The 109,098-nt window shown below is 39.3% G+C and overlaps 1 protein-coding gene across 1 annotated transcript; it reads right to left on the bottom strand.

Annotated features, from left to right (window-relative positions):
* Nucleotides 1-2,567: 2,567 nt before the first annotated feature.
* LOC149068276 (oxidation resistance protein 1A-like) lies at nt 2,568-105,540 on the bottom strand. The gene is made up of 16 exons (XM_089251802.1): nt 105,460-105,540; nt 52,088-52,257; nt 47,751-47,800; nt 44,189-44,296; nt 37,305-37,376; nt 36,928-37,137; nt 31,233-31,417; nt 30,461-31,098; nt 30,301-30,333; nt 23,577-23,721; nt 21,697-21,943; nt 15,906-16,013; nt 13,095-13,247; nt 9,709-9,804; nt 6,093-6,166; nt 2,568-2,999 (listed from the first exon to the last, which is right to left on the bottom strand). The coding sequence occupies exons 2-16, from the start codon at nt 52,197-52,199 to the stop codon at nt 2,864-2,866; spliced, it is 2,367 nt and encodes a 788-aa protein (XP_089107928.1). The 5' UTR covers nt 52,200-52,257; nt 105,460-105,540; the 3' UTR covers nt 2,568-2,863.
* Between the last annotated feature and the right edge of the window lie 3,558 nt (nt 105,541-109,098).

Genomic DNA, 109,098 nt, shown 5'->3' on the forward strand with positions numbered 1-109,098 from the left:
CGTCATCAACCACCCCTTTTTGATTTTTGAAGGTATGAAATATTCTAAGCTGCTGAAGAAATTTTGCTGATGGGGGAGGGGGTCAAAAATGGCTGAAAATCTGCTTACGTAATACTTGAATGGCCCCAAATATGAAATTTGGTCAGTGAGTCTTTACATTATAAAATATAATACTAAGTTTCTGAAAATTCAACCCTCAAGGGTATTGTGGGTTTTATTCAAATGTTATATGGAGAAAATCATCTGCAATCAGTTTTTAGATGACCAAATCCATGTGAGCGAAGCCGTAAGTAATAGCTAGCATAAAATACAGAGGAAATAACTTTCATGCTGGGAATTTTCGACAGTGTCATCTTAATGCATGCCTGTGTGGGGCAACAAGTGTAAGGGGGCCTCGTGAAAATGAGATCTAGTTAAAATTTTAGATTAAACATCTGGCCTCAAAAAAATTGCTTTGATGACTGCTGTTGTTTCGTGACAATATTATACATATACAGTATGTATCATAAACTAAGAGGGTACTGAATGTTGGTCTTGCACCAGCCCCCCCCTTCCATCCCCCCACGGGCCACTCATTTTTTCCCTAAAGAACTCGAGGCGACCACCGATAGACAGCGCCTTCACTTCCCACTAATGGCAGTAAATTACAATATAGCGATATGGCCAGAGTTGGTGTTTGGTGAAGTAGCCCTCCCCCCCCCCCCCAATATACAAAGGCGTATTATTCAAATCCACTCTTGATCACTCATTCATTTGGTTGCTCACTCACTCCATCTGCTACTAAAACAGACATACACACCTTGTGAATATTTCTCCAGTGAATTGATGCATAACAGAATGTGTTGCATTCCTAAAGAGTAAAAGACGATTGTTGAGGAATGCATGTTGTGTGTTAGAAAAGTGTTGCAATCTCTCTTCAGAAGCAACAAGTCTGCAGGTTATTGCCTGTGGGTAATGAATTTTCAACGTTGTTGACGTGATTGATCTCAGTGGAACTAACTTGGTTTGTTACTTGATAATTTGAAACAAGCATAAGTCTGGCAACATAAATATGTTAACTATGCACGCACCTGCAGGTGTGGCCCCAAGTCTCCTTGCAGCAAATTATTGGCGAACCATTGGTCCTAGAGGCATACTTCAAATTAGAAAAGTATCTAAATACCAAGCCAATGCATCATTCATATTGCAATGGGGTTGTACAGTTATTAAAAGACAAAATAATTCTTTATATGGACACCCTGTGCTAAAAAACAATTAGAAAGTAGTTGCACTGTCCGTTCCTGATGCTAGCAAAAAAAAAAAAAACATGTTTCTATGCATAACTTTTCCAGATTTTTAAATTCAAATATCTAAATGAATATTGCACTTGGAAACGTGATTTTTTTTTTTTGGTCATAGGAGAGAACAACTTTCTATTCAGGTATTTTTAGGACAAAGTAACCAAACAAAAAGTTAATTTCCTATTTTAATAACTACGCAACCCCTTACAATATTAAAAATATATCTTAAATTTACTTGAATGCTTTTTCTAATTAGAAATATGTCTCTAGGATTAATGGTTCGCCAATAATTTGCAGAAGGGGACTTAGCTATGCACCCTGCTTATACAGACATACAAAACACATTTCTGCATGTACCAATTCATTGGAAATTCCATGGAGAAATTTTAACAAGGTACATACATGGTTATGTAAGTCTGTAGCGTGCTCTCGCTGTCACTGGCCATTCACTCCTTCAGTCACTCACTGAAGAACACTTGGTGATGAACTGTGAGCCGACATTGCCATTTGGGGATGTTCCCAGGGTATCTTTTGGTTTGATGGTGTGATGAACTGTACTTAATTTTCTGTGACTTTGCATGTGTCAATGTCAAAGAATTGTGCATCGGCAAATATTTCAGACTCATTTATCTAGCAACTGATGATTAACAAGGACAAAGGGAGGAAGCCAAAAGTTTGAGAACCAATTATCAATTCAACATATATGGAAAACTGGCTGTATGAAGAGATATTGATGTTTAGGAAAGGAAAATTCATCTCTGCCCTCATATTCTCTCTTATATCTTATATCCTGTTCTCTCGTACGCCAGACGAGTGCCTTGCCTCTAAGCTATGAAAGCAGATAGAATATTCCTTCCTCGTAATATATATATGCTGAATGGTTCCCCGTGATGGACGGCAGCAACATTTTGTCTCCTGTGAGGGCAGCGATGAATTTCCCTTTAAACAGCCAGGTTTCTGCATATATATATAGTATTAACAAATGGAGAGGACGTCTTTTTCTACAATTATTAACTCTTATCAACAAACAAAGTACAGCTCTTATTTTCTTCACGTTCTAAACAGGTTGGGATATTTTGGTGACTTGGTTTATAACACAACAAAACTCATTCTGGTAACAGGACTGTCATTCCTTCCGATCACTAGCAATACTATTGTATACACAAAAAAGCTGACAACATTAAAAGATGCATAATTGCTGGAACCAAAAACTTAAGAGCGTGAAGTGTAAAATTTAGAGAAGAGCCCCGTATTTTCGATTCTGCAGAAAATTTCAGCAAGACGAAATTAACATGCCAAGAAAAAAAATTTTCTTTTATTATTTTTCCCCCAAGCTGCCAGCCGTTCATTTTTACAAATTTGTCCTATGAAACCAAATAGAACCTATTTACAAGCAAATATCGGAAAAAACAGAGAAAAAGAAAAAAAAAATGCTAAAAATTCGAAAGCCATGTGTACGAAACTTTACGTTTTTTCACAGGCATAAACACAGTCAAGGTTTACGTATTTATACATGACACTTTGTTTGTTTATACACGGAACTAATTGACAAAACTATACGCCCCCCCCCTCCCTGCAAAGTTTCAAACAAATCCCCAGCATTCGAGCGTTCTGACGACAAAGTCTTCCTCCGGGCACAGGGCTTTGTTGCCATAGGTTCTGCAGGGCTTTGTACATCCATGGAACAGATCGTCATCCAGCCATAAGCCGAACTGACCGCTGTGAAAATAGAAGAAAATACAGTTAGAATGTTTTTTTGAATGCATAATTCATGGGAGGCAAAATATGGCTTTCATTACATTCCTAGAACACAGAGCAGTGTTTCTCAACAAGGGATTTTTTTGGCCCGAGTTTTCTGGGGAAAATAAAAACTAAAATTTCCCATAGAAAGCTCTGATCATCGCAAACACCTGCGCCTGGGATTTGTCAAGCCCTGGACTGGCATAATGTTAAAACTGTGCAGAAGGCGCTCCTCATACTACTTCCAAAATCATATATGACAGTGTTTCTCAACCTATCATTGCGATGATGGCACAGGTGGTCCGCAGACGAACTTGGTAATAAAGTCCCGACCGAAGCATTATAGAATTCTTGTAACAGATATAAGTGCAGCAATATCCTCATCGTTTAAAATAGAAAATTAGACTTTAATTCTTGACCATGTCTCAACTAGAAAAATATGGGGAATTGTGATTCTAAATATGAGATATAATTAAAGGCAAAAAATTCAATTTATGGCGAATTTACTAATTACTGCTGAAGGAGGAAGAAGTAAAGAGAGCTGCTGCAAATTGCAATGAAAAAGAATTTATTTCTCAATGGCATTGATTTCAATTAATCAGGATTTGAGTGACCATATATCATTCAGAAAAGCACAGGAAACGAGAGCTCAAATATGGTAAAAAATGTAACATAAGCAATTTTCACCTAAAAAGTGGCCATAAGTCAGCGAAATAATCATTATTGCTAAAAATTTATCAATTAGTGGGTAATGAAGAATTACTGGAAATCGCAATGAACTAAAAACAAATGAAGTTTACGGATAAAAACTTAGTACACGACAAATATGTTCAGATGAATATTTACAGCGTAATTATCATAATATAATTTATAGTGATAAAATTATTTTCATTTGTAATTTTCAGTAAAGATTGCAAACCTAAATAAGTTTTGTGAAAAAAAAGTGAATCTATGAAACAGTGAAAATGACCAAAAATACAGGAAAATCACTGAAAATATATGGCACATTCCTGCACATATGTATTTTATTTCTGAATTTGAATGCCCTGTAACACGGGATGTATGGTCTCAGCCCTCACACTGTACGTTAGTGGTCCGTTAAATTCTTTCAGACATTTTACTGGTCCTTCGGTTCAAGAAGGTTGAGAACACTGATATAGGAAGCTTGCATAATTTTGAGTAAAGGGAACATGCCTGTCATTTCTAGGGTTAAAGAAAAGCGAGAGCAGCAAGCCTTGAAAAGAAAAAAAAAAACAACCACATTCAATGCACCACTATAGTCACATACAATAGTATAGAGTGTAAAGTGATGGCAGCAATGAACACCTTCTGAAAATTTGCTCCTGCTGCTGCAGGAGCAAGACTGCAGCATAACCCCCCCCCCCCACCAATTCTGAAGCTAGGGTATTTGATGTTGCAATGTGATCAGTAATTGCCATGCACACAGCATGCCTGTTCTCCATTCTTGGTAGCATGACACTGCTGGTGCAACTGTCCCGATTGGCAGTCTACTGATCCTGCACCTCTCAACCTTACCAAACATGGGTGGTGACCAAAGTGTTCTGCTAGACTCATTGCGTCCGATTACACAACATTTTGAAAGGCAAGTATTTTAACTTTCCAGTGCATGGGTTGAGTCTGTATAAGACCCATGCACATACATTTCACTCATTTACCGATAGATGACCGGACCAATTTTCTCTCGAGGTTCTCTCTAATTTCTTTCCGTTGGATGCATTTGATCTGACAGGCACAGTACGACCATTCTTTCACCTCGCTCCACAGCATTAAAACTTGTTGACTGTTTTCATCACAAATACATGGTTTTTTGCAGAAACTTGAGTTTTTTCTTCTGTTGACAAACCTCTCCATCACTTGGCAGATGCATAAATGAACTTAATTAGGTGTTTATTATGCTTTTGAATGTGTTCCCATCAAGCACATTGCGCCCAATACACAGTTAAGCAATGAATGTGCAAAATGAGTACATCCATGCAAAGACCAACACTTTCAGAAGGAACCCATCAGAAAGGCGAAATAAAAGTTTTCTTTTTGATTTGACTTGTTCATTAGCTCCTTCTGAGACAAAGTACAAGGAAGTACCCAAAAAAGTGGCCGAAATTTATTTTTTACAACTTGTTTATCCAATTTTTTAATGAAAATTCTTTAATTTTCCTTGAAAGTGTTTCTTCATTAGAGCTAATACACTTGTCAAATATTTTCTTCCAATACTGAAAACATTGCTGAAATTCATCTGTGGTGATTCCGGACAGTGCCTCCATCGTTTTTGTTTGCACCTTATCCACTTTCATTTCAGGTCTCTTCAAAGAACACCAAAACTCTTTCATTTCATCTCTCTTCATCTATGAGAATAAAGATAAGTCGCAAATCTAATCAGGCGAATAATCCGGGTACGGCACAGAGCCATACTGTTTCTTGTTGACACAATGAAGGATGTGTGAAATAAATCATTGTCATGATGCAAAAACTAATCGCTCGTCGCTCACAAATCGGGTCTTTTCTTCACTCACTGTCGTGTAATCTTCTTAGCAGTAGCTTGTAAAAAAGCATCCAACACACTTGAGTTTTACCCATAGAAGCATCCGTAAGCTGTCTCTAACATCCCAATAGTTTCTGCTGCTTCTTTCCCGAGCAGGAACCAAAACTTCACAGCCCCACAACAGATCAGTCTGCCATGCCCAAAAAAAACAAGGAACAGGCTAAACATCTTCCACAAAAAAATTCACATTAGAATGCCAAACACAACCTTCCCAAGCAACATCACTTGGCACATTCACTCAGGAGGAGTGGTTTTACACTTACCTAGTGGGAAAACCACGTAATACAGATGCTCCGCTCACCATAAGGCAATTCTCGTTACTTTCGTGTACCTTTATATATTAGGGGTATACCAGGCAAAGGATTATTTACTCTTCCATAAAGAATGTAACATGATTCAACTATTTTATCAGAATTTTTTCACAAAATTTGAGTATTCATTCAACCTGTTTACATACTGAGAACAGTAGTAAAGTTGCCACAAGACAAAATAAACATAAACACATAACTTACTCGGATGCTCCAATAGCAAAGCTCCCAGTATTGCCTTTTATGAAATAGCCGTTTTCACCAGTCCAGTGATAACACTAAAAAGGAAGAAAGAAAAAGATTTCAATGAAATTTACGCAACAATATAACATTTTTTGATTAAATGTAAATAATTTCAAGGGCGAGCGTTAAATAATTTAGCTCAGTCAGTATTTGATAAAGCATGTGACCTCGCACTGCACTGACAAAAAATGCCCTCTATCAGGGAAAGTTTTGCTCCCATTATTTTTACTCTAGTTTAGCCTATCAATCTTACAATTGGTTAAGGCTGCATATTGCTCTCACCTCCCTCATATTGTGGATCTGCCTGTAACATTTTTCAAAAGCTTTGTAAACAGGAAATATTGATGAGTATTAGTAAGAATTTAGACCAGTAGTTCCCAACCATTTTTAGGCCAGCCCCACCAAAGCGTCTATGAAATCCTGATGTCTCCCAGTCAGGACCATAACTAGAACTTTTGTCAGATGAGGTACACCCCCCCCCCCACACACACACACACCTCTGCTGTGATTTCATTACAGTTTTTTTTTTTGGTTATGTAAAAACATTTTATTTTTTGCACACTTAAATTTTGCAACCAGGGAACTTTGCTTCCCCCCCCTCTTTCCTCAGTTTCTTTTTATTTGAAAAGACAAACTCCTATTCACATTGAGGGAGCCAAAAAGGTCATTTACTTAGTCAAAAAAGAAAATGGTTCTTAACCAGAGGACTTTGGGGATTTCTGGACATCCATGAGTGTGGATGAGACAGCAATTAACTAATTCTTTTTACATTGCTATGTACATCATGTATATCATTTGTAAAGGGGTCTGTGGCCTTCATTTTTCTTCATTTTACTGACAGGGGGAAGTCCATGGACTTCATTTTATTGGTACAAATTGCCCATGGAACACATAATGTTGTCCTCTTCAAACCTATGATCCCCAAACCCATTCTGCAGGAGAGTCCCTAGGCTGGGAACTTTGGCAGGGCCCCAGGCCAGACTTTTAAGCGTCCCTCGATACAGAATTTGTAGTGTAATAAAAAATGATCAGGTGATCTTGGACCCCCAGCCCTCAACCTTGTGGGGACTATGGTCAAGCCCCTTCCAGAAAAAACAGTGAAAGAAAAATAAAAAAAGTCATAAATTTGAACTGATATAAAAAAAATGGGTGTTCTCTCCGAAAAGTTCCACAAGCCTTAATAGAAAAACTCATTCTCAAATTACCTCCCGGAAATCTAATTGCCTCCTTGTGGGATGTTTGTACCATATTGGGAATCACAGGTTTCAACCATAAAAATAAGTTGTATCAAATTATACCATGTTTTAAGTGGGAACGGGATCCACTGTATATAATACCAGTTAATTAATAGATAAATAATGCACCAAGAAAGAACAGTCACATTATTACAAAACGTGGCACGCAGTTACATCACATGTAGGTATGCAAATGATCAGTGTTGCAAAAAATTTTTTTTGCAAATATTCCTGTCACAAGAGAGCATGAATGTAATTTCTTTCATTGCTCTTTAAAATGGCTTCAAAGACTTCTTTGTGTATCGTACCTCAATTTTCACTTGATAGGCTATGGTTGATTGCTGAAGATGAGCCTAAGATGCTTTCAAAGCCTTTTTGCACAACTGATGAACTTTAAATGAAGTTGCATTATTGGGTGGATAAATCAATGTATTACCCGTAAACATTACTGTCCTGACCAATCTTTCAGGAGATGCTGAAAGAAGTGGATGCATGAAGGTGTGAACATGCACATCAAACAGGCTATGGACACCATAGACCAATAAAACAGTAGAGAGGATTGCTTCATCTGTTGACAAGTCAGATCATCCCCAACAGCAAATGTATCCTGCTTATTCTGTAGAAAGATGTGTGGTCTAGGGAGCCATCATTCATGACCAAGGTCGGACAAGTGCCAGATCGCCATTGTGACTAAAAAGTTGGTATTGGTGTCTAAAATTTTCTTTAAGTAATTACTAAATTGCAGACTGAGAGCAGCACAAAATGTTTGAAATTTATAGCAGTGTGACATTACATGTTACTACTCAGGAAAAAAACCTCATATTCAGTCATTAGTTACCATATTTGTCATTTTTTGATGACTATGACCAACTCTTCAATGTTGGTGTTTTCTTGTTGCCAGATTATGATTTTCTTACAATGCTCCAAAGTGATATGCTAATTAGTGTTATCTCTCAGTGCTGATTTGCTACAATGGTCCTGTGTGACCTTGAAACTTCCTATGTGTGCTGAAATGGTGCTTCCTTTCTCTTCCACTTGTTTTAGCAGTCATGTCTCAATAGTGCAATGCAATCAAGGTTCGATCGGCAGTCGGTCCCCCCTTCAAAGGGTCTTCTCCAATATCATGAACTAATACATGGTCTCCTCTACGGTGAAACACCTTCGACGGGATCCACGATCATGGCGTAATGAAATTACGTTTCTTTGTGAGATCGTCTTCTCTGCTCATGCTACATTTAACACTTCGTTTATCAGTTGCCATATCGATTGATGACTACAGCTGATGTTTCCTTCAGCATGGTGTCGATGAACGCGAGGGTAAACAGAAATCCTTGGCATGATCATATATGTCTGGATGGAGGCTTTTCTTGTCGGCGTGATCAACTGTGTCCATAGACACGGTAAAAGGTGGTAAACCTTCCAGATTTCATGGACTAAACACCACACTTTTGTAATGCAGGATGAAGGAGGATTTTCCTAACTCCTTTGCTGTCGTCGGTCGGTGAGACATTTAAATTTATGTGCAATAATGAATTAATAAATTCTGAATCATAATTTTATATGTTAAATTGTTAAAACAAGAATCGCATATCAAATTTATAGTTTTGTGTAACATTCAAATTATACTGATAATAAATATCCGTTCAATAAAAATCTGCAATACACAAATTACATGTGTATTTTCCTTACAGTCGTCTGCAGAATAATTATTCTTGGAAAAATCAAAAACATATCGGGTATGCAAATACTTATGTTGTAGCAGCATATCTGCCAACATGAAAGAGGGGCACTGTGCCCTGGAAAAAAGTAAAAGCAGAATTATTTCGGACCTTTTTATTCGGGTAAAAATGTTTTGCCACCTAAATTTCTTTTCTGGCACTTAGATTTTTTTTTTTTTGTGATTTGTCCAGCTCTGTTCATAACATCCAGTCATCTTCAGTCATGATACAGGGAACCACAACCGTTCAACCATGTCTGGGAAATCTTACAGCCACATGTTTTATCACTGAGAGCAGGGCTTTTTGGCATAAAGAACCAGCTGGGATGACGACTTCATCAACCTGTGAGAGTGCAAACTAAAGGCCCAGTTGCAACAAGCATGGACAAATCTATTTCAGACCAACATACGAAACCTGTTCATTGTGCTGTTCTCTGTAATAAATAATCATTTCATTTTGATATTGATCATTCGTACATCTCAATAAGACAATTACGCATGCCAAGTTTCGTTCAAATATGAAGTTCCCTTCTTGGTGGGTAATTTTTTTAACAAGAGTTACGTACCATTTTCATTTCTGAATTATAATAAGAAAAGAAGAATTAAAATAACAAAATATATATACCTTGAATTCTGGCTGGAATGTGAACAGGAATGACTCCCCGGTGCCATAAAAATGGTCGCTAATATGCAAAGGGTGAGAGAGCATTGCCCCGAAGAGCTACAAAAACATGTTCGAAATAAGTTACATTACACTGATAATGACAATGCAAATGCTAATAATAACATTGCAATTAATTAAAACAGCAGTTAATTGCAATTTTGTATCAAAATTTCCACATTTCAAAAACAGTAAATTATTAGGTAATTTTACACTGCTGGCCATCCAAAATGAAAATCAGCGAAAAAAGCATCCAATTGGCTTGAAATATGCACTCAGCTTGGACATTATTTAAATGATCAAAATTGCAAAGCATATGCAAATCAGTGATGCCATTTAGAAGTACTATAAAAGCGAAGAAAAGAACGCTGGTTCGGTTCAGAGTACTTCAGAGTCCGGCCCTTCAATGTCCAATGCAGCAGCAAGGAATTTTTACTGCAAATACTTTTGACTCCATGCCAAAGGCATCTGAGCAGCAGTGGTGTGTCGAACATCATAAATGGAAAAACAGATGGCAAGGCATTGTCTTTGCAGACGAATCTCAATTCTGCCTTCAACATCATCATGATAGTCATATTCAAATCTGATAGCACAGCAGCTACAGACTGCATGACTCTTGCATTATACAAATACAAATACAACGCCACAACAAGCAAAACGCCCAACGAGGTGGCTGGCTGAGAAAAAGATGCCCATAAAAACATGGATGTCATATATTTCAAAAATATAGCATATATTTAAAAAATGCAATTAACACAAATTATAAACAATATATACACATGATAAAATATTATACAATGCCCATAAAGAGTACTTATGGTTGTCTTATTCTAAGTATGGATAGCTTCTCGATTTAAACCAACATGTTTATAGTATTTCTTTTTAAATGTGTCAATTGTGTTACAATTTACTACCTCCGGGGGTAAGCTATTCCATTTATTAACAACCCTATTAGAGAAAAATTCCCTGCGACACCATAGCCTTGCATTGTCCCTCACCAAGCGATACTGGTGTCCCCTTGTATGTGCACCACAATATTAATTCATCACCTGGCATTATGGTTTGAGGGTGCCATTGGATTTTAATGCCACACTTGCCACAAATGGCACACCCAATAGCCTCTGTTACATCTCTGATGTTTTGCGTAGATTCTGTTTTCCTCCTTTACCTTTGAGACCTGCCAGCGAGCAAGGTTCAACAGAACAATGAGCAACCACACATGGTATGCAAAGTTCAACAACTCTCCAGTGCCCACCCTTGGGAGCCTCCTATTCCTTTCATGTTACCCATCGAAAATGTATGGTCTGTGACTTGCAAATGAACAGCTTAGCAATTGCCACCTGTGACTATAGAAGATGAATTCTGGGGATAGCATGAATTGACATATCCAAAGTCTTTTTCTTTCAATGGTAAGGCGTGTAGCCCGCCATGGAGGTCCACACAAAATACTGATTTCTAAGTATTTCACAAGTCAATTGAGGCTGTAAATGCCCCTTATTTCACCCTTGTAAATTATGCTACTTGTCCAATAAGTATGGCTTTGGTATCTCATCCTTCATGGTATTGCATTTGAATGGCCAGCGGTGCATAAGTGCAAGTGTTTTTCTGAAGGTAGGTTCACAGAACTTGTTTCTTTTTTTAGGACTCATCTGGCTTTTATTTGCAGGGCTCTCACTCAAAAAATTAGAAAAAGTAGGGCTAAAAAGAAGGACGGGAAGTACTCCCGTAGACAACATAATCATAGAAATAAAAAAATTCCTAAATTTTTTTTTTTTAAATTTTAAAATTAATTTTTTTCTTGGAAAATTGACTCAAGTCAAAGCAAAATGACAGAAATGGTTTGGTGGCAAAAACAATTTTTGGCCAAAACAGGGTACTAGCAACCACAGATATTTCTTTTGCCTTCCCCTCACAATATTGCATTCTTTTTTGGAGTCTTCCACAGTCCAGTCTGTCAACTCTCTTCACAAATCCACACAGCAGACATAAAAGGTTTAAAACCTTTTTAAAAGAATTTGTTTACATTTTAGTGCTCAATGCCAGTGTAATCATTTTTGACAAATGAAGCACTTTCATTTCTAGCTCTTTGCTGAGCATCATAAATATTGTTTATGCCTCTGCATGCCCTAAAAATACAGAAGAGAATGGAATGCTTATTGGATAGCATCAGAATCACCAAACTTAGAATAGACCTATGTACCCAACTGCTTTGTTATGCAAACTGTAGTTTCACCTATACCCAAAATGTGCACCATAATTTTGAATGATGAATAATAGTTACATTGACCATGAAATAGTAAATACAAAATTATTTTTTCTACCCAGACAAAATTTTTTAATGACTACTCTACTTGTTGAACCCTCAAACTAAGCAAATGGAAAAATTAATGAACCAAATGGTCTATATACCCCCCCCCCCCAAATAACCAAAAAAACGACACAATTCTTGCTTTGGTAGAATAATTGCAATCTACTGCATTTGCATTTGGCAATATATCAATAATTCCCTCTTCAATTAAAATCAATTACACAAATTTTGTTGATAGGATTTGGTGAAAAAAGTAGGACAAAACCAAGAAAGTAGAGCAAAAGTAGGACATTTTGAGCCATATAGCCAGCTATGCACTGGATATATGACTCAAAGTGCACTCCCATTCGCACTAACAGCAAGCAAAGCAATTCACATGAGTAAAAGCTTGAGCATGAGCGAGCACCCATTTTTGAAACAACCAAGGGATTGTAATTGAAATGTGTTAGAATTTTAAAAATGGTGTCTACAATATGTATGATCAGACTTGTACTCAAGTTATTTGTGTGAGCTCATGCATAACGTGCAACATGGATAAGATGAAAAATTACATGACAAGTAATGTTCCACCTGTTATCAATACATCAAAGAGGCTCTCACCAAGCCATTAGCAAAAGTTAAATGCTGTGACGCTGCAGTGATAACTGGTTTGTGCTTCACTGAACAAAGAAAACGAAGTTGCAACTTAGTCACCACTCTTTCTTCTGAAATAGGCAACTGAAATATATGACTAGTGTTAGCGTCATGGTCCCCCACATCCTGGAGCCAGGCTGACCTCATGTATTTAGGCAGGCCCCAGACCAAACTTTCCATGGGCCCATCTATAGTAAATATGAAGGTAAAAAAAAATTATTAGAATCATCTCAGGCCCCGTCAGTCTCATTCTTGGAGAGGGAGGGGTCAATGTAGACCAGGAGCACTAATGAAAGCCAGACTTGTAACATGACACACGAGTTTGCAATCTGCATGTGAAAAATTAATGCAAGAACATAATTAGTATTAATAAAAAATAATAAGCTTTTTGTCACAAAATATGACTTACCGCTCGTGTAGTGTTTGCAATGACAAGTAAGACAGGCGTATCATACTCTGCCATTTCTCTGTACAGGGTCTTCAGATTGAAACCGTGAATAGACGTACTGTAAATGAGCGTCCACGAGTATCCCACAGTTCTTGCTGGTAACCTCTCAGTCAACTAGGGAGTAAATTAAGTAATAATAATTAAAATACAGAAATTTCATAAGCTGAAGTGACTTTGGATGGGAAGTAAAAACACGGAGAATCAGTGTGGGTGAATGTTCTTTTTAGTCAAATTTTGATGTATTAGAATTATCAAAAACCTGACATATCATTTTCATTAATCTGAATAGCAAAGAAATCTGAGGCTGCCCTAACAGCACCATGCTCCCCTCCCATCGCAATGTGATGTTCTCAAGCCACTACCTGGCTGCAAGTATCGTCTAAGTACCATCATAGCAAGTCTATCAATTTAAATATTTACTCTTTCAAAAACTATTGTATCGAATCTCATCATCTCAAAGTTCCCTCATGAGTGCACTACACTCATGGATGACACTTCAAACACCTTCTTTGACCCCTGTTGCTTTTGCTAAAACTAGAATGACAGAGCTGTCATTTTGACCACAAACATACTTTGACATGCAATTATGCCCGAATGGTTTACCTCAGGTACTTGAAATTTCATGACTTTTTCCATCTTGTTGAAGCTCTCAAATTTCTTAAGTCTGAATATAAGAGGTTTCTTAGTTTAGTGATAAAATGAAATTCTGTTTAAAATGACGGTAGCAGTCATTTTGACCGCTATAGAGATATTTAACTGATATGATTGCAAAACATGCTGAAATCGAGTCTTCTATACAAACATTAATATTAAGGGAACAGATGTTCTATTATGGTGTTTGCTTTTCTCAAATACCCATTTAGTACCATTCAAAGATACACTTTTGAAAAAGTTAGTCGTCGTACTTGGTTCAATTCATTTGGCATTTTTATGGATTTTTTGCTTCTACTGCATTGCATTCACTGGTATGATGTAACATGACAAAAATAACCTTTAGTTTTAGTTATTTTCTCCCACAGACAGGGCTGTAACCCAGAGGCCAAGACGATTATCGTTTTTCAATTATAATTTTTTTGAAAACCTTTTTTAATGCATTTTATATTATGACTGAATCATTCATTATGGTTCATTCATGAAATGGTTTAAAGAGAATTTCAGAAAAAGAAGCACATTTGAAAAGATTCCTTGGTGGACATGCAATCAGATTCCAGTGACAATTCTGGTGATTGGTGTGAAAATTCAGCTCATGAATGGCCGCTATGGTGCTCGAGTGGCCATAGTGACGGATTTGCATCGCGAGGATCTGGGTTCGAACCCCACCGACGCCACAGTGGTGGTCGGTTGAAGTCGGTTTTCTGTGGTTTCCAACTTCAAGGAGCGAATGCGAGCTGATCTCCCCGTTAAAAAATCTCGCCACAGAGAGCAACAGGTCTACAACGTAACAAATATTCAATCATTACACTTCACTCACAATTTGAAATATAGATGGCAGCACTGAACTATCAAGCACAACACTAGTTACACACTCAGACTGTTAGGTGCACTCACTTTGTTCCAGACTCTGCCACGAAGCTGGGCTGGAAGAGATCTCGTCAACGGGATAAGTCCGGTGGCAGAGCCCCTGGCGTTCATTCATTCAGCTCATGAATGCTAGCGCACGCATTCATATCATCGAAAATGTTAGCTGAATCCATATTTGTTAACCGAGGCAGAAAAAATCATACAAAAAAATCTTCATTACCCCAAAAATTTGAAAGCCGAGATGTCACTGTACTTACAGAATATTTTTTTTTCAACACTTGTTAAAATTTTACATTCAATTTAGAAAATGTCAACTATTATTTACTAAGTATTAATGCATGTTAAAATTTACGTCTTATTTTTCCTCTCTAGATGTTATTTGCCCCTCTCAGTAGCTCAACACATTTCTTGTCTAGGTACATCCTTCAGTTAGTTATCTTGTGTAATATATTCATGCTCCTTTCCATATTATTGCAGTAAGATTCTATTTTCAGTTTCATGTTTTACTTATCCTAAAAATTCACCCTGACATAACCTCTTGCACAGAAAGGGATAAGTATGCACCACACAATAAAATATAATCAGTAAATGTTTAACCAGTAATTCATGTGAAAAATTCCAATTAATATAATTTTTTAAAATTAGTTTATTGTATTTAGATTTACACAAATATTCAGTTGACAGAATAGCAGCCGAATATTCGTCCCATCTCTAGACAGTAGCATATACAGGATTTTCCTAGGAAAGGGTTTCATAATCCTCTTTAAACAAAACAATTTGCATGCCTGTTTCCGGATGGATTTATTTGATAAGCTGTGGGGGTCTAACGGTTTGATAATAGAAAGAAAGTCATTGAGCTATTAATAGTTATTCTGTGAAGAGTAAAGCAGCTAGCGAGCCAACCAGTTTTATCAATCTCAGGAAGTTTCAATTACACATGACTAGTAAGCTCACTAACGACATGAACAAAACAATTTTTTTTCATTGCAGTTTTAATTTTTTTGATATGAGCTAAAGTAGCTTTCAACTTTACTCATAATAGCAGAGCAAGCAGTCAGTTTACCAGACAACATTATTGCACACAGCAACTTTGGTAGCACATGGTAAACTCACCCAAATCTAATTGAGCGTAAAAAAGACCTTGCGCTCAGTTTAATCAGGTCAAGAATTAGTTCAAACATGGTTAATTTTAAAAAATTCAAAACAATGAAAAAAAATTATTGACGCCTTATAATGGCTATTTTCCATTACCTTATGCAGATGCTCTTCCTCTAAAATATCAGACTTTTGAAGCAATTCTGGCAAAATTACTTCGGATATAGATGGAGTAGTATCATCCAGCTCTTCGTGCTGCAGAAACTGAAAATATAATTGTAGTTGTTATTCATAGCATAAAGCAGAGCCTTCAAACCATTATTTTGCCAATATATGAAGTCTATTCATTTGATCATTTCTGTCTCATCATGGTAATTTTCTGCGGACAATGGCTAATACAACCTAGGCAAGGATTATACATATATTGCATAGTTTTCTCCCCACAAAACTTTTATTAATGCACAAATCAGAATTGAACTAGAAATTATGCATATCATTTCTTAAATAAATGAATGTTTTCACACCACGCATGTAGATTCTTCTAAGATACAGAATAAAGATAATAAATAAAAGATAAAGATATATAAAGAAGATAAAACTTGTTATGAATAATGTTTTAAAGCTCCTGCTGATAATTGTTTTTCAAATGCTTCCTTTTCCAGTTGAAAACCAGAATCACTATAAACCATTTTTCATTTGCAAAATGACGTTGAGAATCATTTATTGATATGGAATTAAAATATTTATTCCTCCAAATACCATAGAAAGGAAGACCGAGCATAAACGAATATGGATTTGAATGTCTCTGGGTGGAGCGGAATGGAGGATGATGATAATGCCGTCAATACATATAGTATATTTAGGTTAAAACTTGTATAATATCAGAGAGATGGCACTATAGAGTCCATGTGAAACTAAAATGAAAGGGATATGTCATGTGTGACTACCATGCTCGCCTGATGGTATATGATCATGTCATAGACAAGGGAAGACTGGGGGGTAAACTAAGAGAGTGGCACCTCTCTTGAAATGCAGAATGCTGGTACAGTAGAACCCAGGGTTTACGCTAGATAAAAAATTCCTTTAGCAAAAAAAAGCAAAAATCGGAAAAAAAGCTTTAGCAAAATGCAGACATGCCAACATTGGCTTAAAGCTTGTCAGTAATGATGAATGTTCAGCTTTGCCATGGGAAGGCGGTACCCCTCTGTAGGACAACATAATCGTAGTGTAATAAAAAATAAACATTCAAAATTTTAATTGTAAGTTAATTAAATGCAGCACCTCATTGGCACTGGGACCTAGAAGGCTCAGGCTACATGCCCACCGAAGCAACTTTCCGAGGTTGCAGAGTCCAATAATTCATGGATATTCAATGCAATCCCAACCTGCATACGCCCTTGTGGGCCATATATACGGATGTCTTGCAACCCTAGACCCCATATATCTTCTTGTTTTGTTCTAAGTGTGATTCTACTTGATTCTGCTAACCCTAGATCCCTACTCCCCATCTTTGTTTTCATAATATCAGAGCTCTTATGGCTCCTACGATGAAACATTCTTTCCAATGCAAGTTCCGCGAGCTTGAGCCTGCACTATGCAATGCAAACGAATCTGGATCTGGACCAGCCGCGAAAAACCTGTCCACTCCACAATTTTGAACCACTCAAAAACTTGTTTTCTGCCCACAGTGTGAGATGGTTTTTGCACGTTTGGGCATCGAGTAGAGCAGTGGGCTTAGACACAGCATTACAGATTGCCTTCCGCACACAGACAAAACAGATCAGTTCCAAGTTTGCCTTCCACGAACTCTCTTACGTGCGTATATGAACTCATTGTTATGGTAAAGATAAATGAAATTAAAAAAAATTATAATAATAAAAATAAGTAAAAACTGCAAGAAACTCAAGACCAGATTTTTCAAAATCAAATTTCTGTAGTATCGAGAGTGTCTCCCTTAGCTTCATAATTTATTGCAGCCGTCTGTAGAAACTACAGACAATCTGTAGCAGTTGGCAACTATGAATATGCTAAAATGGTAATGATTGATGGATGGATGTCTACCCGTTTCTACCTCCTGTACGTATTTTTTGCGAAAGTGGCCACTACTGCCTTCACATTCTAAGATTTTCTTTAGCATTTTGTGAAAAATGCGACAGTAGCTTAAACCCTGGTAGAACCTTTATAATTTGACATGCCAATAACTCGACACAACAATTATTATTCTAATGGATGGCGTATGACATATTCAATGGGGGATAAACCTCTTTGACTTGACACAAGGTAACTAAATTCTTCATAAGTCAACTACAATTCGTGATGTGCTACCACAGCTAATTTTCGGAAATTTCCAATTGACCAGTTAATAACTTTTCACAACATTTCTCTCATATATTTAAACAATTCTTTATCAGTATTATTGTTTTTTGCCATTTGTTGGTCAAAAATACTCCTTCATACCTTGGGGGTAGGATCACTTTGCATTTTTTTTTTTTCTTTTTTGGAGCCTGGAAACTTGACCTGCGGACTGCAAAAATCACAGATAAGTGCTGATATCTAAAATTTTTGAGCAAAAGATGGTTGAATAAGCTAAAAGACTTTTTTTTAAGATCAAAATTTGTAAGTTAAAAAAAAATTTAAGTTTTGCTAATTTTTGGCAACTGCACTGCTCATTCGCAAACAACAGATATTTCCCTGCAATTTATGCTTTTTTCACCATAATTGGGGATTATTCGGAAACTTTTCGTAGAAAACTGCAGACAATTTTCTTCATTAGTTTATAGATGATGGAATGGAACCATGTATATGAACATAAACACAGCATAAATGTTAAAAATTGGGACAGAGATCGAATGAAACCTCACTAACTTGACAGTTGCTTAAGTCGACATGCACATCAATACTTTTCGGGTGTCAAGTTATTGAGATTATACTGTATTCGATTCAGGAATATGCCTGTCTCGCTCTACCAGTCTCTACTAGAAGGATTTTCAGCATCCAATTTACTATTTTTTCCCGTATATAACCGCCCCCCACTGGTGGGTCACAGGGTGCATCCTATGAATGTCATGTGTGAATGTGTGTAGTTCAGAGTGGTAAGATAGCATCAGCCACGTGTTTTTGTTCTCTTGCTGTATTTTGTTATATAGTGTTTTTTGTGCTGCTATGTATTTGATATCAATAAAAATGATTTTAATCGTCAACAAAGAATAACCCTAGACAAACCCCCATACATATATACAGGGTAATTCAGAACTCATCATTCAAATTTTGTGCAGGGGTAGAGAATAGCATACAAACATGCATACTTCACATAGGAAAACATGCCACGAGATTGCCGTTGACACTGACAGTCTCTGCAGAACAACTATCAGTTGCCGCTGGCTATGTCTGTTAAATAGTGGAAATTTTCCGAAATGTTTGACAGCGAATTTAATGGCACTGTCAGTACTTCATTATAGCAAATGGCCACAACATTGAACACCTGCTTTAAATCTGTTATAGTAATGAAGAAATGGGTTTTATTTGACTTACCACTTGCTTGCACTGTGTATGTATATAAACTGAAGAGCCAAAAAAACTGGTACAGGCATGCGTATGCAAATAAAGAGATATGGAACCAATCAGAGTACGGCGCTGCGGTCAGCAACGCCTATATAACACAACAAGTGTCTGGCATAGTTGTTAGATCGGTTACTGCTGCTACAATGGCAGGTTATCAAGATTTAAGTGAGTTTGAAAGTGGTGTTATAGTCGGCGCACGAGAGATGGGACATAGCATCTCCAAGGTAGCGATGAAATCTGGATTTTCACGTACGACCATTTCACGAGTGTACTGTGAATATCGGGAATCCGGTAAAAAATTAAATCTACGACATCGCTGCGGACGGAAAAAGATCATGCAAGAACGGGACGACTGACGAGAATCATTAAACGTGACAGACGTGCAACCCTTCCGCAAATTGCTGCAGATTTCAATGCTGGGCCATCAACAAGTGTCAGCGTGTGAACCATTCAACGAAACATCATCGATACGGGCTTTCGGAACCGACGGCCCACTCGTGTACCCTTGATGACTGCACGACACAAAGCTTTACGCCTCGCCTGGGCCCGACAACACCGACATTGGACTGTTGAGGACTGGAAACACGTTGCCTGGTCTGACGAGTCTCGGTTCCAATTGCTTCAAGCTGATGGGCGTGTACGGGTATGGAGACAACCTCATGAATCCATGGACCCTACATGTCAACAGGGGACTGTTCAAGCTGGTGGAGGCTCTGTGATGGTATGGGGCGTGTGCAGTTGGCGTGATATGGGACCCCTGATACGACTCTGACAGGTACGTAAGCATCCTGTCTGATCACCTGCACCCATTCATGTTCATTGTGCATTCCGACGGACGTGGACAATTTCAGCAGGACAATGCGACACCCCACACGTCCAGAATTGCTACAAAGTGGCTCCAGGAACACTCTTCTGACTTAAGACACTTCCGCTGGCCACCTAAATCCACAGACATGAACATTATTGAACATATCTGGGATACCTTGCAACGTGCTGTTCAGAAGAGATCTCCACCCCCTCTTGCTCCTACGGATTTATGGACAGCCCTGCAGGATTCATGGTGTCAATTACCTCCAGCACTACTTCAGACATTAGTCGAGTCCATGCCACGTCGTGTTGCAGCACTTCTGCGGGCTCGCGGGGGGCCCTACACGATATTAGGCAAGTGTACCAGTTTTTTTGGCTCTTCAGTGTATATCCATTCTTTCGCCTCCTAAGCATATTTTGCCCAGATACATTATGCTTGTGTTAATACTAGTGAAATCATGTTTTTTATGCTATTCCCTACCTCCCCACAAAATTTGAACGATGAATTCGTGCAGACGTGACAACTTTTGGAATCCAGAAATCCGGAGATTCTCCCGAAGGGGGGTACCCCCCTCCCCCCCCCCCCCCCGGCACTCTTAGACTCAATCAAAAAAATTTTTTTTTAAATCAAGAAAAAGTTTCTTCTTCCATCCTCTCCCCCCCCCCCCGCAGCAAGGAAGGTTCTGTATTGCCCCCCCCCCAAGCAGAATATAATTTCATGTCAGTCTTTCCATGCAGAAGAAAGAAATCACATCTACATATACTGTTCATAAAACATAAGTTTCCTTTCGTGGATGCTATCAGTGATTGATAATCTTGGATATATGAACTCTTAAAAGATTTATATTTCGCTTTATATAGCTTAAAGTTTTATATTTTCTTTTTGAAGACATGTTTAATCAGAGGAAACAATTAAAAAACTTCAAAATATAAAGCTGCTGACGAAAAAACTTGTGTTTACCACACGGCTGTTAATGGAATACAATAACGATTATACAGGAATTTCGGCAACCAAGGTCATGCCACTGATAAATGATTGCCGATAAATGCTACGTAAACAAAGTCACATCTTTGCCAGTTCATTAAATGCGGTCACCAAGACTTTTTTTTTAAGACTGCTCGATGGAAATGACCACGGCTGTCTTCTATGGGTGTTTTCCCTAATGACGACAGCAGTTAATGACCTTACAACAACGTGAAAGCTCGCGTAAAATCAAATTTTCTGCAAAAATCCGGAGAGCGGGAGGAAGGATGAAAAATCCGGAGTCTCCCGCCTAAATCCGGAGAGTTTGCAAGTCTGCATCCTGTGTATACACATTTACATCAGGTTGTCCGCATAGATCTTTGATGTTGGTGTGGGGAGGGAGGAGGGGGGGGGCATGTCTCTACCCATGAGTCTAAGACCTTATAACCCCGAAGATTTTGACTAACCATTAACCAATTAAATGAACCACAGTTTATGCTCGAAACTTGAATGCATCTCATATTGTGAGTGCAAGCATTAAAAAAAACCCATTAAATTTACAAATTAATCAACTTATTTGGGTATTGAATAGTGATGATTGAAAAAGACACAAACCTCCCAGCTCATAGAACGAGGGTCATCCCCATGTGAAATCTTCTCGACGGCTTCATCAGATTTTCTCCTCCTGAACAGGAAAGAGAATGTTCCTCGTCGTTGTTGGTTATGCTGGGGTTGAGGCTCTGGTGTGTCGGCTTCATCTTGGCTGATGGGCAGGAAACCAAGTTCATCTAGATCAATCTCATCAATCTCACCATACTTTTGAGGCGCCCATCGCAAAAAGAACCAATACAGGTTATCAATCCTATATGTATATATACAGTACCATACATTAAATACAAAGTAGTTCTGAAAAATGGGTGGCAACAAAAAAGAAAAACATTGTTATATTGAATTGCAAAACATCAAAAATTGAAAAAAATATATATAAAAGGGTCCACCAAATAAGTTCTAATGGATTCATTTGGATGAATGAAAAGGTACATTCTCTGACAACATAGCAGAATTAAAATGATCCAAAGATGGCAGATCGCACTTCTGTTCATTAGAAAAAGGCACCACAGACCATGCCCCTTGCGGATAAGACTGACGGGGTCTAACCAGAGAGCCTTGAATGAATTTTGCTTTACATTAAAAATGTACTATAAAAGGATCGGCAAAAAATTTTAGACTGGGCACATCAACGGTCCCGGCACCCTGGCGCAGGCAATCTGCAAACTTCTCAAACAGAGAAATATGATTCATAAGGAAGGACTTCAGAAAGAGTGCAGGAAAACCTATTTGCAATAATGGTCACTTTACACAGAATGTAAAACAATCTTAATTGTTTCTGGAGGTAAAGCAAAACTTGCAGGTTATAATTTGGCTGGTCTTTTTTCATGAGGTTGAAATAAGGACAGATTGCATTCTAAATGATTGACAATTTTAAATAGATTTTGGTTGTTTTTCCAATGTCTTGTTTTGTGTACTTTTTACATTGAAAGGTTAACAGCAGTTTATTTTCTTGTAAACTGAGCTATTTACATTGAAATATTTTGTTCAGGGATTATAGCAGAATCCTTTCTTTCTCAAAGTAGCTAAATTTTTATTTGTGGATAATAAACCATTTCGTATTAAACAATGATTTTTTTCCAGAGCATCAAAACTGGCACCAGCGGACACAAACTATATACATGAAACTATGGTAGTTCAAATAAGTTTCCCTATTTTTTTACCTTTTCATTTACCGAATCCCGCAAAAGTTAGTATTGTAACTGGTACATAAAAATCAGTTCTGTTACCAACTGAAAACACCAGTTCTCGTCCAATCACTGAAGTTAAGCAACATCGGGCCGGGAGGATGACCACCTGGGAACACTACATGCTGTTGGCATCACTTCGCCTGAGCGGCGAGATGCTCATTTTCCATTATGATGGTTACTGTCAAGGTCCATGGGTTTGAATCTGGACAAGAACATCGGGAATAATTTTTTTTACAAACAGAGTCTGGGGCAACTAACTATAGATGGCACCTTCATTTCCTACTTCACTCTACTGGTTGGAAATTGCCATATGGCGATATATGACTGGAGTTCGTGTGCGGTAAAGTAGTTCTGTTAACAATGAATGTTGTTACAAATGAATATTGATTGGCCAAAGTGAGTTGGGCGCATCAGATTTACGAAGTGAGAAGTGGATTTAAAGCCAAAAAAATGCAAATGGGTACAAATTTTCATCATATTTCCTGTAAACTAGGTACCTTCTACTGTTGGCACAACATATGGGGGCCATATTCAACATTTTATGGAGGCACACAGGGCAACTATAAGCTACACTACACACATTACCAAAGACCTTTTTGGGCCATGCATTGAAAAGGTCTCTGTTGTAAAATATAAGATAGTGCTGGGAGTTATACAGTGTTTTATTGGAAAAAGTGAACAAGAAGAACGCTTTACTTGGATTTTGGTACGCCAAACCAATACTCTTGCTTCAGCTTGCATCCTGGTTCCATGGCATGTGATTGGTCTTTCGGTTTACCCATCCGCAAACACAGGTACAGGGGATTGTCATTGAAAGATTTTGCTGGACGAGGTATTAATTCTATTGGAACAAAAAGAAAAGGACAAAATCTCAAAAGTCTGAAATGAGAATGATGGTCAAATTAAAAAGGATACATAAATAAAAGTAGTTTATTTTATAATTTGCATGGCCAATGATTTATAAGGAAAAAAAACCCTTTTATAAGTTTTTTAAAGTGAGAAAAGTATTAGTAATGAGAGAAGCTTTTCATCATCAGACAGTTCCTCCACCAAAGCAACTACAAAATATATATGGGTTGTACGAATGAAACAAACTGAACTCAAATATTTGAACGGATGACCAAGTCTCACGTGAATTAGTATTTGTAAAGAATTGTCCAGACGGTTTCTGAACAATATTGCACATTGCATCACAACAGCTTACATTACAGGTGTGAAACATTGTTTCAGAATAGTCTGTAAACATTGTTCTATGTCCAGACATCAGGTGGTGTTTGAGTGCTTCCTCAAGTAGTCGGGTCCAGCAGAGTTATTGCAGGAATATATATATTTTTTTGGCAATTTATTTTGCTTTGTGGCTAGTGAAATGAAGAGAAGGAAATGGGGGTATAAATACAGTTGCGTTCAAAAAAAGTCAGACAACCTTATTTTTTGTTCAAATATTTTAATGCATGGGTTAAATCTGTATATAAAGCGTATATAAATCTGATTCTTACCTACTAATGAAATACATACCTGAAAATAATATTGTAATAAAATGTAATTGAATCACATACTTTGTTTATCACAAAAATACTCAAACTTATGACATAAAAAAAAATTGGGTGATTCAAAGAATAGAGTGCCGCCTGGCAATCGAGTGGTTAGGGAACTAGCTCCTCACTGTGCAGGTCTGGGTTCGAATCCCGGTTTGGGCATGGATGTCTACTAACACTAACAAATTCCCTGGATGGATCATGCTGATCCCTTGGGAATACGTGATCACGTTTTTTAAAAAAAATCATCAAACCATGAAAAATAAACATAATAAATAACATACATTTCAATATTTGGTAGGGGTACCGTCATGGCTTTAATTATTGCACTGCATCTGGGGAGCATTGAGTCCACTAAATCGAGGTTTTGGTTGTTTTTTTTTGTATGCATTTTATCTGCAAAAACTGAATTTTTGCATCCAGATTACACAATTTCATAGCTTTACAGTGATGTTTAAATACCTGCCATAGATTCTCTATTGCATTTAGATCAGGTGACTGTGATGGGCATTTTAGAGAACTCGTATTTTTCGGCAGTAAACCATGACTTCCCAGACTTCATCGTGTGCTTCGGATTATTATCTTGTTAAAAAATCCATCTTCAAGGCATTTGAGTTCTGCTGTAGGGTAACAAAGTATGGGCCTTTAGAACATCTTAATACTGTTTTTGGTCCACGATGCCTGTTATTCGCACTGAAGGACCAACACCAGATGATCCAAAGTAGCCTTGCACCATGATGTTGTTTGCCACTACCATGTTTAACTGTAGGAAGTTGATATTTCCCGTTGGAATCGCTGGTTTACTGGTTGCCTAATACATCTTTGTTCACTCTATCCAAACATTTGGAACTTGGACTCATCACTCCAAAGAACCTTTCTCATTGGTGCTTCTGCAAGAAATCAAGTAAGGCCTTCTTATTCTTAATGGAAATCAAAAGCTTTTTTGTGGATCTTTGACTGAAAAGACGAACTTCATTAACACGTTGCTTGATTATGGAGACACTGACAGAAACTCCATAACTGGCTTGGAATTCTTGTTTATCTCCACTGCACTTTTTCTCAGATTCTTTACAAAATGTTTTTTTATCAAGTGATTGATTCTGGAACAAGTTTATCTTGGTTGACTAGAATCAGACTTTGTTTACCTCACCACGCACTTGAAACTGCTTCCAAACATCCCATATTGTCGATTTTGGAACACTTAGAAGTTTAGAAATAGAAATGTAACTTTTTCCATCTTGGATAAGTTTTCACGATCTGTTCTTTTGTTTCCAGAGACATTTATTTACTTATTGATAAACTCACTCCACAGGCCCAACTGCAGCCCAATATGCCCAATTACAGTGGAGTGAGAAAAAAAAAACAAACAGAGCGTTGCAATACAGAAAGGCAAAGAATAATACAAATACAACCCCACAACAGGCAAAATGCCCAACGAGGTGGCTGATACAAATAATAATAATAATTTGTCTTTCACAAGGCATTTTCTTCACTTTTAAAGTTACAAGGAAAGCAATTTTTTAAATGGAATAAAGGAAAAAAGCCCCAGAAACGAGAAACATTCATCTTGTCCAATTTTTTTTTTAGCTTTGAATGAATTCCTTTTTCGGGGAGCACCATATTATATATATATATATATATATACACTCTTTTTTTAATATAAAATTTACTCCGGCGTAAGAGTTACGTAGATAGACATCATACATGATTCCGATTTGCATTACATTTCAAAGAAAAAACCAATTGTCTGATTTTTTTAAACGCAACTATATGTCATAAGCATTTATGGAAAGTACCAGTTATGATGACACATGATCTAGTGGTTAGGATACCTGACTCTCATCAAGGATGCCTGGGTTCGATTCCCGGTGTGGGAAGTGTTTTTTCCTGGCATGGTGGTAAGATGCTCATCTACCACCGTGAAGGTTGCTGTCATGGCTCCAGGTTCAAATCCAAGGGATGATATAAATAAGATATTTTCCCTAACGAACTTGAGGTGACCACCAATAGAGAGCACCTTCATTTCCAGCCCATCTCATTAATAACAGTAAATTGCAATATAGCGATATGGCCAGAGTTGGTATTTTGGTGAAGTAGTAGTTATGATGACACGCTTATACGTGTTATACCTAAAACTAGAAGACTGAGCACACTTTAGAAAGTTAACAAGGATGCCTCCAAATGATTTTGAAACTCTATTGCTTATGATTAAAAGGAAAAATACCCTGAAAAATACTACATAGAGGCAATCAATTCCTTCATCGATTAGGCTAGATGTCTCACTTTAATTTCTTACCATTCCCATACAAGTTTCATATGCACGTTTAAAACATCAAAGCAATTGATTGGTTTTAAAATTTTGTATCGGTTCCACATTCTGAAACAAGGAATAGTTACTATAAGGGTAGTTTCCTGCTTACTCATTGCCTCTGGTTGTCTGGACTACTACTAAACCATACATGCACCTCATCCATATTCCTCTGCAGAACTTCTAATGAATTGGTACATGTAGGACTGTGTGTGTGTGTGTGTGTAGTGAACCTTCCATGAAGTTTATTTCTGTATAATGTTTGTTATGTGTAGTGCTGTCATCTGCCATCAATTTTTCTAACTATGCATGAAGTGCACTGATTGAATGGTATACCATTGTAGGCCTGTTGCTCTCTGTGGCGAGACTGGCTGACATTAATGCAAGTTGGGAACCACAAAAACCAACTTCAGCCGACCACCACTGGTTGTCTGGACTGCATTTCTAAACATGTCCAGACTTGTTGAAACTCTGTCGTTGTCGCAAATGTTTCCCCATTTCAATGCAAAACATCACTATTTGTGTTGTGCAACCTCATTGCTAAAAAAAAATTGTTCAGCCTGACAAGGCTTTATAACAATGCAGAATATCGTCAATTTAAATTAATTTATGCACTGGGTAGAGTAAGAATGTTTAGGCAACAATTGTGTGTGATGAATGTGACCAAGAGGCAAGACAACGTGGCAAGCATTTCCCTTTCTACCTGAAGACAGTGCTTCTGCAAATGAATCATGGGAGGGTCATTATAATTCTATTGATATTACATATTGTTAAAGATGCTAGTACCCATAATCAGAAGTAGAGAAGTCCTTATAATAAGGAAAAGACTACCAAAACCACACATGCACGTCATAAACATTCCTCCGAGGAATTCCCAACAAATAGGTGCAGATGTGACAGAAACAGCCAGTACAATGTCACAAGCTAAAATCATGCTTCTCTCTAGAGGATGGTCACATGCTTGCTAATGTAACCAAAGTCAGCTTGTGCTCTTTCCGCTAGGTTGTCCTTATGTAACAATCATGACTTCGGCCTATTGAACAAGGTACTAAAGGGATAAGCCTGTGACCAAGAAATTCATGACACAGTTAGTGAATGATTGAAAAATACGACTAAATAACTATTTTTTTTATCGGAGGGGGGGGGGGGGAGACTTAATAATGTTTGTTTCATTTGAACAACCATTATAGACAACATTTTTAAAAAATATTGAGTTTAATCAGTATAACGTCACCATGAATGCCATGTTAGTATTTAGCCTGTTAAGTCAAATATGAATCAGATAGAAATACGATGAAACCTTAATATAACGATACTCTGCAGATCAAGACAATATATTGTTGTAGAGGGATTATCATTACATTGAGAGGCAGTAGTTTAGTATTAGACTACAAATATTTCAAAATGAGTCTTGCATAAATAATGGTGTATAGGGATTTATCCAAGACCGCAACTAGGGGGAACAGGCGGGTCTGCTGCCCCGGGTACTGGACCAGAAGGGGTCTAGGTCAATTCGTCGCGATCAACTTGTCGCGCGACAATTCGTCGCAATCAATTTGTCGCAGCGTCAATTCGTCGTGCTACAAACTCGTCGCGGTACAAATTTGTCGCAGAGTCAGTTCGTCGCGGTACAAATTTGTCGCAGAGTCATTTCGTCGCGGTACAAATTTGTCGCAGAGTCAATTTGTCGCGGTACAAATTTGTCGCAGAATCAGTTCGTCGCGGTACGAATTTGTCGCAGAATCAGTTCGTCGCGGTACAAATTTGTCGCAGAGTCAGTACGCCGATCAAATAAATTTTCAAAATTCAGTTTTCATGGTATTCATGCCACACTTCCCGCTTTCTGGCGGGATCTCCATTTCTCGCAGCGAGGGGCGTTGGGCGAACACACGAAGATGATAGATAAGTTATGATAAAATAAATTTTTAAAATTAAATTTTCACCGTATAAGCCGCACTCCCGCTTTCTGGCGGGATCTCCATTTCTCGCAGCGAGGGGTGTTGCGGGAACACACCAAGATGATAAATTAGGATCAATGCCCATCCCAAAGCACAATTTGCCTAAGGGGTCATTTAAGTATTACGTCAGGATCGGGGAGGGAGTTTCGGATTTGTTGACTTTTGATGGCGGAGGGGGGGGGGGTTGAAGGTCGCTTACGTCATCAACCACCCCTTTTTGAAGATATGAAATATTCTAAGCTGCTGGTGAAATTTTGCTGACAGGGGAGGGGATGGGGGTCAGTGTTTTGCTGATTTTTGCTGACAAGGGGGAGGGGGTCAAAAATGGCTGAAAATCTGCTTACGTAATACTTGAATGGCCCTAATTCACTATTGAATATGTATCTGCCATGTAGAGAATACATCTTTGAGGAATTTTTTACCGACAATATATCTAAGGCTAGCATTACACTATGAAAGTGTTCTAAAAGTCCTTTTATAAAACTTGAAAAATTCAACCAATAAGATTATCGGTTGCATTTGCTCGAATGTAACCTATGAACTTTATTGGTTGGATTTTTTGAGTTTTTAACTTGAGCAACTTATCCGGTGCAAATTAAATTTTGAAAATGTATGTGATCGCAATTTATCATCTCGGTGTGCGCCCCAACTCCCCTCGCTACGAGTAATGGAAATCTCGAGAGAAAGCGACAAGTGTGGCTTATCCGGTGAAAATGAAATATTAATTAAATTAAATTATTAATTATTTCAGGTTCTTGTGGAGATACTGTAGTGGTTAATGTTGGTGGGAGTCTCGAGTCCACATGGGACAGATACAAGTTTACACTTAAAGAGAGCCTCCGCTGTGCTGTAATTTGGGGAATATCATAAACACCGACATTTTTTTACAGAATTTTAAAATTTTATCATAGAAAAAATGATTTTTTTAACATTTACAATAATTGAATAATAAAACATTAATATCAATTGTAATTTTAATTTCGATGTAATTTCGATGATTTTTTTCGAAATGACAAAAAAAAAATTTAATAAACTGTGTGCATTTCTTGATGGAAAAAAACTTTTCTTCATGTTTATTTTTTCACGTATGTGACAAAAAACCTACATACAGATCGCGTGACGAGTTGACTCTGCGATAAATTGACGTCCCGACGAATTGGTTACACGACAAATTGTCACTGCGACGAATTTGTACCGCGACGAATTGGCTCTGCGACGAATTTGTACCGCGACGAATTGGCTCTGCGACGAATTTGTACCGCGACGAATTGGCTCTGCGACGAATTTGTACCGCGACGAATTGGCTCTGCGACGAATTTGTACCGCGACGAATTGACTCTGCGACGAATTTGTACCGCGACGAATTGGCACTGCGACAAATTGATGCGCGACGAGTTGAGCGCGACAAGTTGAGTGCGACAAATTGACCGGCTACGGACCAGAAGAGGATGCAAATTTCATACACTTTAACCTCTCCTTCAATATTACAAGGGGTGCCTAAATGTGTGTTTTCCCCGGCTGACCAAGCTTCTAATTGCAGCTCTGGATTTATCTTATATCAAGTAACGTTGTAGTGAGGTTTCACTGTATAATACTAGGGTAAAAAAATAGATACGAACCCATATCATCCATTAAAATAAACTCATCTAAAGCTGCGTGCATGCAAAGAAAAATATACAATAGAAGATTAGAGGAACCTAAAAATGAATTTCTCATTTTCTATACAAGTAACGGCAAGCTTTATCTGAACAAAAAAAAAAAAAAGGAATCATAACTTACTACCATCGGCATCTGTTTTCTCTTCAGCTGTATTTACAAAGGCAGTAGACGTTTCGGATTTACGCTTTTCATCTTTTGATTTCGTTTTCTTGCCATTTGAGTGACTAGATGTATCGTTTTTCCTGAGCTTGAATTCAGGCAGAGACATGCTTGCGGGCAACGACATCCGCCTGCTACCACCAGAATTCGGGAATAGGCCATCAGAAATCGAAAGCTTTCTCAATCCCTTTTGGAATTTATGTTTAGTCTTCTCAAATCCACTCTTCTTTTTATGCACGTGCTCTTCTTCCGCACAACCTTCCTCACCTGAGGGGTTTGGCAATCCGCTGTCCCCTACCGCCATAGCTTCTTCTGAAAGGGACGATCGCTTGTTTGCGGCAGGGGTGTCATCGGTTCTCTCCGGGCTACCAGTTTTATCACAGGGATCATTGGACGACTCACTTACTTTGGGTTTATTGCATGAGGGACTTTTTGATTCGCTGGATCCTTCTTCTCCTTCCTCATCTTCTTCACCAAGAGTTCCACATTCCGAGAGGGACGACAGTCTTTTCTCTGGATCAACCGTTTCGAGCTCTGAATGGCTTTTCCTGATTGTTGTCATTTTTGAATGATAAAGCTTGACCGATTTCCATTCATCACTGCAATGAAAAAATATATATAATTAAAAAAATTTAAAGATAATTAGAAAAAAACTTTGTGACAACATTTATCTTGACAACCAATACACCTGTTTTCAAGCAATATTAATATCAGATAATCTAAATTATTTCACCTCGGTGCAGATCCTTTGACCTTCATTCGAATGATGTCGGGATAGATTGCAGCACGCACGACCAGTTGCATGGGTGCAGCAACGCTGTACTTGTCAACCCCATGCTCCACTACAAGTTGATCTGAAGGATTGGGATCGAACATAATGTGATTTGGGGTGACAAGAAGAATACCGTTGATGACTCCCTGAAAAAATATTGTGTGTTGAGAGAAAACATAGTTCATTATATATACATATAGTACATACTGGTGCATAAGTGCCGATTCCTAGACTTGAGAAATCTGAAGTCTGTCACATGACGAAATATTTAGCTGCCAAAGAATACATGCCATACAAATACAAGAAAAAAATTAAAGGTTCTTTTTCCACGCATTGCATAGAGTGACCATATGACCTGCTTTCTTGACATATGACAGGGATATTTATATATTTTCCGTAATTTTATACAACCAAAATTTTTTCATAAAAAGATCCCCTATTCTCAATAAAACCTGCTTGAATTTTTATTTCTCATTGAAATCAAGGATGAAAACTATTTTGTCAACTTATAAATTAGGCCTAAGTTCATGAATATTTATTTATCTCACATACTTGTCGTGTTAAACATTTTCTCCCTGAAATTTTCATTTTAGTACACCGCGATTTGCAATAACGCTTTATTTCTCACCATTATGGTGATTTTTAAAAAATTTTAATTATGATTCTCAACCTTGTTTATTTTTGGCATCATATTTAGCAGCAATTGACGATTCCTGTGTTTTCCTTGAGAAAACACGGTGAGCTTACAATTGCAAGGACTGAGGGGATTGATTCTTTCAACCCCTTAACTGCCAATGAAATCTTATACTATCCGCTCTCCTCAGTGCTTCCCTTTTTCGATCACAAAGAGTTAAGGTGTATATTTGCCTGTGGCAGTTAAAACACAGACTCCCTACTGCGTGTATATATATATGACTGAGGCAGTTAAGGGAGGGCTAAAACAGTGGTTCTCAACCTTTTTTACCCGCAGTGCTCTTTTTACTCTCTACTTTCTATAACAAAGCAACGTGAAGTCCATTTTTTTTTTGTAAAATTAAGTCATCAGATATACTATTTATTTTATTATCCTGAAGTGGTTCCTAGGGTGACTTTCGGTACGGTTCCAGAGGAGGGTGAGAGGTTGAAAGAGGCAATCAAACTTGTCTGGAATCGTGACCAATTGACCGCAATAATCCATGAGGTGATATTGTCAAGCCCTAGGTAAAATAACTGTGTATTAAACAGATTTTCTCATCATTTTCAACAGCAGACTATTTACTTTCACTATTTCTAGTGATGATAGTAATTAGCTATGTTCTCATCATTCTTTGTCTTTTCATTCTCACATATATATATTGCTCTTAAAAGTTTGTTTCGTGCATTCTAATCCTATATATATTTCTCTAAAATACCTCATTGGACAAGTTGTATTTTTGTGGTCTCCGTATTTGTATATTTGGTGAATTTTTGGTGTTCTGCTAATAGTGACGACAACTTTTTTCAAAGTGGATGCCAACTCACAATGACACCTCAAAATCAAAACTGACTATAGGCTACACAGATCCCAATGAGCAAAATGTGTCACATAGGATGATCGGGTTTCATACTGTACCGTTAAAGAGAGTCCCAGACACTATTTTTTGTCTTGAAAACGGAGAAGCAGTCATCTCTAAATTACTTCATAGCAGGTTGGTGTCATTTCATATTGAAGCAGACTAACACTTTCTCAAATCAAAATACTGATATTCTGTTCCAAGAATGTAGCTCAAACATGTATCACAAATCTGGTTCTGTGTAATCTCATGGACATACAGGAGTACCAGGTAATAGTGCATGCACATCCGTTCACATCTACAGGTAGTCTGCCTGGTTCATGCAAAGCTAGTCCATCTTATCTTGGTACCATCACGTGTTCACCCCATTCTGGATAGTCAATACGTACTATTCACATGACTAGCTTTCGGAACTCTTTTCATCCCAATAATAAAACTCCTCTCAAAGTTAACCAGTGCGTGAATAAATTCCTTGAGCGTCTATTCAACCTGTGTAGCCCTTCCCATTTGTGAATCAGGAGTAAGGGATAAAAATGATTGCAGAAAAATGAAAAAAATGTTTTGTCTGTAAAATTAAAACTACGGATGCAATAGACTAATTTGCAAAACAAACAGTAATTTTTGATGCATCGCATATACTAGCTGGGAACCAGATCAACAATGAATATGCATCACTTTATGAAGAAATGGAACCCAGGGTAAAATTTTAACAACTGATTTTTCCTGTTTTCTCTATATTACTTATGGCAGACACAAATCTGCAAGTTTTTAGGGTCATTTACTGGTGCATACATCGAAGCATTGTCGCTGGTGCGGCCCCGTGATGCTGCAGCTGACCATTATGTTAGTCCTTGAACAGTGAGAAGTTTGTCACCCCTGATGTGCATCTACAATGCAACTTATACGAAATAAAATGATAAAAACTCACCAACTGTGTGAAAAAAATAAAAAACACTGCTCAATTGCATAGCTCATTTCACAGATACATCACGGAAACACACATTAAAAAGACACATTCAGAAATTTAAAATTGACAATTTATATGGAAATAAAAAATGCTACTATAAATGAGTCTGCACTGCGTGTGTATCCACTGTCCTTGAGAGACAAGACAAGCGATGAAATGAGTCTTGCAAGGATCTATTTTTAATTGGCACATACAAAGACACTTAACATCTCTCGAACCTTGCATGACAGAAAGCCATGCTGCTGCAGTCACAGTCAGTTTTACTTCAGAAAATGAAAGACAGATGGCAGCATGAACACGAAACAAACGCAACTCTGCACCATAACTACATTAGGGTCACACACTCAGAACACACATTCAACCATATACGGATGTTAGAAATTCTGTAGAGGAATGTGTAAGACGTGCATGTACGGTTAAGTAGTAGTAGTCACAATCAGCACCACACCATTGCCACACAGTGGTGGTCAGCTGAAGTTGGTTTTCTGTGGTTTCAAACTTCAAGGGAGCAAATGTGCGATCTTCCCATTAGAAAGTCTCACCACATAGAGCAACAGACCTACAATGCACAATTATTCAATCATTACACTTCATTCATAGTACACCTGCCAACTTTCGAAAGGTAAAAATCCTGCAATTTTCTCACAAAAATCCGGCAAACATACTTTTGCATGTCTTATATTTGTCATTGTATTGCCACGATAAGACCTTGCACTACAGACGTTCTCTTGAGATGGGGGGGGGGGGGCACAGACCCAATCAAAAACAATGTGATATTTTTTTACTGAAAACATATTTTCTTTTAATCGATTGAGAAAAAGTGTTACTTCCTCTTCCCCCAGGCATGTCCTGGGTAGTCCCTGAGCAGAATATAATCGCAGTGGATGTTATCAGTGATGAATAATCTTGGGTATATGAACTCTCAAAAGCAGTTCTATATTTTCTTGTTGAAGACATTTGGTCAAAGAAAACAAAATATAAGGCTGCTGATGGAAAAAACTCTGAAGGGATCACACATCACGTAGTACACAATCAATCTCTCTGTTATTGTGTTTGCCACGTGGTTGTCAATAGAATACAATAATAATGTTAAGAAAATTATGTTTTATCATTGTCATTGTCCACCTGTAAATATCAGTTTAGTTTGTTATAAACCCCTCAAACTGCCGTCAAGTTGGAGCGATGCGAAACCAGAAATGTGAAGATATACTCAAATCTTCTAGATTGATCTAGAAACTCTTGTATGACCTCAAAACGGTGGCAGTTGTGAACTATGGTACACTTTTCTCAAAAATTCCCTGTATCTTTAAAAACGATGCAAGGAATAGAGAGGGTGGTCAGTCATTGGACTTTATGCTCAATGCGAGCACTCTATTTGTTGTGTAAGTAGCTGTTTTCTGTAAAATAAATCAGTGACATCCTTCAAATTGTCCCTCTGCATATTTCAAGGACTTGTGAGAAATTATCCAGAACAATAATTATATATACAGGGATGTCGGCAACCAAGCCCCTCCCCTGATAAATGCTAAGTAAATAAAGTCAAATCATTGCCAGTTTGCTCAAATGTAGTCATCAAGACATTTTTTGATGGCTACTTGGCGAAAAGTGACGTCTTAAACAGAGTAGGTGGGTTCCGCAAACTACAGCTGCCCTCTATAGGTGTTTTCTTCACCAGTGACTATAGTCATTGGTGTCACAACATAACAAAAGAGCAAAAGCTCAGGGAAAATCTAAAAAAATTTTGATCGAAAAGAAATCAAAAAATATTTTCTTCCAAATCTAATTTTCTGCTGAAATTAGGAGAAATTTTTAACAATTTTTTTTCCGGAGAGCCGGAAGAAGGGCAAAAATCCGGAGTCTCCAGCCTAAATTTGTTGAGTTGGCAGGTCCATCAGAGTTGGAAAAATTGATGGTGGACGGCAGCATTACACAGAAACAAACTTCACAACATGTACCACTTCATTACACATTATGTAGAGAAATGTGTACGAGGTGCATGTACGGTTAAGTAGCAGTAATCACAATCGGAATGGGTGGAAAAAGAAACACAAAAGCCAGGTGTATTTATTACCCCCCCCCCCCACCACCATCATGGAGGTGTCAAAGTACTCATGATATAGACCAGTGTTTCCCAAAGTGGGCAATATTTCCCCCGGTGGGTAATGGAATGACCTGGGGGGGGGGGGGGATGAGAGAAGGGAGCAATGGAACAAAACGTTTGGGAAACTAAAATGTTTATAGTCTGTCCATACCATATACAGATAAAAGGGTAAACACTACCAATTACCTCTTTTTCTAACTTCCCCCTCTTCCAGAGTAGAACTTGGTTTATTTGATGCTGAAGGGGAACTGAAATAAAGTTCAAATCATTGAATTTATCCCTACTTGCCATCCCTAATTTATCCATAAACTTGCCACAAATTCCAACATAATGATTCACTGATGGTTTGGGCCACATTTTGTTATGATGGGTCTGTATCTAGTCACCAGCATATGCATATGATTCATAAATGATCGGCATTCATGGTAGGCAGAAGTGAATTTTCCAACTTCGAAGCGTGGATGTGAGCCAGTCTCCATTATAGTGGTGGTTGGCTGAAGTTGGTTTACTGTGGCTCCCAACCTTAAATCACGCATACAAGAGTCAAAATCTCCCCATCATAAAATCTTGCCATAGACAGCAACAGGCTCCTACAATGGTACAAATATTCAATCATTACACCTCAAAATTACACTTCTGTCACAATTTGAAATATAGATGGAAAAACTGAAAAATCAGACAACACTTGATACACCCTCACTGTCAGGCACACACTCACACTTTCGACACAACACACTCTGTAGTGAATTGCCCATGGCAATAGGACCGGAGTTGTGCTCGGTTTAAAGAAAGAAAGGGAAAAGAAAGATCTTCAACACACACTATACTTACATGAACACAAAAATTCAGGGGCATATGCCATTTTCAATTCCAATATGGAAGACCCAGATGGTAACATTCTCACATCAAAAAACATGCGCAGGTGAAGCCGCAATAAGTGGCGATCAATTTATGTTAGAATGAGTATTTCTCATACTGTGTAATCTCAACTGGTATATAAACTTTCTGTGGTGTGTGTGTGTACATGAAAATTTATTGCATGCAAGAAAATCATACCTCGCCATCTGTAATATACTTTGCATTGATCTTCAGAAATTTGCTCAAACACTCTCTGTTCAGATCTTCAGCCAGCACGGATGGTGATCTTTTCCTTCCGAGAACTGGAGCAACCGCCTGATCCTCATCATCCTCACCGGTAGCAATACAACTGACCCTTCGAACATGGCCTGGTTTGGGACTTGTCTTCCCATTTAATGGGGACTTTTCCTAGAGGGAAAAATATTAACAAAATGTATAAAACCTATTGTGTGAATACGATATCATTACAGCTTATTATATACTTCATTTCAAGATCACATGGAGATATAAATAAAATAAAGCTTGAACTCAATCGAATTCAATTACAAAAAAATAGGAGTGGATTTGTCACTTACAGCCACATTCAACCCACTGCTATCTGGAGAATCAGGAGTTGCTGGTTTAGATATTTCTGGAACATAAATGATCTGGAAGAAAAAGTAAAAATTATGTAATACGCTGAATTTGTCTTCAATTCTTTTTTTCTATACATACAGTAGACAACCAAAAACTTCACCTCTTTGCTTAACCCAATCTGTGATTTTATAAGTTTCACTGATTTGCAAACTAGCATCTTGGAAATAACCGAAGACACTGTAAAATGTGACATTTTTTTCCTGGACAACTTTTTTCAGTTTTTAAAGGTGATGGTTCCCCCCAACTCTAAGGACAATAAACCAAGGGAGAGAAATTCTCAAACGCATATTCCTTTACTTTGACTAAGGCTTTGGGAAGAGGTAAAAACGTTGATGTTGTCTCTTGATTTACAGAAGGCATTCGATCGGGTCCAACATGGTAAACTCTTGAAGCGTTTACATGAGATTGGAGGCAAATTCTTGAATTAGATAGAATCATGGTATAGAGAGATAGGTCAAAATGGTGTTATTGTGAATGGAGAATTTTCTGATTGGACAGGTGTGAAGAGTGGAGTTTCTCAAGGAAGTGTCCTTGGGCCCCATACTTTTTTCACTTTTTATCAATAAACTCAATTGGGATATTGATGGGATTGTTAGCAAATTCGCAGATGATCTGAAGCTAATAGGAGTAGCCACGAATCCAAGCGATAGGGAGATGCTCCAAACAAACTTGAATATGGTTGCAGTATGGGCATCATTATTAGTGTTGATAAGTTTATGGTCACTCATTTTGGTTCGAACAACCCACTTTCAGGGCTCAGCACGGATCATGGCCTCAAAACTAGTGAAAATAGTGACCAAAATATTTAAAAAAGTGACCAAATAGTGACCGAAATGTTTAAAAAGTGACCCAATAGTGACCAAAATAATTTTAGAAAGAGACCAAATGGACAATGAATTTTGATTATTACCAAATTGAATGAATTGAAATTGAATTTAGTTTTCACCAAACTCTGTATTTCAATGGAACTCATCGAAATTGCTTTTTTTACATATAGTAGTGTGAAATAAATCAAACTCGAATGCATTCTGCTAACCAGAAAAGTTTTGAATAACTTATCAAATTTATCAACAACTATGTGTGAGAGAGTAACATTACATCCTTTCTAAGTAACAGTAGTAATGCCTTCCCCCCCCCCATAGGGGCCGTTCAAGTATTACGTCATCATAGATGGGGGGAGGGGGGTTTCCGATTTTCTGACTTTTGATGACAAGGGGGGAAGCTGAATAACGCTTATGTCATCAACCACCCTTTATGAAAATATGAGTTAGGATTCGGGGGGGGGGGGGTCAAAAATGGCTAAAAATTTGTTTATATAATACTTGAATGGCCCATATTGCTATCCACAACCCATCTTAAAATCAATTTAAGCAGGAAAAACTTCAAAACGGGAAAAAATTTTCACATTCAAAGAAGGAAAAAAAAAATGAAATAACACAAAATTTGATGAGAGAATTTGTCCATCTACATTCTAGTGAATTTTTCATTATGTTATGCTATGAATGACAGTATACAAAATGTACTCAAACTTTTTTTAACTAGTACAAATTGATTTACATAATTAGGTTTGTATAATATCTTCCAACAAATTTTAAGAAATTTACTATAATGATTGATTTAAAAAAAAACTAAAATTACATTTTTAACAATATTATTTTAAATTATTAAATTAAAATATTACTTAAACTACTGAATTAAATAAATTATTTAAATTATTAAATTAACTAAATTATTTTAATTGTTAGGGGCCGTTCGAGTATTACGTCATCATCGATGGGGGGGGGATTTATGACTTGCTGACTTTTGATGACAAGGGGGGAGGGGTGTTTCGATAATGCTTACATCATCAACCACCCTTTATGAAAATATGAGTTAGGATTCAGAGGGGCAGAGCTGATGACGAAATTTTGCTGACAAGGGGGGGAGGGAGGGGGTCAAAAATGGCTAAAAATTTGCTTATGTAATACTTGAACGGCCCCTTATACGTTGAGGGAGGGCAATCCATCCTCCCCCCCAACGTCAATGGCAGAGCCTACTGATGTATACATGATGTATATCAATTGTCATCTGCCGCACCTCTAAGACCTTCAAGTCTATCTGCACCTATGGCTGGACTGGGAAGGGTGCGTGGGTCTACTCTTTTACAGGCGGAGGAGGTTCCAAAATAATACTGCCCTTGGGTGAGGGAGAAAACAAATCAGTTTTGAAATTGTTTGGTTTTTGAGAGAAAAATTTTTAAATATATATTTTCCTTTTTTTTTACACACAACATACACCCCTGCAAAAACAACATTTACTACTTTACCCAGAAACAATATAATTTTGTCCCCCCCCCCCCGTAATTTTTAACAGAAAAAGACTCCGCGGTCTTCCCCGGTAAATTTCCCATGAACCTTGTAAGCACCAACGTGGCGACTTTTTTCTGCGCCAACCAATCGCCGTTTTTGCGGCGGTCAATTCAAGATGGCTGACAAAGGGAACATAAAATTACAAAAAAATATATAATTTATAACATGAATCAACCAAATATGCGTCAATATGCGAAAATCGATAGAAATATATCAGGAAATACGGAAAATTAGGATAAAATGAACACAAAAATCGAATCAACGACATACGAGGTTTATAAATGCGGTTGATAGAGTTTATGGATGCTGCTGTCAGGGCTACCTATTTTACCGCGAATATAGTCGCCACATTAGCTCGGACTCCTCCCGTAATTTTCAAAGAACAAAAACAGTGAATTCGCCCCCACCCGGGGCACTCGATTTACCATGGCCGTAATACGATATTTTTTCTGGAGGGGAAATGTAATTTTACTGCCCCTTGACTGTGAAATACGATAATTTTGCAAAGGAATTTATTTCCTTTTCTTAAATATACCATTCCATCAAAAATTCCATTCGAGGCATTGCCCCCCTCCCCCCAGTTTTGGATTTGATCATGGTATGTAGCAACCCGGGCCGCAAGTACGTACGAAAATTTACTATCGCCCGGGGACGGTATCCATTTTTAATAACGGAAAAAAGAGTAAACTCGGCACCCTTCCTCGTTCAACACCCGTGGAACCAGACCCTGCCCTCTCCTATTGCGGTCATAACAGCGACTCGACACAAAAACGTTGTAATAACTTCCGAGGTCTGAAAAGGGGATTTTTTTACACAATACCGAGAATGGAGCGCAATATGTCGATATTAAGTCAACAATCAGCATCGTGAAGATGCTCTAAATTAAGTTACGACCAGAAGCAGATAAAGGTCAGTTGATGACGGCCCGGGCTTAAAAAAAATTAATATTACGCCCCTTAAATTAGGGAAAAAGTATAAAGTAGGGGCCAAAGGCGCGGTCGGTGTGCCCACCGTTAAATCCGTCTCTATGTACGGCTCGCATGCACGTTAACTGAGTTTTCATCAGCCTGATGACCAATTTTCATCTGATTTGGTTAAACTAAACGTTGAATCCGAAGGTTTTTAACAACTGGCTGTTGCGAAGATATATTTTGGAAAGAGAAAATTCAACCAGAAAGTGAAAGGACGTGGGTTCGATTCCCAGCAGGGGCAGCTGAAATTTTCTCTCTTTCCAAAATATATCTTCGCAACAGCCAGTTGTTAAAAACCTTCGTATGGTAGCAGAGAGTGACGTCCTCCTTCCATAAACGTTGAATTGCAGGATTCTGTGATCTTATCATAAATAGTTCTCCTTTCGATGATATCTGGGGCTACGGTTTCTTGCTGAGATTTAAATCCAGTTAGAAAAATAGTACGAATTTTATTTCTAGATAGATCGCGATTTTCAGTCGGATGATATTTTATTTTATTGTAAGTAAATTCAAAATACTTGCGAGCTTCTTTAACGTTGGCCAGCTACAAGAGTATTCTCCAAAGCGTACTAATAATACGCTTAATACGTATTAATAGTACGCATCTTTAATATGCGCATTTTGGTATTCTCCCGCTGCGCGTAAGTTAGTTTCTGCACGGGCTCTCTTTATAAACTCGCTCAATGTAAATGAGCCTTTAAATCGTCATTTCAAATATTTAAAAAAATTAATGAAAGTAACGATAGAACAAACAACAAATGTAACTTGCTCGATGCTCCAAGAAAGGAATTCGGCCCTTGGGACTAAAACTTTTTAAAACAAATAAAATAAAGGATCAGTTTTAAAATAAGATGAAAATGAAAGAACGAGTGGGGAAATAAGAAAGAATGGCAGTAGAGGAGGGGAAAAAATTCTTTGCTGTAAATACGCCTTTTACGCTATTTTTTTCCGACCGGCTTTTCCATAAAATAACGACTCTTAACTATAAGGAGCTTTCTTTCCAAGCGCCTTGAAATCAAGTTATGCTGACGTCACACGGTATGCTCCCGGGAAGATAAAGACACCTTCATATATATATAGGGGTTCCTTGTACGATCATAGTTCAATGAAGGGAGGGAGAAAATTAGCGACCTTGAACCGGTAAAGTTCCTCCTTGAAGAAAAGAAAAAACACTGACAGCCGAAAAGCGCGCGAGACCGCGGTTTTTTTGCTAAAAAAAGTGGAAAAAGTGACCTGGGCCCGAAAATAGGTAATAAAAGTGACCAGCTTCTAAAAAAGTGACTTTTAGGGGAAAAAGTGACCCGTGCCGAGCCCTGCACTTTTCATTTATGAGTTGAATGGTATTACTATCTTGGATGAAATTAAGGTCACCGATTTGGGAGTTCTCATTCATGAGCGGCTTAGGTTTTTGGTACGTTGTTTAGCAGTGGTCAAAAATCGAATGAAACACTCGTTATCATTCTTAAATAGGTTTCTTCTCATTCTCCTAAAGTCATTCTACTGCTTTTCCAAAGCTTAATTTGTCCTGTACCGGAGTATGCCATAAAGTTTTGGAGACCAAATAACTACAGAGGGCATAGACTTGGTTCGGAAAGAGGGGGGGGGGGGGTGCAGAGAAAAGCAAGCATTCTTTTGTTGACATGTAAAGCTTGAGCTATGAAGAAAGATTTGATTTCTTGCATATGTTTATGTTAGAGGAACAAGGGTGTCAAACATTTGAAGTGTTTTAAATTTTTAATGAGATGGATAGGATGGACCACGAGTTATTAATACACCATCAATCAACTGCTTCAACAAGAGAACACCAGTGCCATTTAATAAGGGGCAACTCCAGGTTGTAGGGTCACTAGGAGTTCTTCTCTAATAGAGTTGTCAATAAATGAAATAGCTTACCTCTGGGGTCGTGAATTCGAACACAATTAACACATTTAAAAAGAAATACAATAAACATAGTGCAATAAATCATGAAGCTATCCATACTTAGATAAGACAACCATAATCTTTTTTTTATAGGCAGATGTACTATTCATTTATTTAGTTTTTTTTTTTTTCTGGGTTGCTTATTTTGGTTATATTTGGTATCCATAGTTTTTATGGGACTCTTTTTTTCAGCCACCCTGTTGGGCAACCTTGCCTGTTGCGGCCCCAAAAAATGGTATATTTTTAACATGTCTATATTCCTCTGTTATCAAAATGAGAACAAAAGCTGACCCCGCCCACTGGATGATAAATCAACGGGTTTGGGAGGGATGGAAAATATGCTTAGTAGGAAGCAAACACAATACAGTATCTGGGAGCATCATTGCTGAAATAAAAGGGTTTTAAGGAGCCAAAAAGATATCTTGTAACTGCCAAAGAGAAGGTTAAAGTGAACTAACTAAGTATGATGCCTATAAACTTGTTTGATGCCACAAAAGCAGAAATCCTTGAGAGTAAAAATATTTTTGTCATTAAAACAAGTCAATGGACATGGTTAAATGTTTTCTCAAAACAGCCCCCCCCCCAACCCCCATAAACTTGAACACTCTGGTCAGGTGGATTTCCCAGCACGCTCCATGGCCAACTGTTATTGCTAAGTGAAGAAAAATGTGACACCAAACACCAACAAATTTAGCTGATTGGGACTAGAGGTGCATGAAGCTTGCTATTAAAAATGACCACCAAACAACCTTGCCAACACTTACAAAGGACTTCTTCAGTCACTGTTCAGTTACAGGCAGCCAGAGACAGAACTGCTTGTCAACAGATGAACCCATTGGCATTCAAGCATTTACCACATTTGCTTCAAAAATATGGAAGACAGATGGCAGCACCATTATAACACAAAACAAGCATAACTCTGACAAGATAAGTGCACTAGGGCCATGCATATACACACACACATGTTCCTGCACTTTACCACTTTGTTAGAAAGTTTCCTCTATGGTCAAGTAGTAGTAATATCAGCATGCGTCTATGAAGCACCAGCAACTACACCACCCAACTCCATCGGTTGGAAATTGTAGTATGGTGATATGACCGGAATTGGTGCGCTCTAAAGTAACAACAACTGCACGTTTGGTTCTCCAAGCTCTTAATCTTGCTTTTGTATACCAACTTTATGAAGCAAGCCATTTTCAACACTTATTGAAATGACTGACTTGAAATCAGTCAATTGAAGTTATCAAAACTGTTCCTGAAACTTCACAAAACATGCGCCAAAAAACATTGCAAAATGTTCTACGCTGAACAATAAAATATACATACAAAAAGGCGCAGTCATTGTTTCTCAATATTTTTCAAAGAAACAAATTCGTTCTGTGTGTGTTATTTTCTGATTGAAAGAAAATAAGTAAAATCTAGTTTCTAACACTTTTTCCCCCTCTTACCCCCCCTCCCCCCACAATTATTACGCACAATGATGCCACTATATACATACAATATAATGCTGTGGATTTCATACTGAAAGACATAATGAAAAAAATAAAAACTGATGTAAATTAATCGAATGGGGGAGATACTAACTTGTCCAGGAAATATTGTCCGAGATCCAAGCTTGTTCAAATTCACCAGTTCAGATGGAGTGGTATTGAATCGAGCAGCGATTCCAGAAAGTGTGTCAGATGTCTTCACCTGCAAAAGTAAATTTTAAAACACATAAAAACAGTGTTCTTGAAACGTTAATTAACAGTTTGGAACATACATTATCTTACTAAATGCCCTGGAAAAGTTTTCATCACAGAACATAAGTTTCAAGGAAAAGAAATAGACTTAAACAAAAAACTGAATGTTCATAGCAAAGCTGATTTCCATTAATCTAACATACTAAGGAATAACACAGCACTAGTATGTGCATTAACATCACTATGCAAAATTTGTTATTTCAGGGTGTCTATAATTAAATTTAGCCTATTCAGAGCGAGCTGTCTGAGGTTAGGCATGACTAGACAAGGTAGCTTTAGACAAGCTTAGTTATTGTTGTTCACATTGATTTGTATGACATCACGCACATGGTTACTGAGACCAACTGAAATGTTGCATCATACAAATCAACATTTAATTTTTTCTGATTAACCGGGTGCGTTGAGCCATACAAATCAACTTGAACAAAAATGACTAAGCTTGTCTAAAGCTGTCTTGTCGTGTCTAACCACTTTATGCCCAGCTTAAAGCTTCAACCACTTATAAGATTATGAAACTTTGAAAATATTCTAATAAAAGGATGAGAAAAAAATTGAGATTATCAAAATATCAGTCCCGATATTTATCACTAAAGGGTGTTTCCTATGCAAATCATAGTCAGCACGCTAATGTTTTGCAGAATATGTAGCCAAGCTGCTGATCTAAACATCTTCCCTGCAATAACTACAGTGAACTCTCGATAATCTAGCCATGCGCTACTCTAGCCTGTCCAGCAATCCAACATTTATAGGAGGATTTTTCGAGCAATAGAAAAGGAAAACATATCACAGCATGTGCGCAGAAGTTTCAGTTATTCAAGTAAGCTTTTTCAATTGACTTCCAGTAATCCAGCACAGTCTCGCCACAGAAAGCAACAGGCCTACAATGGTACAATTATTCAACCATTACACTTCACTCATAGTTAGAAAAAGTGCCTCACATTAGGTACACAACACGTATCAATTTGTTAGAAGTTCAGCAGAGGAATATGGATGAGGTACATGTGTGGTTTAGTAGTAATCAAGCACATTGTGGTCTCATATGTGCCAGATTAATGAGAGCAGACGTGACAACTTTTGGAATCCAGAAATCTGGAGATTCTTCCAAGGGGTACCCCCCCCCCCACCCCCGGCATTCATAGACTTAATCAAAAAAAAAAAATTCGATTTTTTTTTTTTTTTAAATCAATTAAGAAAAAGTTACATTCCTCCCCCCCAAGGCAGGTTCTGCATTGCCCCTGAGCAGAATATAATTTCATGTCAGTCTTTCCATGCAATATAGAGAAATCACATCTACAGACTGTCCATAAAACGTGTTTCCCATCGCATATGCTATCAGTGATTGATAATCTTGGGTATATGAACAATCTTGGGTATATGAATCTTTAAAGCTTTTTATATAGCTTAAAGTTTAAATTTTTTTTCTCTGAAGACATATTTAATTGGAGGAAACAATTTAAAAAACTTCAAAATACAAAGCGGCTGTCCTCTATGGGTGTTTTCCCTAACGACGACGGCAGTCATTGACGTCCCGATAACGTGAAAGCTCGTGTAAAATCTCATTTCCTGCCAAAATCTGGAGAGCAGGAGGAAGGATGAAAAATCCAAAATCTCCCGCCTAAATCCGGAGAGTTGGCAGGTCTGTGAGAGTCTACTGTATTTCCATTCTCATTTTTTGTACTGAACAGTAAAATGTTGATTTTATAAGAACGCGCTTTGCTGGTGAAAATCTTTCACAAACATGGCAATTTCATACAAACTACACCAGAATTTTTGGTTTCCTAATGGGGATTAAAAAATTTCCGCCATCCTTTATTTAGAGATTCATAAAGTTTAATAAATTTCTGTTGGGTAGTCAAGGCTGTAGAGAGCTCAGAACAAGTCAACTTTCATTATAGCAGTTGACTTGTTCATATTGTAGTTCCTAAAATTAAAAACATTTCAGATCTGTGGAACTCCTCAGATGTATTCCCAAAAACTAATGAGTTCTGTAATATCTTCGGGAAAAAAAAGGAATATCTCTCCCTCTTGAATGGCGTTTTATCATGAGCTTGTGATAACCATTCAGAGGTTGGTAGAAAGGAGCTCAGAAAATGTTGCGTGCTGACTGAGGAAAAGACAAAAACCATTACATGAAAGACAATATTTATTAAGAAATGTATAGTGCACAGCGGGTTAAAAAAAGCCATGTGCAAGGGTTTTCGGCAATTTCAAATCAGAGGCGTGACAAATCGAGAATTTGAATTTCAGCCAAATTCCTTAGGAGCCAATCTGTTTTTGTTTTGCTGAAAAAACCAATCAAACGTAATGTTTACTGAGTTTTTTTTCGTGTTCCAATGACCCTTTTCCATGTTGATAACTAATGTTAATGAGCTTTTATTTCAAAAATTTTACGTAGTCTTCAAATGTCAATTTGGCAATCATACATACAACATTTCGGGCATAGATCCAGGATGTTCTGTCAGGAGGGACAAATTAATAAGTTCATTGAATCATCCTGTATTTTATGGGATAGACAAACTTTTTTATACTAACCCCTCTTCTTGGGAGGAACAATTGTTTCCCCCCCCCTCTCCCCATTGGATCCAGGCTCAAGCAAAGGCAGACATCTCCAAGCTGTAAATGAAGCAGGATCCAGGGAGATGTGTCAGAGAAGTATCTTATTGTGTAGGTGCATTGGATCATCCCATATTTTACAGGACAGACAAGTTTACACCATATTATTCAGCTCATGGGAAGGGCAGCTATGGTGGTCATAGTGACGCGCTTTCATTAGTGAGGATCCAGGTTCGAACCCCACCGTCGCCATAGTGGTAGTTGGCTGAAGTTGGTTTTCCAAGATTCCCAACTTCGAGGCATGAATGCGAACCAATCTCCCTGTTAAAAAATCTTGCCACAGAGAGCAACAGACATACAAACGGTACAAATATAATTCGATCATTACACTTCATTTCTGAAATATAGATGGCAGCACTGAAAAATCAGACACCACTAACACTTCCGGCACACCTCACTAGGTAGTAAACTGCCCATAGATGGAGATATACTTGAGTTATGCTCGGTTTCAAACAAAGAAAGCTCTTGGGAAGGGTGATCGCCCCCACCCTCCTCCCTGGATCCGAGTTTGCAACACACTGGCACCAATATCTATATTTTAGTCACCATAAAGGTGTCTGGGATTTATCGAGCACCTGCTTTAGATGACAGCTATTCGTAAGGCCAAATACAACAAACCTAACTAAGCTTCACATTCTTGATCGGGTTGGCTTTGTTAACAATAATCTTCGTTTCTTTAAGGAACCCATTTTATAAATTTCTGATGTTCGATGTTTCAATAAAAGAAAATATGATAATATAGCATGACATGATAAAACAAGAAAAGAAAATTGAACTAGAAATTAGCTTACTTCATACAGGTAAGTGTTTTTCGGCTGAGGTCTGTAGGATCCTCTTCTCTCTGTTCAAAAGAAAATTTTTATATTTCAGGAAAAAAGAGCGAATGACAACTTCATGACCAAAATACATTCTATCTATATCGCTATCACGACTAAGAAATTTCATATGCACTTACTGATCATTAAGGCTGATTGCAGAGAGAGAGAGTGTTACATCAACAGTTTTTCAACTAGACAACCTCAAGCCACAGGCAACAGTGATCTCCCAGGTCTTCCTATGTCCTGTTTGAAACCTCACTCAGCCAGCAAGATCCCCCAGATCATAGTCCCCACAGAACATATTTAGGACAAACTCAGTGGTCAAGTTCACCATCACTACCAGGCAAATACAAGTATGTATAGCTGATAGACAGAGTTCCAATGTATCTATTTCCACTATTATCCCATATGGGTCTTCAACCTTTCAGACATTGTGGGGTGAAAAAAGCATCCACAAAGCCTGAGGGCAAACAAATCATACTGTGGTATATAGATTCACACAGCGATGTCTACACTGGTGAGCCAAACAGGGCCTAGACCTACGAGTGAAACAGGGGGGAGGAACCCCTATATCATTTGAGAATTTTACTTTAAAATATTCTGAGATAATATTTTCATTGAATATGAATCATCATTAATTCTGTGGAAATATTTTTCCCTAACTACACATTTTTTTTCATATTCAATTTAAAAATTAACTGCTTCCCCCCCCCCTTTTAATTCGTACTTGTATTTTACATCACGCTATTACTGGCAAATGCCCGATTTTCTTTTTGCTTCCTGTGTGCGCATATCAACCAAGTATGACTACAACTACTAAACCAGACATGCACCTCGTCTATATTCTTCTGTGGAACTTATAATAAATTGGTACATGTTGGAATGCGTGTAGTGAATCTTCTGTGGAGTTTGTTTCTATGTAATGTTTATGTTGTGCAGTGCTACCACCTGCCATCAATTTTTCTAACTATGCATGAAGTGTAATGATTGAATAGTATACCGTTTTAAGCCTGTTGCACTCTGCGGCGAGACTTTTTAACGGGGAGATCGGCTCACATTTGTGCCTCGAAGTTGGGAGCCACAGAAAACCAACTTCAGCCAACCACCACTGGTGATAGTGGAGTTTGAACCCGGGTTCTTGCAATGCGAGTCCGTCGTTATGCCCACTCAACCACCACAGGGGCACCAAGTGTGACTATATGACTGACACTGATATTAAGAGCTGTGATAAAAGGCTGATTCTCAATCAATTTGTCCCAACACCAAAAAATGCTTCAAGATAACGATGCAATCACATAATTCCAATCATATTTTTAACCCCTACCTAGGCTAACTACCTACCGAGGAAATAGCTAGAGAAAAGCTGCTCTCGGTACAGCAGAGTGAAAAAAAAATTCCATTTTTATTCAGTTGACATTTGTGAACTTTGATGACAATCAAACTCAGACTTGCAAAGTGAATATAATCGGGAGAAAAAAAACTGTGGTTCTCTCAAACAGAGAATCTGAATTTGAACTCACTATCACAGACAAAACAGCAATTCAGGTGTTGGGCAGGCACTGTACCACTGCTCAACAATGCACACCAGCAGTTCTCAACCGTTTTCGAATCACGTAGCCCTTTTTGGCATATAATTTCTATGGCAGAGCCCCGACCTTATTTTTTATTCATTCAGCAAAATTACTGATTTATTTTAATTACTCTAAAGTAATTATAATTATTTTTTTCAAATTACTGTTTTTATTTTACTTTCCGCGAGCAGCTGCGGAACGCCTGGGGAGCGCACATGGAGCACCGGTTGAGAACCGCTGATGTACACCCATTCAATACAGTACAAGAAAATTTTTCAGAAAATAGAGAAGAAATAATAAATAGAATATACGGGGGGATTCACAGAAAAGATGGAGGGAAAAACTTTAATAGGTGGTAGTACACCCAAAGACAATTTTCATCAAAGAGAACGTATGGTCTAAAATGAAATGTAAATGTGCTAACGTTACTTAAGTGCGCCATCATCCCGTACGGTACAACTGTTAGAACAGTTGCATGCTGGAATAACTTCACAGGGCTGGCATCCACACCTTTTATTCACTCTGATGCATATGGTTTCATCTTCTTCCCCATGTTACATTTGCATGCATGGTTTTCTTTTTCTCCCGATAAATTTCAACAGTAATAGAGATACGAGGGGAGAATATTCTCGGAAAACACAGAATATTCTGAGAATATTCTCCTGGATGTAAAAATTGGAGAATAATCGAGAATATTCATTTTTCTTTCAAATAATTTAAATTTTTGTACTAATTTTGTTTATACTGTAAAATATAAATCAGTTTTCATTGCCTGAAACAGTTACAACAGAACAATTTTTGGTATAATCACCCCCAATGACAACTTTTAGTTCGAGAATATTCTCCAGGTCGTGATGAGAGGTTTTAAAAGTTTGGTTATACAGATTTTAGAAACCTTTAGATTAAAAACTTATCTAATTTTAAAATAATTTTTTAAATCTTTAGAAATAAGTTCACAACAAAAGAAATTAAATCAAAGTTGATTGATAAAGGAAGCTATTCTTATATAATCGCCTTCATTCTAAGATACAGAACTTTGTTTTCTTCAATGCACATACAGTTAAATTCTGTATCACTCAAATTTCTTTGCATGTTGTGAAATTCTACCATGTTGGTTTAATTTTCTTGCTTTCAAACTTTAATATTGTGATCTACAAACTTCAATGCTCCCTGTCTTCTTGACGGGAAGACAAAAGGGGAATCTTCTTAAGAATATTCTCTTGAAGGACTACTATTGTAAATTACATCAAGATTTATTATAATAGGCCTACATGTTATAACATATACTCTTGATAATACTCTCTGGGAAGATTTCAGTAGCTGAAGAATATTCTCTGGAAGGACTATTATTAATAACTTCAGAATAATTCTTATTATTTTCTATAAGAATATTCCCCAGTAATTTATGAAAGTAGTCCTTCCAGAGAATATTCTCAAGAATATTATATTTAACTATATTATAAATAACAGGAGAATATTCTCATCGAGAACTTATAAGAATATTCGCAAGTTATTTATAATAGTAGTCCTACCAAAAAATATTCTCGAATATTCTCCTTGAGAAAGATTCCTTTCTCCGAAAGATTATTCTCAAGAATTTTACATCTCTAAACAGGAATGCTGTTTTAACATTTGCAGAGTGGCCATTTCGAAACGTGTTAGCGCTTCATGTTAGACCATGCATTCTTTGATGACAATTGTTTGTTTTGGTGTATATTATCACCTCTTATAAAGTTTTTCTCATCTTTTCTGAATCACCCTGCATACTGTATATACAGGGTGCATAGCTAGCAGGGCGTATGATGTTTTACTGGAGAACTGTTGATCGTAGAGGCATACTTCCAGTTACAAAAAGTATTCAAACGATGTGTAGAACTTAGATATGTCATTCATGTGGCAAAAGGTTGTATATAGTTATTAAAATAAAAAAATTAACTTTTCATACGGACACCTGGTGCTCAAAAACTCAGAGTTGTTGTCATGTCTTTCATGACGCCAATAAAAAAAATTCTATGTTTGTAAGTGCAATATTCGCTGAGATATTCAAATTCAAAAAACAAGGGAAAGTTGAGGAAAAAGTTCATTAAATGCGGATAAAATAGTTTACCCATATTTAACGCTTTTTTTTTCCCAAAATTTCATCCGTTTTTCGAATTTGGATATCTCTGTGAATATTGCACTTAGAAACATGGATTTTTTTACATAAGAGACTGGGTAACAACTTTCTAACTGAGTTTTGGGGCATATGGGGACTGTATAAAAAGTTTATCTTATTTTAAGAACTATACAACCTTTTCGCCACATGAATGACGCATCTAAGTTCTACACATTGTTTGAATACTTTTTCTAAAGTGGAAGTATGCCTCTAGGATCAACAGTTTGCCAGTTAAACATGATAGGCCCTGTTAGCTACGCACCCTATATGTATATGTGTATCACCTATATGTCACTTAATGAATTTCATCTTAAAAGAAAAAAATTGTAATGATCCCTAGATGATTGACCACACCACTACGTTGACCACTTTAGGGTGATGGGAGCACGCTGAGGGTTGTGGATGTCACGAGCACAAAAAGTTTGGGAATCACTTAAATAAATTAATGAGGTCTCGCATCTGTCCTCTTAAAAAAAAATGAGATTCAAACTTCAACGATCTATAGATCTTGAAAAGATAACGTGCAATGATAGAAATAGGTAAAAAAAAAAAGGATAAAAACGAGGTAAAACATGTTACTTTACCAGTGAGCGTAGCATACAGAGGGTTGATACCCTTGTATGCATCACTACTAGATGAGGACCCAGAAGCCTCAGCAGCAGCAGCTGCAGAAGTTGGTTGGGGCTTTATTGACATCTGATCCACTTCGGAGGCATCTGTGTCCAAAACAGATGACTCTGCATCTGTTGAACATCTGAAATATATACATACATGTAAGAATTGGAAATTTCAAGAATAATATTTTTGGTAATGCAAAACTATAATGAGAGCATCTCCATCTTTTGCAATTCTCAATCTTTACGAGTCTCCCAGTGGGGTTTGAACACAGGTCCTCGCACAATACAAGTCCATCACTATGACCACTTGACAACCACCGAGGCACTACTTCTACTTAACCTTGTGCATATTCCTCTACGGAATTTCTAATGAATCGGTACATGCTGGAATGTGTGGCCCTAAAATATTTATGTTGTAGAGTTGCGCTTGTTTCCTGTTCATGCTGCCATCTGTCTTCCACTTCATGAAGTGAAGATGGCAATGCTTGAATTTTCATGTTACATCATTATTGTGTTGTAGGTCAGCCTGCTCTCTGCAGAGAGACTTTTTCAAATGGGAGACAGGCTCGCATTCTCACCTCAAAGCTGGAAAACTGCAGAAAACCACAGAGGCACACTGGAAGTTAATTTAAAAAAAGTTCATACAAAATAATATAAACTTCTGTGCATACACACATGCAGTGATATATTTTTCTCTTCTATGGGTTTGAAGAAAATCTACATAAAAGTACTAGATTACTAAACAAGCCAGACTAACGCACAGCTGGATTATCAAGTCTACTGCATTTATTTTAATCCTTTCTCTATGGTGATGACTTGATGCCTGGAATTCGTCTAGTTCTGGCTTGTATAAGAGACTGCAAAACCAAATACAAAGATGCACTTGGGTCGCACAGGATTAGTATGCATTTTTGTGCCCCCATAAAGATGAACAAGCAGTGAAAGGAAGGCATAGGACAAATTCTAAGCCTAGATCCCCAGTCCTCTGCGAGTGCTACCAAAAGCACTGGCACCCACTTCCCTGGTTGCTGGAGCCAGAATAATTGCAAAAATCATTGATACAACATTAATTTCAGGACAGCATCGAAACAAGAGCGTGTATAGTTATACAATACCAGTGTATCTACAAGGATTGCTCAAAAGTATCCAACCATAATTTTTCATGTGTAAATCAATAAGAGCTAGAAAGGCGTGATTTGGTGCACGTATGTAAGCAATCCTAGTCACCAGCAGATTGCAGATGAGTGAGGAAGAGTAAGCGAGCACTGTCATGTTTTCTTTTTTGATAAAACGGCAGGAAAAACTTAAACACTACTGCATTAATCATGATGAAGCAATGCAGAGATTCTTGATAGTATTCCTTGGTGATGGTTAGGCTGTGCGGTGTGTACTTGTAATGAACTATGTCACTGGAATTGAAGAAGACGGTCAGCATGACTTTCATCTCTTTAAGACCAAATCATGTCAAAATGAAATGAATGAATCCAGTGCTAATCAAATGCCTTGTCTGCAAGTTCTCCTATCATTCGATGATCCTGCATCGCTAGAGTCCTCCTCACTTGGTCAATAATGATCTCATTTCTGCATGTTGAGAACATACCAAAATGTGATTCACTCCCCATTGATGTGTGGTCATATTTGAAGTGATTGTACCACTCCTTTATTGGCGTGGTGCATGTTTCTTCATTTTCAAAGGTTTGTGTCGAATCTTGTAGATTATTCCCACTTGGGAATCACCAAGCTTCACACAAAATTTAACACAGTAGTGTTGTTTACGTTTTTCATGCCATTTTGTCACAAACAAAAATCTGACTCCGCTCACTTACTCTTCCTCACTCATCAGCAGTATGCCTGGCAACTGGCAGCTTCTGCAGACAGGGAAAATTTCAAGTATGTGCACAAAGATCGCCTACATACATTACAGTCGGATACTTTTGAACAGCCCTTGCATTACCCTTATAATTTCAAGTAATCATAATTATTCACCCAGATAGATTACAGACTGAGATGGCATTAGCAACTACCAACAACAAGAAATTCCAATAGCGAGAAATGTTACGTCAGTTGTGTGTGTGTGTGTGTATATATATACAGGGTGCATAGCAAACAGGAAGTATGGCATTTTACAGGCAAACTGTTGATCCTAGAGGTATACTTCCAGTTAGAAAAAGGTTCCAAATAATGTGTAGTACTCAGATACGTCATTCATGTTTTAAGGGGTTGTATAGTTATTAAAATAAAAATTAGCTTTTTATACAGTTCCTGTGTGCCCCAAAACCCAATTCAAAAGTTGTTGCTCTGTCTCTCCTGATGCCAACTTAAAAAATAAAAAAATCCATATTTCCAAGTTCAATATTCACTGAGATATTTGAATTTGAAAAACTGAGGAAATTTGAGAAAAACATAAAAACCATTTTACCCGCATTTAATGCTCCCTGTTTTTTCTTAAATTTCCTCCGTTTCTCGCACTCTCGGTGAATATTGCACTTAGAAATGTGGAATTTTTTTTGTTGGCATCAGGAAAGACAGGGCAACAACTTTGTAATTGGGTTTTGGGGGCACACAGGGACTGTATAAAAAGCTAATTTTTATTTTAATAACTATACAACCCCTTAAAACATGAACGACGTATCTGAGTACTATTTAGAAGTATGCCTCTAGGATCAACGGTTCGCCAGTAAAATGCCATACCCTCTGTTTGCTATGCACCCTGTATATAAGCTCAAGAGACTAGTTTCAGCTTCAACTTACATGCACTTGAAGTTCGGGACATACCAAGAAAGAATTTAGTGTTTTATACACAACAATATTAAGCAGATGAAATTTTCTACCTCGAAGTGCAGACATATGACATGAGCACCAGGTGTTTAAGTAACCAATAACTGCAGCAGAGGGGGAACTGAGACCCACACTCCTTATTTTTTATTCTTTTGGTAGTCTTTTTATCTTTCGTAGCAGCATGTCAGCAAACATGCAATAAATTTAATAGTCACAATGATTTGTACAAATGTAGATACAACAAATGCTCGTTTTTCAAGGACTCAGAATAATGAGGTTCATTTGCATCAATTTTATATTAGACATACAGTATGAAGGACAAAGAAACATCCAAAGGACTCTATTATGCAGATATTACGGACAACTTTGTGTGGTGAATGTCCCTTGGGATGATATATTTTTATGGCCAATTCGACTATAAGAATAATGAATACAAAAAAAGAGGACATGTGCATGGCGGTGATGTAGCTGTACATACATTACTGGCACTCTGCCAAACAATTTTGCACACTCTACATTTGCTCTATCACATGTTCATACATGTTACTGTATCAATTAAAAAAAAGACACTGCCCTTTCATATACCTTGACAACTTGCTACGTCATAATTTAAAGTTTACCAGAAAACCAGAAAATTGGTCTGTCCAGCCCAAATTTGGGCCTGTCTTCCAGACCCTTCACGAAATAATAATTAATAAAATAAATTTTACATTTCATTTCTTTTGTGATAAATCAGAAGTTCCCAAATATTTTTAGTTACATCCCTCCCACCGGAAATCTTGGGGTCCGTCACGGATCCCCTACTTTGTACTCCCGTTTATAGAAACAGAAACTGCAGCCACCTTATGTAACAGCAAGAATGCTCTCAAACAATGACCCCCTCCCATTTCATCAGGTACTAGTAAATGTGATGTGATAACAATGCAATCTACTGGACCACAAAAGAACTAAACAAAGCTCCATACCCCCTATCGAGGGCTACTTCAGCAAGTACAATTTTTATCAAATCATAATATTACTGCTGCAGTCTATGAATAATGCAGCAGTGCGTTACTATACAACCCCTAAGTAAAGCAGCACGTTAATTTAATTAATCAAATTTAATTAACACTGATCCAGGTATTACTGTGATAAATTAATTAGATTGTTTCTCTTTCGACAAAATTAATGACTATTTTCACAAAATCGGGGAAAAAACAGGGCTCTATGAAAAAAAAGTCTGGACAGACTCCTGAACATATCAATTAGGATGACTTGAATGTCCATCCATTGGCAGTTTCATCTTTGGAAAATAGATGGCAGCAAATGAACACATACATGTGAAACTTGCATAAATGCACAGTTGGGTTTCACAGTAAACAGAGTTCTGACACAGTCACCTATTCAAAGGTGAAATTTCACCAATTTGACATGGAGGTGATGTCCAGTTCTGTCTTTAAAAGATAGATGGCAGCACTTGAACATAAAATATCGAACACAGATGGCAGCACCAGCAGAATATGAAACAAGCACAACTCTAACAACACAAACACCCTAGAGCCCGCATATATATATATATATATATATATATATATATATATATATGCAGACACACATTATGGAATGTACCAATTTGTTAGAAAATCTGCAGAGGAATATGTACCAGATACATGTACAGGTGGTCAGCTGAAGTTGGATTTCTGTGGTTCCCAATTTCAAGGCGCGAATGTGAGCCAATCTCCCCTTTAAAAAGTCTCACCACAGAGAACAACAGACCAACAAACAGTACAAATGTAATTCAATCATAACACATCACTCACTTAACTTCTGAAATATAGATGGCAGCACTGAAAAATCAAACACAACACTACGTATGCACTCAAGACTATTAGGTACACACACACAGTTACACTTCCACCATAACTCACTAGGTAGCAAATCGCCCACAGATGGTGATAGACCTGAGTTGTGCTCGGTTTGAAAGAAAGAAAAAAAAAGGTACATGTACAGTTGACAAATCAAAAAAAAAAATTTAGACATCATTCAAATTTATAGAAGCCATGAATATTTTTCAAGACCGTTTTTCTTGAGATTAAAACAAATGTTTTCCTCGGCTTTACCTCTCCCCTTTCCTATGTCATTTCCTTGAAGACATGCTGCCACGAAATCAGAAAATTTAATGTCATTCATAGACTCCAATTTAACAATCACATGTTCACCTCAAAATTTTTTTTTCCAGAAAATATTAGGCACCAATACCGATTTTATAATTTTATAGCAGCCACAGCGGCCTGGAGCCTAGGTTCTGTCAAGCGCTGCAGTCAAGTATTAGAACGTGAACACAAACATGCGCAGAGTTTACATAAAAATGTACAATCAAGTTCGACAATAACTCAAACACAGCCACCTCTTCAGAAATAAAATGATAGTAAATTGCCTATGTAAGTAGCAGACCAGGTCAGTGCAATAACTAGGATTTTTTGTCAGGAGGGACGAACTTGATGTTCCCACTGTTTAACTATAAATGCACTTCGTAAACATTACTCTGAAGAATTTCAAACAAATTAGTACATGTAGGAAGATGTGCGCTTGTATACGCGTGGCCCCATGGAGTTATGTTGTCAGAGTTACACTCTTGATCCATGTTATACTGGTGCTGCCATCTGTCTTTCACTGTCAAACTTCACAACTTTGCATGGAAAAAAGTTTCTTGTATAATATTCAAAGCATATTTTTTTTCAATTATTCCTAAAATTTTGTCGTCGTCCCCTTTAATATTTTTACCCTTATTCTGCACCCCCCCCCCCTAGTTCCTGCCTTGCAGTTAGTATTAGTAATATAAATATCTCCAATGGTCATGTCTGCAAATACAAATAAGAACATCAATTTTGCTTCTTTCATACATCAAAGGCTAGACGGTATAGTATAGCATTTCAAAAAACTCATTAACAGCGTGACAAGTGGGGGGAGTCTGGTGTTCCAGGCACTGGACCAGAAAGGGTGCCAAGTTTACTCTGTTTTCCCATTCAAAATAACAGAGGGTATGAAAATGAATACTGGACCCAGACAACAGAGTAAATTTTTATTTCCCAGTTGTGGCATTGCTCATTAAATATTTTTAGAGCGAGTTTCACATCTGAGGAAATCGACAAACTCCATTCAAAAACAGTTCCTGTGGAAGGTGCACACACACATTTTCAAGAAACAAAATAACGTCAGGTGGGCGATTCTTATTTCACCTCAAACCGCAATATTTAGCCAATTAGGTTCCCGTAGATAAATGCATTTTACAGGTAGGTATCTTCCACATCCAATTACCCTTCATCAATGCTCTAATCTATCAAATAAGAAACAGGCTATAATTATAATTCAACAAGTGCAGTTTCACAATGCACGAAACCATATTCTGCCCATCACCCGAAATCAAACCTTAAAATAGCACACACTCATCATAAGAATAATTACTCACGATAATTAATTAATTAACCACCCCCCCCCCCCAAGGCAATGAATCTATTAACAGAAAATGAATCAGAACTAAAATTTACTTATCGTGGACTTCTGCAGACTCCATATTGGTGTATAAAAAGAACCAAGGAGAGTTCACAGTGGTCACCTTGTGGGTATCGCAGCAAAAATGTGTTTTGGCCTTTTTTGTGATGACACGCTTGCTTGAGCACAGCATGCACGAGCATGTTTGATTGTGTGATGGGAGGTGAGGGAGGGAGGGAGGGAAGGAAGGTGGGTAAGAGAAACATCATAAATAAGGATGCATGCGACTGTAAGAACCGCTAAAAAAATTGAAATAAATATGTATATTCTCCAATGCTGTCTGAATGCAATAAATTTGCCATGAGCTAGTGTCTTTTGGAATCGCTCACCTGTGGAAAGACAATAGGAGTCCTCTTTCACTTTCTCCCCCCTCCAATATTATGGAAAAATTTATTTTACTCCTTTTTATTTTTCTTTGCTCCTTTCTTCCCTCCATAGAAAAATGTATATATATATACACATATGGTTTTTACGCACTACACACACATACACAAACAATGGCATATTACCTTACAGAGCACACCTCCTTCCCAAAAGAACTGCATAGTTTGCAAGCAACACCAAAAATAGCTGGAAAGAGCGTGCGATAAACAGTTCTACTACCTCTACAAAAACATTTCCAAAGAGGATGCATATGCGTCTTAAAAATTACATGCAACTATGGCAGACAACTTATATCGGCAATTTAATAGGGGGGGGGGGAAGTAGCATAAACCGTCAGCAAAATACAAAAGGGGGAAAATCAGATGGGTGGGGGAAATGACACAGGAAACTTGTTTACAAACTATAAATTTTCCAAAATCCTAGACAGCAATAGCAAATTGGAGGAGGAAAAAAGAAAATCGTAGAATCATAAACCTTTCAAAGGAAAGAAAAAAGAAGACACGATGACGAAGTTAATAAAATGCAAATTAGCCATTAAGTTCTATAGTTGTATCTTGTACGCTAAAGAACCGGATTCAGAAATGACAACTGGGGAAAAACCTTAGAAATGAGCCGACCTATAATAATAACATACACAGGGTGATTGCGAACTCATGGTACAAACTTTGTTTCGGTGCTAGAGCTCACGAAAACAAATTTTAGTTTTTTTTATGAATTTATATCTGCAATTGAAGCATCAATCCCAGAGGACGTCTAGGGCAACATGGCACATACTTGGAAAAAAAACAAAACATTTCTTTCTTTTTGAAATGATTCACTCGTGAAAAAGTTTTTAATATGCACATGTTCAGATTATTACATCCGCACAGGGTTGGCTTTTTGACATTGACATGACAAGCATCAAAAAACAGGTTTAAACTTTAGTTTTTTTCATCTCATTTAGTTTTGTCGTGGGCCAGCTGTTGGCCACCCCCAGATCTACGGTTTTCTGGATTATTTGGCAACAACAAAAATTCAACATTGTGTATTTACACCACAAAAGAATTTTCTGGCACTTATTTACTGTAAAAAGAGTCCGGGAGGCCGAGTTGTCACACTTTTTGCATTTCAATTAATTTTGGGTATGTAATTCAAATCAGTTCAAATGTCTGATGTATCTACCTCAAGTTTGAACATTCGGCGGGTACGAGAGCTTTTTCCAGATACAAAATCACTTTCTTTGAAACATAATTTTTTTTTTAATTTCATGTCAAGTGTGACAACCAACTCCCATGTATGGGAAAGTTGTCACAGACAATGGGGTACATTGTCCCGCAACATTAATTAGGTATTCACTCATTATAAAACATTGAAAATGGTAAAACTATATATAAAATTTATTGTGAATTCTCTTGTTAAACTCGATTTTATTGTCAATCTGCCTATCAAAATCGAAAAAAAAAAGCTGAAATAATTGATTACTTAGGTTGATATAGCTATTTCTTAGGTATCACACTTCTCTTGCTTGTTACACTCGAAAATTATGAATGCTGATAATGTAATTGTAACTGCAATTTGTTTGAATTTTAATTATGGCAGCTTTTGAACAGTGATTTTGACTAGTGATAAGTGTTGCTATTTGTGCACAGTGGCATCTTAACAAAAAGTGTGGGTGGGGGGGGGTCCCCATACCACAGAGTGAAATAAAAGCCTCCAAATTATTGTTAATTTTCATTAGTACGCATATGCAACATTTTAAATAAATAAAAAATCACGGAGAATCCAAAAAATAAGCCCACAGACTCGCTCCTGGAATCAACACTGAGGGCATATATTAGAATATTCTCTGAAATTATAATTTCTCAGCCTACATTGAAATAAAATTGATGAAAACCGGAAAAATAACTGAAAGAAAAACGGTTTGCATCACTAGGTCACAGGAATTTTGTTAAGACAGGGAAAAAACTAAAAAAAAACAGCCAATAGGTGGCACTGATGTACATAAGTCATAGAAAAGATACACAAATAACGAACATAATGCCTCCAAATCGCTTATTACAGCAGCATGTGTTCCACATGACCACCACATTGCAGGCGAGTCACAAATCCAGCAAAGGCAGAATGCAGTAGGTTCACATACACGGTTTACAATGGTGAACTGGTAGTGGATTAGGAGCGGAAGTTCTTATAACCGCCTCATTTGCATATTTCCACTAAAGTTGGCAGCGCCACCTATCAACTGTTTTTTTCTATCTTAAAAAAATTCCTGTGACCTTGTGATGCTCACCTTGCAACCAGTTTTTTATTTCGGTTATTTTTCCGGTTTTTATGAATTTTTAAAGTTTCTATGGACTTTTTGCCCACCCTGTACTTCACCTCGTTAAATTTTTTTAGTCAAGATGATGCAAAGTATATTCATTTTCACACACAATTTTTTTCAACAATTTTATTGCTATATTTTATGCAATAAATCATACTTATCCCGGAGGCACTTTCTCTTGGAAGCCATGTTAAAAACCTACATAAAGTTAAACTTTAAGTGCTGCCCTCTGATGAAAAAGCTCCCAAAGTTCATATCCACCATCCCAAAAACTGAATGTTTCGCATTGTACTGTGCTTGGCTGACTGGAAATGCTCTGCAGTAAAAATTCCCATAATAGTGTTTTTTTAAATTTTTATTATTCTTCCAGATTTAGTAACTTTCCAAGACAAGGAGCAATCGTTTAGAGTCCCTGACATCCCAACATCTTTGGGAGAAGAGCAAGCCGTGGATATTTACGGAGTGCAGTGGAGAAGTGGGGCATAACCAACAAAATTCAGGCAAATTTGCTATGATATGATTGCAAGCAACCCAGGTGCCTCGAGTAAATGGTGCCTGTACAAATTTATAAAAATTGTTCACAATAGTGACTTCGACCCAGGTCGTAACTAGGATTTTTGCAACCCCTAAAACTTCAAAATTGGATAATTTTATAACAGTGTTCTTTGTTCCCACCTATGACTGCTGCCCAGGGCAGTTGCCCCCCTCCCCATCGACCTCTAGTTCCGGCCCTGTCATCAGAAGAGAAAACTGGACAAAACTCAAGAGAGGAGTTCTTGTATTTACACAAGTTCCATGAGTTATTAATACATCGTCGATCAACTGCTTTGATAAGGGGACACCAATCGATTGGTAAGGGACAATACTAGGCTGCGGGGTTGTAGGGAGTTTTTCTCTAATAGGGTGAATAAAGGGAATTGCTTACCTGCAGGGGTCGTGAATGCTAGCACGATTGACACATTAAAAAAATGTAGAACTAGGAAAAACATATTGGAATAAATCTAGAAGTTACCCATACTTGGATAAGACAACCCCTAAAGCAGAATGTTTAGTACTGTTCTGCGACAAGCCCTTGGCTGACTGGAAATGTTCTGCGGTAAAAATCCCTATACATATAATAGTGTTTTTTGCACTTTTTCTTGAAATTCTGAACGTAGAACTTTTTACAATCATTGGCAAAATTTGAGAGGTATAGCATTTTTCCAGAGTCCAGAAGATTTATAAGAAATTCGGGAGACTTGGCAGCTATGTTATGGGCAACTTTTTTTCCAGCCACCTCATCGGGCATTTTGTCTGTTGTTGCATTTGTATGGTAGCAATGAAGTGCCAGATGATGTCCACTCACCCATTCTTGGATTTCTTGACCACCTTTCTACGAAGAAACAACAGGAGGTGATTACCAAGAATTGCTGGATTTAACTGATGATCTTTTTTGGCAGCATTCCGAACAACAGGATATCGTTTCATATATAAGGAGAAGTGTAAGTCATGCCAGAACACATATTTTTCTTTGCTAGTGTGTGGTATGTTCAAGCCTGGTTTCTGTCATTAGAAGCAATTACAGCACCTTATCATGATTTCCTATTTATGCATCAACTGTTAAATTATCAGGATATTGGTCCGGAAACGAGTAAGGCTGTGGTGAAAAAAATTTACAACAATCTCTGGTACTTAGTTCCCAAAACTGCGGCTCTATCATTATTTGATGACAATGTTTCGACAGGGACAAAGGAACTTATTTTCAAGAGAGAACATTTCCACTTCTGCTAAATTTACAGAAGTAGTAAAACATCTTTTCTTCTCCGGAATGAGCTGCTTCACAAAAGCCCAACAGGTAACATAAGGGAGCGGTATAAGAATATTTAAATATCATGTTTCTTGATCAACATTCAAGGGAGTTATCTACATTCGAATTCCGGAAATGTTACCTTTTAATAAAAATTTGAGCTGGTAAGTCTGAAAAAAAAACCCGGAAATTTCTACACCCCCCGTTGATTCCAGAAATTTTCACCTAGACACAAGTAAGATGCCTTTACTTCTCTCTCATAAATAACATAAAAACATGATCACTCTACAGTGGAATCTCCCATAAAAAAAACGGACATTCTTTTTAATTACTTTGACGGAACACTATGTATTTTACTACCCATTAATGGACACTCCACATTAGACAAAATTTTCTGTCCCATGGGTGCCCATTATCGAGAGGTTCTACTGTACAGGGGTGGGAAGTGACAAAGTCCATTTTGGAGCAGCTTTCGAGCAGTAAAATTCAGGATTCTGAGCAGTTTTGGAGCAGCAAATTCAGTATTCGGGGTAGTTTTGGAACAGCAAAATATAGGATTTGGAGCAGATAGTTATAAATTGGAGCAGAGAAATTAACTTAAAAGAATATGTGTTAATAGTCCCCCCCCCCTTTCCAAAACAAAACAACTGCACTGTCTTTTGTTATCAAACATCTTTTCGTCAGATTGTTTGTTTTTGGTGTCTCAGGCTTTTGACACCTTGCTTGAAAGAGCGGCTATCATAAAATTTTTCGCACCAGTCCATTTAATATGATTTTTGCTTACTGAGGGCTCTATTTGCTGTTGCTGTCAGCAGCACATCAAATGGGCTAAAAAAATTTTAAGTTTTCAATTTTTTTATACTCGGAAAGAAATTGTTGCAAAATGGGAGAGAATTTGCGGAAGAATTCAACACTGTTTGACGATTCAGCACTCGTTATTTGGCGAGATTGGCGATCTGACACTCGTTATTTGACGATATTAGCGATTTAACACTCGTTATTCGGCAAGGTTTCTAAATTAGCATTCGTAATTTGGCAGACATGTGCTTTTTAATCCCGGAATGAAAATTTTTTTCAATTGGGATTTGACGCAATGACGATCGACTACAGTAATTTCTGCTGCTTTCTGAGGCGACTTTTTTTTTTTAAAAACTGAAACTGACTCGCATTTGTGCTTCAAAGAGAAAGACCATTGCAAACCATCTTCAGTTGCACGACCACAGATATTATCGGGGTTTCGCGATGGAAAGCCTAATGAGGGGCCAATTGTTTAAATAAGGTGATACTTTAAGTACAGTGGAATAAAACACGCTCTTCTCGGAAAGAATCGTTATGCAGCAAGCAGGAACAACAGTGCGGTGCCATTGGCACACAGAGTTCCCACCCCTGACTGTAGAATGCGACTTTTTGAAAGTGCTTCTGAAAAATGAGCAGTTTTGGAAAAATCCCTTAACTGCTTCGTTACATTCCTATTTGAATGAAAAACACAGAAGTGAATGAACAAGGTGGATATGCACCCTTTTGGTAGAAATGACCAAATTTTTTACATTGTAATTTCGACTAAAAATATTCCTGTATGAATAAACCCAGTTACATAATCCGACATACATCATCCCAAAGATTCAGAAACCGTTGAAAAGTGAATTTTGAAAAAGTGGAAACTTTCTCCTCTGAAAATAAACTCCTCGAATATGGCTCAAGTTATGCTGGAAGCAGAAAAAAGATAAATAAGAGGGGGAAAAAAAACCAACTGAAGAGGTGCATACTGCACCAAAATGATTTTTTGGTAGCGCTCCCCGGCCTCCATAGCCTGATAATAAAAAAAATGTGTTGTGAATTTTTTCTTTTAAATCAACTGAAAAAAAGTCTCGCACCAAGGTAGGTCCTACATACTTTCCTGAGCAGAATACAATAGTTCAAAACATTTTGTCGCTCAATTTTAATGTTATCTTTTGGAATGTTACGAGTTTTATTTTCCTATACAACCGGATAGTTCAAGTCTTTGTCACGCAGTCAGCACATGACAGCAACCACGCAATGTCCCCATAGATCATCACAGCTACCGTAACCTACAGCACTGCAGTAACTAACGTAACACAGAATCCAGACAACGCTGTAGAACCAAACAAAACCCGATTTAGAAGCATGGCTGAGTACCACTGTGAAGGTTGCCATCATGGTCCCAGGTTCAAACCAGGGGAGAATATATATATAGATACTTTTCCTAACCAGCTTAAAGTGACCACCGATAGATGGCGCCTTCATATCCAACCCATCTCATTAATAGCTGTAAACAGCAATATAGCGATATGGCCAGAGTTGGTGTTTGGGGAAGTTTGTGGTACATTGAGTTTTTTTTTATTTTCTCTCAAGTTGTACATTCTATCAGATAGTGTTATTTAATATGCTTCGTTTTTTTTACACAGCATTTATTCTAAGTAAATGAAATTAAATTATATGCGGGAAGAGCTATTAAGCAATTAGCACATTCATTCACTTGCTAATTTTCTCTCTATGGAATTTCTGTCCACAAAGGGTTTTTCGCGTGTGGTTTCTTTTTCCTCTTTTCTCAGTAAATGTCATTTTCATTTTCTGCACGCTAACCATTATCGACAAATTCCATTATATGCCTGTCTTGGCGACTTGCGCCACCCTTGGCAATCTAGATTACACTGCATCTGTAAGGAAAGGACACTCAAAGCAAGTTTAATGTGCCATGTTGATCTGTAAATACGTCATGGGTCAGTAAGGTGAGTTGGGAATGGGCGCAACACTTTGGAAATCTAGAACTGTGCTACGGATCGCTTAAGTGTTCTGGAACTGTGCTGATCTTCAAATGTAGTTATGCAACACTTACTATATTTTACACTTATGTGATCTGAAACTGCGGCGCGGATCACAAAAGTGATCTGAAAATGTGTCACGTGCTACTGAAGTGTGTTTTGGACTGTTAGGTACACACGCACACACTCCTGGCACAACTCAATCTGTAGTAAATTACTCATGGTGATAGACAGGAGTTGTGATCAGATTAAAAATATTTTTCAGTATTCCTTCCAAAATCATGAACAACACTGAGAACTTCTGTATACAGTCGAATCCCATTACAACGAACTCCAAGAAACCGGACAAATCACTTCCGTTATAATGGAATTTCGTTATAAAAGAATTCCAGGTTTTTGCATTGTTCCTATTTGTAAACTTATCTGGGGGATTAGAAAAGTGTTCCTTAAAATGAGATTTTTTTTTTTTCCATTACAAAAGTATCCGTTAAAACGGGATTTGACTGCATGTTGCATCATTTTCAATTCCGTAAGTGGATCTAAGATATCGGGGGCTTGCTTTCTTTCAAAACAAGCACAACTCTGATCTATCACCATGGGCAGTTTTCTACCGACTGACTTGCGCCGGAAGTGTGAGCGTGACTAACAGTCTGAGTATGTATATAGTGTTGCGTGTGAATTTTTAGTGCTGCCATCTATACATCAAATTGTGAATGAAATGTAATGGTTGAACATTTGTGTCATTGTAGGCCTGTTGCTCTCTGCGGCAAGACTTTCAACAGGGAGATCGGCTCGCATTCATGCCTCGAAGTTAGGAGAATCACAGAAAACTAACTTCAGCTGACCACCACTGTGGCGACAGTGTAGTTAGAACCTGGGTCCTCATGATCACCACAACAGCCGCTGTTATCAAGGCTTACTTTCTTTCAAACCAAGCACTACTCAGGTATATTGTCACGGGCAATTTACTACCTAGTGAGTAGTGCCGGAAGTGTGTGTATATGTGTACCTAGCAGTCTCAGTGCATATCTTGTGTTGTGTCAGATTTTTTAGTGCTGTCATCTATATTTCAAAAGCAATGTGAGTGAAGTGTTATGATTGAATATTTGTACCGTTTGTAGGCCTGTTGCTTTCTGTGGCGAAACTTTGTTTAACAGGGAGATCGGTTCACATTTGCACTTCATAGTTGGGAACTTACAGAAACCAATTTCCGTCGACTACCACTGTGGCGCCAGTGAGTTTTGAACCCGAGACCTCTGCTCTGTTATCAAGGCTGTAGCTGTCTCAGGGCCCTGAGGCAGAGTTTTCCTCAGGCCCCCCTTAAAAAGGTTATTAGATTGAGTATTTTTTTGCGAGCCCCCCCCCCCCCCCCATTCGTCTCAGGGGCTCTGCTTGCCCCAATGCAGTTACGGGCCTATATGTTTTATTTTTAATCTTCATCTCTTACTTGATGTGTGTAATGTTTTATTTTTAGTCTATAAATATTTTGTTTTTGTTTTATTGCTCGTTTTTTTATCATCATTTTTTCATTTTTAAAACCTTAAATATCTCTTTTTGGCAATTTTTTCTTCTTTGGCAAGAAACATGTCTGAAAGCATGACTTTGTTCCTTTCTTGGCGACTTTGTATCATACTTTTGGACATTTATCCAGCCAAAAATTTAAAAAAAAACCGGCAACACAATGCTAAAAACGGGGGGGGGGGGGATTGCATTGTACCTGTTCCTAGTGTTGGTGCATCAAAGCGATTTGTGTCAAACCTCCCAAGATAAGCAGCCACATGCCAAATTGCTTGAGGTTTCAACAATTGTGACAGCTCGCTTTTTCCGTGATCTACATGCTACAACAAACCTAGACAGCCCTCCCCCCACACAAAAGCTGGAGGAATCGCCCAATGGGCATGAGAAGTCTATAAACTCACAATAATGAATCTCTTCGGATCATAGAAGTACTTCCTCAAGCTGATCTTGACAGCACCATCACTAATTTTTCTCTCTAATATCAGTTCAGTAAAAATGAATCGGTTAACACCAATATTCGTGTAAACGGGAAGAAAGTCAATGCATTTATATCTGGGAAAGGGGGGCGATGCAGCACCGCCAGCGCACCAATTGGAAACTATTATCATCTGGAACACATCACTGATAACACTGTCAATCACCATTGAGTGAACTTATTCCCAGAGCAACCCCCCCCCCCAACCCCTCCTCAGTGGTGTCATTGACCACTATCGATGTTGATAAGTTGGGATTAATGCACATGTTGATAAATTATCATCACTGTTAAAATGCACGAATGAGAGATCAAAACACAATATTATATGCGGTACCGTCTATTTGTTTATACATGCGCATATGTATTTCTTTATAATTCCTTCACCCACAGAGAGCCAATAATATAATACCCTTCAAATTATTTAAAAACATAATTCCTTGCATAATTACCAATATTATAAGCGAGAAAGAGAAATGTCAACTCCGTCAAGAAGAAAAAAATGCGAACGCCCACCGCGCTGATAAAAATCAAACCACCGTGACAAGAATATCAACTACATACACACACATACCCAATTGCCCTTGTAAACATTCGCTGTGAGCTCACTTGCGACCGAGCGAATCGATGACAACGGAACCAATCACATTCACTGTTATATTTACTGGAACCTATCATTGAAAAATGAGCTCTTTTTTAATTTGTTCATTGCCACGAAGACACACCCACGCATCGCAGCTACCATAGGATTCCCCATTTTTGTTGCCAGTCCAAGGAATAACAAATTACGAAGGTTTTCTACAGCAGTGTTTCTCAACCACTGGGCCGCGGTCCGGTGCCAGGCTATGACCATATTTCTTCGAAATTGGGATTCCAAATACGGGACATTGCCAATTATTGCCAAAAATTACGCCAAAAGTAAGAATAACGTTAAATATTGAATAAATTGCGTAAAAAATCAAAATGGCGGGGAAATAAAGCATTCGAAGGTTTTTAACAACTGGCTGTTGCGAAGATATATTTCGGAAAGAGAGAAAATTCAACTGTCCCTGCGGGGAATCGAACCCACGTCCTTTCACTTTCCGGGTGAACGCCCTAGACCACTAGACTACAGAGGCACAGAATCGCTCAATCTTTCCTTGGAGCTCGTGTACACTGAAAGGGACCGTACATGGACGGCCGGACCACACTCAGCCCAAGCTCACAACTGCTGACGTTGCCAGCAGATGGCGACTTATACAAGGATGACGTCACTCTCCGCTACCATACGAAGGTTTTTAACAACTGGCTGTTGCGAAGATATATTTCGGAAAGAGAGAAAATTCAACTGCCAATGCGGGGAATCGAACCCACGTCCTTTCACTTTCCGGGTGAACGCCCTAGACCACTAGACTACAGAGGCACAGAATCTCTCAATCTTTCCATGTACGGTCCCTTTCAGTGTACACGAGCTCCAAGGAAAGAATATATCTTCGCAACAGCCAGTTGTTAAAAACCTTCGTATGGTAGCGGAGAGTGACGTCATCCTTGTATAAATAAAGCATTACTGAAAGTTGCAGTGGATTTAAATGAATTCCACGAAATGAAACGTTCACCAAGACAAATGCAAGAGATTAATATTCTTATTTATAATTGTAATTATCATAATATAATTTATGAGTGGAAAAATAATTTCATCCTTTGGCTTCAATAAACAATAAAAATTCAAGTAAGCTTCGCGTGCAAAAAACGTGAAAAACCGGGACACGACACTTTCGCTACAAAGTCGGGACGGCCAAAAAAATAGAAAAGACAGGGACTGATATCATTCATACCGGGCCGCGAGTGATTAGCTGTTTCATTTTTCATCACTAATTTTCCGTTGATCGTGTTTTTGATCGGACTTTCAACTCAAAAATATAAATGAAACCGAGCCTTGAGCTTGAAAAGGTTGAGAGCCACTACTACTAAACCATACATGTACCTCGTCCATATTCCACGAACTGGTGCATGTTGAAATGCGCGTGTAAGTGTAGTGAAATCTGATGTGAAGTTTGTTTCTGTGTAATGCTGCCATCTGCCACCAGTTCTTTCTAACTATATGAGTGAAGTGTAATGATTGAATAATTTATAGTTGTAGGCCTGTTGCGAGACTTTTCAATGGGGAGATCGGCTCGCATTTGCGCCTCGAAGTTGGGAACCACAAGAAACCAACTTCAGCCGACCACCACTGCGTCGATGCGAGTCCGTCACTATGACCACTCGACCACCACAGTGGCTGGTTGAGAACCACTGTTTTACAGCTCTCTGATGCGAACAGAGGCGGATTTAATGGCGGGCTCGCCTCGTGCGCCCGTAGTCCCGACTTATAAAAAAGGGCCCAGAAAACCCAAACTTCACATTATTTTCTAATTTAAGGGGCCCTCTACCATAATCCGTCACTGGATGCGAAGATGGATATTTTAGGTAGGGGGCCGCTCAAGCATTACGTCAGTAGAATTTTAGTCATTTATGACCCCCACCCGTCAGCAAAAGTCAGCAAAACTCCGATCCCTCTTTGTCCGCAAAATTTCGTCAGCTGTGCCCCCCTACCTCCTAACCAGAGCTCCTAACACCATAGGCGGAGATAGACTTGGAAGTCTGGGTCGGTCATTATTTCTGGGAGGGGCACGATGATGATGATGCCAATTCACATATGCATATATACATTAGATCAGTCGATTTCACCTTTGACGCTCTCCCCCCGTATCTCCGCCCATGCGCCCATGCCTAACACATATTGGAATCAGAGATGTGCGCTGCATGGCGGGTTGCATAGGGGGTGCTCGTGCCCTCCACGTAAGCAGCCCACAGTGCAGTTCCACATCATCCAAGTTACCCGCTACACATTCCCAGATTGCTTAAATAAGTGATCCGCGGCATAATTATACGGATCACTTGAGTGACGCGCGCCACAGTTCTAGAGCACTTAATCAGCCCGCGACGCATTTCTAGAGCACTTGATGAATCCGCGGAACATTGTTAGATAAGTAGTGCCGTCTTAATGCGTGGGCGCACCCGGGCACGGCCCGGTGGTCTCACAGAAATTAGAAACGGCTGAAAATTTCGAAAATTTGTCAGGTAGGGCCTCAAAAAAATCACTTGGCCCGGGGGGCTCCAAGGTGGCTCTGTAGGGTTTATCAGGGCCGGATTAACCATTAAGCAAAAGAAGCACGTTCTTAGGGCATCGGGGTGAAAACGGGCTCCATAACAAGTGATCAAATAGTACATTTTCTTTTCATGTAAATTTTTTTCTCAGCATCAACCATCAACCATAAAACAGAAAATTTTAAAATTTTAAGAACACTCACTTGATTACATGGTTGAAGATCGTTATCGAAAAGTTGGCCAGGGTTGCAACTGAAGGAGGGGACAGGCAGTGCCGTCTTAACGACCCGGGGGCCTCAAGAGAAAACGGGGCCTCACAAAAATGGGATCTGGTTGAGATTTGCGAAAATTTGCCTGGTAGGGCCTTCGAAAAATCATTTGGTCTGGGGGCCCATGATGCTCTTAAGACGGCCCTAGGAACAGGGGTGAGGGTCATGGCCGTCTTAAGAGCATCATGGGCCCCGGGCCAACTGATTTTTCTGAAGCTCTATGAAGAAATTTCTCGAAAAGTTTAACCAGTTATCATTTTTGTGAGGCCCCTCTTCTCTTGAGGCCCCCGGGCAGTGCCCGGGTGAGCCCATGCTTTAAGACGGCACTGGACCCGAAGGAACACTGAGTTCACTCATTTTTCGTTAAAAGTTATAGGGATGGGGTGCAAAAATGGGTACAAACCCTCAAGCGAATGAGTAAATTTTCGTTTCTATTTATAGTTGCAACCTTGAGAAACAGAAACAGAAATTCAAAAGCAGATAAACTAAGTTAATTGCTAGCAAGAACTTGCGTTAATGTTCAGGTTCTTGGATTTAAGATTTCGCTCAATTTCTATTACAAGCACCAAACCATCTGAACAGCATCATAGTCCGTCTCCCCTCCCGGGGCAAAACAAATATTTTGAGGCTCCCCTTCCCAGCTATAAATACCTGCCTCCCAATTTGCAGCTGACTCTCTTCAAAATTTTAACCTGATCAAATTGTCCACATTCAGCCTCCTCGGCACTTGAGGCTCCCGAGCCGTGGCATCATAGGACATGGGCAAAATGACTTTGGAGCCATTCAAGTATTACGTAAGCAGATTTTCAGCCATTTTTGACCTCCTCCCCCCCCCTTGTCAGCAAAACACTGACCCCCCCCCCGTCAGCAAAATTTCGTCAGCAGCTTAGAATATTTCATATCTTCAAAAAGGGGTGGTTGATGACGTAAGCAACCTTTAAAATCCCCACTTGTCATCAAAAGTTAGCAAATCCGAACCCCCTCCCCCCCTCGATGCTGACGTAATACTTGAATGACCCCTTTTCTGAACCCTCCCCTACCTAAAAATACCTGCTTACTACAAAATTGTAAACATATCTAATTGTCACGAGGCCCCGGGTCATGCGTTATGTTAAAAAGTAAAGGGGACGGGGCACCAGAATTACGCGAGTGCTTAGGACCTTCACATTGGTTAATCCGGCCCTGGGGCTTATCAATAGAGAGAATGTTAGCTCAGGTGCCCACAAAGTAAGGAAAGGTTTTTCTCGCTTCTGGCATACCCCGAGTAAGATGCCATTAAGAATATTTCATATTTTTATAAAGGTTGGTTGATGACATATAAGCATCATTCAAAATCCTCCTCCCTATCGATGCTAACAACGTTAATACTTGAATGACCCATAAGTAGGGTCTCCGGATGACTTTTGATGACGGGGGGAGGGGGGTTTGAAGGTTGCTTACGTCATCAACCACCCCTTTTTGAAGATATGAAATATTCTAAGCTGCTGACGAAATTTCTCTGACAGGGGGGGTCAGTGTTTTGCTGACAGGGAAGGGGAGGGGGAAAAAATTGACTGAAAATCTGCTTACGTAATACTTGAACGGCCCCTATTACAAATGGAGTGATATCATTGGATTTGCCTATCAGACGACACCATCGGCTTCAATTTGCGTTGCGAACCTCTCGAGATATAGCGCAAAACTATTTCGTTATGAAAGTTGGCCCAGACTACTACTACTACTACTTAACCACACACGCAACTTTTTGCGAATGCACCCAGTATCGTCAGATGATTTGGAAATTTAACAGACGTGTTCACGTCAATAAGGTGGATCTCCGTACCCCCGGACTGACAACTCGTTAGCCCCCCCCCCCCCCGCTTAAATCCCTCTCGCGGAGGAGGGTGTTCTACGGATAGTTGAAAGTAAAGATTGTAAAAAATAGTCACACTTTTCCGCCCGATATTTACCTAAAACGCATCGCATTTGTGTTTTTCACAGGGCTCTTTTCCTCCGCCCTCCTACCCCATAGCTCTCCTTCCATTTTTATCCATCCCCCCCCCCTTTACGATATGACAGGACTGCAAGGGGAATACGCGGCTCCGATTGACAACCACTATTTCACACTACAGGCCATGACCAGGGCCGTCTTGAGAGCACCATGGACCCCCCGAGCAGTGATTATTCTACGTCATTACATAGCTCGAAGTACTTGCATATTTATTTCCATGTTTATTCTCAAGTATCATAGTACCAGACCTGTACTGTCAGCTCCCACCCCCCATGTATGGGGATCAGGACTTCAGTATCATGAGCGCCCCCTGGTTCGAAGTTCCCCCTACATGGCTGGAACCAATTTATCTCCAAAAATTACATATCGGGATCTCAAGGAGCTCAATTCAGCTTATTCTATACGGATCCTCGAAAAAGTTCCACAGCTTAAGAAACAAATTTTACGGCCTCACATGTGGTATTTAGCTTTTAAACGGCCTCACAATATGTTTTGCTTTTACAAGAACCTTGAAGGGCTTAACCGTCTTTAATCAACACTACCTATAGAATGGCTCTATAGATGGTGTTGCTTTAATACGGCCCGAGTAGGAATCAATTGTTCTCATATTTCCTTAAAAGAGCATTTCAAACTTGTACTGTATCAAGTCTACTAGCTGTTACCCGCGGCTTCGCTGGCGTGGATTTGGTAATCGAAAATTGCTTGGCGATGATTCCTTCCAAAAACATTGGAATCCGTCATGACCCCCATTGGGCGTTGCATTTTCAGAAATCCCGTCTTGGCGAGTCTTTTTATACACTCATGTCCATAAATTAAGGATAATGCCAGCTCCGGCAAATAAAGGTTCAGAAACAAAACAAACGTTACCTATTCATAAAGCCCATTTATTAAACAAAAGATAAAGAACAAAAACGATGGTGTATGTATGATACCATTCATAAAAACTACGATTTTTGCTCCCTGGAGCACTTGTAAAAAATATCTCCTTTACAAAAACTTACTATTACATGGTTGGTATGATGGTTAATATATTGTATGTCTCCCATGCGATGAAATACAGTCCGTACAACGCCTAGGCATGCTGAGTATCAAATTATCGATCTGATCTTGGGGAAGATCACTCCACTCAGCAAGCAATGCTCTCCGAAGTTCCGGTGCACATGTAGGAGGTGGTTGACGGGCTGCAACACGTCGGCCAAGCATGTCCCACACATGCTCTATCGGATTTCAGTCAAGTGAGAATGCTGGCCATTCCATACGGGTTATATCCTCAGATTCAAGGCATTCGTTTACGATGTTTGCTCGGTGAGGACGGGCGTTGTCATCCATAAACACAAATTCTGCGCCCATGGCACCCCTAAACAAACCTACATGTTGTTCCAGAATGATGTCCCGATAAATTTGGGCTTTCATGGTTCCGGTTTGAATATGCAGATCTGTTCTGGAACCCAGTATAATTCCACCCCAAACGAGCAATGCTGCACCACCGTAACGGTGTCGTTCAATGATGTTGTGTTGGTGGTAACGGGTACCTGGCGTTCTCCATATGAAAGTCCGACGTAAAATCAGACTGCAAGCTAAACCTGGACTCGTCGGAAAACATCACACAAGCCCACTGTGACGATGTCCACATTGCATGTTCTCTACTCCAGGCTAATCGCTGCCGACAGTGAGTTGCCGTGAGCGGAACACATCTGACAGGCCTGCGAGCATATAGACCAATATCTCCCAAACGTCCGTACACGGTTTGCCTTGAAACTGTGGTACCCGTGGCTGCAGATAGCTGACGAGACAGGTCGGATGCTGTGCTCCGTCTGCTTCTTTTGGCAGTTACTGCCAAATACCGGTCTTCATTCGGCGTTGTAGCTCGGGGGCGACCTGTACTGTAACGTCTACTGACATTTCCGTTATCTTGAAATCGTTGCCAAAGCCTAGAGATGGCACTTTGGGCAATTCCAAGTTTCTCGGATACTTCCATCTGAGTACGCCCACATTCCAGGGGGCCGACAATTCTACCACGTAAAAAATCACCCACACGCGTCCTCTGTGTCATAACTATTCGCTTATGGCACTGAGCGCCTTACAGAACTCTTGCGAACAATTTCACTTCTTTGCCACCATTCCTTATACACCCCCCCCCTCTTACACTCTCGTCATTGTGACGTACTATCGGCATCATCTGGTGGCTTCCTGAAATTTGCATATCATTCTTGCAGATGTGTGTGATAATTCTACAGGTGAAATTTTTACTTTAGATTTCGATTTCCGAGTGATTCTGAATTATCCTTAATTTATGGACATGAGTGTATTATAAAATATAATACTTACCGAATTTCATATTTATAGCTTCCAGTGGTTTGGGATCAGCGATGATTGCTCCATATAACTTTTAACCCCCCCCCCTACATTTCATTCCGTGCACCGCCCAGGCTCTATCGACCATTGTCAATTTTAGCCATTGCCCGGATGAGGGGGCTGGGCGATGTCGGGTGCTTTATTATGCATATAAAATATAAAATACATGAACATTGAATATAAAAACACATTATTAAAAAAAAAAAAAGTATATACAGATTTAAATATTTCTATTATACAATATACAATTTATTCCGATGAGCTCCTCCGATGTCCTTTCCAGCTTTATTGAGCCCGAGCCCCCTGTTCCTCTCTGTGGCCAAGCGCCAGGTCCTGAACCATGTTTTCCCTCATTGGCTTGTTGGCTCGGGTGAGCCCTTCGCCGTGTCCAGGCCAGGTCCTAGACCACGTCTTCCCTCGTTGGCTTGTTGGCCAGTGTGAGCCCTTCGTGTCACATTGGTCCGACCAGGTGCCAGGTCCTTTCAGCATGAGGGGAGGGGGTTGTTCGATTATTCAGAAGCTCCTCAGCTTTTGGTTGGGTGCTTCACAGTTTAAACACTGATCATTGGGACTTTGTTTCTTGGTTACTCTTTCACTGGATCATCCTATTTGAAGTCAGAGTCTTCCCATATTTCGACCGCTTCTTCTCTCTCCGATTGCTCTCCCTCTGTGTCGTATTCTTCGTCTTCTAATTCTTCTATTTCCTGGGAGAGTACCCTATCGACGCTGTCTTCGGCTTCTGCCCTTGCTCTCAGTCTTTCGCTCCTCCTCAGTTGTTGCGTTTCATGTGGAGTCTGGATGGTCTCATCCCTCTTGGTGTGGAGATGTTCCTGGTTGGCCTCTAGGAATTTAACCAGGTCCTTGATGGTTTCCAGGGCTTTTCCATCTCTCTCTATCCTTTTGAACCATTCATGCTCCAACTGAGGGAGCGGCTTAACCAGGTGGAACTCTGAGGTCTTTTCGCACTCTGTTGCGTAATGCAATGGGCTTCCGACTCCTCCACACAGGCACTTGTCATTGTTTGAGATCCCGAAGCGGAGGAAGTGGGTGGGGAACGGCCCGTGGCCCGAGAAGAATATCGCGTCTTCTCTCTGCTCCAAGATCTCTCTCTCCACTGTATTTTTGGCAGGACCTCGTGGATTAACTTTACATGTGTGGCGGGGTGGTCCCAGAATTTCTGCCACTCTCCAAGGATGTGAATCTTTATTATCCTTTTTGCAGTCGCTGCTGGTAATGAAAAAATTCATAATATACATTCATTCGACAATAAATTAGTACAATAGTGCCCACTGCCCAGCGAAAAAATTGCAAGCGTCTTCTCAGGAACTTGTAGTTTGAGGACTACCTCTCTCTCTATAATATCTGTATGCAGGGAACCATGGGGGAAGGGCTCTCATGGCTCTAGAACAGATCAGCTACCCAGGGCTGCAACTAGATAGATACTCTTTCATCGCAGCAAGCATTCATTTTGTCTTTCTCCGTGTAATTTCGAACAAGTTGTTAAAGCGGTCAGTTAAAGCGTCTTGAGATCTTTTTCACAGCATATGAACACACAGCATATACTGTGACCGACAGGCTTCATTAAATGTCAAATGTGGCCCGCGTTGTTTCTTAGGTTGAAGATGTCCGGGTTGAGAGAAGAATTAGCACCCGCTGTAGTCCAGTGACTAGGACATCAGATCCACCTGCATCCCCCTCGCCTGGTTTGAGGGAGGGGGTCGTCTATCAAAACCTTAGGTCAGAGAGGTTAAATATCTTAACATCAGGAGTTCCTTGTGTTGGACAGAGTTTTATGCTATTACCTTGCTTCAAAGTTAAAGTCAAAATATGGTCAAAGTATTATTCCATTACACGCGACCTAAAATTTAGCGACCCCGGTGAGGCCGCATCCTTCGCACCTACCAAAGTCCGGTCCTGGAGGAACCGTATAAAAATAAAATTCACTCTACTTCGCAGGCCCGCAACTGGGGGGGGGGGGGAGCAGGCGGGTCTCGTGCCCCGGGCGTTGGACCCGAAGGGGTGCAAATTTCATTCTGAAACCTCTCCTTCAATATTACAAGGGGGGCGTCAAAATTCGCGCCTGCCCCGAGTGACCAAGCATCTAGTTGCGGCCCTGCTACTTCAGATCATATACGTCCCCTAATAAAATAAATGACGTGTCTAAAATGGACACGTTGTTTGATACTTTTTCCAGTTGAAAGTATGTTTCTGTAACCCGACCATATGCGGAGATAGACTTGGAAGTCTGGCGGGAAGGGGGGGGGCGGTGTCCCCCCCGATGATGATTTCAATTCATTTATACATATATACATTAGATCGGTCGACTCCACCTTTGACGCTGGGGAGCAATGCCCCCCCCCCCGCTTCCCGCTCCCATATCTCCGCCCATGAACCCAACGGTTCAAAAGATATAAAGAGTGAATAAGGACTTGACACCCTACACACTTGCAGCTCCACAGGGATATTCTCTATTCACCACGTATTGCTCACCACGATTCAGTGATATCTGAGATGAAATAACACAAACACAAAAAAATGTATCTTCAAAAAAGTCCATAGAAAATGGGATAAAAGTAAATTAGGTATGAAAAAAAAGAAATTTCTCAATTTTTATATACAAAAACAGAAATGATTTTTGAATTTACGCGATCATTCAGAATCACAATAACAACTCGCAACGCAATCTATAGGGTTACAGTACATAGGAGACAGAGGGAAAGTTGGATTTGCGGATTTTTTCTTTGTTTCGATATTTTTCAAATACAAAGGAACCATAAACAAGTTTCGTATTCAACACCTGCTTGAAGTCGCGTTCCCTTCATTTTAAACTTCGAAGTAGAAGGGAAAGCCGGAAAACCCAACGTGCAAAAGAAGTCATTTAGCTTCCTTCATTGTACAAACACAAAGAAACGACGTTAAGACTGCAGTAAATAGAATGTTGGGACAACCTTACGCACCTTATCTCTCTCTCTCAGGGCCGTCATTTCAACTTTTTCCAGGGGGGGGGGGAGGGGGGTCAAAGCACATGTACTCAATGTATGTATATATATATATTTGTATATATATATATATGCTTGTATGTATATATATATACGGGGTGATTATAAAAAAACTATCCCGACATATGGGCCCCTAACTATCATACCATTCACAGAAACTGAATGAAATTTTGGCATAAGGTATTTTGATGTATGCGCTCAAGAATGATATGGAAAACAACAGTGTCATTCTAACAGTTACGGTTACAGTGAGAAAATTTCGAAAATATCAAATGGCAACACCAAGTTTTTTGTATTGGAATGCGATCTCCATACTGAAAAACACTAAATAGCGTTGGAATGTAGCACGAAAATCCCCGGAGCTAGGCAAGAAAAAAGGACTTTGCCGTGCACCAGAGCATTAATGTTCGTTTCATTCGTCACACCGTTTCTTCGATCCCAGCCTAATTAGTCCTCCACAAGGTCATGTGGAAAACACAATAAAATGCTTTATTTTATGCTGCTTCTCTGTCCTTATTGGTTGTCCTCACTTTTAGCCTATCTACCGCCGGGGATTTTCGTGCTACATTCCAACGCTATTTAGTGTTTTTCAGTATGGAGATCGCATTCCAATACAAAAAACTTGGTGTTGCCATTTGATATTTTCGAAATTTTCTCACTGTAACCGTAACTGTTAGAGTGACACTGTTGTTTTCCATATCATTCTTGAGCGCATACATCAAAATACCTTATGCCAAAATTTCATTCAGTTTCTGTGAATGGTATGATAGTTAGGGGCCCATATGTCGGGATAGTTTTTTTATAATCACCCTGTATATATACATACATTGAGTACATGTATATATGTACTCAATGTTTATACCATTTTTAGTGTATTTTCTAAAGCCGGGGCGGGGGGGGGGGCTGCACCTTATGTTTTGGGTGTTCTATCAGTCGATGCCCATTTTCCCCACTTGGGAATAAAACGTCTGGAGCAAGGATGCCTAACTCATATACAGTGTATATTGGGTCTATCGTTGGGGGCATCACTGTATGTGCTGTATTAGGTTGTCGTCTAATTGGGTCTGTTAGGATCGTCTTAACCGTGGTGTTATGATTGAAGTCATGACATATTTTATGTCATGATTATTGTCAGTCATTTTTAATTCATTTTTATTGTGCATAAAGAGTATATGTTTCTTTTTTTCCCCTCGGCTGGTGCAGGGGAAAAATGACCTCACAGATCGTGAGAACGGAAGTTTTGTCCACATAGCCCCTCTGACATTCTTTAGATGGACGAGGTCCACTTTTACTCTGAAGGGGTCAGGTTATTCAAGTTACTAGAACCCCTTTATATACGTATATGTATATGAAGGCAGTACCGTCTTAACAGCATTATGGGCCCCCGGGCCAAGTGGTTTTTCTGAGGCCCTACCTAGTAAATTCTAGAAAATTTCAATTGGATCAAATTTTCGTGAGGCCCCTTCTTGTCTTGAGGCTCCCGGGCCTCATGACAAGAGGGGGGGGGGGCATTCGTTACGACGGCACTGTATGAAGGCGTCTTATAAGATACTGGAAACTTTCCGTGACGTAAGGCCCGTTCATCACGCTGATTGGCCGAGAGTCCCGTTCCTGAAGCACTGTCTTGGGAGTTTCGCTTCTCTCCAAGGGATTCTTGATATTTTTCGAACCTCTCGCGTAATTTTTTTTTTTTTTTCAACTGGAAACAAATCATCAAATATTTTTTTGCCCCCCTCGGGTCAATATTTTCTACCATGACAATAAAGTTTTTCTCATCCTGATAATTGCAAAAAGCAAGAGTGTACTGAATGCTACTTTTGATTTGTCACTCGTATAAACTTGTGCCCCCTCTTTCTTTGTCACCCATCTTCCCTAACAAATACTAACATTTTTTCCTACTCTTCCCCCCCCCTCCCTTTCTCTCTTCTAATTATTTTTGAAACCCCCCCCCCACATTGCCAAGCTGACCTATGTGAGTTATGGCTAGGCTGACCATATTTCCTCGAGAGAAATACGGGACATTGGGATTCCAAATACGGGAAAATACGGGACATTGCCAATTATTGCCAAAAATGACGCCAAAACCGAACAAAGTCGCCAAATATTGTTGAAATAACGGAGAAATCACAATGGCGGGAAATGCAGCATTACTGCTAATTGCAGTGGATTAAAATGAATTCCACGAAAAAAAAAATTTCACTAAGACAAATGTGGGAGATTCATATACTCATTTATAGTTGCAGTTATACAAATACAAATACAACGCCACAACAGGCAAAATGCCCAACGAGGTGGCTGATAAAAAGATGCCCATAAAAATATGGTTGTCATATGTTTCAAAAATACAGCAACCCAATTAAAAATGCAATTAACACAAATTAAAAACAATATATACACATGATTATCATAATATAATTTATAAGTTGAAAATAATTTCAATCTTTGACTTCAATAAAGAATAAAAATTCAAGTAGGCTTCGTGCAAAATACGGGAAAAACCGGGACACTTTTTCTAAAAAGTCGGGACAGCCAAAAAAACAGAAAATACCGGGACTGTCCCGGGAAATACGGGACGTATGGTCACCCTAGTTATGGCGGAAACCACCATATTTTGCCTTCTCTTGACAGCTTTTTTTCCTCTCTATCCTCTTCTCCTGTTAACAACACTAATTGCTAAAGGTTGTGAGGAATTTTCCTGCAGAAATTTTTTTGAAAAAGCGCCAGTTGCGGACATTTCCCCAATTTTGACAAAAAAAAAATTTTTTTTTCATACACTCACTCGCACATATACACATACACCTACTCTCTTGTCTTTCTCTTCATACGTAAGCCCGCTTACGGCCCAGAAGGGCTGGGCACGGGAAACTACGTCTCATTCTGGTCTGGTTTGGGATTCTTGACGAGTATGTCGATGCGTGAAGATGTAAAAATTAATACTTGAACAGGGCTGCGATGTCCTTGATTGCTGTTGCGTGTGTGTGTGTGTGTCTATATGTGTTTTATATTGCGAAATAGTTATAGAAAAGCACACCGATTGCACTAGTTGTAGAGCAAGTATGGGGTATCGTTATATAATCTTTTTTTTTTAAATATATGCAGGGGAACTTCGGTTAACGAGCGGTTCGGTTAACGAGCAATTCGCATAACGAGAACAATTTTTGAACGAATTTTGACTCGGTTAACGAGCGACTGTTCGCATTACGAGCAAAGGTTTTGTGCTTTTATTTAAATTTATTTTCACGTTATCACAACGGAGCTGATGTTTTTTTGTTTTCGCCCGCACACGTGTTATGGAATTTAGGATGATATTCTCCCCCTACGGTCTCCGGTAAGCGTGCCACAGTCGGAAAATTAACACACGTGTGACGTGAATATTTACGATACGAAACTAGATGTAACATAGCAGCGATGCGATGCGTGTGTGCACCTGAAGTTGATGTTTTTTTAACTCTGCTTGGAAAAAGAATTGTAGGTTGATTGTGTTATTGAACGTGATTTTAAAAGGGGGCTAACTCATGAACAAGAGCCACTACTTGTGGAAGACGAAGAGGTTTTGTGCTTGGGGAAGACCATGGAGACTGGAGGCGCACGAGGATGGCATTCAAAATCTATCGGTGAAAAATGTCTAGAAGTTGACGGTAGATGAAGTTATGGATCCGCATTGCGCGCACCAGCAAGAGTTCATGGTTCATGGACGGTATCTCGTCCGAGGAAGAGAGAAGTAAGGAGGAGTCCCTCACACATAAAATGAGATTATAGCGATGTGTAGAATGTGGGAATCTATGCAAAACTCTGTAAAAAAGAACAATCCAAATAAAGCTGTAGCAATGTGCAATCTCTCCAACGAGAACACTGCAATTTACCATTTCCCAGAAATCCTAAAAAAAAGAGGCAAAAGCAAGTGTCATTGGATAAGATTCTTTTTGAAAGTCACGCTACAATTTTGTAAATAACAGTGAGTCTGTAAATTATCCTATAAACGATAGTCCTCCTCTCTCTCTCTCTCTCTCGTTGTTTAGAGTAAGTTAATTTGTAAACATTATCCTATTTTTTGTACGTTTATTTATGGTGTTTGTATTATGTATATTTTATGGCACTATGTATAATTATAAATGTATTTAATTATTGATTGAATGCCGTTTTTGTTTGTTATTTTTATGTGAATGACTAATTGTGGAACGAATCAATCCGAGTTTCCATTATTTCCTACGGGGAAGTTTGATTCGCATAACGAGTTATTCGGATAAAGAGAACGTTGGCGGAACGAATTAAGCTCGTTAACCGAAGTTCCACTGTATATTGTTATTATTTAATCAAAGGAGTCTGATAATTCTTTTCTTTTTTTCGCAACGCAAATGTCCTTGTCATGAAGTAATTATAAAGTTTTAAATTCTAATCGTCATAAAAAGTCTCGATTCCTTTTCTTGAAGTTTATTTTCATCTTTTCATATCTTAAGTGACGAAAGTGTTCTGCATAACGTTTCGCAAGTCCTTGAAATGAGCAGAGGATGAAACAATTTGCAAAACGTCACAGATTTATTCACACAGAACAGACATTTTACATGTATTTACAGACAGCGATTTCATGAATTACAAATAAAGTTCCCGCATTGAGGATAAAGTCCAACAACACTGACCACCTCTCTCTGTGTCTGTGGCATCGTTTTATGGACACCTCGAATTTTCGAGAAATAGAAAGTTCCGGTAAATTCTATTTCATAGTACTGAATTGGTAGCGCCACTTTCTGGTCAGAGAAGCCCAACGGAACGTTCCAGACCAAAATCACGTGATTTCCTCTAGGCTTTGTTAACTTAAGGGGTTTTCAACAAGTTTCACTAAACATAATTTCGTAACACTACTTTACCGCATACCAACTCCGGTCATATATCACCATTCGGCAATTTCCAACCAGAGGTGTTGGGTGGGAAATGAAGGTTCCATCCATCGGTGGTCGGGTAGGTAAAGAACTTGCTTCTAACTAACGTTCTATGGCCGAATTCGAACCCATGGACCTTGATGGTAACCTTCATAGTGGAAGACGAGCATCTTACCACGGGGCCACTCGGGCACAATTTCGTAACACTGCTCCCTCCATTAAAAATTGCTCGTCACGACAATGCAATCTTCAAGTCGGTGAGTCGCACTACGTCACTCATTGTTGTGAGGAATTGCATTACGATAGTAACGCTAAAAATAAAAATATTCATCATGCATATTTATCTATTTTTTTTTAATTCACTGCAATTAGAAGTAGCGCTTCCTTTCCCGGGATTGGCAACTATTCTGTCATTTTAGCACGATTTGGCAACTTTGCTTACTTTCGGCATAATTTTTAACAACAATTGGCAATGTCCGGTATTTTCTTGTATTTCGAAGCCAATATACCGTATTCTTCTCGAGAAAATAGCGTCAGCCCAGCCATGATACGAACTTCGAAACTAGTTACGGGGGCAGGATATCACTAAAGGTGAGGGAAAAAAAACTTATGAAGTTGCGCTAAGCAATTTGCAGATGTCGTAGCAGCAAACAAGTGGCCGCTATTAGACTTGCACTAACAATGTGCGCGTTGAAGTGAATGTCCAACGCCAAGATTTAGTAGTATAGTGGCCGTCGACACCCGCTAACAAGGACGAGAGTGGCCGTCCAGACTAGGAGAAATTAAGTGGTTGTTCAAACTCGCATGCGGTATTCGCAAACTACAGTTCAAATGTTGCCACAAATTATTGGTTACCGTGGGGATTCATTCAAACGAATATGCCTTGCATTTCTGTTTCCCGGCAACTATGGAAGGGGGATGATGGAGGAGAGACAGACACTTAGAATGGATCATGACCCGAACTTCGAAACGAGTTACGGAGGCAGAATGTGAATAAAGGCGAAGGAGAGAATGCTTGTGAAATTGCACTGTCATTTGCAGATGTGGCAGTAAACAAGTGGCCGCTACTAGACTTGCACTAACAATGTGAGCACTGAAATGAAGTCCATAACTAAGGTTCAGTACTAAAGTGGCCAGCGAGGCTCACAAACAAGGACGACAGTGGCTGTCCAGACTCGGAAAAGTGGTGATTTGATTACACATGCGGTATTCGCAAAAACTAAAATTCATATGTTGCTACAAATTTATGGTTACCGTGGGGCTTCATTTTTGTTTATCGGCAACTATGGAAGGGGATGGTGGAGGAGAGACTGATAATTCGAATGGATCATGATACGAACTTCGAAACTAGTTACAGTGGCAGAATATCACTAAAGGTGAGGACAAGGAAGCATGTGAAATTGCGCTAAGCAATTTGCAGATCTGTGAACAAGTGACCGCTGTTAGATTTGCACTAACAATGAGATTCAGTGTTGAAGTGTGTAGCCGGCAAAGCACACAAACTGGGATGAGTGTTGCCGTCCAGGCTCGAATGGAGAAAGTGACGGTTCGATTGCGCGTGCTGAATGAATGAACGCCAGGGTCTCTGCCACCGGACTTATCCCGTGGCCGAGATCTCTTCCAACCCAGCTTCGTGGCAGAGTCTGGAACAAAGTGAGTGCACCTAACAGTCTGAGCGTGTAACTAGTGTTGTCTGATATTTCAGTGCTGCCATCGATACTGCAAATTGTGAGTGATGAGTAATGATTGAATATTTGTAACGTTGTAGGCCTGTTGCTTTCTGTGGCGAGATTTTTTAAAGGGAAGATCGGCTCGCATTCGCGCCTTGAAGTTAGGAACCACAGAAAACCAACTTCAGCCGACCACTAGTGGGGTTCGCCAAATTATTGGTTACCGTGGGGATTCATTCAAACGCTTATGCCCTGCATTTGTTTCTCGACAATTATGGAGGGAGATTTGTGGAGGAGAGAAAATTATAATTGACCATGATACGAACTTTGAAATGAGTTACGGGTGCAGAATGTCACAAAAGTGAGGGTAAGAAAGTTGTGAATGTGACAGTTAACTAGTGGCCGCTGTTAGACTTGCACTAACAATGTGCGCACTGAAGTGAATGCCGCACACCAAGATTCAGTTCTGAAGTTGCCGGCGAATCCCGGGAACACGGACGAGAGTGGCCGTCCAGACTCGGAAAGAGGAAGTCGCGGTTGAAACTCGCATGCGCGATCCGCAAACTGAAGTTGAAAAGTTGCGACAAATTTATTATTACTGTGGGGCTTCATTTCTGTTTCTCGGCAAATATGGCGAGGAATGGTGGAGGAAAGACAGAGAATTAGAATGGGTCATGATACGAACTTCGAAACTAATTATGGGGGCTTAATGTCACAAAAGGTGAGGGCAAGAATGCTTATGAAATTGCGCTGAGCAGTTTGCAGATGTGACAGTAAACAAATGGCCACTGTTAGAATTTCACTAGCAATTTGCGTGTTGAAGTGAAATGTCCAACGCCGAGATTCAATATTATAGTTGACGGTGAAGTCCGGAAAAGAAGTGGTTGTTTAAGCTCGTATGCGGTATTCGCAAACATGCTACGATTGGACTGTTGCACCTTATTTTTTATCGTGGGGCTTCGTTTGTTTCCCGGCAACTGAATGGTGGAGGAGACCGTATTAGAATGGATCGTGATACGAAACTATAGTTTGTTTCAGGTTAACTTTGCAGTGAAGAGAAAGGTAGGGAGTGTTTTCCTTCGCCGCAAAATATAGTTCCCGCATACATCGGAGGTTTATGATGACCATTTATATAGAATATTTCAAATTGTTTTATGATTTTGAAAAAGATACTGAAAAAATACCGTTTTGAACCAATGTATATTCGTTTAAAATATTTAAATTAGAAAAAATATTGGTTACCGTTATCAAAAATCCATGGCGAGCTCCAGGACATTTTGGCGCGTTTTCCAAGAAATTTTCTCCACCAATATTGCAGATACATATTATATCGTCATTTTGTTGAATTTTCCAATAGATACAATTTTTCATTCAGTTTTGCGTGTAGTTAGAGGCCTACACACCCAGACGAATATTCAATTAGTTTTTTTTTTTCTCCCGAAAATAACCTCCAACGAATTCAGATATTCACCCATAGATTACAGGAAGTGTCCCTCTTTCACGACAGCGCCGATACCATTGTGAGAGGCTCTCTATATGGGTGTAGGTTACGGTTCCAGGTACCCCCCCCCCCTTTTTTTATATCTATTTCTTGCCGTGTTCGTAGGATAGGGGTGGTTTCTGAATTCCAATAGCAGATAGCAGAGGGTGTCGACATAAGTAATGTCTATTTTTCACCAACGCCATCTTCTCTCCGCCCCCCTCCCTTCAGTGTCTCTCCAGATAAATATAAATAAGCGAGAGAGAGACCCACAATGGTTTAGGCTTGCAGTGTATTTTTTCTTTCTGTGACAATTGTATCTTTCTTTCCACCGGAGATAGACACGATAAAACATTCTCCGTTCTTTTTGGCAATAATTGAAAACGAACAGGAATTTTGGATTGCAGATGGCCTGATGAAACACATGTTGGAGCGACAACAATTAATAAGTAATAGAGAATCCGATAGTTCTACAACTTCAAGTGAGGATTCCGTAGAATGGGAATCCGTAAAAAATGACTAAAACCGTAGTGATAACAAGTGGCATCGACGTATATGCGTTCGGGGGTGGGTGAGCGACGGAAATTTCGGCAAGAAAAGTGAGTTAAAGAATCCTAAATTTTTCCGTATCATTTTTATTATTATTATTTGGGGCTATTCCGAAATTCAACCGGGTTAATAGGAGTTACTAAGATACTTTTCGATAAAAAAAAAAGCTTTCAAAAACCGCACTTTAATTTCTGAAAGTATCGATAATGGGGTTTTTTTTCATTAGCTAATTGTTACTAACTGACTGCAATTTTTTGTACAAGCATTACATTACACGTAAAAAATATTTTTTCCTGCGAGATTGGCGAGAATCAGCCATACGTTACCGAGGCCGCGCATCGATACATAGGTTAAGAGGCTTTCGTTGTCACAACAACGAGTGATGCGGTTCCCTCGTAGCTTCCTCTTCACTGCAAAGTTAACCTGAAACGGACTATAGCTGCGGGGGCAGAATGTTTATGAAATTGCGCTAAGCAATTTGCAGATCTGGCACTGAGCGAGTGGTCGCTGTTAGATTCACTAACAATTAGATTCATTGCTGAAGTGTGTGGCCGGTAAGGCACACCAATGAGTGTTGCCGTCCAGGCTCGAGTAGAGGAGGTGGTAGTTCGTTTGCGCGTGTTGTATTCGCAATCCAAACTTCCGCATGTTGCGAAAATTATTGGTTACCGTGGGGATTCATTCATTTAAGCGAATAAGCGTTTCATTTGTTTCTCGGCAACTATGGAGGGGACAGACTATGTGGAGGAGAGACAGAGAATTAGAATGGATCATGATACGAACTTCGAAACTAGTTACGGGGGCACAGTGTCACTAAGGAAGAATGCAAGGAAGCATACGAATTGCGCTAAGCGATTTGAAGTTGTAATGTCAGTAAACCCGTAGCTTCTGCAGACTTGCACTTACACTTATGTATGTCGTTAAGCGTAAATCTAACATTTCTAGGAATCTGAAATGTCCGTCCAGACTCTTGAAGCTAGAATTCGGCAATTCAAAACCAGAAACACGCTGGTGCGTTGTTGTAACTTTAGACTATTGGGTTTACCGTGGGGCTTCGTTTCTTCAAATTTAAACGAATAAGCCTTTCCTTTGTTTCAAGAAGCCCCACGTGAACCAGAAAAATATTTTAAGCAACTAATATATACCATAATGTTGGCTTGACAGCCGAGTTTTAAGAGACTATTTACTTTTTTTTTATCTAGCTGAAGTACCCGGCGTTGTGTGCTCGGGCTTTACGAAATGAAGAAGCTTCATTGGGGGGGAGGATGGGAGTAGTTTTTCCTAAATCTTTGGTAGACAGCGATAATCCTCTTATTTTGGTTCAAGGGGAATTGTGCAAAAGTTTACCAAGCTCTAATAAAACTGTAGACCTTATTTAGATGGAAAACAAACATTATTTTTGACGTGCAAATGTCTAAAATTGGTGTGGGGAGGCAATCGCGCCCAAATGAACGAAAGTTTCTATCGAAGTATTTTCAAACGTCAATATCGTCCCCTTGATCTCGTAAAGTGGAAGGATAAAGTTTTTGCCAGTACCGCTTTGACATTCGTGACTGCAGGAACTGCTCGCGCGCAAAGTGAACCCACGATTTTTGACTTTTTTGGATTCATGTCCATAACCAGGACTATATCTCAAAGAATAATTATCCAATCCAAGTGAATCAAAAATTGTTTTGAAGTGGAGTACGTGTGTTATAACTTGTTTATAGTTCAAAGAATGTATCTTGAAAACAACTCGAAAAAATACGAGTCTGAATTTGAAAAAGTTTGAACATTACCAGTTTTTTTTCCCTGTGTAATGAGTGCAAAGCATAACGATAATTACAAAAATTATGCAGAAAATGAGCAGAGCATAAAATTCCAAAGAAAGAATAACACCAAAATCGCCGGACCGGACGTCAGTGCCCCCAAAAACTAACCAAGAATAATAACCAACCAGTGCAGTCGCGAATATACAGGGTGATACCTCGAGTCCTTCGGCCGTAGATTACACTGGTCAATATCGTTTTTCATCTAACGTGATACATTTATTCTTTTGTATTTTTGGGTATAGAACCCAAATCAGATTTTAAAAATGAGCTAATACGTAAAGTTTTTATTTAATTTAACTTTGATAAGTATTTTTCCAAGGTTTTTGTGTTGTTTGCGTTATTTCGTGCTGCACGCCGGAATACATTTATGAAATTAATCTGTGATTATTATATTGACTCAAACTCTGTAATCAAACATACTACAGTCAAACCTCGTTAGAGCGTCACCCGGTTAACACGTCACTCCGCTTACCGGGTCACTTTTTGGAAATCCCAATTGTCCTCAGGAATTGACACAGCTATGACTTACTCCGTTTAACGAGTCACTCCGCTTACTAAGTCATATTTTTGCTTTCCCCAAAATCACTGAACTACAAAATGTCAGAGGAAAGTGAATAAGATTATGTACGATCTTCAGAACTGTACAGACCTGATTATGATCTTGCATCATAGAATAGAAAGACCTGAATGATTTGGTTCGCAATTTTTAAAGCATTGGCAATGCAAGCAAGCTGAAATTTTGAGTTCTAGATCGAATAAAATAGACTTCTGCTCAGATCAAGAAACAAAGATTTCCAGTTTTAGATCAAAATGGTGACCGCTTTTCTATTTGGGCGTGTTGCGATATAAATGAACTGATGATGGAAATGGGTGTTCAGTAGAATCCATAGGTGAGGTAACTATTTATTGATTCAAGCAAAATCAGCTTCAAAAAGCAGTATTGTTGCATAATGGCAATAAACTTCCCTTCTGTGCCTGTGAATTAGTGTGGCAGACATAAACGTATGAAAGCATGGGGAACTCGTTACTGGAGGCAATCAGACTTCAATTCTGAAATATAGATGGCAAGCACTGAAAAATCAAACACAACACTACATACACACTCATACTGTTAGGTCACACACAGTTACACTTCCGGCACAACTCACTAGACACTAAATCGCCCATAGATGGTGACAGACCTGAGTTGTGCTCGGTTTGAAAGAAAGAAAGAAAGGTATCTTGTAATATAGTATGCTCTTCTTATACTTCTTCACTTCGTAGTGGTGGTAGAGTACCAGCTGAGTACAAACATTTGACCTCCACTCCATATCAAGTTTGGTCAAATGAAGAATTTTGTTAACAGCTGTCTTAAGAGGGCCACGGTTTTTAATCATTTGATTGAAATATTTCTTCGAAGTCAGTGAGGGAAAGCTGAAATACAGCGTATTTGTTGGACCCCAAATAAGAAAATTGCTGTAAGATCCAAATTTCGGTTTGTCTCTATGCTGTTTTTTTTTCTCTTCTTTCTTCAAAATTTTCTTCGATTTTTGAATTCAAATGTCTCGGCGAATATTTGCACTAAAAGACGTGGATTTTTCCCCCTTGGCTGAGGCAAGACAGGACTTAAACCAACGGACTTAAACCATCACCCTGTAGGCAAGGTACGCACGCTCGGACGACTAAGGCTGCATCTGACGAGCCGGCGTAAGGTCAGCACCTTCTAGAGATATAAGGCCTCTGCACTGTTTGCCAAAAACGTCATTCAGACTACCTAGCAAGTTTGCCACATTTTAAAACACAGCATCCTATTTCGTTTCTTCTTATTTTGGCATAGAATATACCTGATTGGCTCACAAATACCGCACAGTGATTGGATGTGGGCCATAGAAATCGAAAATTGTGGACCCGATCATTTCTTTTCCTCACAACGATGAAACTGGCACGAGCAGGGAATTTTTTTCCCAGAATATTCTGAGGGAAAACGGACTACTTACTGACGTTACAAGCAGACTGCGGAGGCCTTCTATCTCTAGGAGGTGCTGGTCAGGTACGGATGTGGATTAGAATTTTTTTTTTACATTGCTGACGTATCTAAACATAAGCCAAGATCGCCATCATAGCATTTTATAGTCGAAAAATTTAATATTTCAATTTACTCTCTCTCTCTCTATACATAAGGGCCCTTTCACAAGGAGCGGATGCGGGTCCGGTTTTATTTTATTACTGGCTGTAATACCCGGCGCCACCCGGGTTTTCTTCAACGAGGCTTTTTGGATCACGCGATATCTTCCACTTTCTTTCTTTGAGGGACATATACACTGTGTCCAAATTAACCAATATGGCGACTTCCTGCGGGACTCACGAAAGAAACTAGATTAAAGAAACATAGAAATGAATAGTTTTTTTTTCTTTTTTAAGGGGGCGCTAGGTATTTCGAATCCCCCCCCCCTTCAACTTAAAGTTATCCATCTGCCTATTCCAGCTTCCGAAAATGCTTAGTTATAGCTGTGGAATTGTTTCCATGTACTTTTTACGGGCCCATAATTAATTTTAAAATATCCTAACCCACATGAATTGATGTAGTTGAACATTAAAAGATAATACGCGGAGACATTAATTTTCATGCTTGAGAAGGTGTAAATAAAAAGTTGAAATCAATGTTATTGCATGAATATATATATAAAAAGTAGGTCCGGCTAATTACTTCATATTTAATCTCCTGGGCTTCGTATCTCTAAGCGAACTCAATATTTCAAAAATCGAGAACTCAATACAATTTTTTAAATTATTGATGTGCAGAAAACCCCACTAAATTTCCGCATTTCTACATTAAAATCGGCAATTTTAATACTGATTTGTATGAGGATCATCCTTTGCCTTACCCTCAAAGTGATGCTGATGATAGTGTCTATTCAAAAAGGTCTCATTATTGGGAGGATTGAAAAAAGTGGCGAACTATTATAAAGGCATAAACTATTATACATATGCGTACAGCATTGAAGGAGGGACAAAACCATTGTAAAGGCATATGCGTATCCGAAAGCGTTCCCTACGGAACCACGGTAACCAAAGTAAACGTTCGGAAAGTGATTGTTGAGGCCCAAAAACCATTGTTGCCCGACAGTTTTTTTGCCCATTTGGGGCAAAACGGAGGGATAGACGTATGTGAGTACATCCTATTAATGAACAGGGACCTTCATATGGTGTTTTTAAGGGTATTTACGGCAAATAATTAAAAAAATTCCAATCTTTAAAATCAACCAATGATCCGGGCGAATTCCACCCGGACCCGCGTCGTGTGAATAGCTCCATATAACCTAATGTACAAAACCTGTACGTGCGGATGCGGAGCCCGTGATTGAGTTTTGACACATGCGGACGCCATCCGGACCCGAACGAATGCTTCCAATTTGCGGGCGCATTCCGCATCGTCTGAAAGGCTCCGTAATGTACCTATAGTTAAAAACTTCTTCCGGATCCGCGTCCTCATCCACATCACATCCGCTCCATATGAAAGGGCCTTAAGATACCTAATTGACATTTCCACGAAAATAACAGCGGCGGTGTCCGACACCGCCTATCTTTTTTTAAAGCCGGGGAGAACTGCTTACCTCGCCCCCCCCCCCCGCAAATGAGTGGCCTGGGCCTCACAAAAGTGAAATAGATAGAAATTTTTGAAAGTAAGCATGTAAATTTGCAGCCAAGCATTTTTAGCCAAGTAGGGCCTCAAAAAGCTCTCTTAGCCAGGGGCCCACGATGTTTTTGAAACGGCCCTGCCTAGGCCCCTATGTTTTCGTGATTTAATTCTTTATTACACTATGATTGCGCTACAAAACAACCATGGCTATTTATTTTAGACACAAATTCAGTATTCGGTTAAATTGACCAGAGCCGCCCCTCAGAGGTGTGTGACGGGTTTGACAACAACGGGTCCCGCAACGGGTCCCGGTTATAGTGACGGACTCGCGATGCGAAGATCCGGGTTCGAACCCCACAGCGGTGGTCGGCTGAAGTTGGTTTTCTGTGGTTCCCAACTTCAAGGCGCAAATGCGAGCCTATCTCCCCATTAAAAAGTCTCGCCACAGAGAGCAACAGTCCTACAACAATAAATCATTCAATCATAACACTTCACTCATAGTTAGAAAAACTAGTGGCAGATGGCAGCACTACACATAACAAGCATTACAGAGAAACAACAAAAACTTCACGTCAGGTTTCACTACACGTACACGCACATTCCCGTATGTACCGATTTGTTGGGGGGTTCCGGGGGGGTGTGGGCGGGGCGCATGTGTGGTGTAGTAGTAGTAGGTAGGGCCTCCAAAAAATGGCTCGGGGATCCATGATGTTCTTAAGTCAGCCACCTCGTTGGGCAATTTGCCTGTTGTGGCGTTGTATTTGTATTTGTATGTGGTAATATAAATGAAGGAAGAAAAATATTAATTTTTTTTTCCAGCTATAAAACAAGGTAGTTATGTTTTCAACTATAAAAATGGATAATGAATATTCCAAATAACACAAGTAAACAAGAATTATTCGTAATTTAAAGGAGCCCCATGATTATTCTCTCTACGGGCTCCGCGTCTGATAACGTTGGTCCTCGTATCGACCTAATTCTGAGGGGTCACAAACACTTTATTTCTGGCATGAAAGAAATCAATTTACTTATTTTCTTTATATTACATGATAATGAATGCCATAATTATATATATAGCTTATATTGTGAATCCTCTGATTAGCTAGAAATTCTTTATTACGTGAAGGATACATGCTATTTCAATCCAAACTAAAAATCGGAAAATTTTGTTTCGATTGGCTAAAGCTTAAGCCCCGTTCACATGTCCAATAAACATCCCGGGAGGTTCCCGGTAACGGGGATTTTCGCTACAAACCGTTCACATGACGTTAAGTTTATGCCGGTAATCCCCCCTCTTCTTTCCGGAAGTCGTCACTGGTTACGTAGGTTGAACGGAAGTGATTGATTCAAGATGCTTGACGAAGGAGCTTATAGCAGTTTTCGCGGCGCAAAGGATTATGGGAGAGAAGGTCGGTGTCGACCTCCAATAAAGACGGGCTTTTTTTGTTGTCATGCTGGTAATTATCACCAAAGCGACCCCCCAATCTTGCACATGTGAACGGGGCTTTAGATGTTAAAGTATGAAGCCAATTGGTGTTGACCACGGGAATTGTGATCAAAGTAAATGAGATTCGTAATAAAGGAATGATAATCTAAGAAAGCCATTATATGTTCCGGGCAGTAGCATCGGAGCGGTGGTGCTATTAGTGCCCGAGTACCCACGGTAATTCATGTCGTGGAACTGAGCATCCACTAAATTCATTCTGAAATCAAAATTTCCTACGTAAAGAACAAGACGAGCACCAACAAGTTCCAAATACTTCCAACTCCCCTGCAAAGGATAGATAGGTGGTACACATGGTTCCCACATCCAGGAGTAGGGCCCTAGGCTCGGATCTTTCACGGGCCCTTCTATAGTTCATGTATAGCGTGAAAAAGCAAAAAATATGAGAATTGTCCCGGTCCCCAGGACTAGAGCCTTGTTCAGCCCCAGCCTTGTGGGGGCCATTGTGGTACATCACCAATTGGCAGGAGACGGCAACAACATCCAATTATACCTCGACGGAAGAGAATCTATCGTTACTTACAGGCCCTTCGTAATGAAAATTTGCATCATAACTCTTTTTGCAGGCCCTTGTAAAAAATGGCGAGCATAACTCTTGGCAGTTACAAAACTTAAAAACGAGAAAAAAAATCTTTCGGGGTGTAAAAAAAGCAAAATATTTTTTTAATTTTCTTATCGGATCGCAAAATGATTGAGCCCAACCCCGTTGAAATTCCGGGGGGGGGGGGGGTTTGTTATGTTTTTTAGTTCGTCGATCTTCTGCGTTGAAATCACTGATTTGCTAATTTCAAGAGAAAAAACATCTCGGCCTACAAACAAGCAAAACCAGACTTGAGTATGGATACGATCTAATGAGTATTTGCATATGTGGCAGCTGTGTTTGGTTTGAGGGAAGCTCCGTTCAAATGTCAGCGCCTTTGTATACATAGGTCAAAGCATTGAAATTGCACCATATTTGTACGAGCTGTTTACTACCTGTAGCCAGTGATTCGTTATTCGATTTTCAAGATTTACCTCGTTTTTAAGTTTTGTAATTGCCGTAATTTATGCTCGCCATCATCTAGAAGGGCCTTAAAAGAGAGTTAACTATGATGCAAATTTTCATTACGAAAGGCCTGTAAGTAACGATAGATTCTCTTCCGTCCAGGTATAATTGGATGTTGCTGCCGTCTCCTGCCAATTGGTGATGTACCACCATGGCCCCCACAAGGCCGGGGCTGACAGGGCTCTAGTCCTGGGGACCAGGACTATTCTCATAATTTTTTGCTTTTTCACGCTATACATGAACTATAGAAGAACCCGTGAGAAGTCTGACCAGGGAGGTCCGCGAAAGATCCGAGCCTAGGGGGCCATGTGTACCACCTATCTATCCTTTTGCAGGGGAGTTGGAAGTGTTTGGAACTTGTTGGTGCTCGTCTTGTTCTTTACGTAGGAAATTTTGATTTCTGAATGAATTTAGTGGGTGCTCAGTTTCACGACATAAATTACCGTGGGTGCTCAGGCACTAATAGCATTTTAGCAGCCGTTTTAAATACATCATGGGTTCCTGGCCAACTGAGTTTCCTGAGGCCCTACCTGGATAAAAATGCTTGCCTACAAATTTGCATGCTTACTTTCGAAAAGTAAGCATGCAAAAGTGAGCATCTATTTCCATCAGATCTCATTTTTGTAAGGTCCAGGCCTCATTTGGGGGGAGCAGCCCTCACAGGCTTTAAAAAATACAATAGAAATGGACAAACACAAGGTGAAAAGGTGAAATATATAAATATCCATATATAGAGTATGTGTTCTTTGTTTCCCCCTCCCCACGGAAAAAGTTGAAATGACGGGCCTGGCGAGACCCTTATTTTCTTTTGAGGCCCCCCCCCCTCCCCGAGCCCCGAAAGGGTGGGTCCATGCGTTAAGACGGCACTGGGACCATAGTCTTGTCATCCATTCTAAGCCAACCGTGGCGAGCGAGTAGCGTGATGGTAAGATGCTCACCTATCGCCATGAAGGTTACGGCCACGGGTTCGAACCCAAGTGCGAATATAAATAAAATATTTTCCGTAACGAACTCGAGTCACCCACCGGTAGATAGCGCCTTCATTTCCATCTCATTAATGGCAATATAATGATATGACCAGAGTTGGTGTTTGGTAAAGTACGTAGCCTTGTGTCTTACCCTCCCCGTGTGAGCCATGGCAGTGAACGATGACCTCTTGCGACAGTCATCGGTCAGATATACTGAAACAATGCAGTCCAAGGCGTGAGCATGACGTGTGTTATGCGAAGCGTGGACGAAATGTTCTTGTCTTTTCCATACAATAGTCTGCTTTCTTGAAGTTCTCAAATGCTCACAACATCCGAGTTCTACAGAATATGGCCTCTGAAATTCACGAATGATTTAAAAACAATGTTAAAATAGGCAGGAGGTACAACACACAAACGGCGACATGACCACAGAAAAAGATTGCTTCCGCAGGGGGAGTCCCACACGGAGGAGTTAGTGCGCTAACCTCTTGGTATAAAAGAGGCTGCCGTTCGGAATCAGCTATCAATTGTAGGTCACGGTCTAATTAGCCCTCGTGTGCAAAAAATGATCGCGGTGAGACCAAAATGTTCAATGATCATTATTAAATGGGTACATAGTAAAAAAAAAAAAATCACTTGAATACCAGAAATCATAATTTTCATTTTTTTCCCATGGATCTTTGATCCCGTTTTCGGAGCACCAAACTTCAAAATACAGGTTTCCCATTTCCATATAAGGGGCCATTCAAGTATTACGTAAGCAGATTTTCATCCATTTTTGACCCTCTCCCCTTGTCAGCAAAAGTAAGCAAAACACTGACCCCCCCCCCCCTCCCTCCCCGTCAGCAAAATTTCGTCAGCAGCTTGGAATATTTCATATCTTCGAAAAGGGGTGGTTGATGACGTAAGCAACCTTCAACCCCCCCCTCCTTGTCATCAAAAGTCAGCAAATCCGAAACCCCCTCCCCCCCCCCTCGATGCTGACGTAATACTTGAATGACCCCTAATGGAGAATACGACTCGTACCTGGACAATGAAAATGTCTCGAAGCGATGAAAATTCAGCTAGTGTTTGTTCTTCTCAACAATTAAGCCCTCCTCACACGGGGAAACTAAAGTCCGGCGACTGATGAGAAAAACCGTATCCAGAAGACGAAAACGTATATTTTTCTATGGAACCACTCAAGCAAAGAAATTTGAGTATTGGCGACGAAATGTTCAACGGGACGGAGTCTTTTGGCGACTGGCATGCTAGTCGAACACCAACATTGGTTGCGCATGCATACGTTCCTTCATATTTTCGCGCAGTGATGGTAACTTGTGGGAAATTTCCCATATTCGTGGGAAAAATTGTCCAAAATTTGTCAAAGTGGGAAGTTTCTTAGCATTTGTGGGAAATTTTGAGAGTTCATCAAACAAAATAATTTTTTGAAAAAAAATAAAGAAATTAATGCGGTGCAATACTTTTCTATTGTAAAATACATGATTAAATATTCTCTCCGCTAGATGGTAGCACATTTTTCATAATGCGTGGGAAAAATTTAGTCAAAAGGGAAATTTTTGAGGGAAATTTCGCTGGAAGAGGTTTTTCATCTGTCAAGTTTCAAGCCATCACTGTTTTCGCGGGTTAGCTTGACTTGATCGAGGTGACCCATCACCACCTAGAGATAAAAGGCCTTCGCACTCTGCTTGTGACGTCAAGTAAGTCGTCCATTTTCCCTCAGAATATTCAGGGAAAAAAATTCCCTGCTCGTGCCAGTATCATCGTTGCGAGGAAAAGAAATGATCGGGCTCAGAGTTGGCGATTTCTATGACCCACATCCAATCACTATGTTGTATTTGTGAACCAAACAGGAAGATTCTACGCTAAAATAAGAAGAAACGAAATAGGACGCTGTGTTTCAAAATGTGGCAAACTTGCTAGGTAGTCTGAATGACGTTAATGGCAAACACTGCAGAGGCCTTCTATCTCTAGGTGGTGATGGGTGACTACGGGTTGAATTTAAGGTATTTTTAAAAGAAATTCCCCTAATGCCCCACCTCCATTATCCCACCTTGACCGGAATTGGTGTAAATATGTCGTATACACACGTGCGCGCGGGAGGATGTACAAAAACTCCATTCCCCTTTTTCAAGATAAACACATATTTTTTCCTCTCGGTACGGTGCAACAACGTGGTTTCTGGTTTGCTGCAATCGAAATATTCTTTTATTGAACTATCAATAGCGCGCGCGCTCGTGTGTGTGAGTGAATTCGACTTACAAAGGTTTTTGGCAACAGCTGGCTGATGCGAAGATATATTTTTGGAAAGAGAGAAAATTCAGCTGCCCCTTGCGGGGAATCGGACCCACGTCCGTTCACTTTCCGGGGAACGCACTTTGACTACAGAAACAACGAATACCTCAATCGTTCCTTGGAGCACTGAACGGGAGTGTACATGGACGGTCGTACCTGACTCAGGCCAAATCTCCAAGGAAAGATTGAGATATTCGTTACCTCTGTAATCTAGTGGTCTAGGGCGTTTACTCGGAAAGTGAAAGGACGTGGGTTCGATTTCCCGCGGGGGGGGGGGGGGGGCAGTTGAATTTTCTCTCTTTCCAAAATATATCTCCGCATCAGCCAGCAGTTAAAAACCCTTGCATTGATAGCGGAGAGTGACATAATCCTCGGATGAATTTGACGTTTCACTCATCAGGACGCACAGGTTATCAATTTTTGGTCTCTTTTCTAATTCCGTAGAAGGCAAAGTCCCGTTCGCCGTAACGAATAATATATAATTATTACATGTCAATAAATGGATGTGCCCATGGTTCCCACAAAGGTGGGGACTGACAGAGTTACAACCCAGGAGCTCGGGACAATTGCTACCATTTTCGTTTTTTCATGCAATAAATTCACTATAGAAGGGCCTATGAAAAGTCTGGTTTCGGGGTTCGTTAAAAATTTCAGCCTGGGGGCACGGCTCAAGGATGTGTGTGGGGCCATGGTTGCACTCTTATTTTTCGTCTCTATTTATCCTTTTATTTGTAGAAATAATAGAGTAGGAGAAAAAAAATGTGATAATTATTTATAATTATAATAAAATATCAACTTCATAGCTGCTGGAATCGCTGATTTTTTTTCCTACCCCGGTTCATAATGTATAGTGGTGATCATAATGTTTAAGGAGGTAAACTAAGGGGTCATTCAAGTATTACGTCAGCATCGAGTGGGGAAGGGGTTTCGGATTTGCTGACTTTTGATGACAAGGGGGGTTTGAAGGTTGCTTACGTCATCAACCACCCCTTTTTGAAAATATGAAATATTCTAAGCTGCTGACGGGGTGCGGGGTCAGTATTTTGCTGACTTTTGCTTAAAAGGGGGGGGGGGGGAGAGGGTCAAAAATGGCTGAAAATCTGCTTACGTAATACTTAAATGGCCCCTAAACACTGCGTTGTTTTTACTCACTTTCCCGGGCTTTGAGATTTTTTTTTTTAGTAGCGCCGTGTGAGGGAGATCGGGTAATTCTACTCGTTCAAGTCAACTTAACTCTCAAGTTGAGACAACTCGAGCTCAATTTTAGTTTCCCCGTTTTGGGGGGAGGCCTTTGCAAGAACAACAACAATGAAGGCAGAACAATTTATGGATTTCACGACAATGTGAGTTTATTCGCTCCATGTCACACCTTTTTGTGAAATCACTGCAAGTTTCTTGATAATATCACGATCGTTCGTCTCGCTACCAATTTCTTTTCTTTTGTTGGCTTCTAAAAAGTAAAATCCCCCCCAGAAAAACACGTTGCAAAACATTTTGCAACTGTTTTTACTGTTTGTTGAACACAACGTATAAAATATTAAATGAAATAATGTGTAGGCTGACCGTATTTACTTGAAAAAATACGGGGAATTGGGCTTCGAAATACGGGAAAATACGGGACATTGCCAATTATCGCCAAAAAATGATGCCAAAAGGAAGCAAAGCTGCCAACTTGTGCTAAAATCACAGAAAAGTCGCCAATCGTGGCAAATGAAGCACCGCTTAAAATTGCAGTGAATTAAAATAAAAAACATGACTAATACGTGAGATGAATATTCCTATTTGTGTAGTCGTAAATCGTAATATAATTTCTGAGTTGGGAAGATTTATCCGCTAATTTGAAGAATAAAATGAAGAATAAAGCGTAGAGTGACCATACGTCCCGTATGTGCCGGGACAGTCCCAGTTTTTCTGGCTGTCTCGACTTTTTTGCCAAAATGTCATTTTTTTTCACGCATTTTCAACGAAGCCAAGTTGACTTTTATTCTTCAAATTAACGATTAAAATTATCTTCCCAACTCAAAAATTACATTACGATTAATTTACGACTACAAATAGCAATATTTATTTCACATATTTGTCTTTTTTTATTCACTGCAATTTGAAGGGCTGCTTCGTTTGCCACGATTGGCGACTTTTCTGTGATTTTAGCATGAGTTGCAACTTTGCTTACTTTTGGCATCAGTTTCGGTGATTATTGACAATGTCCCGTATTTTCCCGTATTTCGAAGCCCAATTTCACGTATTTTTCTCGAGCAAATATGGTCAGCCTACCTCCTAAGGAGAGGGGTTATATAGAGAAATCACGCCGAGCCGAAACCGCTGAAGTGAAAAATATGAAATTTGGTCAGTATTTTCCTTTTTAATGTAGAGACGCTAAAAAGGGATCTTTCGAAATTCAACCCCTAAGTGGGTTCGGGGGTTATATGGTGCAATCTCATCGCTGAAACTATAAATATGAAATTTGGTCAATTGTTGTATGATGTAAAGACTTACAAGGAGGGGGGGGGGGGGTGCTTTTCAAATTTCAACCTCTAAGGGGATCGTAAGGTGTGCGGTCACCGTTACGGGCGTAACACTGGCATAGAAAATGACGTGCTGACACTTAAATTGAAGTAGCGACTTGTCCATAGATAGTATATATCTGACTCACGTAAGACACTTAAATTCCAGGGAACGGCTAAATATAAAGTTCATTAATTTGAAGAAACATACGGTACGCGTTACACATATTAGGGGCCGTTCGAGTACTACGTAAGCAAATTTTTAGTCATTTTTGACCCCCCCCCCCCGGTCAGCAAAATTTCGTCACCAGCTCAGCTCCTCTGAATCCTAACGCATATTGATGGAATCAGAGACGTACACGGGGGTGGGGGGGATAGGGGGCTCGTGCCCCCTATATTCAAAAATTTATTTTTTAATGCAAAAAAATATGTTTTTTTTAATTAAAATTTCGGAATAAAATACCTTTATAAGTTATTATAATCAATTTCAATGTTATTTGAAGGTTATGAACACAAAATTTGTCTTTAATAAATTCATTGCGACCCACCCTCTAAGCCATATAATGATAAATCGCATAAAGGCCCTTGATCCGCGGACCAAATATGGCACCGGGGGTTATCTGATGCAGCCTGCCCTCCTCTAACGTAATTTTGGAAAAATGAACTAAGCGGCACATTGACGGATCGCTTAAGTGTCCCGTGGTACAATTCTATAACATTTAGGCGGCCCGTGGCATTTTCAGATCACTTAAATGACCCGGGACACAGTCCCAGAACATTTAAGCTATTCGTGACACAATTAGAGATCCCTTGGGAAACATGTGACGTAGTTATAGAGCACTTAAGTGGCCCCCAGTGCGGTTCTACATCACTCAAGTTACCGGCGGCACATTCTCAGATTATTTAGTTGATCCGCGGCATATAATTACGGATCACTTGGATTCGCGAAAAATTTAGAGATCACTAAATTGGGGCTCTGTAAGGCACTTATCAATAGTTGGGGGGGGGGATGTTGTTACTTCAAGTGCCCACGAACTATCGAAAGGTTTTTCTCGTTTTTGGCGTACCGATTAATACAAATACAACGCCACAACAAGCAAAATGCCCAACGAGGTGGCTGAGAAAAAGATGCCCATAAAAATATATATGTCATATATTTCCAAAAAAAAAAAATATAGCAACCCAATTAAAAATGCAATTAACAAAAATTATAATCAATATATACACATGAAATGGAAGATGCCATTAGGAATATTTCATATTTTCATAAGGGTGGTTGATGACGTAAGCATTATCCAAACCCCCTCTCACCCCTTGTCATCAAAAGTCAGCAAATCGGAAACCCCCCCCCCCATTTCCCATCGATGATGACGTAATACTTGAACGGCCCCTTAAAAAAAACGAGAATACGCGGACACATAGAAAATGACACCTTGACTCTGCAAGAAACGAAAGTGTTCTCTCTCGAACAGCAAAAGAGAGGTAAAGGAAAGGTGCGCTCAAGAAAACGATGTGTTGGCAGATTTATGATATTGGAACCTACGCACTATTGCCGACAGCACTGCCACAGGTGGTTCAAAGGTTATATGGAGCAATCATGGTGCCGCGCTGAAACCATCGAAGCTATAAATATGAAATTTGATTAGTATAATTATATTTTTTAATGTAGACACCCATTAAGACAGGATTTCTGAGAATTCAACCACCAAGGGATCATGATGTTTTCAAATGTCACCGAGTAATTTTCATATCCAAATCCACGCGAGCGAAGCCGCGGGTAACAACTATAAATACAAATACCACGCCACAACAGGCAAATTGCCCAACGAGGTGGCTGACTTAAGAACATCATGGATCCCCGAGCCATTTTTTGGAGGCCCTACCTACTACTGCTACACCACACATGCACCCCGCCCACCCCCCAACGCATCGGTACATGCGGGAATGTGCGTGTACGTGTAGTGAAACCTGACGTGAAGTTTTTTGTTTCTCTGTAATGCTTGTTATGTGTAGTGCTGCCATCTGCCACCAGTTTTTCTAACTATGAGTGAAGTGTTATGATTGAATGATTTATCGTTGTAGGACTGTTGCTCTCTGTGGCGAGACTTTTTAACGGGGAGATCGGCTCGCACTTGCGCCTTGAAGTTGGGAACCACAGAAAACCAACTTCAGCCGACCACCACTGTGGGGTTCGAACCCGGATCCTCGCATCGCGAGTCCGTCACTATAACCACTCGACCACCACAGCGGCCGTATAGTCTGTTTCAGGTTAACTTTGCAGTGAATAGAAAGTTAGAGAGTGTATTCCTTCGCCGCAAAATATAGTTCTCATATATCGGAGGTTTAAGATGAACCTTTATACAGAATATTTAAATTTTTTATATGATTTTGAAAAAAATACTGAAAAAACATCGTTTTGAACCGATGTTTACTTGTTTAAAATTTTTAAATTATAAAAAATATTGGTTACCATTATCGAAAATCCATAGCAACGGCAACGACACTCTGGCGCGATATCCTAGAAATTTTCCCCGCCAATATCACTGTCGTGTTTTTTCCGTTACACAATTGTATACAGTATATACATATATTTTTCGTTATTTGGTTGAATTTTCCATAACGATACAATTTTTCATTGTTTTACATGCAGTTATAGACTTACATAAAAACGAATATTCAATCAGTTTTATTTTCTCACAAAAATAGGCTTCAGTGAGTTCAGATATTCACTCATAGATTACAAGAGTTTCAGCGTTTCTCTTCTACCAGAGCACCGATATTGTTATGAGAGGCCCTCTATGGGTGCAGAAGTTTTGGTTTTATGTCCTCTTTTTTTTAATTATTTATTTTTTGCCATGTTTATGGGATAGTTTTAGTTTCCGATCACGGAGAGTGTTGACAGAGTCGCGACTTCCACTCACACGAACGGACGCCATCTTCCATCCACCTGTTTCTCCAGATGCCCCTTGCCTTTAGTATCTCTTCAGATAAAACAAATGAGAGAGGGGGGGGGGGGATCCACAGTGGTTTGGGCTTTCATCTTTTATGTGACAGTTGTGTCTTTATTTCCACCAGAAATAGCCAGGCTAAAGTTCTCTGGTCTTCCATTCCTGAATACTATGTTTTTGGTTTTTGAATACTCGCTGTAAACAAAACTCGATAAGAATCATCCGTAATAACCATGAGCAACACATCAACCGTAACAAAAGACTGAAGCTGTCGTGAAAACAAGTGGCATCGACGTATACCGTTCGGGGAATGGGGGAGGTCGAGCGACGGAAATTTCGGCAAGAAAAGTGAGTAGAAAAATTCTAAACTTTACCGTATCATTATTATTATTTGGCGCTATTCCTGCATTTGCATGTGAAAACATAGTTAATCTGCTTCTTCTCAATTTTATTTAACGTTAATTTTTTCCATTTAAATTTAAGAAAAAATTAAAAATCCACAAGTTTTTGAGAGCCATGGTCAATATACAGTATTTTAAAATTACACGTTGCTTTCATAATATTGTTTGGATTTTTTTTTGTAAATAAATTTCAGCTAAGGGAAGGGAAATATTGCGGAAACATATGACTGTTTTTTGAAACTTTTAGTGTTACTTACGGCACATCAATGAAGAGTAAACGACACGCTGATAGAAGATAATTATTTTTTCTAAATTTTAAAACACTTTCTAATCAAAAAACGAATGATTTCAAAAACTTCACTTTAATTTCTGAAAGTATCGGCAATGGTTTTCTTTTAATTCTACAATTATTACTAATTTAACTGTGCAATTACGTTACACGTAAAAAATATTTTTCTCAGTGAGATTGGCGAGAATCGGCCATACCTTACCGAGGCCGCGCATCGATACATTGGTTAAGAGGCTTTCGTTCCCATAGCAACGAGTGATGCGGTTCCCTCGTAGCTTCCCTTTCACTGCAAAGTTAACCTGAAACAGACTATAGTTCATCAACATTTTTCGAATAAATTGGCATGAAATTACATGCTCTGAGAGAGTGAAGGGCAAGGGGGGGGGGGAGGCCTACGCAGAACCCTATCTTCGTGGGAAGTAAAGGGGTACATTGAATCTTCTTTCAGAGATATTTCGAGTTTTTAACCTTCAAAAAGAAGAATTTGAAATTGGAAAGAAATTGAATAAACCAAACCTCGTGATCTCGTTTGTATTATGAACAAATTTGAAAAATTTTCAGATAATCACAGTATTTCTATAATTGCAACAAAAATATTGAGTGTTCAATCATCATTATTAAAGGGAGGTTGCAGCGTATTGAGAAGGCACCGGAACAAACTCCATAATTTTCATTTTCGTTCATCCTTCTTTTTTCGGAGCACCAAACTTCAATATAGCTTTTCCCATTTCCATATACAGTCGATCGCGCTTATAACGTTCCAATTTAGATAGAACGTTTTCCCGCTTAGTACGACTTATTTCCGTGATCCCAACTCTAATTAATTCTCATTAAGATTTCCCTTTTAAACTGTTTTCCCACTTACAACGTTTTTATGGCAGTAGTTTTTTTCTTAAAAAAAAAAAAACGTTATAAGTGGGATCCACCTCAATTGAGATTTCATTGCACGTACAGATTTCTCGAACGAAAATTTCGAGTTTTAATTGTTACACACATCTACGAGACTCTGCCCCCGAGAGGCGGCGTTTTCTTGGCCTGGCTATTAAGTGTGATATACCAAGCACAGACGCAACAAAAATTATCACTTACCTGCAAGTGGGTCTGAATCCGTGCGAGTTCTTCAAGGGTATGGAGAAACGGTTCTTTTTATTTTCTATTTCTAAAGCACCGGGAATAAATTAGAGAAAGGAGTAATGCGTGTATTCTGTCTCTTCTTGTCGCAGCAAACGTTTTCGCTCTGCGACATTGGATAAATTATTCAAAGAAAAATACAAAGCAAGAAGAAGAAGGGGAAAAAAGTCACACGCTCGTGCGATTTTTCTCGAGAGAAAATGAGAGTTTTTGACAATATTTTATTCAAAAAGTTTCGTAATGGATTCTTTCAGACACTTGTTTCGCTTTCTTTGAGGTTTTTTTTTCTTTCAATTCATCTCAAGGAATTGCGGAACGTTTCTGTAGGACGTAGAAAAGTCGCGCGTGTGGCAGTTTTTAAACAAATAAAAGCTCTTTTAAATTTCTACAGAAAAATAGCTTCTAGGTCTAAAATACTTAGTGCGTTATTTTCTAGTATTAATTTCAAGTGTGAACATTTAATAACCGCTTTCGTGTACAACAAAAAGAACCAATGGAAATGATTAAATTAACACTGAACAAAAAAAAATAGCCGTAAAATACGAAAGATGAAATAAAAATGATGACAAGGCCCAGGAGCTCACCTGCCGCCCGGGATCAAAGCCTAATGTGCCGCCCCTAAAAACGACCCTGGTGGGTGGCTGTAAGGGCTTTATCCTATAGGAGTCTGGGAGGAGCCAGCACTACACTAGACATAATGTCTCACGACTGGCAACAATAGGTTGTGCGATGTCACGCAATGCAGCACCTCCTAGAGATAGAAGGCCCCCGCAGTCTGCTTGTGACATCAGTAAGTAGTTCATTTTCCCTCAGAATATTCTGGGGAGAAAAAATTCCCTGCTCGTGCCAGTATCATTGTTGTGGGGAAAAGAAATGATCGGGCTCAGAATTGGCGATTTCTATGCCCCACGTCCAATCACTATGCGGTATTTGTGAGCCAATCGTCCACCGCGCATATCGAGGCATGCATGTGCGCGCCGTGGAATGAGGTGGAAAGGTTTTTCCCTTGCACCAGATATGACTTTATACTTTTCTTTCGAATTTTTCTCGAAAACTGTGAGTCGTACTATTATATCCCCTAGGGAGACAGAGCGGGGGTCAGTTGGTCCTGGAGGTCGTACAAGTACAGTTCTTTGGGCATTTTCTATGTATTCCAAGCAAGGAATCTAGCTGTGCAGAGTTTGGACAGTCTTGATGGGACACCCTATATTTCTAAAATACAGTAACCCAATTAAAAATGCATTTATAAAAACGTGCGGAGTTTATAGTGAAACCGAAACACACACGACAGAAGGCAGTACGAGTATTGACCCATGAGAACAAGGGAAAAGAAAAAGTTTTTCTCTGTGTCGACACAACGTTCTTCGACCGTTGAGTTCACCCTGTGCCCCATAGACGTCAACGTATTTCTCGTTTTTTGGGAATATGTCTAATAAATAATACCATTCATTACTGTACTATCGCTCCGCAGTGATGACCACAGCACTCGAGCACGCTGCATATAGGCACTGTAAATTTCCGTTGTACATAAAAAATTCAAGTCCTCGCATATATCACTTTATTATGATACTGTGTATATTGTATCGCCTCGTACTTTCGCCATCAGCAATATGTCTGTTCACTAACGCAAAGGAGGTCACTGCTCAAGTTGGCTATGTAGGTCTAAAAATACCACCTTTTTTTTTCTCGTCAGAACATCGCTTTATGGTTTTTCCAAGCTGAGGCGTCGTTTCTTTTATCGGGTATCACGAGAGATGAAATAAATATGCCGCTCTCATCGCCCCAATCGACGCAAAAACTTAAACGACATTTCCGATTTCGTTTTCCAATCTCCGGAAATAAATACGAGGCATTGCAACGAAGATTGAGCTCAGAATTTGCTGATTCCGAAGCTACACGCATACGTAAACTTTTAGGGGATCTACAGTTGAGCGACAACAAACCGTCGTTTCTGCTCCGCCAAATGCGGGAGTTGGCACGGGACAAAATCAACAATGACTTTTTAAAGAACCTATGGCTCCAGCGGTTGCCTCCGACCATTCAATCTATTATTTCCGCTTCCACCGAGGAGTTGAGACAGCTTGCTACGCTGGCAGATAAAATCCACGAAATTGCCACAGAGCCACGAGCGACGTATTCTCTCGCGACCGATAACGAATATTCAAATGCTGTTGCGCCGCGAGATCTTGCCTCTCATAACGGACTTGCGAAAACAGATTTCCAAATTGAAAGAGCAGGTTAATGAGATAAAATTTCAACCCCTTATGATCGACCTCTCGCAACTGGTATTCATTTTCTAGAGGCTACTACTACTAAACCAGACATACACCTCGTCCATATTCCTCCGCGGAACTGCTAACGAATTGGTACATGTTGGAATGTGTGTGCGTGTGCGCGTAGTGAACGTTCCGTGAAGTTTGTTTCTGTGTAATGTTTGTGTTTTATGTATAGTGCTGTCATCTGCCATCAGTTTTTCCAACCACGAGTGAAGTGTAGTGATTGAATAGTATACCGTTGTGTGTAGGGCTATTGCTCTCAGTGGCGAGACTTTTTAACGAGGAGATCGGCTCGCATTTGCGCCTCGAAGTTGGGAACCACAAAAAACCAGCTTCAGCCGACCACCACTGCGGCAACGGTGGGGTTCGAACCCAGGTCCTTGTGATTTTGATCGTAAGAACCCGGCGATATTTGATCGATACCGGCAGTGATGCATCATGCGTTCCGGTATGTCGCAACTCACAAAATCACAATCCCGATCCACTCGAACTGTATGCCGCAAATCAATAACTTATACCTTGGGCTCAGGAGGTGCTTCAAGTGGAACTTTATTGTCGCGCAAGTAGCCGTTCCCATAATTGGTGATGATTTCCTTTGACCTTTCGGGCTCTCTCAAAAAGAAACATCTGGTCGACTCCATCACCAACCTCAGCATCTGCGGCATATTTCAAGCTTACTCCCAGTCTACTGTTCGTGTGATTGATGACTTCTCTCACTATCATACGATTTTGAAGGAGATTCCAGAGCTAACTAATCCATCTGAAACCTTCCGCTGTGTTAAACGCAGCATCGTTCATTATATTCAGACCACTGGCCCGCCCATACACAGCCGGCCTCGAAGGTTGAATCCGCAGGTGCTTGATACAGTTAAAAAAAAAAATTTGAGTGCATGGTAGAGTAGAGCATCTGCAGGCCTTCAAAAAGCTCCTGGGACTCCCCATTGCATATTGTGCTGAAAGCTAATGATGCAAATCTTAACGGAGATTATCGACGACTGAATGCGCAAACGGTCCCTGGCAGTTATCCGATATCCATCTCTAGGACTTTTCACATGCTCTCTACGGAATGACGATATTTTCAAAATTAGACATCTTACGAGCATACCACGCTATTCCAGTCACCGAACCGGACATTCCAAAAACCGTTATCATCACTCCTTTTTCGAGTTTTCGTTCCTCAATTTTGGTCTGTGCAACGCTGCCCAGTCTTTTCAGCGTTTCATCTGTGAAATTCTTCGTGATGTCCCGAACTGTTTCGCTAACAGAGATGACATACTCGTTTTTTCAGCCGATGAGGATTTGCATGTATCCCATCTCCGAC

Source organism: Pholcus phalangioides, unplaced genomic scaffold, assembly GCF_987345545.1.
Source record: "Pholcus phalangioides strain wild (caught in Gottingen) unplaced genomic scaffold, Ppha-v1.0 ptg000027l_1, whole genome shotgun sequence".
NCBI lineage: Eukaryota > Metazoa > Arthropoda > Arachnida > Araneae > Pholcidae > Pholcus > Pholcus phalangioides.

Coding starts and splice junctions, on each gene's coding strand:
- LOC149068276 (XM_089251802.1), bottom strand. CDS start 52,199: ATGTCAATAAAGCCCCAACCAACTTCTGCAGCTGCTGCTGCTGAGGCT. Junction 21,944..23,576: donor TTTGGCGTACCAAAATCCAA/GTAAAGCGTTCT, acceptor ATATACATATAG/GATTGATAACCTGTATTGGT. Junction 9,805..13,094: donor TTGCAAACACTACACGAGCG/GTAAGTCATATT, acceptor ATGTTTTTGTAG/CTCTTCGGGGCAATGCTCTC.